Source organism: Eurytemora carolleeae, unplaced genomic scaffold (genome assembly GCF_000591075.1).
Source record: "Eurytemora carolleeae unplaced genomic scaffold, Eaff_2.0 scaffold845, whole genome shotgun sequence".
Lineage (NCBI taxonomy): Eukaryota > Metazoa > Arthropoda > Copepoda > Calanoida > Temoridae > Eurytemora > Eurytemora carolleeae.
Window position 1 is genome coordinate 70,537 of NW_019396802.1, and position 101,882 is coordinate 172,418.

General features: G+C 33.3%; 8 protein-coding genes across 10 annotated transcripts in view; 6 read left to right on the top strand and 2 right to left on the bottom strand.

The window, feature by feature from the left end:
* Positions 1 to 389: 389 nt before the first annotated feature.
* LOC111708826 (uncharacterized) lies at positions 390 to 4,220 on the top strand. The gene is made up of 13 exons (XM_023482323.1): positions 390 to 473; positions 1,268 to 1,350; positions 1,628 to 1,673; positions 1,832 to 1,891; positions 1,975 to 2,061; positions 2,138 to 2,216; positions 2,380 to 2,519; positions 2,757 to 2,850; positions 2,907 to 2,982; positions 3,267 to 3,374; positions 3,640 to 3,726; positions 3,946 to 4,153; positions 4,188 to 4,220. Exons 1-13 carry the CDS (start codon positions 390 to 392, stop codon positions 4,218 to 4,220), a joined length of 1,185 nt encoding a protein of 394 aa, XP_023338091.1.
* A 792-nt stretch (positions 4,221 to 5,012) lies between these two features.
* On the top strand, positions 5,013 to 9,267 carry LOC111708827 (uncharacterized). The gene is made up of 10 exons (XM_023482324.1): positions 5,013 to 5,146; positions 5,727 to 5,788; positions 6,227 to 6,546; positions 6,609 to 6,686; positions 6,874 to 6,933; positions 7,228 to 7,316; positions 7,749 to 7,881; positions 8,163 to 8,228; positions 8,915 to 8,980; positions 9,240 to 9,267. Exons 1-10 carry the CDS (start codon positions 5,053 to 5,055, stop codon positions 9,265 to 9,267), a joined length of 996 nt encoding a protein of 331 aa, XP_023338092.1. The 5' UTR covers positions 5,013 to 5,052.
* Positions 9,268 to 18,626: 9,359 nt separating this feature from the next.
* Positions 18,627 to 19,786, top strand: LOC111708832 (uncharacterized). 3 transcript variants are annotated; one of them, XM_023482330.1, is made up of 2 exons: positions 18,627 to 19,351; positions 19,487 to 19,786. In XM_023482330.1, exons 1-2 carry the CDS (start codon positions 18,747 to 18,749, stop codon positions 19,704 to 19,706), a joined length of 825 nt encoding a protein of 274 aa, XP_023338098.1. In that variant the 5' UTR covers positions 18,627 to 18,746; the 3' UTR covers positions 19,707 to 19,786. The 3 variants fall into 3 exon arrangements, with proteins under 3 accessions (XP_023338098.1, XP_023338100.1, XP_023338099.1); XM_023482332.1 differs by having other exon boundaries at positions 18,647 to 19,200; positions 19,345 to 19,786; XM_023482331.1 differs by having other exon boundaries at positions 18,668 to 19,168; positions 19,304 to 19,782.
* An 11,857-nt stretch (positions 19,787 to 31,643) lies between these two features.
* On the bottom strand, positions 31,644 to 73,659 carry LOC111708825 (tetratricopeptide repeat protein 28). Its single transcript, XM_023482322.1, has 21 exons — positions 73,548 to 73,659; positions 58,906 to 58,977; positions 58,347 to 58,456; positions 57,713 to 57,800; positions 56,808 to 56,880; positions 55,919 to 56,115; positions 55,442 to 55,546; positions 52,929 to 53,045; positions 52,089 to 52,176; positions 50,990 to 51,992; positions 50,323 to 50,462; positions 48,242 to 48,342; positions 47,921 to 47,965; positions 47,592 to 47,678; positions 41,971 to 42,108; positions 40,038 to 40,093; positions 39,633 to 39,912; positions 37,747 to 37,889; positions 36,775 to 37,061; positions 34,352 to 36,342; positions 31,644 to 34,018 (listed from the first exon to the last, which is right to left on the bottom strand). The coding sequence occupies exons 1-21, from the start codon at positions 73,560 to 73,562 to the stop codon at positions 31,769 to 31,771; spliced, it is 7,386 nt and encodes a 2,461-aa protein (XP_023338090.1). The 5' UTR covers positions 73,563 to 73,659; the 3' UTR covers positions 31,644 to 31,768.
* A 5,962-nt stretch (positions 73,660 to 79,621) lies between these two features.
* Positions 79,622 to 81,973, bottom strand: LOC111708828 (putative uncharacterized protein DDB_G0282499). The gene has a single exon (XM_023482325.1). It carries the CDS (start codon positions 81,971 to 81,973, stop codon positions 79,799 to 79,801), a length of 2,175 nt encoding a protein of 724 aa, XP_023338093.1. The 3' UTR covers positions 79,622 to 79,798.
* A 3,397-nt stretch (positions 81,974 to 85,370) lies between these two features.
* LOC111708835 (uncharacterized) lies at positions 85,371 to 90,058 on the top strand. Its single transcript, XM_023482335.1, has 8 exons — positions 85,371 to 85,454; positions 86,113 to 86,220; positions 86,572 to 86,674; positions 86,968 to 87,227; positions 88,110 to 88,194; positions 88,514 to 88,616; positions 89,302 to 89,386; positions 89,936 to 90,058. The coding sequence occupies exons 1-8, from the start codon at positions 85,423 to 85,425 to the stop codon at positions 90,009 to 90,011; spliced, it is 852 nt and encodes a 283-aa protein (XP_023338103.1). The 5' UTR covers positions 85,371 to 85,422; the 3' UTR covers positions 90,012 to 90,058.
* A 3,152-nt stretch (positions 90,059 to 93,210) lies between these two features.
* Positions 93,211 to 101,882, top strand: part of LOC111708829 (tubulin gamma-1 chain) — a 21,130-nt gene continuing 12,458 nt past the window's right edge. Inside the window, exons 1-7 of the mRNA XM_023482326.1 lie at positions 93,211 to 93,301; positions 93,609 to 93,695; positions 95,619 to 95,709; positions 95,993 to 96,023; positions 98,996 to 99,000; positions 99,497 to 99,557; positions 99,856 to 99,932. Of these exons, the coding sequence (XP_023338094.1) occupies positions 93,211 to 93,301; positions 93,609 to 93,695; positions 95,619 to 95,709; positions 95,993 to 96,023; positions 98,996 to 99,000; positions 99,497 to 99,557; positions 99,856 to 99,932 (443 nt within the window). The remainder of the gene's footprint in view (positions 93,302 to 93,608; positions 93,696 to 95,618; positions 95,710 to 95,992; positions 96,024 to 98,995; positions 99,001 to 99,496; positions 99,558 to 99,855; positions 99,933 to 101,882) is intronic.
* Positions 97,431 to 98,968, top strand: LOC111708830 (jmjC domain-containing histone demethylation protein 1). Its single transcript, XM_023482327.1, has 2 exons — positions 97,431 to 97,715; positions 98,371 to 98,968. Exons 1-2 carry the CDS (start codon positions 97,509 to 97,511, stop codon positions 98,476 to 98,478), a joined length of 315 nt encoding a protein of 104 aa, XP_023338095.1. The 5' UTR covers positions 97,431 to 97,508; the 3' UTR covers positions 98,479 to 98,968.

Genomic DNA, 101,882 nt, shown 5'->3' on the forward strand with positions numbered 1-101,882 from the left:
TAGATGGGGGGGGGAGGGATCTCTAGCCCTGGGGAATCACTATCTTTTATAAAAGTTTAATCGATATATGAAATATCAGTATTCTTGCACTAACATTGTTCACGTGGCTTTCAAACATGTCTTTTACTTAACATTTTATCTTTACAGGGACAGATAACGTTATTTTATGTGATCCTAAAATTAAAGACATGCCTGATTAAATTGTGGATTCTTCAATAAAGTTATAGATTTATTCAGCAAAGTCAAAGACGGAACTTTATAGAAATAAAAATTGGGATAGTTTTGAGATTATGGTCCTGGTGTAAAGGGTACAGTTGTGAATCAGGCAAGCAACTAGTATTAAAAAGATGTTTCTTATCTTTAAACTCTATCAGATATCTATAGATAGGATGAAGGATGTGATTGATCTTCATCCTCTAACAGCAGGACCTACAGGACGCTCACCTTGCTTAGCTCTTGGTTCTAGTCTACAGGTAGAATATGGTTCTCTTTGTCTAGGTTCTAGTCTACAGGTAGAATATGGTTCTCTTTGTCTTGGTTCTAGTATACAGGTAGAATATGGTTCTCTTTGTCTTGGTTCTAGTCTACAGGTAGAATATGGTTCTCTTTGTCTTGGTTCTAGTCTACAGGTAGAATATGGTTCTCTTTGTCTTGGTTCTAGTCTACATGTAGAATATGGTTCCTGTTGATAATCTACTCCTGGCCAAAACTCCTTTTATCACATTTGTCATTATTTATAAATGGAGATTCTGACATATGGGTCCTTTAAATTTTCAAAATTCCATGTTTGGTGCAGTGTTCCTTTTTCTTTCCTCACCCTGCAACAGAGCTAGGAAACATTAATTCTGTATAGATCTATATTTAGTATAGTTATCAACATTTAACAATCTACAAACGTGCTGAGATAGCAAATTCCAGAAAACCTTCTAGGAATATTATTTCATTATTATTATTGTTCGTGGTTTAATGTCAGCAGCAGATATTGAATTTAGAAACATATAATGAGCTAAACTTTTTTGCAACAAACCAGAAATATCAGAATTAAAAAACAAACATCAAATTTAGCAGAATTCTGAACCAATGAATAGATGAGAAGAATGTAGGGACCATTATAATACCAAATATTTTGAAAATATCAAAAATAAATGTTTGGGTGTTAAAATTTTCTCAGATTCTTGTGGGGTTTAATACAAGTTTAAATACGTTAAATGTTTAAATAAGTACCTAAAAACCATCAGTAGGCAAACCGTATATTTGATATTTTCAGGGTCGTTTGTTTGCCCTAACTTGTCCTTCTCCGACCCTACCAGCTCTATGGAGTCTACCGTCAATATCTCCGAGATATCTCAGGTGGCATTTTGATTATTTTAAAAAAATTTTTTTTTATATCTTCGTTTTTCACACATAAATCAATTGTTAAATTAAATTTCAGATATCAGTACAAAATTTTTTTTTGCTATTTTAAACTTTTTCTTGCAAAATATTAAATTGAATTGCTGGTAAAAGGCTTCCGTTTATCACCTAATAAAAAAAGTATTATTGAAACATTGTGAAAACCAACCGCACACACATTTAATTTAGTTTGAATCCAAAATCTTCATTCCTTGAATACGATTTTCTTTCCAAGGGGCCATGAGGATACAGTTACTTCAGCAGTGTTTTCAGATACAGAGGTTTGCATGATTTTTTTTGGAAGGGGGGGTCTTTGTCTATTAAGTATCCGTTCTTTTATACGCTGAAAATTGCAAGGGAAGGAGCTGGGGAGGGGGGGGGGGGAAATTTCTAAATAACTTTTTTTTAATTCGACGTTAAAATATGACAATATGTTAAGTTAAGCCTTGTTACCTGCAGTTCAACTACAGTTATTCTCTGGGATTTAGCTGTGTTAAAGGTAATTTTACCACAAATACCAACATTTTAATGTTTTTTGAAAATGGTTTCAAGAAGACGACTTTTTGACCAAGCATTATTAAGGATAAAGAGGACGGAGAAAGAGAAGCTGGAATAACCGTAGCAAAGGACATGGGACACATATCAGAATGTGCGCTAACTCTTAAAAAGGTTTGAAATGGTTTAATGTAAATGCTAAATAAAATAATTGACATTTTTTTGTAAGTTAATGTTCTTTTTATTTCAGGGAGACAAGAGAGGACTACTTGGATTAGGTTCAGGAAATTCCATATCTATCATTTGTTTGGCTTACAATATGAAATCAGGTAAAAAGAAGAATTTACTTTTTTGGATAAAAAGTAAAATAAAAGGAATGTCAATTTTATTTTAAATAACATGTTATGTTGATTTAAAATACATGTCTGTTCAAAACTAAAAAAATTTAGAAAACATTGTTTCAAATGTTCTAAATAATTATAATCATATTAGGAATACGGATGTCCCTGAAGGAAGTGCATATGATTGGTACAGTAGAGACATCTAGTGATATTTCTCGTTTTATTATTCTACCTACTATTGGTTTGCTATGTGCTGTTGGACAGGACAGAGCCCTTAAAATATGGTCTATGGTATATTTTTGCATCACTTATATAAAATTTAAAAAGAAACCCCATGTTATGTTTATAAATACAGGATCTTCAAAAACATGGCCACAATTTATTTTGGACAGATGTTGTGAAAAATAAAATCATATATTTACAATAAAATTATCAAAGAAGATTTGTGACTTAATATAATTACCATTTTCGTTGGAACACCCTGCAGCATGTCTATCATGTGCAATATGCATTGATTACTTAATTTAGGTAAAAAGTGATTTTGGAAAACCCGTGGAGAGTTTGAAGGCTGGCCGTCAACCTTTGACCTGTCTGGCGTACAAAGACGACATTTTATCACTAGGTTTACATATTTTTTTTTTCAGCCAATTTCTTGAATACATCTTAAATTAATTCTAGGAGACTGCGGAGGATTAATTTATTTCTATTTTTTCACCAAGAAAAGAAGAAAGTTCATCACAAAAGTTGAATTAAGGTAAATACATGATTGTATACATATATTAATTAAAATAACACACATAAGACACTAGATGTCGCCTCTTCAAGATTTGGATGAAACTCGTTCACAATAACCCAGAGGAGTTTCACTCATTCGGGTAGAATTATAATACAGAGAGCGCTTGTTCTACGCCGACTGCGCGAAACCTCTGGGCTTCTGCCTCAGGGTTATTGTGGGATATTTAGTGTCCTATCTGTTATTTTAATTAATCTATGATTTCATACACATTTTGTAAACTTATTGTGAATTATATTTGCTAGACGGGGAAGAGAAGAAGAAGAAAATATTGGCTGTGATGTTTTAGACATTGAACTTTTACCTCTGCAGCGTGTAGAACATCAATCAGAAGGTTTACCCAGTCTACTTAGGTTAGAACAGACGACCATACTTAAAACCAAGAAAAGCTTTCTGAATTATTAAAATTCGGTGATCGTGATGGACCAAATGGATGGAATAAAAAAATAGATGTTAGTTCCACATTTTATTGAAAATATATTTCGGTTTGGGTTGAATAAAAACTATAAATTAAACTACTTAACTTAAAATTCAAACGTGCTTTAATTTACTTGATTCTGGGAAAGTCTACAGAAATAAATGTTGCGACTGCAATTAACTAAAAGTTTCCTTTTATAGTAAAGGTGAGGTTGTGGATGAAATATTGAATACAAAACAAAATGTCGTCTTCGTCACAAACCTGGGCGTTGGGATTCTAAATTTAAGGTATACTTCTAGTTAAATTAACGAACAGGGGTATCTACAAGGGATAAGACTTTAGAAACGACAGTATCAATTTTTTTGTCATTCTTGGTGGACAGGAGGACAGTGGACAGTTTTCTTTTTTTTATAGGTTAATATTTTAATAAACCTCATTGTTAAAAAAAAGGTCACATTGACAAAAAAAAAAGAAATTCAGAATTATATATTTGTGTTTATTTTTAGGTCCGGAGAGATGCTGCAAACCCTGGAGTTCTCAAGAATATTGCACAGTTCGACGTTTAACAGTATGGCTGTTCAGGCCAGAATTAAACAAAACAAAGACACCCTTACAGTATTATTTCTCTCCAACCTTGATAATCAAATCAAAATGGCGTCGATCAAGATATTGGATGACGACAACAGAAGACGTGTTAAGGCTGAGAAAGGGAATGTAAACGTAATTTCAAATGACTCTTCATTAATAGATTCTGATAGTTTTCTTCCCTGTACATATCTGAATTGCATTTTTACAGTAAAACCGCAATTAAAATTAATTGTAATTATTAATAGGGTTCCATTCTTGACTTAAGAGATAAGCATCACACTTGGAAAAAGCAAAGCTTAGAAATTATCAAAAAAGGTTAAAATTGAGAAAAAGAAGATCAAATCTAAAACAATTTTTTCATTTGCTTTTACATTAGGGCGTATACCATTGTACAAGCACATCCTGAGAACTGGTTCGTACAACAAGCCGTACATAAACAATATCAATAACAAGATGGTCAAACCAAACCCAGGGAGTAGAGGAACCAAGGGGGGCAGCCCTCAATCTGCAGATACTAAAACTAAGGAAACACTCTTTTAAATTCTTTCAAACTAACCAGCATCTTGCTTTAAAACAAACGCTGTCGATAAATCTTTTGCATACAGAGTTACCAACAAAGGACGAGCTAAAGTTCATGATTTGGCAATGAAAGAAACCAGTGAAGGCGATGAATTTAATAAAAAGGGCGAAAGAAATACATTCTCATAAGTCTCATCCTTTGTGGGTAACCCTGTATAGTGTATATGCGAATGAAACTACTGGACGAAAAAACTCGATTAAAAAGTGTTAATTCGCTAAGAAAGCTTTTCAAACCATTTTTGATTTAAAAAACTATATTTTTTACCAATATATAAATTTATATTTATGCATATATATAAATATATTACAATTTATCTCCCTAAAATTCATTAAGTCTAAAATTAATGGTAATACATTTTTTTTTATTTCCAAAAAAAAGTCTGAAAGAGTGTTTCATCTAGAATATAAAATCCTCTGGTTATGGAAAGGAGGAGCCTCGATCTAAAATGTTTGAACCAAAAATAAATAAATCCGCTCCTCCCGGACCAATGAAGAACTCCCTGTTCTACGCTAGCTGCAGAATGCAGGATCCAGATTTAGGTAACTTTTTTAATTGTTTGAATTCAATATTTCTTTATTTGTACTTTGAAGCCTATTATAAGAGGTCCAAGTACAAACGTCGGATTAGTACAAACGACGGACTGGTACAAACGATGAACAGTGCAAATGTCGGACCAGTACAAAATTAAAATCATTTAAAAATTGTTCTTTTGTTTTTACGGTGGTACCCACAACAGATGAGACTTTAGAATTTGGCTTTAATCTTTGATTTTTATCTTAAAAAGTATGTTTTAACTTATAACAATGGTCTAATCAACCGATTTTTTTTACGAGTCCGACGTTTTTCTGTTAAATGTGCCAGTCTGTCGTATTTACTAGTTCGACGTTTGTACTGTCCTACGTTTGCGCCAGTCAAACGTTTGTACTGTCCGACCTTTGTTCCGTCTGACGTTTTGTAGGTCTGACGTTTGTACTGGTACCCTATAAGATTTAATAGCTTTGTGAATGATTTTTACTGAACACTCCCTGTAATAAGCTTTTAAAAAAACATGGCAGAAAAATACAAAATGAAGAGATGTGAGCTTTTTCTATTTTCTGCTTAAAAATTTTTTTTCATCAGAAATATCTCGGCCAGCCTCGGACAGTCTCATCGAGAAATCAAGATCTTTATTCAGATTTCAGGTAAAAGATGAAGGGTTAGATAGTTTCCCAAAAAAAGACTTTTCAGTTGCTATTGCAATCTTGATGTAAAATCGCAAAAAGACTTTTCAGTTGCTATTGCAATCTTGATGTAAAATCGGAAAAGACTTTTCCGTTGCTATTGCAATCTTGATGTAAAATCGCAAAAAGACTTTTCAGTTGCTATTGCAATCTTGATGTAAAATCGCAAAAAGACTTTTCAGTTGCTATCGCAATCTTGATGTAAAATCGCAAAAAGTTCATTTTATTTCATGTGTTATCATAAAATTGTCTCTGGAATAAATAAAAGTCATTACTATTGTATAAATTTGTTGTTCTTCACATTTCATTAAGCAAATATTGGCCCAAAACAAGATTTACAATTTTTATTTTGTATAGTTAAAATATTTTTAAGAAAAAAAATATTTTCTTAAATTTCAGATGTCGGAGCGGACATCAAGTGAACCTGTATTAAGGAATCCTAGTCGGGGAGAGGGGGAGGATGAAGTGGAGGTTGAGGAGGACGAGGAGGATGAGGAGGTCAAGGAGGTGAAGAAGGGTAAGGAGTTCCAGAACGAGGTCAACAAATCAAAGGAGGAGGTCAAGAAATCCAAGAATGATGTTAATGAGAACACTACCCTTAAGAACCTAACTAAGAAGAACGTGAAATCAAAAATCCAGAAAACCCTGATAAAAGAGAAAAAAAATCCTAAAAACCACTTGAAAAAAACTTTACAGAACCCAGAAGATCATCATTCAAAGTAATTGAATCTTCTATAATTTGAAAATAAGTTTTAAGTTTTTATAATTTGGTTTTGTTTAGTGTTGAAGTAGGACGGAGTAAGTGGAGTATAGAAAGTGAGGGGAGTAGATGGAGTCCTTCAACAAAATTATTAGAAAGGTCGAACTAAATCCTTTTTTCTTCTTAAACTAATATTCCTTCTGTCTGATTTCTTTTTCTGAAACTTTCCATTGGGTAATGTTGTTATTAATACTAATGTTTACCTTGATTTATTGTGCTGTAATTAACTAACTGTACAGTACTGCACAATTCTGTACATGCTGGTTTTAGGAAAATATTTGTTAAGGGATTCTTACTCCTACTCTTCAACGGAGGAGTTTGCCCTTAAACTACAAACAAAGATAAGGTAAGAATAAGTTTTTACCTAAAATGACCTCACATGACCTCACATCACCACAAAAGACCTAATTGGATATTTCATGAACTTAGTTGATTAGACATGAAATGTTGTCATTTAAAATGCACCTTAAAAATAAATCCAAACTGAAAAACCACAGAAAGTGTGAACTTACTTCATATAATAATAATATTTCATAAAGTTTGTCCATTCTTATAAGTTTAAACTAGAACAAATTGAACCGCTTTCATTTCTGACCTCTCTGTTCTTGTCTTAACTTATTATTGACTGTAAGATATTTAGGTTAAGTGATGAGCCCAGTGTATCCAAGTTGTGTGTTTCAATGAAGAATATTGCTGTCACAGGAGCAGGATATACAGTTCAAGTTCTAGGTAGGAAACAGTAAACAGGATACAGGATACACGATACTGGATACGGGAAACGCGATACAGGATACAGTATTCACAGTTCAAGTTCTAGGTAAGGTAAGGATACAGTGGCTTAAATATGGTTGGTTCCACTTAAAATTGTATCAAATGTTTCAAGACTTAAGCCGGCGCTTAATTTAAACCGGGTTTTGGCAGATTTAAACCACGGCTCAAATTCTTTAAATTCCATCTCAGGATACAAAAAAAAACTGGAAACACAGTTCGAGCTCTATGAAAAAGGATACAGGATACAAAATACAAGTTCTAGGTGTGCACAGGATACAGGATACATGGTTTAAATTACAGATATGAAACAGGATACAAGAAACAAGGTTTAAGTTCTTAAAACACTGGATACAGGATACAACATACAAAATAAAATATCTTTTAATTCAGGGAACTCTGATCTAACAACTGTTGCTGGTGCTCCAACTGCTGGAGGTGGAAACAAGGTTGTTGAGGTTCAACCTGATGTTGGACACAGGCTTGTAGGACACACAGCTCCTGTTCATGATATCGATTTCTCCAGGTCAGTTTAAACATGATCGAATAATAACGCAGAAGTCAAGAAATAAAAGAAACTGAATACTGGAACCAAACTCAAATTGTCCAATCCTTAAATCATTTTAAGCTCATGGGTGATATTTCATACGCTGACTTCTTGGTCTAGCAGCTTTTATATGACACTCTACTGCATGAATTTTACAAAGATATAATTGGATTATAAAATTAGATTATTAGAAAAGTAATTAGTTCTAACTGGAGACAACTAAGCTTTAAAAATATATTTATTTTTTAATTGTGAATCAGGACAGGAGACTGGTTGGTGAGTGGGGGACAGGATATGATGATGAAATTATGGGATTGGAAATCCAGGTAAAGATTTTTTTGCCAAGCATTTCTTTAAATTATGGGATGTCGTCTTTTATTTGTTCAGCAGTTCCTTAAAATATACCTGTAGAAAAGTTATTATGGATATATCTGTTTAGAAGAAATATAATGGATATATATTTAGATGACTTATAATGGATATATTTAGAAGAGTTATAATGGATATATTTAGAATACTATAATTGATATATTTATAAGAGTTAAAACGGATATATCTGTAAGGGTTATGATGGATATATTTAGAAGAGTTATAATGGATGTATTTAGAAGAGTTTAAATGGATTTATTTAGAAGAGTTAATGGATATATTTAGAAGATTTATGATGGATATATTTACGAGTTATAATGGATATATTTAGAAGAGTTATAATGGATGTATTTAGAAGAGTTACAATGGATATATTTAGAAGAAATATAATGGATATATTTAGAAGAGTTAAAACGAATATATCTGTAAGAGTTATAATGGATATATTTAGAAGAGTTATACTGGATATATTTAGAAGAGTTTAAATGGATATATTTAGAAGAGTTTAAATGGATATTCAAAAGAGTTATAGTGAATATATATAGAAAATATATATAATGGATATATATAAAAGAGCTATAATGGATATATTTAGAAGAGTTATAATGGATATATTTAGAAGAGTTATAATGGATATATTTAGAAGAGTTATAATGGATATAAACAGTAAACGTGGAGGATATTTCGAGGAAAATTACGGAGTACTCAGGTAAGTGTAAACTGCTAATTACGGAGTACTAAGGTAAGTGTAAACTGCTAAAGAGAATGTATCAAACAGTTAAACGTGATTTTGTGATATAACATGAGTATAAACCAATAACTATTAAAATTGGTAAAAAAAAAAAGAATATAACCTCATGCAAAAAAAACAATTATTACTTTTTTTTAATCTTTTTGCGATCAGTTCGTTAAATTCGTTAAACAATGTTTTCAAATAATTTTTAATAATATTTTGTTTGTTATTTTAGGAAAACTAACAAGGAAACTAATTCATAAACTACGATTTTTAGTTTACATTGTTTAGTAAATTAATTGATAATTGGTTAGTTGCTTAATTGATTCATTTGTGAAATACTTTGTGTAAACAGCGTAACTCCGTTTCCTTTTTACTTGATTGCTTTTTAAATTCACTAATTCTTTAATTGTTAATTTAAATTTACTTTTTTTAAATTCAAATTTTCATAAACTGATTATTTTTGGTGTTTTATGAATGAGATGGATTAGGAGAGTCCGATTATAAAAGATAGTATAAGTTCTATAAACTTCTTCTATCTTGATTCCTTCCTTCTTACAACTGCTGGAAACCAGGTTCAAACAAAACTTAAAGAGACTGTTTCCGTAATTTCAAGTGACTTTCCATTTAAAGACACAGAAAAATAACTTTTTAACCTTTGACTGATCATTGAGGACTGAGACCTCAGTGTATGTATCTCAGAAATGATGTGTAAAAAGCCGTGAAATTGTAAGCTCAACGTCACATGGGAAAAATGTTCAAAAATTCTCCTCCTTCTAGAAAGTAAATATTACTATTCCTTAAATATAAAACAGCTTGTTAACAAAGTGCTTAACTATTACAAGGAAAAATCTGTCATACTTGGTCCGTCAAAGGTTTAATGGTTACCGTTTGGAATGATTATAACAAATGATTATAAATAAATAATTATAACAAATGATTATAAATAAATAATTATTACCAATAAATTAAAAAAATGATTATTACAAGTAAACTAAAAATAAATGATAATTACAAAAGCATGTAAATTGTATAAATTACATGCTGATCGATTATGAATTCAAATTTTGTGTCACTATTTTTAGTCTATCATTCTTCGCAAATTTATCCTTTAAATTAAAATTTTTATCTTTTTTCAGGTGTTTGTGTACAATCTAAGTCTACCAAGCAAGCAAGGGGAAAAGGGCAGTTTTAAATTGGTAATTATACACATTTTAACAAACATAGTTTAAAGGAAGAAGACATAGAAACATAAAAGCCAGTTCAGCTACATAACTGTAAACTAGGACTAGGGATCTGTTAGAAGATCAGCTCAGCTAGCTGTGTAAACTAGTTTAATCCTTGTATATATATATATATATTTATATAGGCTGGTAAACTAGGACTAGAGAATTGTAAGCAGATCAGCTCAGCTAGCTGTGTAAACCAGTTCTATTCCTACATATCAATCCTAGCAACATCAGACAAGGAAATCATTCTAATTATAATTGTCAAATCAAACCATTAAGTATAGACTTACATTATACAGTTGACGTCATATAAATCAATACATTAAAGACGACTTTTATTTCTACCGATCTTGGATACATATATAAACATGGAAACTTGTGAACTTGTGATTTAAAAAGAACCTTGTTAGAAATTAAAACGGAAAAAGAAAAGTCGTCGTCATTGTATTGATATAAACGCTGTCCACAGTACATAATAATATTAATGTACATCTCAGGTTTACTTATTCTCCTCTGCGCTTTCAAAATCAGTAGATTGTATTGGTAAAGCTAGAAAATAAGGGAACAACTTAATTATACGTTTTATTTGAATATTTGGAGGTTTTGAGAAGTTAGTTTTTCCTAGAATGATATTCCTGCCAGGGAATACGAATTCTGGATTTAAATCAGCTAAAAATTGTCAGGTAAACCCTTTTTATCCATTTCTTCTTTTTACTACAAATATTGAACTTTTTTATCCATTTCTTCTATTTACTACAAATATTGAACTTTTTTATCAAATGAGTAATTATTACGATTACATTGACTCAAGATAATTTGTAAAATTTGCATTTCAAACTTTAAGAATTCCAAACTGACTGCATGTATATTGTAAAGCAATAGTTTTGAAATTTCTCAAAGGCTTGTTTTTTTAAATGAACATAGAAATGCACGTTTTATTATTTTAAAAGCAATCTTAACCAAATTTGGCCAAACTTTCCTAAAATATATTTAATAAAAACTTTTTGCGCATGGAACACTAATAAGAATAGACAGCTAACTTTTCTCTAGTTTTATTTTTTGTTTAGAGAGTACAAGAGTGCACACAGTAGAGTTGTACATAAGATTGTACAATCTGAGGGAACTTTCGGTACATAAAATACAGTAAAGTACATACTTCTGTTCTATGTTTTACTTCCATGATATAAAGTTTACATTTTCATCCGCATTTTATTGTTCAATTATTTTTTGATCGCTTAGAAATAACGAAACACCTTCCCTCAAATAAAATTGAAGGAAAGAATATGACAAACCTTGTAGATAGTGTGATTAAATTTCATCTTGAAGAAAATACGATAAATATATAAATATATAAATAAACGATAAATAAAGTATATTTATTTCTATTGTGTCTTTTTATAGTATTGTTTAAGGAGAATCATATGGAGAGAGGGGATATGATCTGTTTGCAACCGTAGCAGTGGCCGATGGTGCTAAACTTTGGGATATCAGGTTTTTTTTAATCTGAAAAGTTAGAGATCAGAACTTTTGAGTGGTATATCGTTAATTTTACTCCTTTGATCTCGTTATCCATTGTGGGAACTTTTAAATTTGAGAATAAATACTTAATTAATGACCACCATGGGATATCGAGAAAAAAGATTTACTCTGTAGGGTTGCAAGCTAGATGATTATCAATGCTTAATCACACCACACAAGTTCTGACTTCAAAGACAATTTTCCTATGATTTGTTTTATTTTTAGAAAGAAAGAAAAGTTTATTTAGAACCACTCAAGCTGTACAGAGGTTTGATACGATGATAAACTACAGACACCAATGTGGAATAGATATCAGTCCTTGTCTTAGGTACGTATATCCTCTGTAGATATTAAACAAGTTTATCCAGAAATAATGAGAGGTCAATGGACCTAAATAATCCCTAGGGATTATTTAGAAAAAAATAGGGGAAGTTTAGAAATTGTACATGAAAATATTATTGATATTAAGTAAGGCAAAGTGACATGAAAAAAAAATTTTGAACAAAATTCTTTTATTTACTTTCAGCCTTCTTTTGGTTATTTTTAACTCTAAAAATAAACTTAGAAACTACTTGCAGTCTCCTGCCAGAAAAATTAGCAAGAATAATATAATATGTATGATGTTGATGTATAAAATTCAATCAATAATTTTTTTTCTATCGTTTTTAGATAAAGAAATGGATTATTAAGACATTTGCCTACCCTATACTATAAAGAAATTGTATTTTTTTTTGTAGAATTTGCCTGGGCGGTAAATAGAACTTTTTAGCAAAAGAGGGGTAGGGGGGAATTTCTTTTTATATGATTATAGGGGGGTGGTTAAAATTAATATAGGGGGGAGGTAAAATTTTTTTTTGTCGCGCTTCGCCCGAAAATAAAGTTTTTACCCCCCCATCCCATCTTAAATCCTGAAACTGCCCTTATTCTAACTTCTTTAGGTTGCATTTGGCTTCGTTGCTCCAACCAAGGTACTAATGCAAGGAAAGTTATTTCAGAGGTGTGCGCATTTTTTGTAGTGCAGTTTGCTGTCTTCTGGCGGAAAAGTAAACACAAGACAGATATCACAGCCTAACATGGAATCCATTTTCACAAAAATAATCTATGAAATCTTCTAGTCATAAGAAACTATTATGTGAATTTTCAAAATTATCAAAATTAAATTCTTTTAACCTAACCGGATACTAAACTAACACTGATGCATCTTTTCTTGTTTACAAAGTCCGCCCAGAGAGAACTGGTTTCAATATGTACGCAGAGTATACGCGACCGCAATTAACTTTCCTTGCATTAGTACCTTGGCTCCAACAGTTAAAGGAAAATTTTCCATTTCTTAGAGTGTAGAGGAATTAGAAATTTGAGTTTGTGGCAAAAACTCGATCAATTTGATCCTTTATATTTAGGCAATTTACATTTAGTTTCATAAAAATGTATTGTCAATGTAGAATATACTTTTCTTCATATCTTCTATTTCATATTTGGTCAACCTTGAAGTTTACATATCTCACATCTAAAATTTTATGCTTAAAGAGAGAAATAAGATAATTTAATTTCAAAATCCCCCCCCCTTTCATACACATCTTTTAGACCTTGAGTTGAATTCTATTTAAATTGTTTGGATAGATCTGCATACATACAATATATCTATATAGTGCATCCTATCTCCTCAATATACTGAATATCCTCTTCCCTTCCCACTATATACTCTTATAGTATTATATAATCTTGGAGTATCTATATCAGATTTTCTCATGTTTTGAGTAAAAATCTCACGAAATTTTGATATAATTTCGCATTGATGCGCAAAAGGTATTTCGCGCAAATTCTGAAGAAAATTTTGGTTTTTTAGTATATTCGTTGTTTCCTGCTTTATTATTATATTATTTCGATCTATTTCCTTATTTTGGCCTATTTTGTTATTTCGAGCAATTTCGTTAAATTTAGAGAAATACTTTCTGGAAATGAATTAATTAATGAATGAATGAATGCACAATATTGTAAAACAATTTCAATTTTTCGTTATCATGAGCATTGCCCAATTGCATGCAAAAAATTCGACCTTGTTTTCATGCACAAAAGCATGCAAAAATTATGACTTAGATTCTGTATTAATGCGCAATTTCATGCAAAAAATGATTTATTTCAAATAAATAAGTAAATTTCGTGCAAAACTGATTTAGTATTGATATAAAATTGATGCGAAATTTCGTGCGAAACAAGTCATTTTGTGCAAAAACGATAAGTTGTTGCGCAAGAGAATCTACTGTTTCGTGGAAACCTATAGTTTGTATCAAGTTATGATAGTTGAGTTATAGGTTGACTTTAATACAGAAAAACTTCCTTCAACGCAAATCTGAGTTCCAAATCTAGTTCAAAATAAGATAATTAAAAATTTAAATTTTTCATTCATTTAACAGTTTGGCCCTTGTCCCACCCAGCTGTGATTTTCGATCACAATTGCGCTATTTTATTTTATACTTGCATATGTTGGTAGAAGCGTTTTTAATGAGTATACTAGGAATACTAGGAACGGTCTCGTAAGTTTAAAAATAGTTGAATAATCAGCCAAAACGGGATTGAATTCAAATTGAAGAAATTGCACGCATCTCGCCCTGGTTAGTTAATCTGCAGGGTGTCTTGATATATATTCATTATATATACTCCAAGTTCCGCTTTACTAGCCGTTACACCTTGGGGCAGAATAATTATTCAGTTTATCTCGACAAATAACTCAAAATTGTCATTATGCAAAAAATATTAATTACCGCCGCTTACAGGACAAGACAAAACCGTTAATTTGCCGCCGATTATACTTTAAATGGATCTGAGTAATTAAGCGTATCTTAATATATGCAAATAATAGATAATTGATTCTAAATAATATTTAACACTGGCACACAATCCCTCAAATATGCAAACTATCAACTTTTTCAATACTTTAATATTAAAATTTATTAAATGAAGTTTGTAATTTTTTCTGAAAAACGTCTTTTGCCATTTCTAATCAATATTACTATGCTATTTTTATTTCAACTATTAATGATTGTTATTTTCATCATTGTTATTAATTAAAATTTCAAAAAATAAATCAAATTCAGAAATATTATATCGACCCCACAGAAAGCATAGATTTAAAATTTGGTGTTGATGATGCTCCAGCCCTCACAGAGTAAATAAGATAGATATTCCACATTTTTGGAAAATATATTTCGGTCGAGGTTTTTCATTATCCTTCTCTCATGTCACGACAGCATTTACATTTTCTATTAAAATAGGTATTTGGGAAATGCCTGGGTATCTGGGAAATTTCCCAAATGCCTGGGTATCTGGGAAATTTCCCAAATTCCTACAGGAATTTCAGGGTTGTATATTTATAAGATGTTAGAACTTTCTCAAATGGCTGGATATTTAGAGAGTTTCTTAAATAAACAAAAAATTTCCCAGATACCCAGGCATTTGGGAAAATGGGTTAGTGAGCTGCTAATTATTTTATTAACCCATTTCCCTGAAACTGTGTACTGCAGTGCAAATTCCAGTAAAAATTCGATAAAAATGAATATATACGAAAATAATAATGATAATGGGAGAGAGGGAGATTATTTGTGCATTAGAAACCCCGTAAAGACGGCGTTCAGCGCATAAACTTTGCAGTTTAAGTATAGAAATAAGATCTTGCTTTAGACTAGTAAACCTATATTCAAATTTTCCAAGAGTCAGTCTGAGAATTGATCATAAAACTTCAATCTCATGAACAATCACCGGCTCAATGAAAAGTAGGAACGATTTTATGTTGTTAATAAACGGAATTCTTTCGTAACAAAATGCAAGGTATACTTTTATTTGGTAACCTTTGTTATATTTCCAATATATATACAGTGAGTACCAAAATCTGTCATACTTTTCATCAACATTGTTAAAATGACCCATTTCGATAAATGAATTAGGTATAGAAATTATTCCTAACCACGAAAAGGTAAACTGCAGAAAAGATGTTATGTTCACATTTTTTGTAAATTATATTTTTCTCTTAATTTTACGGTTCTAGAGTTTTGCTTCTTTTACAAAGATTGAAATTGTATTTAGTCTACTGTGGCAATTTTCCCCTCCCACTGGACAAAGTGATTAAATACTAACTACTTGAATACCCATTTTAAACCAATTGGTTCACAGTAAACTAAAAAAGAGTTATATCTGGCATATCACATGATTTAAATATAGGCTTTTAGGGGGCGAAGCGCTGAGGACAGGAGGAAGGGCATGTTTAATTGATATCAAGATATATAATGATTCGTCACAATCACAAGCGAAATATTTTTATTTCAAACTGTTTTATTTCAAATAAAAAATGGTAAAACGGTATTTTGCCAACATTTACTTACAATGTACTAGCATGATGCTAGCATATACATTGTAGTTTACTTACATAAGGCTAGAATGTACATTGTAGTTTACTTACAATGTACTTTGTACATGAGGCTAGCATGAACATTGTAGTTTACCTAAAATGTATTTTTACATGATGCTAGCCTGTACATTGTAGTTTACTTACAATCTATTTTGTACATGATGCTAGCATGTACATTTTAGTTTACTTACAATGTACTTTGTACTAGGGCTGGGCGCGTTCCTGGTCGAACGATCGTTCTTTCCCAAGAACGACCGTTCCACCAGGAACGATCCCATCGTTCCAAAAAAAACGAACGCTTAGAACGCGTTCTTAAAAATATTGGAACAATTAGTAAAAGAACAGAACGTAACGGAACGGGAATTGCTTGAAAAGAATGGTTAAAATCGTTAACGCGTTATTATTATCAAGAACTCGTTCTAAGTTGGGAACGCATTTTATATCAAGAATGTATTCTAAATCCTGTAGAAATAGTTGATTTTTTATTCAATTACCTGACCCCCCTCCCCCCACTTTAAACCCGCCATCGCCCATCCCTCCCCCCTTCCCTGGTCTCTGCTAAACTGACAACACTCAGACAACAGGGTTCAGTTTAACTTCTGTAAATCGTACATATTAAGGACGATCCCGCCCCTCCCCTCGCTCTCACAAAATTATACATTGCTCAGCCCAGAAATTATCTAAGCTTATTCTTTTCACCCTAAATTTAAAATATATAATTTAAAGTATTATTTACGGCCGTGAGGAACTTTTTATTTAAAAATCGTATTTTTTTTTACTTTTTAACCAACTCTTTCCTATAAAACTTTTGTCTTGGATGGAATTGTTCATTACTAAGAACGGAACGGGGGATGGAAACGTTCTTGTTTAAGAACAGAACAAGGGTCTTCAAATAAGAATGCCAAGAACGGAACGTAAAGGGAAGACCGTTCTTCTACTCAGAACGGAACGGAACGAGAGCGGAAGGATAAAAAAGAGGAACGAGAACGGAACGATTTAGATGAAGGCCCTCGGTCTAGATTGGAACGGAACGATTTCAAAAAAGTCGGAACGTGCCCAGCCCTACTTTGTACATGATGCTAGCATGTACATTGTAGTTTACCTAAATTGTACTTTGTACATGAGGCCAGCATGTACATGTAGTTTACCTAGATTGTACTTTGTACATGAGGCTAGCATGTACATTGTAGTTTACCTAAATTGTACTTTGTACATGAGGCTAGCATGTACATTGTAGTTTACCTAAATTGTACTTTGTACACGAGGCTAGCATGTACATCGAGACTTAAATAAAAGAATAAGTTAGATTCTCTTGTATTCAGTATTTTATCGACACACTGTAAAATTGACCAAGAGGATTTATTTGACAAGAAAAGATTTTTTATTTTAAATAAAAACAATTCAAGATTTTAATTCAATGTTTTAAACATTACTATCCTCCTAAACTACTAATTGAACCAAGTAACATTTTCATTATCTAGCCGTTAAACATCTTTAAGTCGTAAAAAATACTATAATATATAGAAATATAGCGAATTAAAGGGACTGCACGCAGAATTTTATGTAACCATCCCTGCAAAGATGACCCTGATTCACAACTGTATCCTGTAAAGCATTGTCTGATCAAAACTGGATATTGTCGTTTTTCAAGATTTGAAAGTGTTTAATTAGGATATTTTTTTCTGTAGAAATGCACAAGTCACTTTTGTAGAGAAATGACAATTGTAAATAATTAGGGGGGGGGGGGGAAAAAAATTGTGAAAAAAGTCCTATAACAAGTGAAAATGCATGATTCACAATGGAAAAAAATCCTAGTTGTAAACATCCTTACAATGATCGTAGGTTTTCAGGGGCTTGTTATTAGAACACCCCTAAATAAATAAATGGAAAATACATATTTTAATTTTTAATATTTATCACACATTAAGTTAGCATTTGCTTTTTCATTTTATTTAAGAATATGAAACTGCCCAGTATATATGATGTACATTGTACATAGTACATTTGTACGCGGAATTGTACACAACAGTTTTTAGGACTTTTTTTCCGCAGACTTAAATTACTGAGTTCAAATTTCCCGAGACTTAGAACTTTTTTTCTAGGTTTTTCTTTTCCTCGGATTTATTTTCTTCCAGACTTTTATTCCTGTGATTTTTTTCCTGAGACTTAATTAATTGACAGCCCTCCATACTATTTTAGGGAAAAAAAAGTCTCAGGAATCCAAAACACAGGACTTTATTTCCAGTGACATTTACTCAAAGGACTTAAGAAAATTCGGACTTTTTTCCCGAGTTTTTATTTCCAGGTTTTTTTCCTGAAACTTTTTTTCCTGGGACTTTGTTACATAGATTCGATGGAGTTACCCTAGAAATTTAAATAGATGTAGTTTTAACCCTGAATAAAAACTAGTGAAAACAACCCATTCAGCTCCCTCCCTCCCCCCAGCACCTCCCTTCCATCGTTTCTCAACTAAAGATGACCGTCTACATGATACCTCTGTCTATATAAACAGCAGGTTGATTAAATCAGTTTATCATTCAATATCATATTATCACACAATTACCTTCAAACCAACTCATCAAGTTTTCCTACTATGAAGATTCTGGGATTCACTCTGTTGGCTGCAGTTGTGGTAACTTTTGGTTTTTACTGTTGCACCGCTTCCGGCCCTGCTGATGTTCAAGATCAATCCTTCCATCCTATTATTTTATCTGGATATTCTGGCTGCTACCAAGAAAACCACAAGTCACCCAGCCAGGAGTATTGGACCTGCATACAGCGAAGGGAGAAAGAGCACAAAGAACAGAAGGCTCGGATGGTTCTTCTGAAGAAAGTTATACTATCAGTTATTCAATATATCTGTATAGCTGGCTTTATAATAGTTTTTATCATAAAGCCAATTCTTCCAGTCCATGTCAGTACATTGTTTCCACCAACCATTTACGCTTGTGACCAGAACACCATCAAAGCTACCATGGATCTCCCTTCACGGATACAACCGAGGAGAGACGAAAGGTGTATCGTTGATGATTCAATTCCTCCTGTGCATATCAGATCATTGTTTCCATCAACCATTTACGCTTGTGACCAGAACACCATTAAAGCTACCATGGATCTCCCTTCACGGATACAACCGAGGAGAGACGAAAGATGTATCGTTGATTATTCAATTCCTCCTGTCCATATCAGAGATATCAGATCATTGTTTCCACCAACCATTTACGCTTGTGACCAGAACACCATTAAAGCTACCATGGATCTCCCTTCACGGATAAAACCAAGGAGAGACGAAAGGTGTATCGTTGATGATTCAATTCCTCCTGTGCATATCAGATCATTGTTTCCACCAACCATTTACGCTTGTGACCAGAACACCATTAAAGCTACCATGGATCTCCCTTCACCGATAAAACCAAGGAAAGACGAAAGATGTATAATCGTTGATGATACAATAGATCTAATAACACCAGTAAAATCCAAGACCTTAGTCCTGATAGATGCTAAGTATAGAATGCGACTACAACGAACCTGCAGACGTCAACTGTTCAAGTAGTCATGTAGATAATATATATAGTTACTATTAATCTCCATGTATATGTATATGTATATGTATATGTATTATGTATATCCATGTTTTTAACATGTTTTAACTAATAAACTCTATGTATGAATATTTAATCTTGTATTTATTCTTCGGTTAAACAAATTGAAGTTTGTTTAGGATTTTAATAATTACAATAGAGAGGTTAGAGTATAATGCTATTTATTGCAATTTATAGTGTTGGTATACAGTTTCGTTCCTTGTTAACACAAAAAAAAAACTTCACAAAATTTTAAGAAGTTTTGCCAATGTCAAAACAGTTGAATATCTTACACTATATAAAATTAAGAAAAAAGCTATCGTTCATTTGATTCGTTATTAATTCGTTCATGCAAATATCTTCTTCCAGATTGAAAAACTTCTATATAAAAGCGTTTGTTCAGAAAAAACAGTTTAAGGAAATTATAGTTGGACTTTCGTGCAAAGCAGAATTGTAGTTACTAGTTAGCTATCTAGCTATTAAACAGAAGCAGTTACTAGTTAGCTATCTAGCTATTAAACAAAAGTAGTTACTAGTTAGCTATTTAGCTATTAAACATTTATATTAGTTACTAGTTAGCTATCTAGCTATTAAACAGAAGTAGTTACAGCTATCTAGCTATTAAACAGAAGTAGTCACTAGTCAGCTATCTAGCTATTCAACAGAAGCAGCTACTAGTTAGCTTTATAGCTATTAAACATTTATATTAGTTACTAGTTAGCTATCTAGCTATTAAACAGAAGTAGTTACTAAATAGCTATCTAGCTATTAAACAGAAGTAGTTACTAGTTAGCTATCTAGCTATTAAACAGAAGTAGTTACTAGTTAGCTATCTAGCTATTAAACATTTATATTAGTTACTAGTTAGCTATCCAACTATTGAACATTTATATTAGTTACTAGTTAGCTATCTAGCTATTAAAAAGAAGTAGTTACTAGTTAGCTATCTAGCTATTAAACAGAAGTAGTTACTAGTTAGCTATCTAGCTATTAAACAGAAGCAGTTACTAGTTAGCTATCTAGCTATTAAACAAAAGTAGTTACTAGTTAGCTATTTAGCTATTAAACATTTATATTAGTTACTAGTTAGCTATCTAGCTATTAAACAGAAGTAGTTACTAGTTAGCTATCTAGCTATTAAACAGAAGTAGTTACTAGTTAGCTATCTAGCTATTAAACAGAAGTAGTTACTAAATAGCTATCTAGCTATTAACAGAATTAGTTACTAGTTAGCTATTTAGCTATTAAACATAAGTAGTAACTAGTTAGCTATTTAAACATTTATATTCTTATTTGCTATCAAAATGCTTCTAACATTTTGTATAAGATACCTCAATGATTTTTGTAAAGGAGTTATACTCTAGCATGGAGATAATAAGTAAATACAATGTTAATTTTTTCCATTTTGAGTTTTGAAGGAATGGAAAAATTTGTTTGAATCTTGTTTAAAAAAGTCACATTGTTCGGAAATGTTTTTAGTGTTTTGATTATTTGGAATTGGAAAAAAAGTTTTAAAACATTTGTGCTTTGGAGAATCTCAGTTTGCTAATGAAAAATTTGACTGCTTGCCCTAAAATCTAAATTCAAATAACCTTATTTAGAAATTGTGTACGTTATTGTGTGTGTACTAGTTAGTCCGGATACATAGCATCAAGGTTTACTAGAGGAGTTGGATGACTGGTTATATCCCCCCCCATAATTTTTAACTGGAGGGTTACCCATTAGGACGAGTGTATGATATTTTTTCAGACTCTTCTTACATTCATGACTCTCGGCAGTTGTAAACTTTCTTAGCGAATTCTTAATTCTGCAGGTCCAGGGTGGGAACAATCTCTACCATTCAACTGAATCTGCAGGTCCAGGGTGGGAACAATCTCTACCATTCAACTGAATCTGCAGGTCCAGGGTGGGAACAATCTCTACCATTCTGAATCTGCAGGTCCAGGGTGGGAACAATCTCTACCATTCAACTGAATCTGCAGGTCCAGAGGGTGGGAACAATCTCCACCATTCAATGTCTAAAAGATAGAGATTAGAGAGCTTTATCATATTAAGAATGAATGAGTTATCCTTGTATCTTTTTTTCCTTAATTATTTTTTAAATAAACCATTTTTTGGTTTAACGAAACGAAGATAACTTTTCTACATTATTTATAAAATAAAGGTTTAAAGGTTTGGGAATCGGGTCGGCCTTTTATGGAAATTATCTTTATTAATTCAAATAATTTCGAGTTCTGAAATATTTAACTGAAAATCTTAAATTTTTAAGATGCTAAAACACTTGAATCAGTGTGGGACTAGGGATTGTGGATACCTTCCCCTGGCCCTCTCAGAGTACTATGAAAAAAATAGGAAAAATTTGTCAATGAATAATTTATTACTGCCCTACACAGAATCACTATTTATTAAATGTAGTTTGTTTACAAAAATCTAATTTCTTTGCTATTGTTTTTATACGCAAGAACTGGTTTCTAAGCAGTCCAAATACGCAGATTGATATCTATATATAAATATAATCGATCATTTATTTAAAATTTAAATATTTCATTTCTAATTATATATACCCTCTCTTTTTGAGAATTAAAATCTTCATTAAAATTATATGCTTCGTGAATTTTTCTAATACAATTGTTTAATTTTATTCCTTTGAAAATATCTTTAAAATTATCATTAAACAGTTACACCATAAAATATCTATAAATAATTATAATGTTAAATCATATATTCTTACGTGTGCTGCGACTTCTTAAAATCTTTAATTGGATTACTTACTTCCGAAAAAAACATAGAAGGTTTTTTAGAAAAATTGTGTCTTGGGGTTATATAGAAATTGAGGTTTAGATGTCCGATAATACTTCATGTATCCCCCTAGATCCAATTACTCTCAAATTTTGATCGAGGAGCTGGGTAGAACCACGGGACTATAAAATACAAGATACAAGTTGACCAAGTTGACTTTTACAGAGAGAGTTTCCTGAGTTAGTTCGTAATAATTCACTTCCTGAGTAAGTTCTTAATAATTCACTTCCTGAGTTAGTTCGTAATAATTCACTTCCTGAGTTAGTTCGTAATAATTCACTTCCTGAGTTAGTTCGTAATAATTCACTTCCTGAGTTAGTTCTTAATAATTCACTTCCTGGGTTAGTTCGTAATAATTCACTTCCTGAGTTAGTTCGTAATAATTGACTTCCATCTCTGATGAAAGAATCTGCAAAAAAAACCGTTCTACAAAGATCTTAATAACACCTGCCTAGCATCTTCAAATTTTAAAGAAAATTTCGCACTAGAATTAAAGAAGATAGCTAAATAAATAGATTATTGTAACAATTGGTTTCTAGCTTGGGAACCCAGCATTGCTTGAAAGATCTATAAAATTAAACACAGACAATTTTGAATTAAAAACCAAGGCAACGTTTCCGTGGTTCTTTAAGTTAATATTTGATACTTCATATTATTGAAAATGATATCTATAACATTTACCAATGAATGAAAGCATAGGTTAAAGTGTTATTGTTACATTCTTAAATTTTATATTGGTTAATAGAAAAATCATATATTTTGCAAAAATTGTTTGATCAAAATTTTTCTTCTCTTTAGAAAAACAGAATAGTCAAGAGAAGAACTTATATCTTTAAAGGGAGTGTTCGCGAAGAATAAAAGGGGGTATTTAGGCTAATATCGAGTTGAATTCGATAACGCTAGCTACTAATTTTAGTGTTGCGTCTATGAACAGAACAGAGATTATTCTCTTGAGTCTAAGAGGAGAAAATGGTTAATAACAACTCATAGTCATATGTACCGAAGAGCACAGAACCCATACAAATCCACGGACCACGGAGTTCCATTATTTTACGCACACTGTATATAATTCTATTAGATTTAAAACTAATCATTTAGAACTTACAAACTGTAAATGTCGATTTAAATTTGGTGCATTCCTGCAACTCCTTGGATTTGTATAGGTTCCATGCGCTGTTCGGTCTGAGTCGTTTTTAACCATTTTCTCCTCATTGGTGCAATAGATAGAAGTAAAATATTCAATTCAATATCAGCCTATACCCCCTTTAATTTTTTCGCAAACACTCTCTTTAATATAAAACAGAGCGTCGAAATAGTGTACCTGATTCATACTTGATCAGACAAAGCTTTAAATGATACCATTGTGAATTTTTATCTTAGTATGAAGGGTCACTTAAAATTACGCTTACAGTCCCTTTAAGTAACAGAAAATGGACAGTCGTATAGCTGGTGACTTTTAAGTTTTGAATTTTAATTCTTAGTGGGTTTATCCCTGTATTTTTATCAATTGAAAAAAAAACAGGATTAATATGGCTTAAAGCAAAGAATATCATGAATGCAATCCAAATATAAAATTAGCCATAAATTTAATGTGCATTGTGCAAATTGTGCAGGTGGCAAGGTGCATTTGTGTGTCGTTGCTGTTGGATAAAAGGGAGTGTTTGCGAAAAATTTAATTTCCAGAAACTATCCTTAACAACATAGGCAGAGAATTGTATTATTTTGAAAAGGGTTTAAATGAACTGTAAGTGTAATAACCCTCCATGCAAAGATGACAACGGTAAACTTGGAAGCTTTGCCTGATCAACTATGAATTTTGTGTCTTTAATCTGTTTATAAGAAGCAACGGAGAAACTCACAGAAATAAATACTTTTTAAGTCTAAAAAACGACAGTATCTTCCACTTTGATGAGATTAAGGGTACCGTTGTAAATCGGGCATTGCCATCTTTGCATGGAGGTACACTTGTAATTATGCTTACATTCCCTTTAAATCCTCTTTTCTTTTTACAGAAACATTGAATGTAAAAATTCGAACGTAAACTCGTATGTTTTAAAAAGAAAATATAGATTTAATTGATTTCAAATTCAAGAGAAAATGCCACAATATATTGGATATTAGACTACAGGAGCGTCCTTTAACAATTTAAGCTAACGGGCTAAGTTTTCCAACGAGCTGGAATTGAGTCTTTGCCACAAACTTTGATTTTCATATCCCTATATCTTTGCAGCTCAATCTCTGAAATCTTAAATGTTTCAAACTATTAATTCTGTTGGATCAAATATCAAAGATTTGTACATCAGGTTGCAAGGACATAGAGATTACAAAATTTAAGCTTGTGGTAAAGACTCAATTCCTGTAGCAGTGAACTTTCAATTCCATACTAATTTAGTCTTAAGACCTTTTGCTTGAAGGATAAACATAAATTCAGATGAAGGGGACCTTGTAGTGTTAAACGAAGTATTCAATTAAAAAAATCAGTTTTCCCTAAAAAATCACAAGCTATAGAGTTATGCACAATCCAATATAATTTAGGTCACCCTATTTATTACATTATGTAAATTTGTAAAAATTGTTATAAATATTAATTTTTCTTTCTTTAGGTACCTGAGTATGGGAGGGGAGGATGGAAATATTTATATTTATGATACAAGGTATGCTAATAGTTAAATATACTTGCTGAGTAATCTAACTACAATCGTCGTCGTATATATATCAATTCAATGAAGACGACCTTTGATTTATATTTCTTATTTCTGCCAAGCCTTACAAAAGCATTAGTACAAATGTAACATGTAAACATGAGTAAACATGAGTAAACATGAGTAAACAAGTAAAAGAGAACCTGTCAATTAACAGATTTTCCTTGTTCTCTTGAATTGTTTATATAGTGAGAACCATAAAACGGTGGAAAGAAAGACGACATTTAAACAATAGCATTTGTACCATGGAACTAATTAAAACTAGGAGTCTAAAATTCGTCTTCCTATTCCACAGCTTTGTGGGTCTCACTGCCATCGGTATTTGTACACATCATTCATCAAACTATATCTATTATTCAAAAAAATATTTTAATTATACATATTAATATTATAGGAAGACGACATGCTATCTGTCAAGGATTCAAACAAACTGTGATGTCGTCGTTGATGTTGCGTTTAGGAAAACTTCTTACATTGATATTTTGATAATCAATAAATAAATCAAAGCAAAGAGCATTCATGTACATGTACATATGGAAAATCCATATTTCTTATGACACTCTAGCCCCTCACCCCCCCCCACCCCCACACACATTTTCCTGATCTACAAAAGTTTTTATATAAGAAATATTTTAGTAAATGGAGAACTCAGCTTATAGCATCAACCATGGATGGACATGTGCTGGCAACCTAACGTTTTACATCAATACAAGACGTTTTCATTCTAACGATGTAAATCAACAAACCGTCTTCAACCTAGAGATTTACAGTAACGTTTTACATCCATACAAAACGTTTTTATTCTGCATCAACAAAACGATTTAAACCTAGAGATTCATGTCATCCTAATGGCATCGCGATTTTATATCAACAAGACGTTTTTATGTTTTAACCTAACGTCTTATCCAATCACTTTATATTACGGCAAGGAGTTTGTAAACCTATCGTTTTCTATTTAAACCAGACTAATTTTACGTGAGCTGAAAACTTTAGAATGGTGGATATCGAGATTAATGCGTGATCCTCTCTTTTTTATAATATGGAGACAAATCTAATCTTGTACTTGTATCCTGAAAAGTGTATAAAATTCAACCAATCAGAGTCGCGGTTACCTAGCCGATAAATTTGAAATTTTGCGCGCCATTTATACGGAAATGGAAGAACTCTCTAATTAAGAACAAACGGTTTTTGATTTTTCTCTACTATATCCAGAAAGAACGGTTTAAGAAGAAAATCAAAAGTGTGTCCATTGGATACTCAGATTAAGTAATCGAGACAAGGGATATCTCATTCTAAAGTTTTCTGGCCCTTTACATCAACCTCACATTGACAACCTGGATTTTTAATTAGGGTTGCGTTATTGAAATATATTTCTTATAAATGTATGTTTAATCATTTATCAACTTTCAATAGTATCCAGAATTGTAACCATAACCCTGGCTGACATTATTGTATTTTTTTACTATCTATGTTTGTTTAAAAATATATGTTTGGATAAAAAAGAATAGCAATAAGCTAAGATCACATTCCAGTTTGGAATAATGTGTCTTTTTCTAAAATTTAGCAATCTTTAAACATATCAGATTTGTCTTTTTAACTTTTTTCATTCTGAACGCATTAAAAAAAAAATTTATGTATAATTTGTTAAATATTGTATTATAAAGTGGCAGCTGGCGTGGATAACGGCCGAACTGTTAAATCAGGTTAATTGATTAATTTTGATTAGCGTTACAATATATTCATGTCTAATGGTTGAAAATATGTCAGACAAGAACTTAAATTTATCTTTGGTATAATCTAAAACATATAATCCCCGGGCCTGCTCTCCCCTTTTGTACAATCTATTGTAATTTGGCGCAATTTATCGAGAGATCATTGATATAACATCATCATCATCATTTTTATAATATTCATCATTATAAGACCAGTCATCTTTACCCCACACACACACACAATTCATATAATGGGATACAAACTCCGGATACAAAAGATCCAATGGAACAAAGGAGTTGAGTCTCTGTTACAAATTCGCCCATCCCTAAATCAGAGTTGGTGGCAAAGACTGTAATTCCTTTTCAAATAATTTTTTTATATGGAATTTTCAGAACATCATTTGAAGCAAATTCATTAGACACCATTTGAAACTCATGCATTGGAACCAATTGAAAGTAATGCATTGGAACTATTTGAATCTTATGTATTGGAACCAATTGAAACTAGCTCATTGGAACCATTTAAAACTCATGCATTGGAACCAATTGAAAATAATTAATTAGAACCATTTGAAACGTATGGGTTGGAACCAATTGAAACTAACTCATTGGAACCAATTGAAAATAATTTATTAGAACCATTTGAAACTAATTCATTGGAACCATTTGAAACATACGTATTTGAACCAATTTAAACTAACTCATTGGAACCAATTGAAAATAATTCATTTGACCTATTTGAAAGTAATTCATCAAAAGCATTGAAACCTCATTCACAACAATCATTTAAAACCAGTGCATTGAATTTTATTGAAACTCATTTACTGAGACTCTTTAAACTCATTCTCTATTCACTGAAAGAAATAATTGGAACAATCCAAAACTTATCCATAAACTTTTTAAAACTATTTCATTGGACCATTTATAGAAACAGTTGCATTTTAATCAAAGGAAACCATTGCAGCCAAATATACACGACGTCAAAAGTGTCATATATAACAAGAAAAACGAAATTTTCTCCCATTAGTTGACATGTTTTTCAAGAAAGTGTAAAAACAGAAAATAACGAATACATTCAATTGCCCATATTTTACTGTAAGATAAGCACTTTATTCTAAAACTATCAATATTATTTTTAATTTTGTCGGACACAAAAACTGAATTGACAATTGTGACGTCAGAATACAGCTGTACTGAGAGTGTACAAATTCTATATTTCCATCTATTGTACGAGAATCTATTCGATTGCAACCATTAAACTCATTTTAATCTATTTTACGCTTCTTCAGAGCAAATTTGGAGCTATAATTAAACTTGTAAACTCTTAAAATAGAAACACTATATGGCACTTTTTTTATTTTAAAACTATTGATGTTCAATATATATGAAACATTTTTATATATTCCTGAAAAACCAAAAAATATTTTCACAGATAAATAAATGTTTCTTTTTTTCTAATTTTGACAATTTTAAGGGACAGTATTTCTAAACAGACACCAGTAAAAGAATTCAAGCCATTTAATGCAAATTCTTATCGTTGAACATGTTTACTATAGTGTTGCCCCCCCTCCCTCAAGTAAGCAGCAATAATTGTAAATATCAATGCAAAAAAAAGATTGGAATTTACGACATTGTTTTGTTTTCATTAGTTCGCGGTTTATAACAATTCTGTGCATTGCAATCAAAACAAAGAATTAGTTTAACAAGGATCACATATTTACGACGCGATGATTTGTATCAAAAATGCTTTCCGTTAACAATAACGAGTCCCTTATGTACAGTTTTTGCCCCTTTGTATTTCATATTTTGTGGACACATTTTTTAAGATTTCATTTTTATCCCAGCTCTCAGACTGTGTCTTGTAAATTACCCTTTTTACAATCTTCAACTGTTGATGATATTGAAAGTAAGAAGTAAATACAACTGCAAAAATGATCTGAGCTGAAAACTTTAGAATTGGATACCCTTAATCCGGATCGCTTAATCTGAATATCCATTGTGGAAACTTATGATTTTCTTAATTCTCTGCTTTTGTACACGCTGGTTTGTAAAATTCTAGACACTTTAGTGGAATAAAGATTATAATAATCTGAGGATTAACAAAAAGAGGAGATCAAGCATTAATTTCAATATCCACGATGATAAAGTTTTCAGAGCTGAAAACTTTTGAATGTGATATCCTTAATTCCGATCTGTTAATTAATCTGGAGATTAAATTTATGAGGAAAACAAGCAATATTTAATCTGGAGATTAAGAAAAAGAGTGGATTAAGCATTAATCTCGATATCCACCATTCAAAAGTTTTCAGCTCTGATGAAACTGATAGATTTTTCCCCAATTGGCGAGCTAGAAAATTGCAGAAATTTTTCAGAACATTTGTATGTTAAAAATTTGAACACAGTAGTTTGTACAAATGAACATGAACATGCCTTAAACTATTATTTGAGCACAGTAGTTTGGACAAATGAACATGAACATGCCTTAAACTATTATTACCCAATACCTTTTCATCCTAATTTAAAACTTTAATATCTAAACTTTGATTGATTGATTAACCAGAGTTCAAAGTTGTAAATGTCAAAAACTAATAAGACAAAAATATAAGAAAAAACTAAAACACAAAATCAGAAACAAATTGAGCAGTATTTTGCCAATTGCGAAACAAGTAAAAGAGAGGTAAAAGCAAAGGGCAAAGCGTTGTAACAATTCAATCAAAGCTGTCTAAATACTCGGTGCCCAAGCTTTAGTTATCTACAGTGATGACCAGAAAACTCTGAAATAGGAAGACGACTTTTGGAATCAAGTTTAAATTTTTAAAAGGTCACAGCATGGGAGGCAGTAATGATGCAGTGTAAACAGACCCATTTCCCTAAATGAGTGATTTAATAAGTGTCGAGTAAAATAATTTGCTTTGAAACAACATCAAACACCTTTAAGTATTGCCATAATGTCTTCTTCCTATTCCATTGTTTTCTGGATATCACTGTATATCTCAGTGATTCATGTTTCTTGATAAAAGCCAAGTTAGAAATAAGAACACTTTATATCTTAAAACACGACCTTTAAAGAAGATCAATGAAAAAGGAGAACAATTTATCTTATCAAATGTATTCCTTAGTCAGTTACCCATGGTCTGCATTACAAACAGATAACAACACTTCACAGTGATCTAAACAATTTCTTCTTTTAAGGCAGAGGGTCATGAATGTGATTCAGCTAATGCTAAATCGCAGTGATCTAGTTACATTTAACTTGCAAATACTGTGTTCCAAAATTTCAAAATGAAAATTAGATTTCAAGGTGTTCTACAACTTGCACTTATACGCAAGTGATGGATTGGACATGGATTTTAGTAGCAGAGGTTATTTTGCGTGTGAAGGAATTTAGGCTTTATCAAAATCTCAAATTTTCTTATCCCTAAATCTTTGCAACCTTATGGTGTAAACCTTTTATATTTCAAACTGGGTTAAAGTGATGACTAGACCATCAGAGTTTATAGCAAAGACTCAATTCCTTTTGAGGTTAAAAAATTAAAATGTTTAGGTTTAAAGGTTTAAGTTAGTTAAGAAATAGAAGTAGGGTAAAGAAGGTTTATATGTCCAAGTTTATGTAAAAGGTTTAGGTAGTTTTAGGTACAAAGGTTCAAATATACAGGTATAGCTTTGAAGGGAACCATTGTGAATTATTAAATACCGATTTTAAATAAAAATTGAATATCTATTACTCTATAAAAAGTTCAAAGAATAAAAATGTTTTTGGTTTATTTTTTTTTGAACAGCCTATTTGTACGTATAAAAAGCCTGTGGTGTAATGTTTGCATACATTATACAACTTGTCCTTGAGTAAACCAGTTTCAAATTTGAAATCATTAAATGTAAAATGTTATGCAAAACATTTGTTGTGTTATTCTTCTTATCCGTTAAAGGTTTAAGGAAGGTTTTAAAACTGGAATAATTATCATGTTTATTAGAAAATGGGAAAACATACTTCTGTCTCTGCGTTGTACTCTTAGTGAGTTAAATGATATAATTGCCCCCCTGTATATTTCAATGACCTTGGGTTTAACCTGTAATTTACTTCTTTTAACATCAACATCAACCTTATTAGGCACCTGGCTTGAACCTGACAGGGCGTTTCCATAAACATAAGCATTGAGGAACGACATTTTTAGTCAAAATAACAAAGTTAATAAGTAATCAAAGAGAAGCTTTTTTAAATGACAGCTTCTCTTGGATCCTATGTTTTTGTGTATCCATGCTTTTTAAGAGTTTGATATAAAAAATGAAATCGAAAGTCGTCTTCATTGTATTGATATTACCCCTTGTATAATGCAATCAAACTTGCGTACATTATCATTTTTTTACGTAGCTCAGGTAGCCAAGGAGTACAGACTTTCATTTTATATTTCAAAAAAGACTTCAAAGGATAGCAGAGTTTATTTTTTACTTTTGCAAATGCTTCAAAGTCAGAGATGTTATGCTGTGAATCTCGGGATCAAGCATTGATCCACAGCTTATGCACTATGCAGATCATACCCTGCAGCTTGACTTTGCTTCAAATCCCCAATTTTAATTTCTTGGAAAGATTATAAGCTGTCAGCTCGAGTAATCCAAAAGATGTTCTGTTTAATTTAAAGTTTGCATCATAAAATGCACTTGTAAACTTTTTAACCTCCAGCTTAAAGGTACACATACATAATATCCATATATATTTATTAGTTAGGTACTGAAAGTCATAATATCACATTTATGTTTTTTACCAGTTTTAAACAAGAACTGTCAGAGTTCAAGCGAGCCCTAAATATAGCATGAAGAGGTTGTTCAACAATCAGAGGACAAGTTTCCAGTATATGTAAACCTGCCGTTCTTATCCTTACTCCATAGATGTGGATGCTTACTAGCACTCTCTCTCATCTTCTCCTCCTTGTTGGAGTGGAACTCACTGTTGATATACTGAGCTACATCACTAGGACGGATATTTGGATTAATAACAGTGGTGACCTGGCTCCCAGGTATCTGACGAAATCCTCCTACTGGATCCCGCACCCTGAGATAATTAAACTTGGAAGTAAGATCCTTGCTAGCTGTGGTAGAGTTAGGTGAGTACCCAGAGTACTGGGAGTCTGTCATTGATCGCCCATCCCCCTCATCACGTACACGGGTTGGAGGAATTGACATAATTGTTGGGTCGGGTTTGATATATCCTGTCTGGTTCCAGTGGTCGGGTTTTGGGGGCACACTAGGCCGAGCTTTTCGCAGCGGGTGGGCTTCTTCAATTACGGACAGATTGTCAAAACTATTAATGTTGTCAGAAGGGTTTTTGGTGGTGCATAGTTCTGGCTCAGGATGGTGATCAATCTGGGCCACAGCGATATTGTTGGACATGATCAGTTTAGAGAGGGGTGGAGCCAATCCTAACCCTATATTTCGCTCATGGTACACCTCAGAGATTGGCAGCTCGCGGTTTATCCGCCTCATCTGGGTTGACATTATCTGTTCCTTGATCCCTGGCTCTCCCAATGTTTCTTTCCTAACCATGACACCCTCTGCAGGGGTGGAGTTGGATTGGAACTGGGATATTTCTCCAGTAGAAGATTTCTTGTTAATACTTCCCTGAGGACTGTTTGATTCTCCAGTAGGTGGTACTCGCGTTGTTACACCTGGTTCCAATCTTGCAGTGTCCTTTCTCAATGATGGATGAACCCGGTTAATCTCAGCTCTAATACTCAATTTATCATTCACATTGGAAGTTTCAATGAGCTTAGCCTTACCCAACATGTTGTATCCAGATTCCGTAAATACACTTCTTACAGGAGCAACATTCTTCTCAAGCTTGGCTTGTTCAAAGTTCTCATATGCACCTGCTTGATTAGAGATTAGATATTTCCTGGATACAAGCCCTATTCCAGCCATATTAGCTGAATCCGTGACTCCAGGACTAAGCTTGGATAAATTAGATTGTCGTCTGAGCACAGTTGAGTGAATAGCTTCCCAGTCATTAATAGAACTTGTACTACTGCAGCTCTCAGGTCTACTCAGAGGAGATGGACCATGCTTGAACTTGGATCCTTGCAGGGATAGTTTACTAGGGGAGTAGGTGGAGGAAAGATGAGAGGAGTTTTCATGGCTTGAATTCAGGGAATAGTTCCCAGGATACCTTGAAATTCCTCGCAGATTTTCCACAGGACTTGGAGTAAAATTGCAATCACTTTCTCTCCCTTTTTGGTGGTAAATATTGCTATGCAGAATAGATGGAAGGACAGGGTTGGATATTCCTTGGTACCCTGAACTAGTGCTTCCTGTGGGAGAATCTCCCTGAGCTTGTCTTCCATCAGGTTCTCCTCTATTCCTGGCATAGCTGGAGAAAGCTCCGCCAGTACCGTCCAGAACAAGATCACTCTTTCTGGGTAGAGGGAATGGTGGAACAGGAGGTGGAACAGGAGAATCAGAAGCTCTAGAAGTGTCCTCATCATCATTGCAATCATCCATAGAATCATTGGAGTCCACATTAACTGATCTGGGCGCCTCATCTGTATCAAACAATGCAACCAGTGTCTGCAAGGCAAACTGTATCTGACGCTTGTTTGCATTCCTACATGTTCTTAGGGTTATCTCATCCCTTCCCACCTCCATCAAATCAAAACCTAAACTTGCCAGTAATTCATGACAGCCGGGTATTCTCCAGAGCTTAACGTTGACAGGTATCTGAACACTTTCAGCTTCCAGATCCCGCGGTCCAAATTCACCGATGACTTGCCGGAATAGAGCCATGATTTCATCTGCTGAGTCAGGGCTCACAAGTAAATTAGAAAGTGCCGCCCAAGATGTTTGAGACAAGGCAAGGATTGCCTGCAGGCTTGCACTGCACTGTGCTAATCTTTCCCCAGGATCACTCTGTGGAAAGAATACGGCAGAGGGGATTCCGTTAGCGGCAGGTTCAAACCTAAACCCTACGGACATGAGTAGATCCATCCAGCCCTCCACACTCCCAACCTTATTCTCAATACTCTTCTGAGAGGTGTACATAGCGTTCTTGTAACCACGGTTTATCCGCTGTAGGGACTTCTCAACCTAAATACATAAATAATTTTATGAAAATACCAGAGACACATTGCGGGCGCTAAGTTAACATGAAACAATTCCATAGAAGGCAAAATTTACATATTTAATCATGAAAACCTCTGTTTTAAACATCAATTTCCCTGGGATCTATAAAGTCCGTCTACAGAGTGTCTCAAAAAATACATTTTTTATCTTTATAATCAGATTGCATTCCCTTATTTAAAATATGCAATTGGAAACTTCTGACACTCTTGAACCTCCTGTAAAAATCATTGTTATTGCTTAAGAAAAGAAATGTACTCTACCTAGTACAGGATACCCCTTACTATTTTAAATGCTTACCAAGTGTAAAGTTACTCTGAGTGCGTCCCTACATTTGTCAGGAGTAGATATCATCTCTCTCAGGGCCTGTCCCATTAGAGCCACTTTATTAGACAACTTGACATCCTGCCCAATAAGAAGGAAACCTGCCCAGTTGGCGGGATGCTGGAAATATTTAGTTGTTTGTACAGCTGTCATTGCTTCAGCCAGGGCCCGGCTCACCCTTGAACCCTGGAGGAGAGAGGAATAGAATGCTTTCATGATTAATTTAACAGCAGTGTCTGGGACAGGCCATAGAGACACAAGAACACATTGCGCTCCAGCAGCTAGAAGAGCTCGAGTTAGACCAATAACTCCATCTGAACTAGCGCAGCCATGTTTATCCCGGGTATAACAGCTAGAGATAACCACCAGCTTGGCAGTCAACTTTAGTTTAAGAATGTCAGCGGCAGTGAGTAGAAACTCAGATAGAGCTGGGAGCTCTATTGTAGTAGCTTCAGACTTCACATCTTCCTCTTCATGAATAGTATCATTGTGAATAGAATAGCTCCTTGGATTATTACAGGAGCCAGTGGTGGGAGATCTGGACTCCATAAATTCTCCAGGAGATACTATTATTGCAGAGAGTTTCCAGGAAACATGACAAGCTAAATGAATTGATTCAGCTTCGCCTAATTCAGTTAAAAGGTTATCTTTGGTGGCCTGGTTCCCAAGCATTGGCTTAGTTTGTAGAATCTCAGAAACAATGTTTGCTTCTTGCTCAGCATGAGGGATGTCATTCCAGCCCCAATGATCTGTGACAGAACTTGGAATTTTAGGATTTCCTACAACAAGACGTTTCAGATTCTCACTTGAATGCCGGGGTTTGGGTACCTTTGCCTTGAGATTTGTCAAGCTTGGAATGACTAAGAGGCTAAACCTCTCACATAAATAGTCTGTGCAATTAGGTCCTTTCAACACTGGGAATGGGATCAGATAAAGATCACCTTCTAGCACGAGTAAAAGTTCACTAGGGTAACCCTCCGGCAAATCATCTTCCATTGGTTCGATGAGTAATTGATAGAGGTTCCGGAGGGAAGAATGCCCCTGCCACCCTGACCTCCTGGAACGGGTACTACCCGCCCTAGAACCCGGAGTTAAACCACTAAGAGTGCTTCCTCCTCCCACACTGCCTACTGAGAAGAGTGAACTGAGTGAATAGGACGAAGCATTCATGCGTGAAGATCTGTTAACCATTCTAAGGAAGCCAGTCCTATCACTATCCTGATTTAGCTTGTCACCCAACTCTTCCAGGTGGTTCGACCACACACCAGAACTATTATCTTCATCTTCCTTACCCAGTTCTCCTGAACCTGTATCTATTCCTAGAGATTCCCGAACACTCTGTATATGGTTCTCCAAGAGGTAACCACTTCGTTCACATTCTGGTTTTTCTAACTCCTCCTCATCTTCCTCAACCAGGCAGGTTTGGTGAAACCTAACAATTCCTTTAGTTGGCATTATCAGCCAACAGTAGAGATAACCGGCAGCTAAACTAAAATACAGAACAGTTGCTTTCTGACGGTTAACTAATTTCTCAATATCTTCTACAGATTTAGGAGATATGTCGATGGACGGAGTGTTTTTGTTCTTCTTGTTTTGTCGCTCATGAAGCAGGTCAATGAAAGCTCTGTTCCTACTTTTCTCAGCTACAAGCAGGGCCTCATTCTCCCGATTCATTAGAACCAGGATCCGCTGCAAGGATTGATAGCAAGCAGTTTGTAGATCATACAGGGATAATTTAAACTCTGCTGAACCTTTCGCATCCCTACGAATCCCTTCAAAGAGTCTACTTGCAATATCCAATTGCTCCCTAGCTCCTTCGAGGTCGTAGTTCTGCCAGAGGGCTAATCCAAGCCTATGCCTGATCCTGGCTTCATCCTCCTTCCGTAGAAGTTGCTCAGCAATAGCCAACCCTTGCTGGAGGTAGTTGACAGACTGACCAATATTTCCCGACACATATTCTGTCCGACCTTAAAAAAAAGGGTTTGAAATTTTTGTTCAAAATATTAATCTTAAACCTTGCAATATTTTATTTTGATAATTGTTACTTGTGCTTTAAGATGGAAAACAGATGAAAGTGTCTAAAAGAAGAAAAATTTCACAGGATTTGAATCCATTTATTTCTTTTAGGAACATTGAAAGTTAGTATCTAAAACCCCTGTTGAAAAGTCAAATTTGAATGGGGAAAGTTGTAAAGAAAAAATAAAATTGTTCTTTAGATCCAAATAATTAATGACATGAGGACAAAGTTTTGATAAACTACGTCTGGGTGGGATGTTCTGGCAATCTGCCTATCAAGGATGAAGGATAAAAACAAGCCTTCTATTCAACCCCAATCTGATTAATTACACATTTGACTAATTACCCTGGATCAAAGCTAAGTATATAAAGATTACACTGACCTAGATTACCCAAGGCTTTGATCTTCGCCACCCTGTCATTAACCAGGGTAGCGGCGCTCAGACACTGCTCGTAATAGGACTTAGCATGGTCAAAACTCTTAATAGATTCATAGGTTCCTCCGATATTGAGACACGCCTTGATCTGAGCCCCCCTGTCCCCTAGGTTCTGTGCTATGACGAGGTGCTCCTGGTGGTATGTAAGAGAGGTTGTGTACTCCCCTTTACTATTATATACTTCTCCTAACCCACTCAGTGCTTCAGCTTCCCCACCTTTATCTCCAGTTTTCCTGAATTAAACAAAAATATTTTAGAAACAAAGAAAATTTTAGATATTTTCATTTTTTAAATAATTTTTCTTTAGTGCAAAGGAAGAAAAATTAAACACCTCAACAGTAACATAAAAATAATCCTTAAAAATTTTCTTTCTTAAGAAAAGTAATTTAATTTTAATTAAAAAAATATGTGTAATGATAATTGAGATATCTTTATGTTAACACTCTTTAACTTAAAAGTGAATTTGAACAAAATAACGAATAGACTATTTCAGCTCGCATGTAATTTATAATACAAAATTGCTAAGGTTTGTTATTTGTTTCCAAACACAGTAATAAAAAGTTCCAGCAATAATAAGAATAATAAAGGGTTTGCTGGTATGCAAATCCTTAGGGTTGCATGTTTCATCAACTTTGTTTTATGGCCTGTTTAAACAGTCGCAGTTTTTTGGCAGATTTTAAGGGATTGGTTTCTGTTTTTCAGTTCTAATTATTAATTTTGAGTATTTTCTTACAAAGATCTTTTTTCTGGTCTTCCAATTTCTATGTCTTTGCAACCTGGTGTAAACCTTAGATTTTAAATTTTGGCTTCAAAGATAATAATAGCTTGAAATATCCAAGGTCCACGACATCACGTTGCAAAGATTTAAGGAAAAGAAAAATAGTATTTGAGGCGAGTAATTAGTTCCTTGCTGTTTACCTTGCAATATTAAGCCTGTGCTGAATACAGTTGACTGCTTGATCATAGTTTCCAAGTAGACGATGAATATCTCCTAGTTCACCATATCCTGCTCCACCTTCTCCAACCTCATGCAGCAGGACAAGTCTCTTCTCAAAACAAACCTAAAACAAACACGTTTAAAAATAAAGAAAATGGAGCAAATTTGATAATTAACTATAGAAAATTTAGAATCAGGGAACATGTATTTTCAAGTGATCGATTGACAACGGTACCCTATTGTGATTGAGAATAGGTAAATGATTGGACGTTTACACGTGAGCCACTTTATTAGAAAAACCACAACTATAAGACAAAATACATCTCCACCAAAGTACATGACTACACCAAATTTGAAACTCCTGAAAATGAATTCTAATAAAATAAAACACAGTTTAGTCTATTTTATTTTTCAGTTTCAACCTCTGACCCTTTTAATCCGAGACTAGGTTTATCCCAGCATACTGCATTGCATACTAAATGATGCCGTGTGCACTGTGAATACTGCATGTATAAATGTATGTTGTTAACACATAAAATGACTCCAATATTCAAGATTGGTGGAGCTCCAGTATTATAAAAAAGAAGTATGTTTTATGCAAATCATGTTCTGCATTTAACCCTAAATATATAGGAGGGAAACCAAAATAACCTTCTTTATGATGGTATTATAATTATCATGTATATAGGTACTTAACGTTAACTACTCGCCGCCATTAACTTGCCATGTATTAAAGGGACTGTAAACGTAATTCCAAGCGACCCTCCATTCAGAAAGTACCGTGTCCGATTCACAACGTACGTCACCCTTTAAATTGATTAACTATAACCTATGAACTCAAGACCATCTCCTTTATTCGCGGTCCAACATAAATCCGCAATTTTACTTAATTGAGGAACCACGATAGGTAATAATTTTCAGCCAGAAAAAATAATTAAAATTAAGGATATCTCATTCTTTTTGATTGGAAAAAGTTTTCGTTGTGAATCGGACATGACTGGAGGGACAATTAAAATTATCTCCAGAGTCACTGGAAATTACGTTTACACTTTACAGTCCCTTTAAACCTCAAAGTCTTTCCTAGCTTCATTGTAAAAAAGACAGATGAAAAATGGAGTTCTTGCAAAAAATTGACACCGAACATATATGATATTTAGCCGAGGGCGTTGCATGAAGAAGTGCTGAGATTAAACCAAGTATGCTTTACACTGAAACAAAGATAATATAGACAGCGTACACCCAGCCAAAGATAATATAGACAGCGTACACCCAACCAAAGATAATATAGACAGCGTACATCCAGCCAAAGATAATACAGACAGCGTACATCCAGCCAAAGATAATATAGACAGCGTACATCCAGCCAAAGATAATATAGACAGCGTACATCCAGCCAAAGATAATATAGACAGCGTACGTCATCCAGCCAAAGTACCCTTTAAAACAGTGAGAAAGATATCGTTGTTTTTCTATCTTGAATTTGTTGAAGCTGACATTTTTCGTTCAAAGTTTCTGCCGCATAAATGCGTAAGTCACTTTAACAGAAAAACCGCAAATAAAACCAATGATATCTCATTCCCTCATGATTAGGAAACGGTTTATATCGGATTCTTGTGAAACAGTTCAGTCCTATGAAGGAAAGATTTTAAACCCATATTGACAAAATATTTAGATGAAAAAAGATCTTCTGCAGGACTTTATTAATTTTGGACACACTGTTCAATATACGATCCACTTACACGGGGTCACACAATACCAAAGACAGAGTTCGTGAAAAAAGCAGTAAAAACATGCACTGTACGGTTTGTACAGAGTACTCTGTACGGTCTGTACAATTTACAAAAAATACAATTAATATAAAAATTACCAGCGCTTCTTGTAGATTCCCAAGATTCTTATATGCTAATCCCAGACCTTTGTACGCTTTATTCTGATCCTTAGTAACCCCTGTACGCAGGGAGAGAGATAGAAACTGTTCATGAAACTTTACGCTCTCACAATAGTCCCCCAGAGAGTCGTAGCAGTCTCCCAAATTCCCAAGCGCGCGTGCGCGTTCTCGAGTCGAGTCCTCCGAGTTCTTGTTCTGCAAACACTCGAGCTCACTGTCGAAATTCGAGATAGCTTCTTCTAACAGATTCAGGTTCATTCTGAAATTTTTAAATTAAATTTTTGATTGGTTGATTTTTAAATTAAGATTTAGATTTCTTAGATTTTTTTTGATCATTACTTATTTTCTAAATTTTCATTTGATATTTTTTTATAATATTTTTACCTTGTGATTCCCATATTTCCATAAGCCTTGGCCTCAGCTGTAATATCACTTAATTCCTGAAATTAATAAATATTTAAGAACTTGTTTTTTTAGGATTAACCACAGAAATGCATCATTGAGTTTTATCATAACGATGTGATGGGGAAAAAGTTTTTTTCGAAAAATATTTTCGTTGAAAGCTCAGCCGATGATGGGGTTAATACCCCCCCCCATCCACTTCAACTAGTATTTATTATATTATATTATTATATGATGAATATAAAAAGGCCGACTGAACATTGCATGAGCAGGTCATAATATACATATATTTAAAGTATGCAGAAACTCGTTACTAATCATTGCTTTAATATACAGGGTGTCCCACGAAACATGACAGTAGCAAGACGAATTGAAGGTCGGCTTTGATTTTTTAAAATAATTGGCGGTATTTGTTCGTAAACATTTTTTAGAATTAAAATTCTAGAGTTAATACTCATAACATGCCTCTAGTCTTGGCAATTCCAAAATGTGGTCTGCATTTTTTGTGCCTTCAATATCAATAGAGATATGATGAAATTCGTTCAGATTTAGATAATTTTGGTTTAATTTAATGTGATTGAAATCTAAATAAAATTCTTAATATCTCCGGTAATATTTAAAGCTCAAAAAAAGCAGACCACTTTTTGGAAATGGCAGGACTAGCAGAATTTTTTGGTCATTGTTTCACGAATCTTAAATGTGAAAGTAGGTTGATGACTGAATGTCACAAATAAATTGAAAGTTGAAAGACTACTTTTAAGTTGTCTTGCTACTGTCATGTTTCGTTGGACACCCTGTATAATATATGAACAATGCATATTTTTTGCATATTTGACCATATTTCCTTAAATTGCACTGCAAGGGGGGGGAGGGCGACAAATAGCTAAATTTGCCCCATCATTCTGGAGGATATCGCTATGCGCTTCTCCTACCCCACCCCCACACAATTAAAATTCTTACTTTTGCTTTAATTGAAAAAGTGCAGCTAAAAAAATAACAAGTTTTTATATATCTTAAAATTTGCTAAAAAGTTGCTAATAATGTTATTGTTATTATTGTTGTTATTTTGATGATTATCATATTATTAAAATAATTGTGAATATTATATTTCGTTCAAATTCGCAAACTCATTCTCCAAAAATACCAGTAATCCGCCCCCATAAATCTTGTTTAAAAACACCCCCAAGAGTATCCTTGAAACGTATTCTGAATACATATATTTCATATTTATATCATATATGTATATATATATATATAAAATATATGCATGTGTGTCTGTGTGATATAGTTCGAAAATCAGCATCATTTATCAAAATAATATTCATACAGGGTGCTAAAAAATATTCAAGGCAAAAAAATGTTTGAATCATAACATCGCTTTACACCATAGACAAAGCAATATAGAATTGAAACGATTATTGTTAAAATAATTTAGTCTTTAAAACTTATATTTGTTAGACATCCTCTAAATATACAGATTATTCTATGGAAACCGATAAATCAATCAAATATTCTAAATCCAAAAAATGAACCCATTATATATTCTAAACTTGGCTTTCTGGGAATGATGAAAACCTTGTGAAATAAGGAAGTATAATGAGGTCTTACAACTTCTCAGGATGGATTACTCGCCTCAAACTCTAATTTTCTAATTTATTTAACTTTACAACCTGATGGCTCAACCCCTTATTATTTTAAACTTTAATTTAATCTAGCAGAATTAATTGTTTGAAAGAAACAAAGGTCTACAACATCAGGTTGCAAAAATTTAATATTTGTACAATTACAGTTGGGGGGTAAGTGTGTAGATCCTGTAAATTATTACACTACACAACAAAATTTAAGCACACCACCGAAATTCTGAATTTGTATTAAGTTTATATTTTCTTGTCACAAAATCTAATATTTCTCTTACCTTAGCTCTATCTAGTTGTTCTTGAAAGCATCTGAGAGCTAGAGTATTGTTCCCGAGGGACATATGTACAGCGCCTAGATTACCATGAGCTCGACACTCACCGTTCAAATCTCCAATATCTTGCAGGATAGACAGCTCCTAGAAATACAGATTATATATCAAGATATCTAATATTTTTAACTTCTAATAGTAACTGGTATTTTTACATTTTTAGTAGTACAAACTTGCGCAAAAAAGTGCAAAGAATATTTGATATTGCATGTTTGAAAATTTTTAATTTTATAAAAAAAATTGTAGCTTGTATAGGACAGGTAAGTTGACAGTAAATATGCATTAGCCAAAAAAAACGACGCGTTTAGTCGGAGAAGCAATATAAGTATCAATTTTCAAACAGAAAACAAGGATATCTCAATCTTTTATGCTGAGACATAGGATTAAAGTGTGCCGTAGTCTTTAAAATGAATTTTCGTGAACAGTCCCTTCAGGTTTATTAATATGAATATTTAAACTACTAATACATCATTTACGTAAACAGTTCCTTTAGGTTTATTAATATAAGTATTTAAACTACTAATACATCATTTACGTAAACAGTTCCTTTAGGTTTATTAATATGAATATTTAAACTACTAATACATCATTTACGTGAACAGCCCCTTTAGGTTTATTAATATGAATATTTAAACTACTTATACATCGTTTGCTAAATATACCGGTTTATGGTTTTCAATTAAACATTTTTACCAAGAAAAAAAATCCAAGTCGTGGCCGTGTAGTGTGAAGGGTTGTGGGGGGGAAGGTTAGTATGCATTAATGCAGTGTACAGGGGTAATGAAGGAATGCAGTATATAAGGGGGGAAAGAGAAGGGATGGATATTCACTAAACCAATGCAGTTTAAAATGGAGTGTAAGCTCAGTGCATGCATAAAATATAATTTTCAAACCTTTTCTCATGAAATTGAATCTTTGCCACAAACTCTTATAGTATAATCCTTATATCTTTGAAACCCAGTATCTATGTCTATGTAATCTATGTTTGAAATATCAAAAGTTTACATTATCCATTCGCAAGATATTATAATAAGAAAATTTGAGTTTGTGGCAAAGGCTCCATTTCTTTTAAGAGAATTTACAGCATTCTTAAAATCTTTCTTTAAAACAAATATTTATCTATTTTGCACTGACTGTGCTCTCCATATCTTAATAATAAGGTTTAATAATCAAATAAAATAAGATATTCATACAAATTTGTCGTAATACAGAAAACCCTATACATGCAATCAGCTACACAAAATTCATGGAAAATATGCTCCCAACCAGTCATTATCTAATCGCCCCCCCCCCCCTCCCTGCCATTAACCTCTAAATATGTTCCCAATACAGACCCAGAGATCCCTCTTACACCATCACCATTATATTGTCGTTAGCTCTGATAATGTTGTTCTCATATTTCTAAATAGTTGGTTTCCAACCATTAAACGTGTAAACAATGCAACAATTCAGGAAGAGAGCTCAACGCGCCATAAGTAAGTACCGTAAATCAGAAGAAGGACATATTGGTGCAAACACCAGGACTTATTGATGCAAACTGAAGAAAATATTGATGCAGATATTGAAGCAAATTGATGCAGATATTGAAACATATTGATGCAAACATCATACAGTCAAAACCAGAAAGACCCTGAATTAATTGACAGTTAATCAGACGACTTTACATATATATATCTGTTGTAATTATAAACGCACAATTTAAAGGTAGACCACATTTTGGAATTGGCAGGACTAGGGATATTTTGTTATTATCGTTTTATTAATCATATTTGTAAAATTTAAATGTAACGTTGTCTTATTTACTTTAAATCAATTCCCGGTCTTTATGGTCAGGACTGTATCATATGATGCAGACTTCAAAACATATTGATGCAGACTTCAGGACATATTGATGCAGACTTCAGAACATATTGATACAGACTTCAGAACATATTGATGCAGACTTCAGAACATATTGCGATGCAAACTTGAGAACATATTGATGCAAACTTCAGAACATATTAATTCAAGCCATTTTGAAATCATTTTAATTTTTGTAAAGCATTTTAGTTAAGAAAGACAATGAAAAGTAAACACATTTGGATGAGAAGAGAAAACAATTGATTAATTGAAAGATAAAGTGAATGATTGTAAGAAAAGACAGAAAATGGCTGAAAGCTAAATAAAGGTCCGATGCATGAAATAAATGCCTTGATAAAATGGATATGAAGATGGGGGGGGGGAAGGGGGGGGAAAGAGGGCAAGGGGGGATGTAATTAGAAACTATGGTGTAAACTGTACGGGAAGGAATGCTGTTTCATAATTAAGGGTAATGTTTTAGTATAAGATCAAAGCTAGGATTAGATTACATGCCTGGGTTAGTTAAAGCTTTATTCAAGTAAACTTTGAAAAGAGGAAATTATCACCTAAACCCACAATTTGAAGTTTATCTGGCTTTATTTCGGTTTAAAAATCTAAAATTTTATAGAATTTTCAAAGAGTTAGAGATTTTGTGAACATTTTGAAAAAATCAAAAATGTGTTGGACCCCAGATCGTTAGACGTGACTCCAGCTATTAGCGCTTAACCTTTTTTTTTGATATTTTTGTCTGGTTGGTTGGTTCGTTGGCTGGTTGGTTGGTTGGTTGGTTGTTGGTTGGTTGGTTGATTGGTTGGTTGGTTGGTTGGTTGGTTGGTTGGTTGCTTTGTTGGTTGTTTTTCTGATTGGTTGGTTGATTGTCTGTCTGTTTGGTTGGTTGGTTGGTTGGTTGGTTGGTTGGTTTTCTGGCTGGTTGGTTGATTGTCTGTTAGGTTGGTTGTCTGATTGGTTCGTTGGTTGTCTGGTTGGTTGGTTAATTGTCTGGTTGGTTTTCTGGCTGGTTGGTTGGTTAATTGTCTGTTAGGTTGGTTGTCTGGTTGGTTATCTGGTTGGTTGTCTGGTTGGCTGTCTGGTTGGTTGTCTGGTTGATGGTTGGTTGGTTGGGGGCCTTGTTTAAAAACCTAGAGCCTAGCCCTGGTTTTGAGACCTGGGGCTGCGGCAAAAACGTCCCAGTTCTCCTTTAATTGCTGGATAACATGCGAGAACTAGGGGCACCACCACTACACAATACAATATATCTAACACAATCTTGTTTTATGTAAAATCCAGAGATGTTTCCATTAAAACATCTTTTTTTCGGCTGAGAACGTAAGAATTCGGTGGAATGGGGGGCTGAATTTTGGAACCTTTCTTTTATTGGTGTGTTGATGGGCCTACAGGGTTGTAAAGTTAAACTCAAGGAGAAATTTAAATATTTAAAAATATTTACTGCATTCCCTGTATATTAACATATACTCTATTATTTCCCATCAAAACAGACGACACCTCTCCCCCCTTCCCGTCTAACGTCTGGAGTATAGACACTGAAAATTGGTTCTAACCCTGACCAAAAAAGTCGCTCATGTCAAAAGTCAATTGGTCATAAATATAAAGGCATGTATCATTTGCCAGGTTTTCCACTTTCTAATAATTATTATTGAACCTTCAAATTATTATATTCTTGTCAAACGATGAACGAGGTTTTAAATTGCTATTTCGATATGTTGTGCAGTTTCTATTTTTAAATAATTGTTTTCCATTTTTTAACCCTTAACCTTCTCCCAATTTTGACTTTCCCACCCATCTTCTAGCTAAAAGTAATTTTCCGCTTCAATTTCATGCTTAAATAATGAATGTAATAAAAGAGAGAGAGAGCGGGGAAGAGAGACTGTTAACTAAGAAAGGAGGGAGAAAAGTCTGTAAATTTATGGGTTGATTTAGAAGAGGGGGGAGGGGGTCAAGGTTGGCTTACAAGTGGGGTGGGATGTCAGCAAAATCATAAGGGGGGGAGGTGGTTTAAAGACTGAGAATTAAATATCACACAAATTCAGCCTGCTAATAAAAAGTCAATTATTTAGACAGGGTCGGATTTGAAGTGTCGCAACGCCTTGGGCTAAGCTTTTACCACTCTAACTCACTTATGTTTTTCTGTATCCCTTTACGTGTACATTTTAGCACAGTAAAGCACTCATCAATTTTTGCTTGAGAGCGTCAGACCTTTAAATCACAATGAGAAAGAGAAGTGATCTTAAAACTCGTTTATTAGAATTGCATGTAAGGGAAAGCCGTTGAAAAACTATGCACATCCTGATGTTCAAAATAGAAAGTTTGTGAAAGAACTACTTCTTTTCGCCGAATGATGCAGTATTTGTTTAAAGCCTATAAAAGAAAATTGACTTAAAGTGGAGAATGATTAAATTTCTCCAATATCCTGCTCCTTGCTCATGCTTCGGGACTGAATTTTTATGACGAACGTGTTTCAGTTACAATTATAAACTCGACCAAATTTCAACATGCAAATAGTATTTCTCTCAGAGGATACATGATCACAGATTTGGCAGTATTAAATATTAATAAATAAATCATGTGATTCGTGTTATGCATTCTACATTGTTTAAAGGGACTGTAAACGTAATGTCAAGTGACCCTCCATTGATAGAGATGGCATTGCCGATTCACAACGGTACCTTTGTCTGATCCAGAAGGAATTATATATCCTCATTTTTGTTTTTAAAAACCTGAATATTTATTATGATGTTTCTCTTTACAAAAGTGTCTTGAACCAGAATTATTAAAATAAAAGACTTTTTAAGATAGAAAAATCTTCCCTTATAATTGATCTGATAAACGGTTAACCCTATTCCTGCTGGGGGGGGGGGTCAATATGACACCCTCCCCCTGTAGTTTTTTTTACATAACTCAAAAATGTATTGGTCTAAGGCTGTTGAAATTTTCTGACTTTTCTAACATACCCATAGCCCTCCCTTTAGGCCTAAACCGGGCTTTAATACTAACTGCCTGAGTCCTCAGGCACACTGCCTGAATGACTGAAAGTACCCCAGCAGAGATAAGGTTAAAAAGCACCAATGTCACTTTAAGTTACAACAGTTAAACGTTCAATCATAGTTTTTACATTTCTACACAAATATCAAAATCTGCATCAACCTTTGCAAAATGAAAATTGTTCAAAAATGTCGACATTTTGAAAAACCGACCAAATTTTGCTTTGTCAAGTTCATGTCATAAAATCCCGGAAAAAAATAAGATGTGCGAACTCTGTAATTTTACATTCTCTGTGCCTTTCCCACTGCAAATTGGTCTAAATACCAGAAGGGTATTTAAATTCTTAATATGCTTGGGACTGGGAGTTTAGATACTGCAGATAGGTTTAACAAAAAAATCTAAAAGGCACAAGAGAATAACTTATAAATAACTATGCAAGATTCAACTTTTTATTCAATTTTGAGAAAATTTTTATCCCGCATTTTTACTCACAATTTTATAATCTTGAGTATAAAAAGTTAATTATCTGTTCCGAGCAAAATTGCACAATTTTATGAATCTTGAATTAGAGAAATTTGTATCTCCATTTGGGAAATATGCTTTGGCAAAAGCAAATTGTTCCGCATGATACCACAAGATAGTGGCATAAATAGATATATAACATATATATATAGTACATATTAATTAATAGTCTTTGAATTAAAACGCGTCGAATTTATAAAAAAATATACCTGTGTATGAAATCCCAAAGATTTATCGAATTTCTTGTTAATTCTGTGACAAACTCCCAGAGAACTGTAAGCAGTTGCTTCAAATCCCTGATAAAATACTTCAATTAATTTTAGCCTTACGGTTAATTTAATAGACACAAAAATTTTATTTTCTTAGTAAAATTTGAAAAATTTATTTTTAATTATTAATTGAAGCACTTGATTCAAATCCCTGGTAGAAATAATTCTTAATATTTAATATATACCATTTTTGTAATATATACGTTGCAATAAATGTAAATTATAAAATTATAAAATTCAAAAAATTTATAAAGATAATTTATATTCACCTTATCATTTATTTGTTTAGAAAGTGCAAGCTGTTTCTGATATACCTGAACAAATAAAATGTTATTCCAACTTATATTATTAAAAAATAATTATAATGCTGTTAATAATAATAATGATAATGATGATGATAATACTGATAATAATTATAATAATAATAATAATAATAATAATAATAATAATAATAATAATAATAATAATAATAATAATAATAATAATAATAATAATAATAATAATAATAATAATAATAATAATAATAATAATAATAATAATAATAATAATAATAATAATAATAATAATAATAATAATAGTAATTCTATGACCTTAATTGCTTCCTCAATATTGTTCATCTTAACTAAAACATCTCCCATATTAGTGAGTGCTCGGAACTTGGCCTGGTTGTGCTTGGAGACCTGGGCGATTGCTGAACAAAATTTAATTTTTTTTATTTTACAGTTTTTCAATGGAATATCAATAGTGAAACAATATTGCAACAAACAAATGAATATCAAGAGCAGGATAAAGGAATATACAGCAGGAATCTGCTTACATATATTTGTAGTAGCTACATGCAGCAAGAAACACTCTGTTTACAGGCTTTTTACTGCCTCGGTACTTGGTGGTCTTCTGTTGCACAAAAATTACTGGACAGTTAATTTCTTAATGCTATTTTCATTTGGTTTTAAGTTTTCTGAAACTCTATGGTGGATTTAATTCTTCTCACAGTAAACTTAGGTAGTGGGTAGGTAGATAAAATAGGCCTATCATAGGCCGGGTACTGTAAAAAGTTTGGCCGCGCCATCAAAGTTAAAACTGGGCCGACATAGGATAGGACTGGCAGTACTTGCTGCGTGTCACTCAGGCCGGTACAAGGAGTCGGTTCGGTTCAAATTCAAATTGATCCTAGTCCACCGTATTCTTTTCTTGCTATTTTAATGTTAAAGGGTATGTAAAAACACCATGACTTGCAATCTTATCAAATTTTTCTCTTTTTTCAATTATTTCTTCCAAACTATTTAGTGAAATATTTTGAAGTTTAAAGAGACTGTATGAGTAATGTTAAGCGTCCCTCAATGCAAAGATGACAATGCCTGATTTACAACAGTTCCCTTGAAAGGTTTGTCTAGAAAGGGTACAAATCAGATTTGCATGTTTTTGTTTATTTAAACTGTTTATTTGCATATGAAGGTTATCTGCAAAAGTTAATTGCGCATTTCTTCCATTTAAAAAACAAGGCGAAATTAACACAAGTAAATACTTTTGGATCAGATTAAGGTTTCAAGGGTACCGTTGTAAATCCGGCACTGCCATCTTTGCATGGAGATTGGAGGGTCACTTGAAATTACACTTACAGTCCATTTAAGAATTCTGAATCCCCCTGTCTGAATCCTTCCTTACTCCTGATAATGATGAATGGTTTACGACGATACATTGAGACTCTGATCCTTATAATCTCAAGACCTTGGACAACTCACGTTCAGAGCTTTTAAATCCATCTTCTTTAGTTCGCAGATTTTATATTTTTATTCGAAAATAAATGCATTATCAATTCCATCTAACCTAGATATCTTTAATATGTGTTAATTTTACCTCAAATTTTAATCAAACCTAGTCAATAAATAAATTAGTTTTAAAACTTAAAACCGATCTTATTTTGTATAATGCCAATTTAGTGTTTTTATATAACGCTACCGCTTTATGCTCCATTAAAGTCTAAAGTTAGCACTTGAATTCTCTATACATTCATTGTTGAATAAATGTCCAGAATTAGTAAAGGGTATGGAGGATATAGGATAGGGGGGGGGGGTGAAAGTAAAGATAGTGTCCTGTGTATCCAATTTTCCAATTTCCGATTAGATGAGGTGTCTATATAACAATATTAAACTATACACAGCCAAATTTTCCCAATTCCTGCCGGTGTATCGGGGTAAACCGCTGGGATGTATTGCATATATAATGATCCAATACTTGTTAAACAGATAGATAGATAACCCAATATACGCTGCTTAGATGCAAGGGAGGGGGGGTATTATGATATTTGATATACATGTATTCTGTGTGGTATGCTATCAAACAGACATCAAACCCTCAGATATCAATACTTTGAAATTAAATGTATCTGTTGTTCAAGTACTTCTGCAGAACTACTGACTTCATTCATTGATTTTAGAATGAATAAATTTCAAATTTTAAATATTTTTTTTCGATATAGACGGCATTTAATCAATCTTATGTGTATTTGATATTATCATAAATCAAATGAAATTATCAGTTCCTTGGATTCATCTTATTTAGTGAAATAAATCTGATTACATTGCACGATCCCTGTGTTTCATGTTCAATCAAAATTTTAGTCTTTCTTTTCCACAGTTTTATGGTTCCTACTGTACATTTATAATCTTACCTAGAAAATATTTCTGACACTCCAGCGCGTTTTCCAAGTTCCCGATTGCAAGGTGCGCGAGCCCAAGATTGCAATATGCACGTCCCATACTGACGCGATCCTCTAAATCGCGCGCCAGCGCCAGATCTTGGTCGTAATACCTCAATTTATCATTTATTAGTAGTTTGCCAAACTTGACAACTTAATCAAATATTTTTATATTTTTAATTTATTAGTAGTTTGCCAAACTTGAAGACTTACTCAAATAATTTTATATTTTTCGTTAAGATGCATATTTTAAAACAATGCTCGGCATGTTGCAAAAGATGCATTTTTGGTAGGATTTAATCTAATGTCCTCTATCTGTCACAACTCTTTTATCGTGCAGTCCAGGGGGCATAATACCAATTTATATTCAAAATTATTCAATAAATTGCAAAGTGCATTTGCAAGATTATAATGCATTAAACTTGAAATCAAACTGATATTTTTTTATAATTAGAACCTTTTTTTGAGAATTTTTTGGTAATAAATTATCTTTGCATTAAGAATTTTATGTGAAAAATTAGAAAAGAAATCTAATTATGATCGGGGAGTCAGGGGAGTAGGGGGGAAGGAGGGAGTAGTGAAATCAATGATATTTTAGTTTGTTTTCTTATTTTTTGCTTTAATATTATTTTTTAATTACCTGATTGCCTCTTTATAGTTTCCTAGGCAGTAGTGAGCATATCCTAGGAAATGACAAGCCTTGGCTTCTCCTTCGATATCATTCAATTCCTGGCTTAACATCAAATAGTTCTCATAGAAAGGGACTGCCTGCCCGAACTGACCGAGGGAGGAATGGCAGTTTCCGATATTACAGAGCGCACATGCCTCCCCCACGCTGTCCTTCAGCTCCCTGGCGGTGTTAAGGTGACTGTGGTAGTGAAACATGGCCTTGTCGTTCATGTTCAGAGCTTGGTAGGCTACAGCTAGATTACCATGAGTGCTGGCTTCACTAATTCTATCATTTACTTCTTTGGATATGGTTAGTTCCTGTTTATGGTATTTTATAGCCTGGTCATAGTAACCCATGGCACTATAGGCGTTACCAATGTTTCCAAAGGCCCGCCCCATCCCTGCTCTGTCGTTAAGCTGGCGACATATATTGAGATGCGCTTGATGGAGCTTTAAGGCACTGTCATGGTTTCCTTGAAGCTGGTAAACTATTCCTAGATTAGAACAGGCTCTGCCCTCAGCAACCTTATCTCTTGTCTTCAGTGCCATATCCAGCTGCTGTTCGTGCCAGGTTTGCGCTGCTTCATGATCTCCCATGCAGCGAGCAGCATGGCCCAGTCCTGCGTAAGCTCTGGCCTCGATCGTATGGTCCTTTAGCTCATGAGCCAGGCGCAGCACATGGTTGTGGAATACTATCGCTTGCTCAAAGTTTCTCTTATAGTGATGACTAGATCCAAGGTTTGAGTAAGCTCTTGCTTCCTCGACCTTGTTCTCAAGCTTCTTGGCAATCTGGAGATGCTCGGTATGGCACTTGACCGCGTTGTCGAAGTCGCCCATGGCCAGGTAGACGGCACCAACGTTTCCGATCTCCCTAGCTTGATGAAGCTCATTGCCAAGGGTTTTCATAAGAGCCACACATTGCTGGTGGCTTGATAGAGCGTTATTATAATCATTTTGAGCTGAGTATATATGTCCTGTAATGGATATTCAAAATAGATTTTAAATTATATCAAAAGGTTGATCATTTTACAATTCTTAAACATTAACAAAGACGATTATGAATATCCTGCCTAGACTAGTGAGCGCAGAAGCCGCCGCGCTATTATCCTTAATTTTCATTGCCAAAACCAGCTGATATCTGTTTGAAGTTAGTGCATCCTAAAACAAAGCCATTTTTTCAGACACATATATTTGTATGAAAATTTTATTTAATTTTTCAGATAACTTTATGATATTAACCACTTAACGGGCAAAAAATCAAAAAATATTTTATTTCAAACATTGATAAGATCATGGTTGAAACTTGAAATAGTCAAAAAATTACGATTTCAGGGAGGCTGTTGAACTTTGCATGTTAAGAGACTTTTTAATAATATCAATTAAGTATTTCTCTTGATCTGATAAATAGCTTCAACCTGTCTAATTAGTCAAACAACTTGCATTTAATTTCTCCTTGCAATTAAAATCTATTATAACCAGACATAAGAAGGTGGCTAATTGGTTTTAATACAATCAGATCAACTGTCACTTCAAAACTATTTTAGAAATTTAAATTAGGAAAAAATGAGGATGTCTCAGTCAATTAAGAAAGGCAAAACAGGTGTTAATCCTGAACGCCAGGGAAAAGAATTTTTTAAACTTTATCACAGTATTTGTCTCCAGAAGACAGGATGTATAATTTACAAATTATAAACTCAACACTAATAATATAAGTTTCTAATCCTATACTCTTGTAACCTGATGTCGTATACCTATATGTCAAACTTTGCATTCTGCTAGATCATAAAGCCATTTTAATTGCTTTTTAAGAGGGTTTTGCCCCCCCTCCCCCTATTTATTCTTTGTGTCCCTCCTTGCCCCCCCTCACTACTTGCCAAATCTTTCAGTTACAAGCCTAGATATGACTCTACCTTATAATTTCCTTTACTGAAGTAAGCAGAGCCTAGGTTACCATGAGCCCGGCATTCTCCAACAGTATCTGACAGTTTCCTGGCTACAACAAGATCCTCCTGCATATATCCAATAGCCTAAAAATAAAAGGATTGATTTTTCAGCATTTGTCACCCAAAAAAAGAAAATTTTTAATTTTCAAGATGGAAAAGAATTAGGTTTTTGCTACAATCTTTGATTTACTGATCCCTTTATCTTTGCAACCCATGTCATTAGACCTTAGATATCTCAAACTATAATTTATGTTAGAGATAATCTAAGTTTAAAATATCAAAGGTTTAGGCCATCTTGTTGCAAAAATATAGAGATTAGAAAATTTGAATTTGTGACGAAGACTGACTTTTCTACAGGTTTGGATAATTCATGTGAACATTTTTTGATAAAGCATTTCTTCATAGTCCCTTCCGATCCTTCTAGAGGACATTAACCATTTCAATTCACAAATTCTGACCCATGAGGGTGTGGGTTGAGGTTTGGTTTGGGTGATTTGAATATATACCCCTGAACTAGGTTTGGTTTAGTAGTTTAGAATATAGAAAACCCCTGAACTAGGTTTGGTTTGGAAGTTTATAATATTGAAATGTATATATACCCCTGAACTAGGTTAATCATTGTCTGCATGCAATCCCCTCAAGAAACCTTATTACGTATAGGTCTGGTATACTTTAAACCATAAACATATAGAGAGAGACAAAACAAACTAATGGGGTGGGACTGTGAATGACAGTATTTAACAATCCCTTTATTCCCTAACAGGATGTAAATCCCTTCCCCTTTGATTGATTTACATGAGCAATGGTCTAATTGTTTTGTAAAGATGCTCTTTATGCATTAAATTTGTCCTATGCTCTGTTTGCGTTGTAGACGTGGTCGCTATCCTTGTTTCCTTGTATCTCTGTATCCTTGTATCCCTGTGTCCCTATATACCTGTATTCCTGCATCCCTGTATCCCTGTATCCATATGTATCCCTGTATTCCTGTATCACTGTACCGCTGTATTTTTGTACCCCTGTAGCTATTACTAGATGTGTCCTAATATTCTGTATCCCTGTATTCTTGTATTCTTGTATATATTAATAGATATGTCCTGATATTCAGTATCCATGTATCCCTGTATCCTTGTATTCTTGTATCCTTGTATATATTACTAGATGTGTCCTAATATTATGTATCCCTGTATTCTTGTATCCCTGTATCTTTTACTGGATGTGTCCTAATATTCAGTATCCCTGTATCCCTGTATCCTTGTATTCTTGTATCCTTGTATCTATTACTAGATGTGTCCTAATATTCTGTACCCCTGTATCCCTGTATCCTTGAATTCTTGTATCCTTGTATCTATTACTAGATGTGTCCTAATATTCTGTATCCCTGTATCCCTGTATCCCTGTATTCTTGTATCCTTGTATATATTACTAGATGCGTGTACTGATATTCTGTATCCTGTATCCCTATATCCCTGTATCCATGTATCCCTGTATTCTTGTATCCTTGTATATATTACTAGATGCGTGTCCTGATATTCGGTATCCCTGTATCCCTATATCCCTCTATCCCTGTATCCCTATATCCCTGTATCCCTGTATCCCTGTATCTATTACTAGATGTGTCCTGATATTCTGTCAGATTAATTAGAGAAAACACAAGGGTTGACAACTCTCTCAAGGATAACACATTGCATTACTTTAATCGAAACCTGAAACCTAAATCTTAAATTCCTAGACCTTAATTCCTAACCTTAGATCTTATATTCCCACCTTAATTCCTGAACCTAGATTATTCCCATCTTAATTCCTAACCCTAGATTTTCAATTCCCACATTAATTCCTGAACCTAGATCTTAGTTCCGACCTGTATTTATAAACCTAATTCTCAACCACAACCCGTCATCTCAAAACCTTTAGAACAACCCTTAATTCATACGTCAACTAAAAATTAAATCCTTTTAAACCAGCTAAAATGTATATTGTCAAGTGAAACCTTTTAAATTCAACTCTAAACATAAAAAAGCTTTTAACATTGATAATCTTGAATCAGATAATTTACAAAAGATGTATTCTATCATTTATAAAGTTCATTTCAGACCTGAGGCCGAAATTAAAGAATTTGAGCCGCGGCCTAAATTTGAGACTCGGCTCAAATATCGTTGGTTCCAATTAAAATTGTATTTGAGACGCGGTTCAAATTCATTGAATTTATTTATACTGCAATTCCCTCGTCAATACTTTGCTCAGATTCCTAGATCTGAAAACTCAAGTCTCAACCCGAATCCTTGAATCCAATCCAACTCCATGGAAATTGACTTTGATTGATCCGACGATAATTAATTTTAAGAAATACATCACAGGGCGTGAAACGAAGGTATTAAACACGAGAAATTAAAAAAATTGAATTCAGGTTTAAAGCATTCTTTAAAATGAAGGACAGAGCTTCAAAGGGTAGATAATGTTTCATTACAACCCTGATAACAAACCTTGTCAAGACTGTTTAGAGCCCAGTGTGCAGAGGACAGGGCGGAGAAAACTGAACCTCGAAGTTTCAGAGAACATGTTCCTATTCTTAAGGCTGCCTCTAGAACCTAGGAGGATAAGAATAAAAAATTGACTTTTGTTGATTGATATTTGATTATTTGAAGCCTTTTGTGTAGTTTTAAACTTTTAAAGTCAGTATATCTATAATTTAAGTTTTAAGGGACAGTTTTTGGATTAAAGTCAGGATATCTATGATTCAAGTTTTTATGGACGGTTTTTAGATTTTCTCGATGTATATCATTGAGTAATTAAGCTTATTATGGTACAGGGTGTCCCACAAAACATGAAAATTGAAAAATGTCTTAAAGATCTTCGTTGATCTATGAAAGCTATCTTAGGATCATCAGATAGCTATAAAATATTGACACGTCTCTTAATTGTCATGGTAAGTGGGACACCCTGTATCTTGTAGTTTTTACCTGAACAGCTGAATTATATTTCCCCTGGGCTAGGAGCTCTTGTCCTATTACGGATATAATGATAAAAGGAGATTTATCTAGATGCATGGTCTCAAGCTGTCTGTAGGTTGGTTCCAGGTTTCCCCGGTAGGGGGACTTCATAGCAGCCTCCACCAGGCCGGCCAGCAGCTGCAGGGACTTGGGGTCCTGGGATAGTCCTGAAATACACAAAGATTATTATGATGATAGAAATCCTAACATTGTGATTGAAGTATCGAAGAAAATTCGATCTTTCCAACACTCGGAGAATAATGCAAGGTTCACCCATCATCTTATTCAATGGCCTACGCCAAAAAATACCTAAAAGGGGTTTCTCAGGGGATAGTAAACTATTATGAATTAGAATTATCCTGCATTTTGATATTTTACAAGATATTGATATTTTATGGAAACTAATAGATCTTTCGCTATGCGGTCAACCATCTTTCAAGAGAATATTCAGAATATAGTGTTCCCGTATAGTATAAAATTTAGCACAGTGTTATTCACCAAGCATAAGACTTTACAGTCTTAATCTTGAATATTTTAATTCACATTTTGCTACAGCTATGCACTATTTTTTATTTAAATAACTTAGATCTTCATTATGAGACTCTTGTAATGAAGTTATTACATACTACTGATTAATAAATCAATGGACGGGAATGATTACAACAAAATCAGAATTCCATGAAAGGAAAGGGGAAAAAATGCTAAGATAAATAATACGGTGGTCAATAAACGTCAAAATGGCTGAACCGATCGGGCCAAAATTTTGTGTGGGATTTTACATGACCCCAGGGAAGGTTTATGGGCGCGAAGCAACCTGAAAGCCTAGTATATCTAAATAAAGAGAATTTGAAGAAAATACCTGAAGAAAAAGCAGCCAGTGCTTCCGCATGTTTTCCAGTACATTGCAAAGCAACTCCTTCTCTATAGTACGCCTGAAAATATAGCTAATATCAATTGTAGTTCAATGTTAGTTTTAGTATGTTTTCCCTCTGGACAATTGGACCCTATATGTAGTACTGGAGGATACGTAGAATATATAATTTATATTTTATAGACTCTGTAATGTGTTCAGATGATAGAGCTTAGTAGTATAAGAAGTATAGCGGGAATATTAGCCCAGGTTTCATATGGTTGGGAGCTAATTTCCAGGGTTAGATGGTTTTTGCTGAATATTGGGTAATGTTATGTATAGAAGTGGCGTCCCACAGGGTTCACTCCAGGGGCCCTTGCTTTCCATATACTTACTAGTATATACCAACTACTACATTATACTTCTTCTGCTATACATATTTTGCTTGTCTGTCTGTCCGTTTGTATTAAACAAACTTCAAAACGGCTGAACCCAAAGAAGGTGTATAGATGATCGAATTTTCAAAAATTTGCCTTTAACAAAATTCGATTTTTGAAATTTTTGAAAATCCACGAAGCCTAGTTTTAGTATATACCAACTACTACATTATACTTACTAGAATAAACCTACCACTACATTATACTTATTAGTTTACATCAACTACTATACATTATACTTACTTGTGTATAAAAACTACTACATTTCACTTAGTAGTCATACCTTCTTCTACATTATACATACTAGTAGATACCAGCTACTACATTAAACTTTCTAGTATAAATCTACTTCAACATTATACTTAATAGTTTATACGAGGCTAATACAGCATACTTACTATTATACACCAACTACTACATAGTTATTATCAATTAAAGATAAGAATTGAAAATAAATTTCAACAGAAAAAATTTTACCTTGGGCCATTGTGGATTCAATTCCTTGGCTTTAAGTGCATCTCTGAGCGCTTTCTTAAACTCGCCCATCTTTATATAAGCAGCAGATCTAACAAACAAAAATATTATAATAATCAGTTCAGAAATAAATTATAAAATACTCTTATAATACTAGTTTTAATAAACTAATCAATTCCTGATTTGGGGGCATATATGCGCTTCATATAAGATTTTATGCAATTTAAAAATCATCAAACATTAGTCAATATAGTATAATTCTCCAAATCAATTCAAATGATTTATATGACTCAACCCCATACTTTTTTGTTTGTTTTTTAATATTGAATAATGTTAATCTTCATTGTAAACCGCGCAAATGCTTTGCAATTTTCTAGAGAGTTTGCATTTTTTACTGAAAGGGACTAAACACGTAATTTTATATGACTCCCCGTTGGCATTGACGTTTCCAATTTATAATGGTTTCCATTAAATCAATGAATAAGATAAACTCCTCCGTCTTTTTATATCTTCCCCATTGTTGCTCAAATAAGGACGTAAGGGGTATTATTAGGAATTGGACAAGCTGATGGACACTTGAAATTACGTTTACAGTCCCTTTAATTTCTTAAACATTGGAAGATAGTTAACGAACTACCTGTTCGAATAAAGAATATGGTTGAGTGTATCCAGTGCTATTGCTTCAGTGTACAAATTGACCGCCAGGCTAAAATCTCCTTTCTCACACGCGGCATTCGATTGCCGAACCTAGATTGTTAAAATAATGCCGCGTAAATAAATCTATGATTATTGTTGAAAAATAAAAATGAATGCATAATAACTTCTTGCATACAGTGAGGCCCACAGCAAATAAACATGAGCTGTGTACAATGACGGTTTATGTTCTTCTTGTTCATTGGACTTATTAATTTGAGTTTAGTAGTCGTCTGCTTATTCCAAAGATTTATATTGGATTCAAAAAGAAATTTTCGAAAAGAAAATTTTTACTGTATTTATAGAAATTGAGTCTTTGTCACAAATTCTGATTTTCTAATCCCTTTTTTCTTTGCAACCTTATGTCGTAGACCTTAGATATTTCAAACTAAAGATTCTGTTAAATAAAAATCTAAGTTTGAATTAATTAAAGGTTGCAAAGATATAGGAATTATTAAATTTTAGTTTGTGGCAAAAATTCCTTTCTTTCCTTAAAAATTCACCTTTTCAAGAAATAATGCTTTTGTCTCTTCGCTAGCACCACCGGTCCCTGCAGACCCTGGATCACGGGGCTTCTAAAACAAATAATTATTAAAAATGAAGAAAACATGCACAAATCGTTAAAGAAAATCGCAAAATCTTTAAAAATATCAATTAGCTTTATATAATAATAAGTGTTAAAAATTTTCAATTTTCTTTGTTTTGTATTAAATTGTTTCTAAGAAATGCTACACAAGATAGGATTAGAATTTAATCTTATTTTCTATGAATCCACAAATTTTCTTTGGAATATATTCCAGTAGTCAGAATATTCAACGTTTTTGACAAGTTCAATTATGCAGGGTCGAGGACATGTATAATTTATATTTCATAGAAATATATTTGAAAGGAAAATATCATTTTATAACTTCAAGTTTTTATAGTAGTAGATATCTTACAGCCTATGATGGTTAATAATGATTTCGCAAACAACAAGGAACTCCAAATTGAAATTGCACTCTTACGTGAAAGATAATAAAAGCCCACTTCCTGTTGTATATTATTGTATACACTATACATACAATAGTTAATAAATATATATTGCAATCTTATCTATAATTGCAAATACTTCGATATATATCTTCTATCTTTGTATCTACTGATTAATCTTTGGTTGGTATAAAACAAGATCAGAGGGCACCCCCCCCCCCTGCCTTGTAACCTCAACAATACATCAATATTTCGCAAACAATCGCAAAATCTATAGGTTTGCAAATATCAATATTGCGCGGAAACTGAAGAAAGTGGAATAAGCCAATTTGGAATTAGGGGGCCTTGAGGATGTTGTTTCCCAAACCCCCCCCCCCTCTTAACATGAGGATGTTATCACGTGGAAAAAATCCCCCCGCCCCCCTCTCACTCCTTTCTCTATTTCTTGGAATGAGTTCTCCCTAGGTTATAGCCTACCCTGAGAAACCACAGTGCGTGTTTTGCTCCGAAACCACACTGAACTGATACCATAATCCCAGACCAAGAGATTCAGATTCAACAATATATCTTTCTACAACTCTCAGTTGGATGGAGGGGTGGGGGGAAGGCTAAAATTTAATGTTCAGATGGGACATACTAGGGACTGCCCTGTATGTATTGAATTTTATGTATTTATCGCTAGCCCTTGATCCATAATTACCGAAGCAAAATTTTAAAGAAATAGGGTGTATGACAGAATTTGACTGAATTAAAAGATATCCTGTAGTGAATTATGTCTATTTCAGATTTCCAATAATTTTCTTAACTCTTAAAACGCCCCTCCCACCACTCCCCATAAAAAAAAAACAGTTTTTCTTTAACGGTAGAACAAAAACTCTGTATCCTTCTTGACAAATTTGTTTGCTTAAAGCAAAATTTTATCTATTGCATTATTAACAACATATTTTCATTCAATAACAAATTTTTTCCCTTCAATGGTTTCATTTCTAGTTAGGTTGTTAGGACAAGACGTGAGTAGATAATTGGTTTCCTGTCTGTTACAAAATCCTGACAAATGTTTAGCCTCAGCCATGCATACACAAAAGAACTGTGAACACTTGACTCAAACTCAGATTTTACTCTCCCCATTGCTTTTCAACCCGTTTTGGTGTAAACCTTTGATATTTTAAACTTTGGTTCCCTATAATCTGGCAGAATTTAAACTTTGAAATATCAATGTTAACGAAATTTTGTTTCAAAGGTTAAAAAATAGAAACTGGTGGAAATTAAGTATTTAATGAGATAAAATTGGGTAAAGTTTTGACAGTTTGTCTAAATTGAATTCGACGGTTTGACTGTAACTTTACCTTTACCTATTATCAACTATAGATTTAAAATGAGTTAATGCAAAGAAAATGAACTCTGTTATCCGTTCCCATGATTGAACGCTTAAGTCTGTATCAACATGTAATTTTATTTCAATTTTGCGTTTCCGTTGTCATAAACTCAGGTCATTCCCCCTCATCAATATCCCCCTTCTCCCCCCCCCCATGTTAAATGTTTGTGTGTGGCCCAATCTTTGCATGTGGCGGTAGCTTTAAAATATAGAACCGTACGGTGAGTCCCTAAAAGTAAAAATGTCAATTGCACCCTTTTGATTATTATAAAATATATTTTTACTATTTCTTTTCTTTGGATTTTTCTAAAGTCTATTGAATGAATTCAAACTATTGACAAGAAGAGAGGATGAGTATATAGTGTCTAACTTTAATCGTTTCATTGAAAAATCTAAAATTTCTTGTAAATTTCAAAGATAAAAGTTAACATCAGTTAACAATGTTTGTCTATTTGAATGACTCACTGTATTGTTTAGGGCTGTGGGACTAGCAAAGGGTTGAACATATGCAGAACTGAATATATGAAAACAAGAGATATAAGGATTGGTTCCGTGCTAATGGGAGACCTGAACCCCTTGGAGTAAGTATAAGTTGGAAAATATACAAAGAGATTTTAAGGGAAAAATGTTAGAAAAAGCCGTATATTTCAATCGATATTTCGAATAACCGAAACCATTTCGAGATATCTATCATTTTGTTTAAAGGAATTGAGTCTTTGCCACAAACTCGAATTTTCTAATCCAGCTACATCTTTGCAATCTGATACTGTAAAGGAATTGAGTTTTTGTCACAAACTCTGATTTTCTTATCCCTATATTTTTGCATTTCAATGTCGGAGACCTAAGATATTTCAAACTATGAATTATTTTAGATCAAATAATGATAGTTTGAAATATCATAGGTTAACACCATCATGTTGTAAATATATAGCAATTTGAAAATCAGAATTTTTGGTTTGCAAATTTATAAGGATTAGAAAATGAGTTTGTGGCATAAACTCAGTTTCTTTGAGAAACTGAGAAATATCTCACAAACTCTTAGCTGGACATAACTTAGTGTTAATAGAGAGATATCTCAAACGTTGTTTAAACAGTGAACATGATATCATACAGTGATCACCCAAACCTCTGGAATAGGAAGACGACTATACAGCAATACATAATTGTATTTGATGTTGTTACAAAGCAAAAAGTTTTACTAGAAAATCACTAATAAAATCAAACGGGTCTGTTTACACTGCACAGTTGCTGTGTCTCATTATCATAGGATTTCTTCAAGTCATAACTTGATTGTAAACTCGTCTTCCTTCTCCAGAGTTTTCGGGTTATCACTGCACACTAATATAATCCAAATGTCGAATATCTCTTTGCACACCGTGTAAGGCGCTATCCTCCTAGAACTAAATAACAGGTTGATGCATATTCAGCTTTGAGTCTGCAATACCAACCAACTGCCCTGAGCTACAGGGCTACACAGCTCAAGCCCCTGGTCCAACTTAGAAAAATAATTAACCGTGTTCTTTCTGTTTACTCAAAGTGAAGCCTCCTTAGTACCATTACTATACTTTTATCATGTTCTATGTTCACATTAAAAAGTCCTGAGTTGACAGAGAAATACTCAGTTGCCAATGGAAAAATATTTAGAATGATATCAGTAAATAACAGAGAAATACTCATATGTCTCTAGAGATATCAATAGAGATATATTTGTAATTAACAAAAAGCCAGAAAACTGTTAACCGAAAAAGTCTATTGTTTAAAATAAAGAATAATAGGAGCATAAAACCATAAAAAAGAACGTGAAAGAACCGAATCAACCTGTAATTATTATAGAAAATTCTAAGTTTCACTTTAGCACATAATTGCATAAAAATTGGGGTAATTCAATCCTAACGATCATAAAAAGATAATTTATATCTTTTATATATGAGTTTAAAGAATATGCACTTCTATAACATAAGCGTTGATAAAAGATGTTAGGTACTTTCCCAAAGGATTTTTCACAAGTGGCACCTTCCCAAATGTGAAATTTCCCAAGCGGCAACTTTTCCAGTCTATCCTAGCCGTAGCACGTGGCCCCCAGTCTGTTCTAGACGCGGCGCTCGGCCCCTTAGCCCATCTTAGCCGCAGCGCTCAGCCCCCCATTGCAGCCTGTGTCGCCTAACAGAACCCTTGGGAAGTTGCCACTTGGGAAAAATCCTTTGCGAAAGTTCCTAACACCGAGAAAATAGTTTTAGAAATCGTCGTCTTTTAGAAAACAGAGTGAAAAGTTGTTCATAATACTTTTAGCTACAGAATAATGAGGTTTTAAAGGAGAAGAAAAAATATTTATTAGAATTAATACTTCAAGTTTGGTGACAGATCTATTTAAAGGAAATGTCAACGTAATTTCATGTCACCATAGTTTAATTGAGATATGTACTGAACTATTTACTTACTTGTCTCCTCACCATACATCACTTTACATGAGACACCAGAATTCAAAATAATCAATTTTCAGGGGGGAAAATAAATCATGCATTTGTGATAAAAAGGTTGCCCATGTACAGTACCTTTAGATAAACACTATGGATATATCTCGTTTAGTATTTCTGAAGAGAATGTTCCATTTCAGTTTTGATATTATTTATAGGTGCACTGTTCAGTGTGCAGTGTGCGCACAGTGCGTCAGTATCAGTTTAATCTCTATGTTTATATATTGAATATTTCAAGGTTAATTTATTCTTATATAATGGCTTTTTAACTCAGATTGTTAGGAATTTAATTGTCATCAATTAATGAAAATTTATAAATATAAAACCATTACATACATGCATACTGCAAGAAAACATATAGGAATTATAAGAATTATCAACCCTTTTCAGAGTTAGAAAACCGACAAATTCTTCCACATTATTGATCAGATACAGGTTTCAAGGGTACCGTTGTGAATGAGGCATTGTCATCATTGTATGGAGGGTCATTTAAAGTTACCTTAGAATCCCTTTAGCATCTGAATAAAGTATCAGCTAACCATAATAAAATACGTGAAGAGTTACCCACAAAGGATGAGACTTCAGAGACGACTGCATACTGTCTGTTCCCTTGTATATTAATGGTTTCTTTGCGACTGTAAACTTTCTTTTTTTAAATTAGAAGACTCAATTAAGTCCATGGGGATATTCATATTTAAAGAGTTTCATGTCGTCTTTACAGTCTCATCCTTTGAGGGTAACCCTGTATTAAAAGAATTATGAAAGGGATATATATATATTGTTAGAAAACATAAATAGTTCCTTTATAACAGTTTATTTCCCAGTAACTGTTCCAGATGATTAAACTAACCTGATTTTCTTATATGTTTCATTTAGGGAAGATTTATTTTCTAATTTCCGCCGGTCATGATGCGACCAATTGATGTGACAGTTTAGTATGACCCCCCCCCCACACATTGTAAAATTGGGAGATAATAAATATAACTGTAAATGAATTGAGTCTTTGCCACAAACTCTGGTTTTCTGATCCCTATATCTTTGCAACCCATGTCGGAGACCTTAGATATTTCAAACTATAAATTTTGTTAGATCAAATAATCTAAGTTTAAAATATATAAGGTTAACATCATCATGTTGCAAAGATTTAGGTACTAGAAAATACGAGTTTGTGGCTAAACTCAATTCCTTTCTATTTGAATCTATATAATTGTTTAAAATCTGTTAACACAAGTTAGATAAATCAAGAAACAGAAAGGGAATTATTTACTTGAAAGAAAATTACTGGCTAATTCAGTCACATTTAAACAAAAGAAATACCTGTTTTAAAATGACATACATTAAGAAATTGCAAAAATAATTTGAACTCGTAAAATGGCGGCCTGGGGACAGTCCCTAGAAATTACGGTTCTTGAAGCATGTGGCCAAAATTGTCTAAAATTATTCAAACAAACCTGTAATTTTTCTGCAACATTAAATTCAAAATGAAAATGTTCCTGGTAATCATAATGCTGATTCAGAACATGAATCAAAAAGTTTTGTTTTCATGATAAAAACCAAAACAAAATATTTTTGGTGACAAAAAAGTACATCTTTGTTTAACAAAATATGCTGTTGTTGGGTTAAACTATTTGACAAGCTGGACATTGCACTTGTGCGAATCTTGATAGATCTTAAACCCTAAAATAAGATAAAAGAAAAAAAGAGTTTTGTCTATAAAGAATTGAGTTTTTGCTACAAACTCTGATTTTCTAATCACTATAACTTTGGAACCAAATGTTACAGACCTTGGATATTTCAAACTATGAATTCTGTTGAATTAAATAATCAGAGTTTGAAATATCAAAGGTTTACACATCGGGTTCTGAAGATATTGGGGTTTAAATATTTGATTTGTGACAAAGACTCAATTCCTTTTATTAGATACACATCTTAGTCTCCTGCCCCCCCCCCCTCCTCCTGTTCCCACACTATGTGAAAAGTAAGGAGGGAATCTGACTTAATAAATTCTATATGAAAAGAAATAAATAACAACTGTTACTAAATGATTTATTGGGTCTGGTACTCTCATTTCTAGTATTTGGACCAATTTCAGGAAATTATAGGTTCAGTCAGATCAAATCCTCTCAGGCAACCATTGGAGTGGAGAGAACGTAGTAAATATATGGGATAGAAAGTCAAAAAATATATTTCTCAACCTACACAATTCCTCCTTTTGGTCAGTCAACTCCACGTTGTTCATTTGAAGTACCTTACAGGCTTTTAGGCAGCTAGAGTATGTATAGTACAGTATACGTACAGACTTTTAGGCAGCTAGAGTATGTATAGTACAGTATAAGTATCGATGAAAACCCGGGACAGTACAACAAATGAATCATCCCATTTAAGAGAGATTGATGCGACAGTACGATGGAAGTTTATTGACCTTGAATAAATCGTATGTTTTTTGAAAATCTTTGTTTGAAACACCAAGATCTCTTTTCTTTATCTATTCACGATTTTCAGATTAATGTTGAACTATCAAGTTTGAATTCAGTTTTGTAGACAGGTACAACTTTTAGATCGGATATACATATAATACATACATATACATAGAAGGGGTCACAAAAATCAGAGAGCTAAGTTGTGAATTGGGGCCTTCAGTAGTATCTTCATAATCGCCTATTTGTAATTATTGTATTCATTAATTGTCCGGTTCATATTATACCTAATCCCGATATCTCATATGTGGACACTTTTAAATTTGAGGAAAAATGCTTATTCCTACAATAAAGTTATTACTGTAGGGTAAGACCACGGAATATAGAAAAAAATAATAATTAATCCTGATGTCTGCATTAGATGGAGATCAATACTAGATCCCGAGATTCACAAACCAAAAGTTCTGACTTCAGCATGTTTAAATCCAGAATTTATTTTCTAATTAAAGTTATTTTAAAAGAAACTAAGATCGATCTTTAAATGTTATTAAATGGGTTAAATTGAATACCATCTTAGAATTCTCATGCTTATTGGAACTTTCTGAATTCAGAGACATTAATGCCTTGTTATAAATCCAGATTTCTATATGGAGACTTGAACGCGTTGAGTTGTTTTGAGAGTAAGTGTTAATGGTCGGACTAGATGTGATGATAGTAGGACATTGATTTAGTTTAAACCATTAAACCTGCTCCTGCTTTGACATGGTAATTAGTTAGTTAACCCTAATCTTCTGGGACTCGGAGTAAACACGGCCAACAAGTTAACCCTATGTTGACACTCCTACCCCCTTAATTCCTTTGGCTGAGTTATTACTGACAAAGAGAATTGAGTCTTTGCCACAAACCCTAAATTTATAATCCTCACATCTTTTTACAACCAAATGTCGTAAGCCTTGATCTTTCACCATCAGGTTAAAAAGATATAGGGATTAGAAAATTTGAAAATTTGGCAAAGACTTAATTCCTTTGGCAACAAAACTTTTACTTATTAACCTTTCATGGTGTTATAGAATATATGTTAAGCCTCGCCTTTCTCCAAAATAAACCCACTTTTTAGTACCTTTAACCCTAGATATCCAGAATTTTTATATACAATCTAGGGTAACATTCTTTTTAGGAAATTAAGTCATGTTTTTTTCAACCTCAGTTAGGATTTACTTAATCTGAAAAGGATGGATTTAACTTTCAATTTTAATGTTTTCAACAATTCCATAATTCAGATAGAAGACGAATACAATTTTTCTATATAATAAAACAAAACATTCATAAATATATGTTGCGTATAGACGTCCTTGAACGGCTGGACCATTTTTTTGTGGACACTCATGGGTGGCAGGGGGTTGTTATGGGCTAGAAAAAAATTCCGGGCCCTTCAGCTAGTATATATATAAAGTAGTAATCTCTGCTCGTTTGTCTGTCTGTTTGTTTAGATTATCCTATCCGATTTTCCTCAAATGTTGATTGAGGAAAATTCTTAATATTCCAGACCAAGCTGGTTCTCTCAGCTAGTACAAAAAAATAAAGAATGGTTATAATATGCAATCTATATATAAATTTGGCTTGTCTGTCTGTCTGTTTGTCTGTTTGTTTGTTTGTATCCAATAAACGTCAAAACGGCTGAACCGATCGGGCCCAAATTTTTTGTGGGACATCACCCGACCACAGGGAAGGTTTATGAATGATCAAAATTTCAAATATTTGTCTCCATCAAAATTCGATCGTCATTAAATTTTTGAAAATTTTGAAAATCCACGAAATTTTTTGTGAAAATCCGCGAATTATTTTTGTTTTGTTTTACGATGTACACAAAGAGAACATGTTCACAATTAATTTAGAAGATGGGCACGAAGCGTCCTCTAAGGCTAGTATATATATAATGTACTTCATGAAATAAAAAGATCTTAACAATTTTTCTTATAATATTTCCTATTTAAGAAGGCCTGCCTATATGTTGCCAGTAAACTACAGTGGAATTTTGAGGAGAGGAGATAATCTGAGGAATATCTGAGAAAAGTCTGGGTTAAATCTGTTGATTGCCTGACTCCGGGTCTACCCTGATTACACCCTAGAAACCTGATATTCAGATTTACCGCTGGTATTTACCATAGGAGTTGGATACAAAGTTTTTCGACAGAAAATAAAAATTGTCAAAACCTTAAAACGTAGAAATAAAAACGTTTCGCAAAAAAAAAACAATATAGAAAATTTATATTTATTACGATCTAAATGTTGTTCATGTTTTTGGTAAACTAAGAAATGTATTATTTTCCGAAAAAAAGTGATATAAATCCAATGAAGAAATGTATACATGTTTGCAGTTAGTTCAGTGTTTAAAACGATTTTGAACACGTTCATGTTTCATTTTTCATGTTCACAACATTTGAATGAACAATATGATGTGCTGCCTAGTACTAAGATTAGTTTGTATGAATGAACACTAAACCTAGAATGCATGTATGGATGTAGAGTCCTGAAGATTGTAGTGTGATGATGAGAGCAAGAAACAGAATGGAATTTGCCAAATGAAAGATGGAGCTGGTACTTTATTAAACACCAGTCAACATCAATTCTTTAAACGAAAGTTAAAGTTGAAGAAATCCGGGAACTTTTATTTTTTAAAAATTAATCATAGATTTTCTGTCAAGTCAGGGTCAACCTAACATTAAGCTCATTTTGGAGTGTTTAAACCTCCAATAAACAACATGGCAGAAGTGGAAATTCTGGATCTGCTTTAATACAAGATATTTTGTTCAAAAGTGAATATTAATTGTAAAACCTTTTGAATGTTACCAGCAGATGTGAGCTAAAGTTAATTCCCCGTAATTTAAACAAACATTAATTTTGTAAAACGTTTTTGTTGATTTCAACTGAAATTTATTATTCCAATCAGGTTGTACATGGTGTCCCACGAAACATGACAGTTGGTAATTAGTTGTGAATGTCGTCTTCCATACACTGTAATAGAAAGGCTGTTGGCAGTTTATTTCGTTTAACAAATCTTTTGCTCAAATATATTTTACTTTGAAGTTAATTTTACCATAAAATGACTCCTATATAATATTTTTATCATTGTCTTTGGTATTAAACGACTTAACAAATTATGGAAGAAGACATTCTAAACTATTTACCAACTGTCATGTTTCGTAGGACACCCTGTATAATAACCTCAAATGTCCGTTAAACTTTTATTTTTGAGGATTTAAAAAACCAGTTAAGAGTTGAGATACAGTAAGAAGCTTATAAGGTTTATCATCAAATATTATCTTGTATTGTATAATAAATCACTTTAATTCAAAAAAATACTATTTCAAAAATTGTGATAAAGTTAAAAAGAAGTCAAAGAAAGTAGTACTTTTTAAAGTTTAAAATATCACTCTTCACTTTAGGCTAAAATGACAAGGTTCGAGTTTGATTGTGAAAATGTAATCCTATTGATAATCCTACTCAGCAACTAGTACAACATTTTATTATTTAACAGCCTGATTATTGGTGTTGTGTTGAACTGAGTTTACTGCCGATTTCGCAGCTGATTGTGCAAACAGCTGATTCAGAATTCAATTCAGAAAGCAGAAAACAGCTTTAAGAATATTGCTGATCTTTTTTGATAAAACAATAAAAATTTATTTGACAGGAAAGGTCCAAGCAGTGCGTCAATATTATTGTTTACTTAATACAGGGTGTCCCACATCAAATTAGACCGAGTCAATGGGTCTAAATTACGATTTGGGGGACTAATTTAATAAGGCTAATAGAAAATTTTGTTGGCAGAAAATGCTGGATTTTTTCGCGTATTATGTGCGTATTTTGGTGTTAAAGATTGTTGATAATCTTATATGATATGGGACGTCTGTATAATGAACAGACCCCATGCCCCTCCCCCTTCCCTCAACCACCCTCTTTTCACAACCGGCCCCCCCCCCTCTTTGAGCATTAGTAATGCATGTTTTGTAGTTGTGTATATATTTACAAAGGGAAGTTGAGTAGTTAAGCAATTAGAACTTAAATCTATACGGGGGATAATCTGTAAGCAGATAGTTAGATAGTTAGATAAAGATGGATAGATAGATAGATAAATAGAAGGACAGATGATAGATTTGAGGTACCGAAACGGCTTTAAGGAAGTTGTACACTGTACAGTATGGACTAAAACGGCAAAATGCCACAGTACACCAAAAGAAAAATCCCCTTCCAATTTTATTAATGTGTGTGGAGTATTAAAGGTGTAGAACGTTATAACATGATAAGCTGCAACCTTTGTATTGTGATCAGAGATGCGCTTGCTGTATTCATGTATTATTAAAAAATGTAGATTATCTTCTTAAATCCTCGTGTATTCATCCATCACAGTTAGTGATGTGCATTCTGTTTTTTTGTTGCCTAATTTAGCATTATGGAAGATTAGCAATTGTTTACCCGCAGGCCGCACTTTGCCAAGTTTTGGCCCTGATAGGCAAAAAAAAACATACAAAAAACGAACGTGTTCTAACGATCGTTTTGAGATCGTTTTTTTGATTTTTTCTGGTGATACAAATTTTGCAAACCTTGCTTGTGGAAATATTAAAAGTTTTCAAAAACGATCCAAATGGATTAACAGCACAAATCACAGTGCTGAGAACGGTACTTTTGTTGGGAAAATTAGAAAGCAGGTTTCATTAAGGAAAATGTTAGTTTTGACGTACGTTTGAAAAATCTTGTTTTTACATTTTGTATATAAAATCCTTTAAGGGGACACAGTGCATGTATATTCACAGCAAAACTTCTTTCAGAACGAAACCATCGTGATATTCAAAAATAAATCTTTAAATACATTTATCATTCTTATTTTGATCTGCCCCTCTCCCCTGTCAAACAACGTTGCGCCTATGACTATATTTCTCTGATAAAGAATGGAAAAGGCGTTTTCGTAAAGGGTTCTCATCATAATTTATTTCCCGTTATTCTTCACATGTATTCCTGGAACTGGGTGGAGTCAGCATACAGAGGAAAGGTTTAGGGAGGAAATAAAAAGGAAGAAGAAAAAAGAAGGAGATGGACGGAATAAAAAAGAGATAAGTGGAAGGGAGAAAAAGGAAGAAGAAAGGAAAAAACAGACGGAAGAAAGAGGAACATGAAAGGTAAAACAAGGAAAAAGAAAAGGATGGAACGAAAACGAAGAAAATGGACGGACAAAGAGAGACAGAACATAAAAGATCAAGGAGAAAGGAAAGAGGAACGAAAATGAAGTTTTAAAGAGAAAAATAAGGATTATAAATAAGAAAAAACAAATAAAAGAAACTATGAAGGGTTTAGAAACACTGGCAAGGACGAGAGAAAGATTGGGTGGAATAAAGGATGAAAAGTGGGAACAAAAGCGATGTAAAAAGTGAAGTGAACGTTATATGAGTGCAATTATTGTATAGAAAGTGGGCGGGGAACTAGAATAAAACGTATAGAATAAGAGGAAAAATAAAACGTAAATTATAAGAGGAAAAATAAAACGTATAGAATAAAAGGAAAAATAAAACGTATAAAATAAGAGGGAAAAGTGCAAGGAAACCCAAAGAAAGGATCATAAACCGATTGGTTGATATGAACAGACAAAGAAAAAAAGGAAATTAATAGAAAATGAAAAAAAACTTCGACCTATATTTAAGTATGAATAGATGGAAAAATAGATAGATATATCCTTATAGAGATCGAAGAATGAATAGATAGATAAATAGATAGATAGAAAGCTAAACTAATGAGACCGAGATATACGATTAGTAATATTATTAATGAACATAATTTGAATTGTTAAAGGACAAGAGAACCCTAGCTGATAATTGACCTATATACAGTATACACCCCAACCTTATATTGACTAGAAGTTAATTCGAATTTAATTCTTTTTGAAAGTTGAAGGAAATTAAAAAAAGAAGAAAAAAAAACTAATGTGAGCAACTAAAATTGGAATGGTGCCGTATACATTTCCAGTTTTAATACTACTACAATTTAGCTAACAAGGGCACGCAAATCTGCCCCTTTAGTAAAAGTAAATTCAACCTATATGAAGCATAAAGTCTGACTGCGTCAACCTTGTTGCACCGGCTAGTCCTGTACATAGAGCTAGCTAACAAGGGTTGTGTCGTAAATAAATAGTTTGGATACAGTGGCATACAGAAATAAGTGGAATAATTCTTTTTTGCTTTAATTATATTTTGTACATAAAATATTTCGGTTAATATTCAAAACACATTTTAGATAAATCAGTTAAAAAAAAAAAAAATTTTATTATTACTTTTAGAAAGAACATTTATTTTACTATTTCTGGATTTCACAATCGTAGTATAACCTCCTTTGTTGTCGCGTAGGAGGGGCGTACGAGGGGGGCACCCATATAAAAAATACTTTAAAATCTCACTTTTTCTCTTGACTAAAAAAGTTTCATTAAAAAGGCTTTAATAAATACTGCCTTTAGTGTAAATATATCTTTGATATCATTATTTTTAAGTACACATTATTATGAAATAGATATTTTTTTAAAGAAAGGTTTCCATCTCTATTTTTCACCCATTTAAGCTCACCACAGTATGAAGTGTCTGATTCGTCTGATGAGTCCACTTAAGAAAATTACATAAATAATGTATTAACAGTTGTTATTTGGAAGTGTGTATATGATCGAACAGTTTACATAGTTAAAAAAGGTATCAATATTTTTCCAAAAAGGGGATTTTTTCAGGGGGGGGGGCGCACACAAATTTTTTTGGTGCGCTGACGCTGGCGCGCGCAAAAAGTGCCCCCCCCCCCCATAAAAATTCTCTCGTACGCCTCTGTTATCACTACACATTGTAAAACAACGCGATTAATGTTTTTTTATCTTAATAAAACTAACAAATTATAATTAGAAGTCAAAGCTAAAAAAAATCTATCATAAGCGATCAGAAAAGTGATAAAGATCAGTTTGAATCAAAGTGATGTCGTGATAGCAATGTCAGGATGAAAGGAATAAATCTGATTGGATGACGACAGTAATCAAAGTTCTAAAAGCTGAGTGGATAAGTGCTCATAATTTGACAGATTAATTCCCTCTATTCTCTTTTTTCAGTGATAATATACTGTACTTAAATGAACAACTAAATATTTTTGAAAAAAAAGATAAGAAATTAATTCTTTGTGGAGCATAAAGGCTGATTCATCTAAAGTTTGAATGTTGAATGGGGGGCCTGGGCTCATGAAACTTTAAGAGTTTTATATTTTTTTCTTTGTTTTTCATCTTTTTTTTCCTTTGTATCTATGGAAGAAGAATGTTTTTAACTTTAATAATTTAATTTTAAATAAGGGATGTGGGCACAAGCTCACTCATACAAATAAAACTAAATATCAGTAAACATATTTCCAGTTTGTATTACTAAAGATTGATTAAAGCACTTGTATCAATTCATAAATATAAATTTTATAAAATGTCGAAACATATTTACTGAAAAGTGGCGTCTTCTATTTTTTCCTTTTCTGGTTTGATTTAAAATTGATCCTACTTATGTTAATAAATTTGCCATCTTATCTAAATTGTTATGATAGAGAATAGGTGTGCTAAGTAAAGAAATTTTATTCTAACTCCATTAATTCTACTTTTTGATGCTTCCTTTTAACTCCGATGCCCTCTCCCTATCCTTGACCCCCACCCCTTTCTTTCTCGAAAGAACCCCCCCCCACATTTCCTGGCCATTGCATGCCCCGATATATTACTTTATCTTATTGTTTCTGACCTAGGTTAAACTAAGAAAATCCTGTTTTAATCTTGTCCTGTGACCGATCTCAAGTTCTCAACCCCAAACCAAAAATAAGAACAAAACCCCCAATGTATTCTAATTTTTAAATATTCTTTTTACCTCTTTCTCTGCCATCTTTATGTTTAACTGTTTAACCGAACACCATGGTTCACTTTATAGTTCACTATACACTAGGTTGGAACGTGAAACGTCTTTACACCTCTACTGTTGGTTTACTACTAAGGAATGTGAGCTGTGCTCCGAGCAAGATTTTGGGCGCTCAGCTCTACCTGCCCTTATACTAGAGATAAATAAATAAGAGTATGTATAAAGAAAAAGTCAAGAAATACCAAGAGATATTTACGGACTTTTTAATGCATTCACGCGTAAGGAAGACTTGGAATCTCACAATAAATAAATAACTTTTTGAAAGAGAACATTCCAGTTTCTACTCCTAGAGATATACACGGTGTACACCACAGTATCGTAAACAGGTGGAGTAGACCTTGTAAAGTATAAAATTTTTGAGCCGAGCGCTGCAAATCTTAGCTGAGCCCTGCGACAATAACAGACTAGGACCGTAGGTCTAGCGTTGTGGTCAGTTAGAGTAGGACGCCGATTAACTTTAAATATCATAACTTAGAAGAAAAAACTTTTGGGTACATCCTCGGTGTGTTGATATTCATATTAAAGAACGTCTAATTCTAAAATATGTTTTTAGGGTTTTTTTTGTATCTCTGTCTCACAGTGTATAGATAGAAGAGAATGTGCATTATGCTGCAAGGATAAATGATTATGAAGAAAATCTGCCTAAATACATTTACAGTGTGCCCCAAAAATACAAGAAACATGATTTGGCATTCTTTAATATTCCACATTAAATTTAATTCAAAACTAAGGTTTGTATAATTTGTATCTATTTCCGAAAATAATTTACTGAAAGTTCTGAATTGTATTTTCTAGATGCATTCTTATTTCCATTTTATTTTGAACCCCCTGGATATGTAAGTGTATATAGTATATATAAATACCTTGTTGTATCAATTAGCTCTGATTACCCAACTCTCTGGGAGTCCAGGAGAAGATTAGCCTACGAACTAACTATATATCTATACATCTATGGATGAGATGGAGGAAATAGAGAAGATTGAGGAGAAGGAGAAGATAGAGGACAAGAAGGAGATGGAGAAGAAGGAGGAGAAAGAGAAGATGGGGGAGAAGGGGAAGATAGAGGACAAGAAGGAGATGGAGAAGAAGGAGGAGAAAGAGAAGATGGAGGAGAAGGGGAAGATAGAGGAGAAGAAGGATATAGAGGAGAAGGAGGAAAAAGAAGAGAAGGAGGAGGAGGAGGAGAAAGAAGAGAAGGAGGTACAGCCAGTATCTTTATATGCTACACCCTGTATTTAGTACACTGTTGTAGAACCGTAGGTGGGCGTCGATGTTGACTGGTTGGTCAATTGGCTAGTTGATCCGTTGGTCGGTTGATTCGTTGTCAGGCTCCTTAACCCGGACACAAAAGTTGCAAATATTCATGTTAATTCATAGATTTTAAACTTGCGATAAAATGCAGGTATTGTAAAAATAAATGGCAATGTATAAATGTTATTGAATGATTAATAATATATCTTACTATTTTATCGTGTCAGGGTGATAAGGACTGATGAAGGGTCAGAGTGTCTGATGGAATACTTTAAAACATTTGTAAATACTTCTGAAAATATAAACCCGGTTGTTTCAGTGGAATTTACTAAACTTATTTATGGATTTGATCTTTCACTAGTAAAACGTTTCACTGTTTGCTGTTTCCCTTTTGTCAGAGAGTACAGAAAACTGTCGGAGACTTGCTTTGGTTTGGAAATTCTCTAAGAGGGGTCCTGGTAAAGACGACTTACAGGGAGGGTTCGGGGGTTAGAAGTTGTATTTATGGTCAACAACCGTGTATCTGGTACACCCTGTGGCTGGTACACCTTGTATCTGTTTCTAGTACACCCTGTACTTGTATCTGGTACCTCATATCATATATCTGTAACTGGTACACCCTGTAGCTGTATTTATGGTCAACAACCCTGTACCTGGTACACCCTGTACCTGGTACACCCTGTATCTGGTACACCCCGTACCTGGTACACCTTGTATCTGTTTCTAGTACACCATGTATCTGGTACACCCCGTATCTGGTACACCTTGTATCTGTTTCTAGTACACCTTGTATCTGTATCTGGTACCTCATATCATATATCTGTAACTGGTACACCCTGTAGTTGTATTTATGGTCAACAACCCTGTACCTGGTACACCCTGTACCTGGTACACCCTGTACCTGGTACACCCTGTATCTGGTACACCCTGTATCTGGTACACCTTGTATCTGTTTCTAGTACACCTTGTATCTGTATCTGGTACCTCATATCATATATCTGTAACTAGTACACCCTGTATCTGGTAAACCCTATATCTGTATAGCTGTTACCTAATATGTCTGTAACTGGTACAACCTGGATCTGTATTTGGTACACCCTGTATTTGTATCTGGTACACCCTGTATCTATATCTGGTACACCCTGTATCTATAACTGGTACAACCTGGACCTGTATCTGGTGCACCCTGTATTTGTATCTGGTACACCCTGTATCTGTATCTGGTACACCCTGTATCTGTATCTGGTACACCCTGTATCTGTAACTGGTGCACCCTGTATTTGTATCTGGTATACCCTGTATCTGTATCTGGTACACCCTATATCTGTATCTGGTACACCCTGTTTCTGTATCTTGTACACCCTGTATCTGTATATGGTACACCCTGTATCTGTATCTGGTACACCCTGTGTCTGTATCTGGTACACCCTGTACCTGTATCTGGTACACCCTGTATCTGTATCTTGTACATCCTGTATCTGTATGTTGTACATCCTGTATCTGTATCTGGAACAGCCTGTATCTGTATCTGATACACCCTGTATCTGTATCTTGAACAGCCTGCAGTATCTGTAAAATGTTTGAATGGTATTTTATACGAGCATGAATAGGTAAAGATAAGGATTAGAAATATTGTTCTCTATATGATGTATTGAGACTGCAGCAAGGATAGAACAAGGCCAGACATAGATTTAATATCGATTTGATTTGGTTTGATTTGATCGTATCTACAGATTACAGATATATTGGAAAACAGAGATATTTTTTATGAATCTGGAAGATAAATCCGTGAGGGGGGGGCAGACAATTATATTAATACTTTCTTTACAATGTATCAATGATGATTAGATATATTTTCGGTGTTTCGACAAAATAATTTCAGTTATTTACATTTTTATTTTTAATGTTAACAACATAAGCTTTGATATGTAATTTCTAACAATTAGTTGTTCTTGTTCAAAACCCTATGAATTAAGAATTTCGTTCAGATTTCAATTTATTAAAAAAAAAACTCAAAATTTTCTAAATCTGAACAAACATTCTCCGGTAATATTGAAAGCACAAGGAGGCCCGCAGACCAAATCTTGGAAATGCCAGAACTAGGGATACTTTGTCAATATTTTACTTCAAAAATTAGGTTCACGAAAAAATGTCGCATATTAGTTTAAAAACCAATGACGACATTCAAGTTGTCTTGCTACAGTCATGTCTCGTGGGACACCCTAGTATATTAAAATATAACAATATTTTGAATTTAGCTAAACTGGTTCCAGCTTCTTTAACTTTTCATCAAATCTCATGATTCGTTGATGAAATATTCATAAGCAGGATCTGAGCCGAAAATTAAAAATCTGTTAAAGATAAAATCTTAGAATTTCTTTTTTAAAAATCATATTTTTTGTCAAATAAATTTCCGTTTTCATAATAGTTAGCAGAAGGGCTGAACACCTTAGGTAAGACGATATATAAAGTAAAAAAGTAGAACAACTACATAGCTGATCTACCTTGTCTAGTCCAATTCTAAGAATAAGAAGACGACTTTATAAGGATTTGTTTAGAACTTCATCCAAACTACGACTTGAAAAACAACATGTCGTCCATGAATAAAACATTTAAACTAGTTTATCTTTATGGTCCACTATGAACCCCCGGACGCCAAGGCCCATGAGCCTCTACTATGCAGACATGAGCCACCCAGACTTGCTAAGCAGACTGAGCCTCCGCCATGCAGACCGAGCCTCCGCATGCAGTAAATGAGCCTCCGCTATACAGAATAGCTTCCTTAAAACTCTTGGTTTATACATGTAGTAAAGAATTTTTTGTATTTTTTTGACATAGTGGCATAAAAAGTTTATCAAAGATTAGAAGTATTAATCAATTATTATGAATAGTGACTAATTATGACTAGTAAAGTGGTTTAAAAAACTTGAAACTCTTTTTACGCAAAAAGGATTCATTTAGAGAAAAAAAATTGAAAATTATTTTATTTGATATTTTTATAATCTTTGATTTAAGCGATGTCTTTTTTGAAATTTTTAACAGATTAAGGTAATCAAAATTTTGACAATTAATCTGCATATAAAAAAAATCCCAAAAAAGGTATTGCTTAAATCAAAGATTACAATAAAATAAACTAAGTTCAATTCAGAAATGAATTTCCAAATAGCCTTCTTACTGCGTAAAAAATGTTTTATTGTAAAACATAAATCTTATAAACTACTTCATGAGTTAATATAAGTTACAAATCAATAAACAACATTAATCTTTAAAAATATCCTTGTGCCACTTTGTTAAAAAAAATGAAAAAAATCTGCATTACATGTTAAAACCAAGAATTATAAGGAAGCTGCGCTGTATAGCGGACTGCATAGTGGAGGCTCTACTGCATGGAGTAGGCTCGGTCTGCTTAACAGATATGGGAGGATTGTGTCTACATCGCGGAGGCTCATGGCGTCAGGGGTTCCCTTCCTCCTTCAATTCAATCAGAATAAAATGAAAATGTTTTAAATGTCGTCTTCCATTCTCCTACGTTTATTGTTTATGTTTATTTAGGATGATCCACGGCATATTGGATTATCTTAAAGCTTACACCACAACATTTCTACAAGATATTTAAATACATGCAAGGCACTAATGCAATAAAAGCTATTTCAGAGGTGTACACATTTTTTGTACTGCAGTGTACTGTCTTTAGGCGGAAAAGTAAACACAAGACGGATGTCACAGCCTGACATGAAATCCATTTTTACAAAAATAATCTATGAAATATTCTGGTCATAATAAAATATTATCTGAATTTTCAAATTAATCAAAATTAAATGCTTTTAACCTCCTAGGATACTAGACGAACACTAATGCATCTATTCTTGTTTACAAAGTCCGCCCAGAGAAAACTGGTTTCAATATGTGCGCAGACGCAGAGTATACGCGACCGCAATTAACTTTCCTTGCATTAGTACCTTGAATACATGTATCTAATACAGAAAACTCTGAAACAGGAAGACGACTTTTAGAATCAAGTTATAACTTTTTTAAGTCCATAAACATGAGACACAGCAATTGTGCAGTGTAAACATACCGATATCACTAACTAGTGATTCAATTCAAGTGTCCAGTAAAACTATTTACTTAGTAGCAACATCAAACACACTTAAGTATTGCTATAATGCCGTCTTCCAATTCCATTGTTTTCTGATTATCACTGTATAAATTCAAAAGCTTGCAATTTATAAGAAATTTAGTTTTTTAATAAATAAAGCCATGCGGACAAAAATAGACAACATAGATTAATTTTTGAAGACTTAAATGTTGTTCCTTTTTAAAACTATAAAACTATTTTTAGAATTATCAAAATATCAATTGCTTCAACTATGTTTGAGTGAGGCAACAATTTATTAACTGTTCAGTGTTCAATTAAAATTAATTTGACTTTTAACAAAGAAAGGAATTAGGTCTCTGTCACAAATTCAAATTTTCGAATTCTTTAATCTTTACAACCTGATGGTGTAAACTTTTGATATTTATAGCTTAAATTATTTCATCTAACAGAATTTATAGTTTTAAATATCAAATCAATGCAAAATTGGGTCAATATTGAAATTAGAAATCAGAGTTTGTGGCAAAGAGTCCATTCCTTTACGAAAAAACGCAAAACGAAAACAAAAATTCAACAAAACAAGAATTTTTAAGTTTTTGTTAAAAGAAGCGAGAAAACATGAAATAAGAACTGACAAAGAGAAGTGAGTAAAGTCAGGCTGATTCAAAACGACAGAAAGTTGTGATCAACTGTCAAAAGATAATTTTTACTGCAATATTCGATTTTTTATTAATATACTACATACATTAAAAGTTTCAATATGAGGACCAACGGTTGTTGCTACTTTTGAGGTTTGATCTGTACAAACGGGTTCCAAGTTTCTAAAAAGATTTCTTGAATTCTTCTCAACGAATGATTAGACAGAGAAATCTTTATATTTAATGCGTCCTGGATTAGATTTTCCAGGTAGAGAGATAAAATTAGTTCCTGTCTTCTGGGTGAAGGAAGGTAGGATAGATACATGATCTTCAGTCCCTTCTCTTAAACTTGGAATTGTTTTCAAGTGTTTATTATGCTCTAGGTTACTTTTACCACTGCTGATGCTATTACTACTGCTGCCACTACCTAAGGAATGATCAACATAACTAACCGAGGCAACGAACCCTTGACCATGAGCAGCATTGTAGTTTACGTACTGGGTCCGACCATCAGGAAGCAGAACTGAATAAGATCCAACAACATTTCCAGATAAATCAGAGTTCTCTTGGGCACTGAATTTTGTTCCATGATATGAATCTTCAACCGCGTACTCATATGCATAGGGAGCAGGTTGATCATAGGACTGAGCATCATAGCCTTGGGGGTTGGCATGCTCAACTACTGTTTCATGGGAAAATTGGTTGTTACTTACAATATGTTCTAAAGAAGGGGATTTTTCTTTGATAACAAAATTATATAGTTTACTTTTACCCGGGGCAGTGGGATCTTGATTGCTTGCTGAAAATTGACCATGTCCTTCATTAAACTTATCCTTAGCTCCAAAATCAATGTTGTTACTAAAAAATTGACCATTACTCCCAAAAGATTGATCCTTGGCTCCGAAATGTTGATCACTCCATCCAGAAAACTGATCAATGGTCCCTAGATTTTTATTGTTACCAAAGCTTTGAGCATTGCCAATAGAATGATCATCATTGCTTCTCAGAGATTGAGCACTGCCTTCTGAATACTGGGCATTTCTTCCTGATGGCTGATCAATGTTAATGTAGGACTTTCCAATACTCTTATGCAGTTGAGTAATATCTATTGCGTTAAATCTGTTAAATTTGCCGTTGCCATATTTGAAAGTATAATCGTTGCCATTAAATGTAGCAGGAGTATTACTATTTAACTCAGGAGTATTGCTATTATAAGAAGGAGCAGTGTTTCTGAAGGAAGACGATATGGTTATCAAGGGGTTTGGATTGATACTTTGGAGCGGAGGAGCATTGAAGCTTTGTAGAGAGGGAGTGTTAAAAAAATTAGGAGTGTTGACATTTATGGTCGGATTGAAGGATGGAGCATTATTTGGAAAGGGAGGAATATTACTACTGAAGGAAGGTACATTGTTGCTAATTCTAGGAATATTGCTATTGAAGGATAGATCATAGTTGCCAAATTGAAGAATATTGCTATTAAAGGACGGATCATTGTTGCTGATTTGAGGAACATTGCTACTGAAGGATGGATCATTGTTGCCAAATTGAAGAATATTGCTATTGAAGGATGGATCATTGTTGCTGAATTGAGGAACATTGCTACTGAAGGATGGATCATTGTTGCTGAATTGAGGAACATTGCTATTAAAGGATGAATCATTGTTGCCAAATTGATGAATATTGCTATCGAAGGATTGAATATTGATTTCTGGAGAAGGAGCATAACCACTGGCGGAAGGAGCAGTGCTACCAGCAGAGGGAGCACCAAAATCGAAGGATAGCCCTGGGTTTCTCTGTGAAAGAGCGTTGCTATTGAATGAAATCTCATTGCTACTGAAAGACTGAGAATTGCTTTTTATGGGATTAAAAGCATTTTGAGTAGATAAAGGGCCAGTGTAACTGTTTGACAGCGGTTTGATATCAAAAGAAAAATCGCTGCTACTAGAGGTAGGATCAATGCTTCTATGGGAAGCAGGAATATCATTGCTAAATGAGACTGGAGTGTTGCTATTATAAGAAGAACCACTTCTGTAAGATGTAGGGATATTGCTACTAATAGCAAAGTCATTGTCAGTGAAGGCCAGGGTATCAATACTCTGTGAAGCAATCAGATCGTTGATTGAAGTGAATTCAGGAGAATCACTTTCATCGGAACCTTCATCGATCTCTTCGGTTAGGAAGTTGGCACTAAGAGGAAATTCTTTAAGATCATAATGCTTGTTGGAACTAGAAATTTTATCTCCGTCTGAAATTTTCTCTTGTGGAATGATATCCTCTTGATCTAGGTATTTATCAGATTCCAGATCAAAGTTCTCCAAGTCCTCATAACCATAGGCTTGGTTAGGAAGTACCAGGAGTAAACCAAACCAGGTAATTAGGATAACAGGATTCATCTAAACACAATCACAATTTACATTTTGAATTAATTTGAATATTTTCATGAATTTATTTTTTATTTTTTTCACTAGAGGAAAAAATGAAAAAAATAGAATTCTCATGACAAAGAATATATGCCAGGATCTCCCATAACGTTGTATACAAAAAATATTGTAATATACAGTTTTTGAAAGAAAGAAGTTTTTTCCCCAAAACTGTGACAGTAAACATTTTCAGTAAAGAAAGATATTGGGTTTCTATAGCATATATTCCTTGAATCGGACGGTGAGCAATGTGCTATTTACATTCCTCTCTGAAAGTGTAGTGTACTCAGAATAACATAACGAAGTAGCAACGGAGCAATCAGACCTGTGTCATGTATGAGGAAGGATAAAATTAGAACTGAGTATTAGACTGTACCATGATATCATTAAATAGACTCCATGCACTGCACTACAATTTCTTCAGTTCTACATCACGAGTAATTAAAATCTGAGGGGGGCAAACGGAGAATTAGAAGTGGTTGTAGACGTAGAAATTTGGGTTGAAGTAGGTTTGACAATTCTAGTCGGAGTCAAGGAGGAGAGAGATTTAGTCTAGGAGAAGGGAGATCTCGTCTAGGAGCAGGGAAATCTAGTCTAGGAGAAGGGATATCTAGTCTAGGAGGAGAGAGATCTAGTCTAGGGGGATATAGATCTAGTCTAAGAGGAGATATAGGCTTGAAGGAGAGAGATCTAGTCTAGGAGGGGGGAGATATAGTTTAGGAGGAGGGAGATCTTTTCTAGGAGGAGATCTAGTCTCGGAGGAGATATAGTCTAAGAGAAGAGAGCTCTAGTCTAGGAGGAGAGAGATCTAGTCTAGGAGGAGAGAAATCTAGTCTAGGGGGATATAGATCTAGTCTAGAACGAGAGAGATCTAGTCTTTGAGGAGAGAGATCTAGTTTAGGAGGAAAGAGATCTATTCAGGAGGAAATATCTAGTCGAAGGGGAGAGATATCTAGTCTAGGAGGAGAGAGATCTAGTCTTAGGGGAGAGAAATATATTCTTGGAAAAGGGAGATCTACTCTTGGAAGAGGGAGATCTACTCTTGGAGGAAGGATATCTATTCTTGGAGGCGGTAAAGATCTAATTTTGGTGGAGGAAGACTTTTTTGCGCATCTATGCAAGTCTCTAGAAATTTAATTGATTAATTTATAAATGAATTTGACAGAGTTGTCTCCTTCCGGTTCTTTGTTGTGTTGCATGCATTCTTTTCATATCTATTGTTCAGTTTCTCCAGTATCATTCTTCTAATAGGAAACTGAGCTATACAAGGACTTATTGAACCGTTGGAGGTGCTCAAGATGGAAATATTCGAGACAGGGGGGAAGTTAAACTCATAGATAAATAAATAAACACAGATAGCTTATGTACGCAAAATCACCAAGAATTGTACAGTCTGCGAACTCATACTTCTAGGGGTCTAAACTAACTTAAATTTCTCTCTACAGAACTTACGTACACCACAAGTACTTAATGACATAAGAACGGTAATGTTCACAACCGACCAAGTTAATCTATATGATAGGAATATCTTTAAAACATCTCTGTACATTTATATCTTTCAAGATGAAAAATGTCGTCTTATGCGAAATCTATCATTATCTATGGTTAAACTATAAATGAATATACAGCTGAAAATTTTTAGATAAGGAATAGCCAATACTTATTTTTACAACAGGGAAAGGATGTAAATGCTTGTAAAGATCAAGAGGATCAAGAGAAGCTCAAGTATGAAAATCTTCAGTTTTCTCGGAACTAAAATTCAAAAAAGAACTCCCGTGCAAGTTTGAGGATGAGTACAAACAGCTTCTCCCAAGCTTCTCCTAAACCTGGCCATATTTTGTAATCAATTTATTGTCTCCATGATACTTTTTGCTTTTTGCTGTACGATGGTTCAGTAGAATCATTCATCTAAGAAAGAAGGGAAAAGGATAAGCTTCTGAAAATACAAAAAAAAGACAGGATAGAAATAAGAATTTCCAAATTATTTATTTCAGAAAGCACTCAATTATTCTTTAATTTGAAGAAAAAAAATAATACTTTTTACATAAATGACATTTTATGCCAATTTTCTCCCCTTTTCTGCCTTCTTTCTTTCATTTTTCGTTTCCTACTTTTCATTTTCTTCTTTAATGTCTCAGAAAGTGTACTCCCTGTCCCCCCTTGCTACAGACCTGTACTCACACCGGTATTATTTAAACCTTTGCCTGATCAAGAAAGATTGAGATATATCTTATTGCCGTTGCTGTAAACCTGTGAATTTATTATCTTCAAATTCTTTGTTAAAGTGACTTGATCATTTATGCTTCAGAGACAATGAAGGAAATTATTGAAATTAAACACTATTTTTGATATTTTCCTCAATGTTTCTCAAATAGACGTTTAAGGGTTACCTCAATGAATTTTAGGTAGCAAAAATAAATAATAAATACCAATCTTTAAAATTCAAATTAAGTGATGTAATGTTCTATTTCAAGTTTTTTAAAATCCTCTGTTTTTTCCTTATATGCGTAAAGCTACAATTATCCCCAGTGCCTGAGCGTACAGGGCAGGTAGGTTAGATAGACAAGTAAATAGATAGACAGTATAGATATAGGTAGATATAGTGTATACAATACATAGTGTATGGTTTGAATGTTAACAGGTTAAACACCAAAAAACAGACGATTTTGGAATACGGCATTCAATCCTTTAGTTTGGATTAATCCTATCAATGCAATCTTTATGATGTTAAATACAAATTAAATTATTTCGCCATTTTGCTGGGTTAACAAGAAAGAGAAAGAGAAAGTGAAAAGATAATCAAATCCTACATTTTTTAGTATTATTTGTTTCAGTTTTTGTTCTCTTAAAAAGGACAAAGAATTTTTGATTCTAAAAATGTTTGCCTTTAATTTTACGTAAAAGGTTATAAGTTTCACTCCATGTATGGCCAACTATTCAATTTTAAAAAAGCTGGAAAATGATTCTGAAGTTTGATTAATAAAGAGATCTGCTTAACTTTTTTAGTGAAGAAAAATTAACCCTTTTTTAATTTTAATGTTAAAATAATGTTTCCTTTCGTCCAGAACATTAGTAAATAGGAGAGTTTAGCTAAAATAAATTGAAAACTCGTATGTTTTTATATCAAAACATCACTGATTGAAGAATTATTGTATAAGAAGCATTGCGAATATAAAACCGAATAACAATTTGAATGAAATATTTTCCTTACAGTGTAGTGTATTCACTAAGAAAGAATTAGATCCTTAAGAACCATAACATTCAAGAAAAATAAAAAAAATTTAAAGCTTATTTTAAATAAAAATAAAAAATGCATAATGGTTTGATTTTTGGTGTAAATTTCCCTTTTTTAAGCATTAAAATTATTTTCAGAATAGTTATGTAGGTTATTTAAATGATCAATTAAAAATTTTATACTTGAAATGGGTAGCTGGGATGCAGTCTTATTCGAAAGGTTAGAAAACTTAATTATTTGAAGGTTCTCTATAATCTACTTCTGCATAGGATTTTTTTTTTGAAAACTGTACAAATAATAATTGTATTATTTACAATATTAGAATCCAACCAATAAATATATTTGCGTAATCTCAATTGTTTAAAGAGACTGTACCGTAATTTCAAATGTTTAAAGAGACTGTACCGTAATTTCAAATTTAAAGAGACTGTAAGCGTAATTTAAAATTTAAGGAGACTGACGCGTAATTTCAAATGACCCTCCATGGCAATGTCCTATTCACACAGTGACAGAGGTACCCTAAAAGCGTTGTCTGATCAAGTATAAATTAGATATCAATATTCATAATTTCGAAAACTGATTATTTTCAATGAAGAGTTCTCTTGTGTATTTCAGAAAAACATTTAAGAATTATCAGAATTAAACACTCTTAAAAACTTAGAAAAACGACAATATTTTCAACATGTTTTTTCTTCAGATTTTCAACGTTATCATTGTGAATCGGACAATCTTTGCATGTAGGATCATTTTATTGACGCTTATCTATCTATCTATCTATCTATCTATCTATCTATCTATCTATCTATCTAACTATCTATCTATCTATCTATCTATCTATCTATCTATCTATCTATCTATCTATCTATCTTGTTGTAAGGCGTGTCCTAAGCTGGGTGGTTGGGTTGGGTGTTCTGGGCGTGGCACTCTGGGTTGCAGCAATATCCACGCCCTATTGGAAAATTCAAGTTTACCCGAAGTATCACAGGTCAAATTTAAAGCATTGCGTTAAGAGTAGAAAATGTAGTAGAACTGAATACAACTGGTTCAACTACCTACTTAACTTAAACCACCTAATTGATTTCTAAATATGTATTCATCCCAGCAAATTACGGAATTCCGGCCTTAGAGTGACTTAAGGCGGTCTGGGATTAATCATGTCCATGATTGTTTACTTGTCAATTTACCTGTTCTTCTTAAGGTAGTGTTTGCGAAAAATGAAAGGGTGTATAGGCTTCCGGCGAAAAATTACTATACCCCCTTTCATTTTTCGTGAACATTCCTTTATATATAATGAAATTTTTTACAATTTAATGATTTCGTTTTTGTAATTATCTAGTGCTATTTGGGGACACGCTGGACTACTTACAACATGTGTTCTTAACTATGATACAGAAGGAGAAAATAGAAATCATAATATTACAAAGTTCAGGGGGTTACAGGTAAACACAGGTCGAGAGGTTTACAGGTAGACACAGGTTCAGGGGGTTACAGGTAAACACAGGTCGAGAGGTTTACAGGTAAACACAGGTTTAGAGGGTTACAGGTAAACACAGGTCGAGAGGTTTATAGGAGGTTTAGATGGTTACAGGTAAACACAGGTTTATAGGGTTACAGGTAAACCCAGATTTACAGGTAAACACAGGTTTAGAGGGTTACAGGTAAACACAGGTTAAGAGGTTTACAGTAAAAGAAACAATCAACACGCTTTCATGACGTTGCCTTTATTTCTCAGGCAGATATAGCAGTAGAAAAGTATAAAGCTGCTCCTGAGAACTCAACTGATGATGAAGACCTGGAGAAGATCACCAAAGATGCTAACAAAGACCTGAAAAAGCTCACAAAGAATGCTACAAAGAACCAGGAGAAGTTTAATCATGAAGATGAAAATCAAGAAGACCTTGAGAAGGATGAATATCTGAAGAAGCGTCCTGTTTACTGGAAATGTTCCAGAACCTTGAGTAACTCTGACACCTATTCAAGCCTTTTAGCGAGGTTAGTATCAAAACAATTAAAAAAATCAGATTGTGCCTTTTAAATACCCAAGAAACAATAAAAAATAAGTTAAGAAAAAAAAATTTGTGAGAGAAATAGATTATATATTGAGGAGTGGGGACTGTTTGATTAAAAAGGATTTGCAAAGACAACTTCGTACCAAATAAATAGCAAAATTTTTGCATACAATATTTGTGAAAATAACAAATTGCTCTATTTTTGTCTCGATACATTATAAATCTATACTACTGTTTCCCAACTCATCCCCCCGAGTCTGTATTAAGATCTGAACCATCAACAGTTTACAATAATTCAGATCTAAACCATCAACAGTTTTCAATATTTCCCCCTGTATTCAGATCTGAACCATCGACAGCTTACAATATTTCCCCCTGTATTCAGATCTGAACCATCGACAGCTTACAATATTTCCCCCTGTATTCAGATCTGAACCATCGACAGCTTACAATATTTCCCCCTGTATTCAGATCTGAACAATCGACAGCTTACAATATTTCCCCCTGTATTCAGATCTGAACCATCTACAGTTTACAAAATTTTCCCCCTGTATTCAGATCTAAACCATCAACAGTTTACAATATTTTCCCATGTATTCAGATCTTAACCGTCGACAGTTTCCAAACTTATTCCCCCTGTATTCAGATCTTAACCATCTACAGTTTCCAAACTTATTCCCTTGTATTCAGATCTTAACCATTTACAGTTTCCAAACTTATTCCCCTGTATTCAGATTTTAACCATATACAGTTTCCAAACTTATTCTACATGTATTCAGATCTTAACCATTTACAGTTTCCAAACGTATTCCCCTGTATTCAGTTTAACCATTGGCAGTTTCCAAACGTATTCCCCTATATTTAGATCTGAGTTTGCGTTATGTTTTGTTGGACTGTTCCTTGGTATTTGCTCAATAGGTTTCTCCATATACTCACTTTATCATCCAAAGGTAAATCTTTTAAATTTTTGTTGATCATTTAAAAAAATATATTTAGAAAAATGTAAAAAAATGTAAAGTCTTTAAAAGATCACTTTAAAATAAAACTATGATTGCATAAACTTGTATGTTAGATACTAGCTAAAGGACCCGGCGTTGCCAGTGGACAAAAAAATTTGATTTTTTTCCTATTACACCCTTCGGCCACCCATGAGTGTTCACAAAAAATTTCAGCCCAATCGGTCCAGCCGTTTAGCCGGCTATATGCAACAAAATATTTGAGAATGTCTTGTTTTATTTTATAGACATTTATAATAAAATGTATATTTAGTATGTATATAAGAGACTAGTAGCTGTCCTGTATATTCTAACATCAGGATGTACGTTGACAGTTCTTCAACTACTGTCTGCTGTCACAGAGACCAATACGCAAGGTAAATTTTCAAATACATACTAAAATAAAGCCATCATACAATAACAATGAGCATTTGATGTTATTTAAAAGCAAATAGTTTTAAGAGCAGTGTGAAAATCATCTTATGAAGTAAAATACAGGCCTCTGTTTGGTATACTGCACAATTGTTGTATTTCATATTCATTAGACTATTTAAAATCAGAACTTGAGTCTAATACAAGTCTTCCCATTCCACAGTTTTTTGGGTTCCACGGTAACGATAAACATTAAACAATTGCAATATATATTATATACCGTACGTCTACAGAAATAACCAGAAAACTCTGGAATAGTAAGACGACTTTGAGAATCAAGTTCAACAACCATGAAACACAGCAATTGTGCAGCGCAAACAGACCCTTGTCACAAAAAAAGTAATTTTATAAGTGTCTAGTAAAGCTATTTCCTTTGTAACACCATCAAATACACTTGAGTATTGCTACAATGTCGTCTTCCTTTTCTATTGTTTTCTGGTTATCACTGCTTCGTTATTAGAATGTTTTTCTGTTTGAGTGATTTAAAGATATGTTTTGTACGGTGTGAGCTATCTACTGATTATTTTGTATTTTATAGATATGTACGGTGTGATCTATCTACTGATTATCTTGTATTGTATAGATATGTACGGTGTGAGCTATCTACTGATTATCTTGTATATTGTATAGATATGTACGGTGTGAGCTATCTACTGGGCTGGACATCATGTATAGCTGCTGGAGCATGTGGCCTAGCCTTCCTTGTGTACAGCAGGAAACATTATTCACATCTTCATTACGCAAAACCTTTCCTAAAAGATTTTTAAAATCAGTTTGTGATTGCACACAAACTATCAAGTTTAATTTTATATTCAAAAAATTTACAAAAAGACCTTGTCTTTATTTGACATGAAATTTTTCTTTTTGCAATTTATGAACGGTGATTTTTTATAACTCATTTTTAACACATTTTTGCACCTTAAATACCATTTCAGAAAAAAACTCATTAAAAAAAATCTGAGAAATTTTCCATCTGAACAATGTTTCCCGTGTAGCACTTTTTTATCTTTTTTTTGCTGATTTTAAAAAGCAAAATAAAATGTATCTTCCACTTAATTATATTTGAATTTTCTTTCGAGCTTTTAATAAGAAGAAATTTGTATGACTGAAAAGGTGTCCAACCCAAGCATTTTTGAACCATTAATTCCTGAAAACAAGCGAATTATAATCCGTACATTTAAACCATAAACATTCAATCTCAGATATCAAACTTAACTCACAAACATCTCCTAAAATACAAAATGTTGATAATGTTCTTTTATAGAAAGAGAAAACTGCTGGAGAGTGAAAACATCGAGTTCTCACATCAACGCCTCACCTTCCAGATGAATGGAAAATAAAAAAAATTTTTTTTAAATTTTCAGTAAAATAAAGAATTTGTTCTTTCTGTTTAAAGAATAACGTTTTTTAGGTTTTAAAGAATAATATTTTTCTGTTTCAAAGAATTTCATCTATTTGTTTTAAAGAATTTGAAAAAATGGAATTAAAAAATTGTTTAGGGTTTTAAAAATTTCTTGTCTTAAATAAAATGGAAAATCTATCAGAGATTAATTCAGTGAAATTAGTCGAAGTTAATCAAAGTTAAATAAAGAATTTGCTCTTTCTTTTTTAAAGAATTTTTAAAATATAGAGTTTTAGAAAATTGTTTAGGTTTTATAAATTTCTTGCTTTGTTAAAAATTGATAATCTATCGGAGATTAATTTAGAGAAATTAATTTTAATTAATTTACACTAACATTACGCCTCACCTTCCAGTAAGTTGGAAAATAAAACAAAAAACTTTAACGATTTTGTTTTTTTTTCAGTTAAATAGAGAATTTGCTTTTTCTGCTTTAAATAATGAAACTTTTCTGTTTTAAAAAATTTGGAAAATATAGAGTTAGAAAATTGTTAAGGTTTAAAAAATTGCTTTACTCTGCTGAATATTGCAACCACAAATCTATCGGAAGTTCAGAGGAATTAAACTCTAAATTAATAAATAAATTACGAACTTTGACTTGACTTGGACATGAACAATGAATGAGCACTTGTGAGCACTGAGCAGTGAACATAGATTTTAATTTATCATGACAAAATACTGAAAAATATAAGAAATTTTACATTTTTTGCATCTCAGTTCAAATGAGCTATAGGAACAAACAGCCCTATTTAACATTTTTAGCAACTTAAAGGGAGTGACTGGCTATATAAGGTAGTAGAACTGAGTATGCAGTGTTGTGGAAAATCTCTTTCAGATTCATTTGAGTCATATAAAACTTTTTAAAGATCTGTAAATCCTGAGTTTGAGCGCAAATTCGACGTTCAAAACTCCTACTTTGGGGGTGGATACGTTTTCAGAATTAGTTTTTTTTTTTTAAATTTTTAAATAAAGACAACGAAAAATAAAGTAAAAATTATACAGTAACATTTTTACAACTTACTCTGAAATAATTTGTATACAAAAAGTTCTATCATTATATTTTGTAAATTGTTACTTAACCAAATATCGGTTAATGTATATAAGGAATACGTCTGAAAGGTACAAAAAAAATGTCAAAAATCTTTCTAAATATTTGCAATAAGCACATGTATCAGTTTCTCTCAAGGTCAGCTTTAGGCCTAGAACTTTCAAAACGTTTATAAATCATCGCGTTGTGAACTTGTGATGATGAACTAATTCACCATATCGAACATTGAGCAGAATATTTCTTTTCGGGGTTTTGAATGAGAGGAAACACTAAACATTATTATTCCTATTTTCAGCCTGAAAACGTCATAATTTTAACAGTTCTGCGAAATATTTTGAAGATAATATCAGGAACCCAGGTTGAAAATATTTTATAAAGAATTCAGAGAATCTTTTCATTTTGACTAAAAATTTATAAATGTTTGGACAGCACTATTTGTTAAATCTGACATTGAAAGCTGAAATGTGCTGTTGGTTCGCGCATATTTGTTTACACATTAGGCGACAAAACCATACAGCATAAGGGTGTCCCATTATAGACATGGGAAGTAAATGACGACTTTATATCGTCTTTGCACCATTCCGGTTTATTTCGTAAACATTATTTTGTCTTAACACAATTGTAACATTTAACACCGAAAAGTGCTAGTGTTTGAATGTCTAAAATGTGGTAGATTTTTGGGTAAAATATATCTATGTTACTTTTTTTAAGTTGATTGAGTAAGACTTTCTGCTAGAATCGCCAAAATAATTTTAACATTTTTCCTTTAAATGGTTATCATGGACATGGAGAATGGAGATCAAGTTACTATACTGGGATGTTTGTGTCCCAAAGATTCTAGGGGGTGGGGGTATTTACCCCTAAGATTCTAGGGGGGATACTTACCCCAAGGATTCTAGACGGGGATGCTTATGTTCCCAAGATTCTAATAGGGAAGGGGGTAATTACCCCCAAGGATTCTGGGGGGGGGGTAAGTAACCACAATAACCCCCCTTATTTACGCCACTGCTCAAAACCCTGTAGTTCTTTAATAAAACTGCACCACGATTAGTTGATTATAACAATCGTCTTCATTTTTACGTTTAGGATCTAATAACATTTGCGGCATTTTCAAATTAATTCGCGTCGACCTTAATATGATTCCCGCCGTCAACTCCCGAAATCGTGACATCGGATGGCCACTGGCCTTTTTCGATATCTTTCTAGCTATAAGATCAATACAATCCCGTGAAAGTATTTTAATATTATGATTTGCCGATAGATGTTGTGAGTTTTCTTTATAAACAATTAACTCGATCTCNCCGTGAAAGTTTTTTAATATTATGATTTGCCGATAGATGTTGTGAGTTTTCTTTATAAACAATTAACTCGATCTCAGCTAGCTCCACGCCGCGCTGTCGAGGATCAAAGATATTTTATCAAATAATTTACGGTCCGGTTCAGAGGAATTGGCTAGGCACATTATATCTGTAACCGAGTTACGTGAAGCTTTCTCTTGAACTCGTAGGACGGACTCAGATTGTCTGTGTACATTCATGTCAGTTAGACTAAATTTAGGGTCTGTCCTAGTGAACGATTTTTGGACCCCCCCAGCCCCCCGCCCCCCCTCCTATCAATTTTGTACATGACCAAATTATTATTTATATAGTATTATTTAGGGTTAGTTAGGTGAGGTTAAGACTCTTTCTGGGCCGAGCGCTGCGGCTAGGACAGGCTAGGGGGCCGAGCGCTGCGGCCACGGGTTAGGTCAAGTTAAGACATTTTCTGTAAGATCCATGTACAAAATTGAAAGGAGGGGGGGGGGGGTCCAAAAATCGTTCTCTAGGAATATACCCTAAATTTTACACAACCTAAGAAATTTATTTCGAAACACCGTTGAGTACACAAGTTCAATTGCTCCAGAAAAATTATCTGTTTTAAATCCTTTTCCTTGTATGCTTATCCAAAGTCTGCCACTGCCCCGAACCGCTCGGCCCACTAGCTGCGACTAGCATTTCCTCGCCATATCATTAGCCTTTATGCCCAATCTTTATCTTTACAGCAAATATCAATGCTTAAATTGCAGCATGTGTTCTATTATTCAGATTCAAAAATGTTTGAGGAGGAAGAGCACTATGTCATCAATTCATCTACACACCTTGATACACTTCGTGGAGAGCTTATTCAGCTTTCGGGACTTGAAGGTAAGCATACAGCACATCACTAGCTAAATTCCCGGCTAAGGATTTTTGGACCCCCCCCCTTTTTTTAATCATTTTATGCATAGTTATTACATTTAATACATGAGCAAAGCTTAACATTGTGGCCGCAGCGCCCGACTCCCTAGCCTGTCCTAGCCGCGGCGTTTGTCTCAGAAATAGCTTCTGATGTAATTCAAAATTAATATTTAATTCATTTGTAAAAAAGTTCAAAATCGCGTGGACTAAAATGGTTGAGGGGGGGGGTCCAAAATCCAATACTAGGACTGTAATATATTGTATGTGTGTTTAGAGTACTGCGATTTGAAAGTGTATTGCAGCGATGGAGAGATTAAAATGAACAGGCTTGTTTTGGGTCTTCTCTTCTCTGTTATAACAGGTACGAGACAACAGTTTTTTGGAAAGCTAATAAACCTGCTAGTTAGGAAACATATAAATGTGCAAGCGTATATAATTATTATTATTCAAATCTATTTATTTAACAAAAAGTACAAAAACAACAAAGTAAACTTTATATATATATCAAAAACACGTACATTCTGATTTTAATATGTTTACACAGGGATCATTTCTTTATGATAAAAAATCGTAAATATTTGGTAAATGACTTTTTAAGTTAATTAAAGTAAATTCAGTAAAGTAAATTCGCTAAAGTTAATTCAGTAATAGGCGACCAAATAGAGACCGTAGGGACAAAAAAGTACAATTTCACTTTTCATATTCTTTCTGGAGGGAAAGCATTAGACTTTAAAATAAAGGTCGATTTACAACAAGTAGGAAAAAGCAGAAACTATGAATGTGATCAGAAAAAATACAAAAAAAAAACGAAAAGAAAGCGAGGCGATTCACCAGTAAGTAACCAATATTATCTCGTTTTTGAAATGTTAACGAGAGGTGTTTTAAACAAGACCATTTATAATTGACCAAGATAGTTCGAAAAAATGCTTTCAATAAAAGACCTTTTCATATACTTTCTGGAGGGAAAGCATTAGACTTTAAAGTAAAGGTCGATTTACAACAAGTAGGAAAAAGCAGAAACTATGAATGTGATCAGAAAAAATACAAAAAAAAACGAAAAGAAAGCGAGGCGATTCACCAGTAAGTAACCAATATTATCTCGTTTTTGAAATGTTGACGAGAGGTGTTTTAAACAAGACAGATTAATTATGCGAAGACTAGTTGCATGATATCTATGTAGTGACTTAAGCGTGGGTTTTGACTTTTGCTGAAACATAAGATAGACCATATTTGAGAACAAGAAAAAGGCTATACACTAATTATAGTGTTTTGAGTACTTGAGATCTTCAATTTAAGATCTTACAGTTCAAATATTGAAATTGCATTAATGGATTAAAGTATTTGAAACTTAAATATTTAAAACTTTTTAATTTCTTATTTGCTGTAGCTAGAATTTTCCTTATATAATGACCATTGGCCGGTTCAAGACTGAGTCCGGTATCTTAAGACTGGTAGTTAGGAAATACGGATTCATAAGTCGCTATTGCTGCCTAATTTGTGGCAGGATTATCTAGCCTAGAACAGCTGTTGCGTGCATAAGTCATCCTAGCTAAAACCAGGATTTTCATCCAATCTTTACCGTTTTGACTCTTTTGCGCAACTCTTATCTCTTCTCAACTTAATATTTTGTTAATAATTATAAAGACGACTTTTAAAGAATACATTTTTTATTTTATGACAAAAGATAGATTAAAAATTCATGAAAATATCTTGCAAACTAAACTTTTTACATTTCATTATCAAAGTTAATAAAAAAATAAAAACTTTTTAATAAGATATATTTTATAGAAAAAAATCTTCTATAAAGTTTTTCACATGAAAATGTTCTTTTTTATATTGAAACTATTTTATTAATATAGTTATTTAAAGAAGGGGGGGGGCTGAATTAAGCAAAATAAGAAGTATTTATTTGTTTTTTAAACATCCCTGTATTTTATAAGGTTTCGAGAATATCGAGACCAAACCAAATTAATGCTGGTATTTAGGGTAGATGATCCTACCTAAATCTACCCAGCTGTTGGATTTGCTAACACCGCTCTTAGTTAAACTAGCATTTCTGTTAATACCGGTATTAACACAACTTATGAACGCGTAGGGTAGATGATCCTACCAACCAGGATTAGTTAAGAGCGCTATTAAGGGTTTCTTGAACCAGCCTAATTTTAAACTACAATGGGGGGTGGGGGCTTATTCGGGTTGGAAACTACGGTGAGCCCTTCAAAGCTGCTGAATAAGATGACTTTTAAGTAAGTATATCCGTATTTTGGAAACATGCGTTATTTAGATCATGGAGCTGTTTATCTACCGGACTATACACAAGAAGAACTTCAGAAATCTGTCAATCGATCAATGGCAGGCATTAAGATTAAAGAAAGGTAAGTGAAGTAGTTTTCCCTCTCTTGCTTCTCCTCCCTCATCCCTCATTACGGAGGAGGGGGGGGGTTGCACATTTGGATAAAAAGTATGGACCATAACTAAATTATTTACCGATTAGTAGTTAGTATTGCTTTTATTTCTATTCTTGATGTTTCATTTAAATAAAATTGAATGTGAAACTTCATCATGATTGTATTTTGGTTTTTCCATTGCCCATTTTCATTTTCTCGATCCTGTCCTTTATTACTAACTTACTTGGAATACTTGATGAGTTATCCCCAGGACTCCAGGTAGGAATATAGCGGGAATTTCAGTGAAGTCCTCTCGGAGTAGTGATTACGTCCTCTAGATTTACGTCCTCCTTGTGTAACCTTTTGCACACTAATCCTAACATAGTGATTCAAGGTGTTAAAGATAGGCGTCAAGTAGAGATTTAAAGATATTTAGAGACTTAGCATCCTTGATTTCAGTAGGTAAATTGTTCCATAGGTTTACTACCCGAATTGAGTAGAAGTTGTGTAGAAGATCTGTAACCAAGTTATCCTTGTTTCAAATCAAGCAGTGTGTTTACTGTTGACATGTATTTTAGGGAGGATTACTTTTCATTTAACATGTAATACATCTTAAAATAACTGAACTCGCATATTTAGGGGTTTGCCTGTTTATCTGTCTGAACGATCTCCATCAAAACTCCTTGCTTCTAAATCAAGAGGTAATGATCGGTACAAATGGTCTTTTTGTTTGAAAACGCTGTTTTTCGTTTCATTTTCGGGTCTTTCTTTAGACTTGTGTAAAAAAAATGGTTTCATTAAAATTTAAAAAGTTAATCCTATTATTTGTTAAATAACATAAATGCACAATCAAAACAGCATTTTCTTCACAGATCGGTTGAACAAATCTTTTCCTAATATTTTAATTCAAATCTATTTCATATGTTTTAATTTTCATGTAAACAAAATATCAATAATTTAGAAAAAAAATTTCAAATTAAATTAGAATTTCTTAATTTAACTTCTTTGTCAAATGACTAAAAATTTGGCTTAGATCGTTTTTAAACAAATCCCAAAAACTTAATTTGTTTTAAATTATCTGTAGGCTCTGAAGCGTTCATCCTAAAATTTTGGCCACTGGCACTTTGATTAACAATGAACTTGCATTTTGTATACTCACAAAATTAGTAAATTGTCTACTTTTAATGTTAGATATTTTATTTCCATTAAATTTTCAGTTGAAAGTCTGAGTTACGAGCTTCCTATCCGGTGTGAGAGTCCTCCTACTTCAGTGGATCCCCGTCAACTTGATCTACTGCCGGAAGACTCACTAGGGGGGACGCACAGTGTATTCAATGGATATCAAGGAACTCATCTAATCTTAATTTGCAATCATATTTTTAGTGATTTTGATTCTTATATTAAAACTTAACTTTTGAGTTTTTTGGGGGGTTTTCAATTTGAAAGTAGTTAAAACCTTCTAAAATTCATACTTATTCACAATTGTTTAAGCAATAGTGAACTTAATGGTTCTGAAGAAAAAAAAATATGGTTGTGATAATAGGCTTTAAATTAAATAATCGTATATAAATACTCTTCAAATACAATAATATCACAACCCTTCTTCATAGGGGGAAACTGCATTTTTTATGCTAAAGCTCTAAAAACACACTAATTCTATTTTCTCACTTGGATCCATATTTCTGATTCGGGGTCGGGCTATNCTCTGTTGATAGACAAGCGAAGAAGACACAGATGAGTTCTTGAGAAACCAACATAAAGATATTATAAAGCTGTGTGATGTGAAGATGAAGAAACTGGTTCTCAACCAGAAGATGAGAGAGGATATCGAGCTTGTTAAAGAGGAGAGAGGACGACGCACAATGGCGATTAAGATGAAGATGATAAAGCAAAGTAACAATCAGAATAGGATGAAGATGATGGATAGAAAGATAAGACCTAAAAAGAGGACTAGATGTCAACGCTGCATGAATTGCATAGTCATGGACTGTTTGGTAAGTATGCTTTAAAAATTAAACTTACATTTTTTAAGGGACTGTAATCGTAAATTCGTTAGTTAAAATTGCTTTAAAAAAGAAAAAAGTGGCATGTCCGATTCACAAGATAGTCTTTGAAGTTTCGTCCGATCAAGAATGAATGAGATGCTATTTTCTCTTTGATTATATTACTCTGTTTAAATGTGTAAGACCGGTGTGTTCAAGTGGTGTTCAGGGGTGTATATTTTTCAGAATTAGGATGGGGGTGTTTTTTATCAATAGGGGAAAAAAATGTGACATCTAAAAGCAAGTTTTTCATTCTTCTTGATACTTAAAAATCATTCATTTTTATAAANGTAAGTTATCAAGGAAAATATACACCCATGGTGTTTTTCTTCGTTTGTGCACATCTAATATAGTGTGTAGCAGGCATTAAGCATCGTTTACTGTACTATTCTAATATTTTTTTCTTTTTTTAGATTTTTTACTTGTTCTTTATTGAAATTGTTTTACTTGTTCTTTATTCAAATTGTTTTATTTGTTCTTTATTCAGATTGTTTTTAACATTTTAAAAAGTGATTTTGAACATTCGTAGTTTCAAAACTTTTAAAGTCTAGTTTTTTTTGTTTGAAAATGATTTTAAACAATCGTAGGTTGACATTTTTTATTCTAGATTTGTCTCGCTTGCCAGGATATGAAGAAGTACGGTGGACCTCAGAAGTTAAAGCAAGCATGTAGAAACCGTCCTAAATGCCTGTTTCTAGAAAGAGACGGCTGGTAATAACTGATCATTTGCGATTATAGGAGAGCCATGATCACTTTTACTTCGTAAATTGATGGCTTCATGAAGTCTTTTAAAGTATAATCGCTTCATTAAAACATATTGAAAACCTGGGAAATATAAACTTTTTTTGTATTTGATAGATTTTATTCGATCTGTGCAACTTTACTCAGGTCAATATATCTTTATAAATATTTATAAAGAAATAGAAAATTGTAATGCTTTATTTTGTCGTTTAAACTGTTAAGCATTAGTTAGAACTAGTCCTTTTATCGCATTGTATAAACCTAAGTGTTACTGTAAAGTTTTAAATTATTTAGATATTTGCAAATTTTGTACTGTGGACAGTATTGTACTATAACATGTGCACTGTGCTGTGTACACGGTGTACTGAGTGTACTGTAAATGTTTGTCGTGGTAAATTTGTTTAAATGTACTGTAACCTGTATGCTATGTGTGCCTTTAAACTAATCTAAATTTTTGTTTCAGACTAAAGGCATTTTTGATATTTTTGAAGCCAGACCAGGTATTTTTTATTTCTATTGCTGGGAATGTGTATCTTTCGTTGTTAAATCTTAAATTTAGGATCAATTTTGATGCCAATCTGAATTCGTTTAACGAAAAATTGGATCCATTTTACTTAAACGTTCAATTTTTTTTATTTGCTTGATAAGACTTGATTGATAAAAAGGAGGTCATTCGAGATGCAGAAACTCAACAATTAAGATTTGTAAAAAATAAACTAATTTGGGGTAAAAAGTATCAAAAATATCTACCCATTCCCTTCTTCCCTTTCTCTATATCAAAGAAACCTTTTCTCCATCTACAAACTTCTTCATAGGAAAAAAGGGCCGGATGGGGGATTGGGGGGTTGGAGGTAGGATCTCTGTAACCTTTTTTTCCTGGACGTACAGAAAAATTCAAACTTGTAACTACATTAAATCATTTAAGTCAATCATATTTGGGATTTCATTTTTAAAATATTTTATCATCGCCCTTGTCAAGCCCCAGCCTATCTAGGAATACTACTGGAGCACGCTACAGAGGGTATAGATAGGAAGGATGTTTTCTTCTACCAGGTAAATAGATTCAATTCGGTTGAGCTGTGTGTTTGTATCTGTTCTATTTTATTGGTTTTTCTGCAACTTTTTTGATTCATTGTTTTTTCCATGAGCAAGTTTATTGACTGATTATTTGATTGATTCCTTGATTGACTAAATAATTGATTAGCTGATAATTATTATTAAATGAATTAATTGATTGATTGGTCATGTTCAAGACAGATTTTTTTATTAATAAATGAATTGAATACACATTTGATTAGTTGATTTTAAATCAACTAACTTGATTGATTGATTGATTGATTGATTGATGTAGGCTGATGATGAACACTACATCCCTCGGTCAGTGCTGCTGGATCTGGAGCCAAGAGTCATCAATACTATCATGAACAGGTATACTCAGTACATTAAATACAATACAAGGGTTTATACAGTACGTTAAATACAGTACACAGATATAAACAGTATATTAAATATAGTACAAAGGTATATACAGTATATTAAATACAGTGCACAGGTATATATAGAGTATAACTAATACAGTGCACGGGTATATACAGTACATTAAATCAGTGCTGAGGATCCGGATCCAGGTCTGCATCAATATTAAATGGATCCTAAGCACTGCATTAAATACATTTCAGAGATATATAGAGTACATTAAATACATAGAGTTCATGGGTATATAAAGTACATTAAATACAGTTCAAAGTCATATACTGTCCATTAAATACAGTACAGAGGTATATACAGTACGTTAGATTCAGTACACAGATAAAACCAGTATATTAAATACGGTACACAGGTTTCCACATTATTCTGCCCTCTACCTAGCCTATGTCAAAAGCAGTACACTCTTGGTGACCCTAAGGGTCCCTGCTCGGTCACTAAAGTTTGAAAAACGGCCGGTTTTTTTGCGATTTTAACAATTTTTCAAGCCGGAGCAGGGACCTTATACATCAAGCAATCTTAATTTGTTTTCTTCCTCTGTAATATACATGATGTTAACTAACATATAAAAAACAACTCTTCTTGACATCTATTACCAAATCTCCAAAAAAAAGTTCAAAAAGTAAAATTTTTGAGAGAAAAAAATCCGGAAAATTTTTTATTTCTATATCTTACATCCATCCTAAGGTTACAGAGTTAGACATATACATTCATACTCAGACATATAAACCTGGACAGTTAAGACTTGTCTTACATCCATACTCCCTAGACAGTACATCCAAACCAAGACAGTAAGACATATCTCACTTCCATACTTAGGCTTATATACCTTGATAGTTGGGCATATCATACATTCATACTCAGACATATATACCTACATAGTTAGACCTATCATACATTCATACTCAGACATAAATGCCTACAGAGTTAGACATATCATACATCCGTACTCAGACATGTAAACCTGGACAGTTGGACATATCTCAACATCCATACTCAGACATATATACCTAGACAGTTAGACATATAATACATCCTTACTCGGACATATCCTTCATTTATACTTAGGCATATTGATGAGATATGTCTAACCCTAGTCTAACTGTCTAAGTATATATGTCTGAGTATGGGTGTATGACATGTCTAAATGTCTAGATATACATGTCTGATGATGGATGTGAGTTATGTCTTACTGTCTAGGTATTTGTGCCTGAGTACGGATGTATGATATGTCTAACTGTCTAGGTATATATATGTCTAAGTATGAATGTATGATATGTCCTACTGTCTAAGTATATATGCCTTAGTATGGATGTGAGATAAGTCTGAATATGGATGTAACATATGTCTGAACTGTCCGGGTTTATATGTCTGAGTACGGATGTATGATATGTCTAACTGTCTAGGTATTTGTGCCTGAATACGGATGTATTATATGCCTAACTGTCTAGGTATATATGTCTGAGTACGGATGTATGATATGTCTAACTGTCTAGGTATTTTATGTCTGAGTACGGATGTATGGTTTGCAGGGTGGCCAAAATGTACGGATTGTATGGATTGATTTTTTTTTAACCCTAAAATTGTACGGAATGTACGGATTGTACGGATTTGTTTTCAAATTGTACAGATTGTACGGATTTTATCCTGGAAAATACACCGTTTTTTTTAATTTTCACTCATTTCAGCAAATTTTTCATGAAAATAAAAAAAAATTCTCGTCAAAATGAAGTTAGTTTAACTTATTTTCTGCATTCTAAATAATATTAGATTGATTAATGTTTCAATTGACAATCAAAATTCATTCATAATTTTCGAGATATGTCCAAGAAGTGTTTATTTGAGAATATGTTCCATAAGTACTTATTTGATTGCTTATTCAAGAAGATGTTC

What these genes read in the sequence shown, in the direction of transcription:
- LOC111708827 (XM_023482324.1), top strand. Translation starts at nt 5,053, where the DNA reads ATGTTTGAACCAAAAATAAATAAATCCGCTCCTCCCGGACCAATGAAG. An exon ending in GATCTTTATTCAGATTTCAG is followed by an intron (nt 5,789 to 6,226) that starts GTAAAAGATGAA and finishes CTTAAATTTCAG; the next exon opens with ATGTCGGAGCGGACATCAAG. An exon ending in AAACTACAAACAAAGATAAG is followed by an intron (nt 6,934 to 7,227) that starts GTAAGAATAAGT and finishes TAAGATATTTAG; the next exon opens with GTTAAGTGATGAGCCCAGTG.
- LOC111708830 (XM_023482327.1), top strand. Translation starts at nt 97,509, where the DNA reads ATGAAGAAACTGGTTCTCAACCAGAAGATGAGAGAGGATATCGAGCTT. An exon ending in GCATAGTCATGGACTGTTTG is followed by an intron (nt 97,716 to 98,370) that starts GTAAGTATGCTT and finishes TTTTTATTCTAG; the next exon opens with ATTTGTCTCGCTTGCCAGGA.
- LOC111708826 (XM_023482323.1), top strand. Translation starts at nt 390, where the DNA reads ATGAAGGATGTGATTGATCTTCATCCTCTAACAGCAGGACCTACAGGA. An exon ending in CAGTGTTTTCAGATACAGAG is followed by an intron (nt 1,674 to 1,831) that starts GTTTGCATGATT and finishes CAATATGTTAAG; the next exon opens with TTAAGCCTTGTTACCTGCAG. An exon ending in GTGCGCTAACTCTTAAAAAG is followed by an intron (nt 2,062 to 2,137) that starts GTTTGAAATGGT and finishes TTTTTATTTCAG; the next exon opens with GGAGACAAGAGAGGACTACT.
- LOC111708832 (XM_023482330.1), top strand. Translation starts at nt 18,747, where the DNA reads ATGAAGATTCTGGGATTCACTCTGTTGGCTGCAGTTGTGGTAACTTTT. An exon ending in GTCCATATCAGAGATATCAG is followed by an intron (nt 19,352 to 19,486) that starts ATCATTGTTTCC and finishes TGTGCATATCAG; the next exon opens with ATCATTGTTTCCACCAACCA.
- LOC111708835 (XM_023482335.1), top strand. Translation starts at nt 85,423, where the DNA reads ATGGGTAGCTGGGATGCAGTCTTATTCGAAAG. An exon ending in GATGCAGTCTTATTCGAAAG is followed by an intron (nt 85,455 to 86,112) that starts GTTAGAAAACTT and finishes TCTTGTTGTAAG; the next exon opens with GCGTGTCCTAAGCTGGGTGG. An exon ending in CAAAGTTCAGGGGGTTACAG is followed by an intron (nt 86,675 to 86,967) that starts GTAAACACAGGT and finishes TTTATTTCTCAG; the next exon opens with GCAGATATAGCAGTAGAAAA.
- LOC111708825 (XM_023482322.1), bottom strand. An exon ending in ATATTGAGGAAGCAATTAAG is followed by an intron (nt 47,966 to 48,241) that starts GTCATAGAATTA and finishes TTATTTGTTCAG; the next exon opens with GTATATCAGAAACAGCTTGC. An exon ending in TCAGAGTAACTTTACACTTG is followed by an intron (nt 34,019 to 34,351) that starts GTAAGCATTTAA and finishes TTATGTATTTAG; the next exon opens with GTTGAGAAGTCCCTACAGCG.
- LOC111708828 (XM_023482325.1), bottom strand. Translation starts at nt 81,973, where the DNA reads ATGAATCCTGTTATCCTAATTACCTGGTTTGGTTTACTCCTGGTACTT.